Below are 144179 nucleotides of genomic sequence, written 5' to 3' on the forward strand. Positions count from 1 at the left end.
GAGAAGCATGGAGGACGCCGATGCTGGGAGCAAAAGACTTCGCCGAGACACCACACGGAATCCTAGACACTTGGGTATTCAGATGGAGGGGCAGATGGAGCAAAAGATATAGTCTAAGGGTTAGAGATGCCCTTATGAACAGCCCCGATCAGAGCGCCGGTCTGACTACTTGAGCAGATTGAGCCACGTGTCAGCCTAGGGTACGGCATGAGCAATCCAAATGGATCGCTGCATTAATGGTGTCTCGGAGTTGCCCCACAATGATGATGTCTCAGGATGGCCCGAATCCGGCGATGCTTCAAGAAAATCGATCGGCGTGCTTAACGCCCCTGATGAATGTCTCGCCCTCAATCGACGTAACTGCTTAACTTCCATCATCTGAACTAGAACATATTTCGGCCTTAGAAGTGGGGGGCAAGTGATAAACCTTGACCTCATGCCAGATCGACCCGCTAACCTTGGATACAAATTGAGGTGAACGACTTTAGCTCCAACTAAAAAGTCACCAGCCGAGAAGAACCATCAACACACATCGACCAGGGCTGACAGCCCTAACAACTAACAACTCTGAAAGTCCGCAATCGTGGCAGCCCCACATCCTATGTTAGATCTGTGCTGCACTCTACCCATGGGACTAACCCTTGCGCTGCGGCCGTACCATCGACCGCTGCTTGGCATCATTACATGTCACATCGGCCTAGGTAACAACAAGATTAGCTCTCCTATATAAAAGGGCAATCCGGAGGACTAGAGGTGCGTGCATAATAAGCACTCACTATTACTCATAGAGACCAATCTCTGCTGAGATCTCTTCCTTCCATATTGTTTCTTCGTTATTCTGATTTAGGCATTCGAGGGTCCCCCCGAAAACTCTCTGGTAAGTAGAATTCTTGCAAGCCGGCTAGCAGAGGAGACTAATGCCTGACGCCTCAACCAGCCTGCTTATCTCATCTCCAACCGACCTCAAGATCGTCCGAGCTACACTCCCACCTCGATCCAAATTGGGTAGCAACAACTATGTTACAATATTTGTGCTTGTGACTTGTCCTCTGAAAAGATTGGGATTAGATTTTGATTTTTGACCCATTAAATAAATATGTTGGCTTGAAACATACCTTTTGATGCAACATGCATCCAATGTGATCCATCCTATTGCCACACTTAGCATAGAGGAGGGACCTGACCCATTTCAAGACCTATTTGAAAATGGCATCAGTATAGATTGAAGCGACAAGTGATGTTCTAAAAGCCAATGAGGATTGAATCAACCCATGCAATCACTACCCTCGAAACCTATATATGTTAGGTCGATCTCAAACCTAGAAATCTTAAAACAATGAAGTGGGTATTAACTCATTGATCTATTGGGTCAACTCATTGACCCACTTGGCTTGACCCACTTTTGAACCATTTAGTTAAATCATTAAAATATTTTGAAATAAAATAAAAATAAGAATTATTATTTTACTAGTTCACTCTCTAGGATCCGAATCAAAATTAGTCAAACCGTAAAGTTGGCATCCGGAGTCCATATCCCCTTTGTAATTGTAGCAACCCAAATGACCTATGAGATATATATGGTCGGAGATATTAATATTGTTCTTTCTATATTTTTGTAGATAGAAATGACTATATATCATTTTATGGCATAGGTGCTACATATAGTAGAAATACTATTGCAATTAAATATTATTTAAATGTTTATATTTTATACTTTAATTTTTTATTAAAGAGGGCTTTTTTTTTGTTTTTGAGGTCTTTTCTACGGTGGGCTTTCTTTGGACTGAAGCTTAGGCGACCACCTCAGTCGCTTAATGGTTGGATGCCGAGACACCTTTTCTCATGAGGCAAACACAGGGTCCCAAGAAATGAGATGCGGTCCTTTTCCGTGTGGCCCCACAAAAAGGCTAGAGAGTTTCTTTTAAGTTGTCTCAAAACTGATGAAAGCGCATGGATACAAGATATGCAAAATAGAGGCATGGAAGATAGCACAAAGTGAAGCAAGGTTGCCATCCTCACAAAGGGGAGAGCCTTCCATTGACAACTGTCTACTTCAGCTATCATTTTGTCCATTATATAATTAAAATCTGCAGCGGCAAGTGTAGGTACCTGATAATGGCAGCCCCAAAAATTTCCAAACCCCATCTCTACTGGACATCTGAAAATTTTGACATATCTGATTCTAGATGGCTCTTTGTGTAGTCGGGCTGAAAGTAATATGCGATTTAGATATATTCATTGTCTGGCCTAAATAGGAGCAATACATATCAAGAATTAGTTTAAGACAGACTACCCAGCGTAGTTGCTCTGGCTACTAGTAGGCAATCATCTGCAAAGACGATATGAGATATATTGGGCCCCCTCTTGGACGGTCTGTAAGCCCCAAGCATATTGTTTTCTACTACAAGCTGCAAGTGTGTGATAACATTTCAGAAGTCAAAACAAAAAGATATGGGGACAATGGCCATCTTTGCCTCAAGCTAATGAAAGGCAGAAGCCAATCCGATGGCACACCATTCACTAGGATTGCAAACCCCGAATTAGCAACAGATGCCATTATCATTGAACAAATCTACCATAAAAGCCAAAATGGTTAAGGACATTAATTAGATAACTGCCATACAACCCTATCATACGCTTTTTCCAAGTCCATCTTTAGCACCATAAGACTTTTAGTGCAGGGTGACTTCCACAGAGAGTGTATAATTTTCTATGCTAGGAGGATATGTTCAGATATGTTTTGCCAGGTATGAATGCCCCCTGAGCATTTGATATCAATGAGGGCAAGACCGGTTTCAACCTATTCATTAGAATTCTGGCAACTATTTTGTATACAGTATTATAGAGGCTGATTGATCAGAAGTCAATACCTCTGTGGGGCTTTGGTTTTTTGGAATGAGAATAATATATGTATCCTTCCAAGAATGAGCCATATTGGCATGTCTAAGAAGTCCTAGACAGCTATTATCATATCACTCTTAATTATATACCAGAACTTGTCGAAGGATAATGATTGAAACCCATCCGGTCCTGGAGCTTTGCCCATAACTCTTAATTATATACTAGAACTCGTCGCAGGATAATGATTGAAACCCATCCGGTCCTGGAGCTTTGTCCACATTGCATACTTTTGATTGCTGCCTTTATTTCATCTTTGTACCAGCAGCTATCAACATCTCATTTTTGGTCATCTGTGATTGCAATGCCTATCTTTTCTTAAAATATGCAAAAAGTTGCTTTCGGATGCCATCATCATCCTCCACCCTGTCACCCTGTGGGTCATGAATTATGGAAATGTTGTTTCTTCTCTAGCCCTTAACAGTGGATTTATTGAAAAACTTGGTGCTGGCATCACCTTCCTTAAGCAAGGTAATTGGGGATTTTTGCCTCCAGAGCACTTCTTGTACATATAAATTCTTGTTGTAATTTCTCATAAGCATAAGGAGACGAATATGATCCTATGGATTAAGACCCTTTGGTTTGCTTCTACTGTGTGAAGCTTGAACATGTCTTCATATAGCACCTGACCTTTTTGGCAAATACTCCCCACATTCCCCTTATTCCATCTTTGAATGGCCTTTTTAGTATTCTGCAGCATCAGAGATAACTAGGGGTGGCAAAATATGACCCGACCCGCCATAAACAAGTTCGAGTTTAGCCTAAGCAGTTTCGGATCATAAACAGGTTGACCCGTTTAACCTGTTTATTAATTGAGTCGGATACAATTTTTAGTTGTTGGACCCGTTTAACCCATCTAACCTATAAATATTAAATAATTTTCTAATCCGTATCCGGTATTCCTTACAAATCACGGCCACAGGTTTCGGAAAACTGTTTTTTCCTTTCGAGTTTCGGCCTTTCCTCCGTTCATCATCACCTGCAAACCAGTCTCTCCCCACACGGGAATCGTTTTTTTATCATCGAATCTTCGATCAAAAGTCAGAAACCCTCGCGGCGCCTGATCGGCGCTCTTGTCGTCGCTCGAATCTTTCCGGATTTCTTCTCTTTCTCGTCGGCGAGATAGAGTTTGAAGAATCCGGAAAATATAGGATTTTTTCGGCATGAGGTTGGATAGATGAAGGATGCCGGAGCTTCGTAGCGGAGTGTGGAAGGGGCGAGCGCAGGTGAACCCGATAGTCCAGGCCGAGAGGCCGACCGCCGCCAGGAGGAGGAGGGCTCAGCGGTGGCGGCTTGGTGTGGCACTGAATGGCGGCACAGCGGCGATCGCGGCAGATCTCGAGGCGGTGGTTCGACTCGTGAAGCTCCAGCGGCGACGCGGCAAGGCGGAGGCCGTGGGCGGTGCGGGGTGGCAGCTCGAGCGCAGCCGTGGCAAGGGAGGCCGATCGGGGAAGAAGATGAGCAGGATTTTTTTTTTCCTTTACGGCTTTACCCTCCCGCCTCTCTCTCTCTCTCTCTCTCACGTCTTTTCCCCTCCCATCTCTCCGGCCCCCACCTTTTTCTTTCCTTAAACAGGTCGGGTCAAGTGACCTGTTTATTAAACAGGCCGGGTTCAGGTTGTAAAACCTGACCTGTTTAATAAACAGGTCGGGTTCATGTTTATAATTTTATGACCCGACTTGTATCTGACCTGACCTGTTTATGCTTGACCCGGCCTGATTGCCACCCCTAGAGATAACCTTACTCTAAGTGAATGATTACCTATGCACTACCATGTCCTCCACACCACATCATGTACACCTTCACATGATATCCAAAATTTTTCAAATCTGAATGGGCTAAATCTTTTAAAGTTAGCTTGCTTGACATATAATAAGATTGGATAGTGATCTAATGCAAAACAAGCTAAATGTGAAACTCTAGACTCAAGGAGCAAATCAAGCTAGTGGTCAGATAAAAAGGCTTTGTCCAGCCTTTCCCAAACCCTAACTAGACCCAATCTGTTATTATACTAGTTATATTTTGGATCTTTATAACCTAAATCAATCAGCCCAATGTCATTTGCAACAACATAGGACATCACCTGAAAAGACTAGCTAAATGGTATTATTTGGGTTCCTTATCCCTATATAAATATCTAGGATCTACCTATTGTATAGCCATTGTGGGATTAAATGCATACCGTACGAGTTCTCACATACTTCCTCTATTTAACCCTTAGTATCATCGCCAAGCTAATATTCCAAATCCATTTATAAGTATCATGAATCTAATAACAAACACTAGGACCAACCATGGCTAGCCCAATAGGCTCATGCTATAGTATCTTCTAGTCCATATAACTTATGAGCTAGATCGGCTCCGATATTGTCCCTATTTGTGCGCATCATCCTTGCATAGGGCCTGCATCATTCCTATTTTATTAGATGTCCAAGAAAACCCCCTTCTTTTATAAGAGAGGTATAGCCTCTCTCTCCAACCATGCCCAAGGAATAGAGTCCCAACGATACTCACCTGCATTCCTATCTAAATCCTTTGCAATCTTTCGGCCAATTTCTCATATTATTTATTTTTTCCCAAAATTCAGAACTTTAATTTAGTCGGCTTGCTCCAAACACCAAACTTGTGACGAAGTCTTGTGCTAGTCGATTTAATAGCATAAAGTTAACAATATTAACTGATGTCAATCTGATTAAAGTAATCGAACCATTCTAAATCATCTACATGTTACAATGCTGCTTAAATTTTTGTTTGCTATTCCTGCCGTTGATGAGCCGGTTTTGGTAGGCATTCGCAAGAGTTCTCTATAACACTACTAAGTTCCATTTGCTTAAGCGGCACAAGAAACTGCAATGTCATGAATTTTTACAGATCTAACCTGTGAAAATAGATACAATACATCTCAAATAGTTTGGTAGTTGTTAAACTTAGCTTTCGATCCATATGCTAAATAATTTTGCATTGCAACATTAGAAAATTATTAAGAGCCCATAGTTAAAAGGAGACATAGCATTTCTTAAACTTGGAGGGGGTATTTTGAGTCCACTCTCAAATCCTGTTGACAACAAATAAGAATTTGATGAGGTATTTGGCATCAAGTGTTCAACAATTCTTCAACTACAATGACAGACTACTAGAAACTTGTGAATGCAAGTAAATGCATTTTAAAATGGAAGCCTTAACTTTAATTAAAACACCAAATGCTCTATAAACCATCGTAAACACGAGAACCAAAAAAAAAAAAAAAAATCTGGACCAAGACGGTGGTGAACTCTTGCCCATCTTGGATCAAGCAGCATGCATATGTATACCAATCGCAATGACCAGGATGGTTAGCAGACAAAAGAATAGAATGCTATGAACCAGAATTGAGATCCCACTGGTGCTCATATTCCCAAACTCTACCACCCTTGCCCTTGCCGGCAGCTGGAACAGGAGGCCTGGAGAAAGAAGGATGAAGAGGATCACCGCAACGATCACTGGCCCCCAATCCGTAGACATCTCTCTCTCTCTCTCTCTCTCTAAGCTTGAAGGGGAAGAAGATTATTTTTTCATTGGTGAGGTGGGATATATAGGTGGTTGTGACAAGGATTTGGAGAGGGAAGGAATGCCTGCTATGCTTAAGGGATAAGAAAGCCAAGGGGGAAACAATAGAAATAATGTGAAGGGTAGCTTTTGAGGCAATGGTCACACTTCACTTTTATACTTTGATAGTTTGATGAGCTCTAAGGAACTGCTTTTAGCTCCGCATGTGAACATGGAAGAGATGCAGAAGGTCTAGATAATCCTTCCCATGATCTCATAAAGTACAGATACATCTGGGGTTATAGATTCCTTACTTCACTCTCTCTAGGTGATTCTACACACATTAAGCAACATCCATTTAGGGGCGGCAATCATGTTGGTCAGATTGTATATGGATAGGGTAAGATGCGGACCAGATCAAAAAAATTCTAAACCTAAACCTAGCCTATTTATTAAATTGGTCAGAATTTGATAGCTGAGTCTATCATATTTATTAGGCAGGCATCCTGACCTGACCTGCTTAACCTATTTAATAGATAGGTCATATTAGGTCAGATCCAATAGATAATAATGATACCTGGATAACCTCTTTAACATATAGGCTTTTGCATAAAACATGGTTAACCACTAAAACAGTTAACCTATTTAACATAGAAATTGTTTACATATAAACTATATACACAAAACTGTTTACATAAATTGTTTAACACAAACAAGCATATTAAGCATATGTAGCCTAATATATGGTTGAAGAACTATAACACCAGATTATAGAAAAAAGCACAATATAGCAAACAAAAAAAAGTAAAACAAACTAATCCACATAGCACACCTTATGCCAATCTCAGCACAGAGACAATGGTCGCCAGAAATAGAAGCCCAGCATCCAGAAACTTGTTATTTTCCTTCAAATCCATCATTGCAATGTAAATCTACAATATGATCGGCAGAGCTTGGAGGAACAAAAAAGTAAAATTTGTTGAAACAAAAGCAAAGCGAACGATCAGATCAAATAGAGGAGAAATCCCCTCTGATCTTATGAAAATGAGTTCAAATCTACAGAAGTGGGAAAAAGAGATGAATAGAGTAGAAAATGAGTTCAAATCTACAGAAGTGGGAAAAAAAGATCAATAGAGTAGAAATCCCCTCCATCTCAATCTTAAACAGCGCTCTAGTGAAACAGTTGTAAATTGTTAGCATGCATCTGGATCAGGTCTAAACAATTTTTGAGAATCCTAAATATCACAATGCCAAGCTTATTCACCTATTTACTAAAAAACTGTTTTTTTTTTGGAATCCAGCTTTTTTATTACAAGGATTATGGAATCAGTTATACACAACAGTAATTAATATAGCTGCATTACGCAAGTTATGAATTTTGCACTAAATGCTCACAAGCCTCTTTTAAGTACACAACTTTCTGGTACCAAACACTAAATATCAGTCTATTGTTTTCAAGTTTGATATCCATGAGATAAATTATTACTAATAAGAAAAAGGTACATCAGAAACTTAGAAAAAAATTTCATAAATTCTTTATAGGCCAATTAACAGTCCCTTGTAACGATACGTAACCATTCCAGCTGGGTATATTGCACAGGCCGAGCAGCACTTTTTGATGGATTGCCCAAAATCGAGCAATCAACTCAGTCCCGCAATAAAAACATGAACTTTCACGAATTTACTCAACATAGTTGTTCCAGTCTTCCCATTTGGATACTGTGGCCAAATTTATCAGACATTATATTAGCTAAAACATAAGGAGGGCATGAAATTTCACACTCCTAAGCAGCCTTCCTCTAAACATGAGAAGAGGAAAAGGCCGTTGGCTGGGCGATGAAGAAAAATAAGGCACCAGACCATAACAGGTAAAGATCAGGATTTCTAAAATCCCTTGTAGCAAAATATATTGCATCTCTACAAAGCAACTGCTGAACAGAAGGTGATGGTCTTTGAACACATATAAGGACTGATAACAGGTACAAGGTATGACTAAATTTTTTTTAAAAAAAAGCAGCAGATTTAGGGATGGTATAAACCAGGATCAGCTGAGATGGATCAAGTGAAATCCTGGCCTGCAAAAAAGTTTTGATACTATGGACCTCCGTGGTAGGCCTACTTACATCAGTTGCAACTTTCACATCTAAATAATTGGAAGTTTAGAAAAGAGTTGGCCTGCAAAAAATTATACACCAAGTCAGAAAGGTTTTCCGGTTGAAAGTACACCTGCCTAAAAACACACCTGCATAAAATTAAAATATTTACCAGCATGCATGCAACTTGTTCAATAATCTTTTCAGATAAAAAGCAGAGACATGTAAGAATATATGAATAACAACCATTGTAACAGATGTGAAATGCCCATGACGATCGACTAGAATTTACATCTCGAGTCATCCCCCTCACTTCCATATATTGACTACTTACAAAAACACAATCACTCACTGCTAAAACCTCTTCTATCATAATGCGAAGAAATTGCAGCTATCCACTTGACCTCTTTAATCCTACCAAAAAGCTCAGCTATTTTACCAAGAGCAGTCCAACAAAATACAGCTGAATCTAGAGATGTACTCAACTTCAATGTCCAATGTGGTAGGGGAAACAACTAAAATATGATAAAATCAAGGATTTTTTTACGAATTAGTCCTTGAAATCTTTCATATTTGCATATTAATCGCTATCTTTTTTATATTTATATGAATATCCTTATATAGTTCTATGTTTGTACAAATCGGTCCTCTCATTAGTTTTGGTTGATTCAACCTATTAAGGTTAACCATGGTTGTAGAAAGACAAAATGCCCTTGTCTTTACAGCGAATGAAGCTTGGAACTTGGTCTTTTCTCGCTCAGTTCACCCTCTTCTTACTTAAGACTTAGCCGCTAGGAGACCAACAATCGAAGGGCATGGGTTAAGAGGTCAGTGAAGTTTGAAAACTGAGAGCAAAAATGTCCAGAAGATATTAGACCAAAACCATTAAGAGAAAGTAGAACATTACATTCTCATCTTTTTAACCTGACGGATGTATAAGCAATAATTTACAAGATGTTAGGGACTAAACATAAATATGGAAAAGACAGATTAGCATGCCAATATGAAAAATTAGGGACTGATATGCAAAAATTTCTAAAATAAAATAGAATAAAAACTAATTTCATCAATTGGATCTAAATGCTTCATAAAACTATCACTGCTCTCATGTGTGATCCCAACCACCTATATGATCCCAAAAAGTTTACTCTCTCCTTGATGAGAACAGAGCTGTCCACCAAGGCCCTTTTCTCCTCTAGTTTTTTTTCCTAGAAAATTTAAATCAACAAGATAGGGAACCTAAATTGAGCAAACTTATACTAACATGTACTCATAGAAGGAAGAAAAGCTTCAAAACTCACATCAAGGTCAGCTTAAGTGCTCTGATTCCTCCTTTTGGACTCAACATCATTGACTAAATAAGGTCATTAAAATTATGCTCAAAATATGAGCTAATTCCTTCTATCCATATGTGATCCCAAAAAGTTTACTCTCTCCTTGATGAGAACAGAGCTGTCCACCAAGGCCCTTTTCTCCTCTAGTTTTTTTTCCTAGGAAATTTAAATCAACAAGATAGGGAACCTAAATTGAGCAAACTTATACTAACATGTACTCATAGAAGGAAGAAAAGCTTCAAAACTCACATCAAGGTCAGCTTAAGTGCTCTGATTCCTCCTTTTGGACTCAATCATCATTGACTAAATAAGGTCATTAAAACTATGCTCAAAATATGAGCTAATTCCTTCTATCCACCAAGGAGCTTGCTAAACCATGCAGTTTATCAAAATTATTAGTCATCTTGACTCTTCCTCCTACTTGATTGGAGCCACACATAAACTTGATCAAATTAAAGTACGTGCAAAAAACGCCGAGTCCATAAAGTGAAATTATAGTTACATACCAACAATTATGATCATCATATTTGTAGATATGTAAACAATATCTTAGCTCATTGTTGTATTGTGCAGTGGGATTGCACTTTAGACCCAAGGAATAAAAGGTGCTATTCCTCTATTTAAGACATCTAGAATACACTCCCAAGTAAGAAAAACTTTGTAAAATAATTGCCTTTCTTGCAACTAAAATAACCTGTGGCAAGCCAATAACCACTACTAACCAATAATTACTACCAAATGCGTGGAACAAAAGCCCAAGCATTTATTGACTTCAACTAAAATCTCAAATCAAAGTGAAAGACCAAATTATTCCCAACACATGATCTAAAACCTACTCCAAATCTCTTTTATATATTCCAGATCATCAAGGTCATTCATCTCCAGCTCTTCAGAAAGGAACATAGATGATCCCTGTCCGCCTTATGTATTGTATGCTGAACCCCATTTGTATTCATATTTGAATCCGCAAAAGCATTAACCCCAAATTATATAAAACCAAGATGAAACAAAGGAAGAGAGCTACTGAGATTAGCCCAAGTGTTTTGACATCAAATCAGTATTAGTCAATAATAAGCCATTAGAACAAAAGATTAGAGAAAAAAAAGAATGAACAGGTTTTAGTTTAACACGAAAAATGTTACATTACAATGAATAGGCAAAACAACAAAAACAAGAGGAGTTACAAAAAGATTGATAAGAATGCAAAAAATCATAAATTACTAGTACAAGTTGTTGAAAATTCCCAAGATTTTAATCCCCTTATCCAATCAGTGTAAAATCTAGAAAAAAACTTCTGACTAAAAAATCTGGAATTACCAGGAAACTAATGTACAGAATTTGCAAAGAAATCAGAACTATAGAATCAAATAACACATACACAGAAAATACATTTCTGATGATGGCACTCAGGCACTTCAATTTACCTAATTATATGTAATAAAAGGTTAATGTGATCCAAATTGGGAGTGCAATACAACTTCCCTGCACAAAAAGAGATTTTACACAACAATACAACTAAAGAAAAAATCATCAACTGCTACATTTTCAACATTAAAATATCCAAGTCCCCACAAGGAACTCATTTCTAACTTCTAAGTCAAATTTGCCCATTCATAATTTGATACAAGAACATGTGATTCATCATGTGACTTATAAAAAAAAAAGTATAAATGAAGGATTTATGGTGGCCTGGAATTGGAGCTATGCAAACAACCAAAAATCTTAGAGAAAAGATTCAACCACCTCTTAGAGATGACACAAAATACTCCTGTACATTATTTAAACTTAAGTGAAAGCTATAAGATCTTTGAAAATTGATTTTGTTTTTGGCTGTCAATGCAGAGTGAGGGAAATGCCACTCATTATCAAGCAATACCTATGACAATTGAGGACACGTTAGCAGAAACCAAAGGCTGGCTTTGAAGTTGCACATACTTGTCTCACAACAATGCTGAAAAGAAGGTTAAGAAGGTGAAAACATAAAGACCCAGCATCATCTACCAGTAACAAAACACAAAAATCTAAAATTCCGTCTTCCTTTGATCAGATATGCATAATTTCCAGACAATATGCAGTGTGAGATCTAACTCACATTATCAGTCAATTCCTGGGACAATCAAGACATGTTAACAGAAACCGAAGACTGGCCTGTGTTGCACAAACTTAGCTCACGACAATGTTCAAAAGAAGGTATAAAAGATGAGACAATGAAGACCCAACATTGTCCATGAGTGACAAAACACTGATAAGCCCCTTACTCAGATATGCATAATTTCCAAATGTAATCCCTAAATCAGATCATTTTGTGATAAGGCGCAACTTCTCATGCTGAATGGTTGCCAACTTTCAAGTGTCCTTTACTTAACTCCTTATCACAATAAGAAAATACTCCCTTAAGTCATCCAAATGGTCTCTCTCATTATACTGAACCCACCCATCGCGTAGCCTATATCACTGTGAGACAGCTAAACATTGCTTATATACAGCACCCCTCAATCCTTGTTTTGTTTCTTATCATGAGCTTAAAAATGGAAGGCATACATATCAAGCATGAAGTACATTGAATCTTGGATGCAAGGAGCCTTCCGAACAAGGTTGGCGGAACTGTCCTGAACCTCCCAGTTCGGAGTGTCCTGAGCCGTACCGGCCACAGACCGGGATGGTTCTAGCAATGAAAACAAGACCGGCGCCGGAGGGAAAGAAGATGAAGAAAAAAGAGGAAGAGAGAGAGCAGGGGAGGGAGGGAGAGAGAGAGGAAGAAAGAGAGAGGAAGGTCGAGGCTGGACTCCGCGGCCGGCCGGCAGAGGCCGGGGAGCTGCCGCGCGGAGGAGGGAGCTCCGGAAGCCCTTTGTTGGCTCTCCGCTAGCCTCCCTCTTCTCTCTTTCTTTTCCTCTCTCGTTCTCCCTCTCTCCTGCCTCTTCTACTGTGTCGATACGGGCCAAAGCACGGCACAATGCAGGCTTATATCAACTCGTCCTGTCGGACAACCGGTACGGTGCCCGATATTGGTTCCGCCGACCCTGCTTCTAAGTACACCTGCTTTGTCTGCATGTAATAGAACAACAAATTCTATCCAGCACTAGGACCTACTCTTTATTCAACAACAACTAAGAATTGAGATTGTTTTTGTTCCCACTACATTTGAGAACATTTAATCAAACAATGAGACATAAGACTGAGTTGGTACATTTGCACATAAAGGGAATTTATAATTACTCATTGAAATGTTTCCTTTCTTTACAAACAAAATTGAGTTTTCAAAAAGTTTGAGGTCAGTTTTATACACATGCTTACTTGCCTACACATAATCCCTCAATTTATAGCATTATTAAGTTATTAATGCAATACAATAATTTCAAAGAGATATTTATAATGCTACACCCCTTTTGATAATTCACTAGCCAATCTCACCTAGAATAGTAGGTTATAACAAAACTCCAAACGGTGGTCATGCCACCACCACTTGTAATCAGATAATAACATAACAATGGTAACTCATAATTTCTTTCAAGTGGTTTATCAAAAAGTAGGAGAAGCACTATAAACTGCCAGAGTTTATATTATCAGAGATTTGACCAATTGCCACAAATAACATGAACGATATCCTTTTTGAATCCCTCAATTAGGTTACTTCACTAAATTCAAATGTTAAAGTAGAGCATGCGACCAGCATGTTATAGTACTTGTAACCCACACCATGTAAGATCTCTCGTTATCTTACTATCAAGTTTTCTCACCTATATAATGACAAGTGCCTAGCTAGACCATTCTATTGCTTGGACAGAAGAAGAAACCATATAGAACCCTTTTATCAAAAACCCTATATGCCACTGAATGATTGACATTGAAACTTATAGACCTCTGACTATAACTACCACTTACTCATGATGGCCTTGAAAGAATTCTTTTTGTCAATAAAGTAACCATAAATAACATTAGAGCTGGCCTTAAAAAGGAATACCCAATGGATAACGATCTTTAAACCAACCACAAACAGATGGGAGAGGACTGAACAGTGATGGTTATTGTTATGGTAATCAAGTGGCCAGATATACTAATCATCACATTAGAAGTCATAAACCAGCAACTCAACTATTAAGTCTTTCTCAATTCTAAATGGTGAACAACAAATTTCATATGCAACTAACACTAACATTAAGTCTTCATTCATGTCCATAGTTCAATAGCACTAAAAGGCTATCTAGCATGGCACTACCATCTTGCAAATTAAATTTTGTTTACATCATACTTAATCATCTAATATCATTGAAAAATTAAAAGTAACATAACTTCTTTTACTCTGATACACTTGTTTTGTGTGTTTTCCTTACACATCCAGAAAATTTCCAGAAGAGCTTTTTATCCATCATTCGGCACACTAAGTGGCATGGTATTACCCCTAGATAATGGAACGTAAGTTTCCAAGAACAAGGATAGTAGGATCTTATACCATACAACAGGTCCATAAACTTTTGCATATCGAAGTGCAAACTTTTCTTCAATCTGACAATCAGCATGAGCTTCAAGGACAATCTTGGCTATTTGTTGAACACAATCTTTTCAAATTAGTCTATCATGCCCAAGCATGTCAGCTTGCTAAGACATACAGAAAATACCAAAACACAAGCATTGGAACATTTCAAGGAGTCAAAATGAACAGGACAATACAGGAGTTTGTCTACATGTACCATTTCAAATAAAGCCATCATGCGTAGCTCATATAGAAAAGATACAAAAAAATGTTCATTCATTAAGATGATGCCTACAAAGGCTACATATGGATCAGGACCCTACATGACAAGTTTAGCTGGAGCATTGAAAGGTGAATAATTTAAAGATGTGTTGAACAAGGTTTAAAACAATGGTTGTTTAATTAATGCTATACTTGCTATTATTAACGTACTGCAATACCCCCAGGGCAAATCAACTGTTCATCTTATGTTTATAGTTTGAATCTCCATAGCAATTTAAAAATATGTTATTCTATAACATTTTATTTTATAATTTGAATCTCTATGGCAAATCAACAATAAACTATCACTCACCCTATTTTTTCATATTTCTGGTATTATGGATAAAACAGTCATCATAATAGCTATTATTTTGTTCCCAAAAATGTCAAATAAAAGAGTGAGAACAGCTGTGATTTCCACTATAACAGTCAGTAACAGTAATCTAGGACATCCATTGCAACAGGATAACAGTTTCTTAAACCTTGGCGAAACAAGAAAAGGACAACCTATAAATATCAATAATTCAATGAATGAGGACAAAAAAGAAGTGGACTTGGTGAGCATAACTGAATTGAACCAATCTCAATTATTGAGAAACATTATTTAGATGTGATTATACGACTGCGACATCATGCTCTCACCAACTGCAATACTGCACACCCTTTCATGTATTATCAAAAAAACAAAAATCCATCTCCACCAATTTCCAAAAACAGGAGGCAATTCATGATACATGGAAAAACCATGTGTATCGTTCCAAATGAAGATCCCTCAAATGGACTCATTAGATATATCAAACAAAAAAAAAATTCCAACCCATTTATAAGAAATGAGAACTATCAAGGAAACCTGGAAACGCATTCAAAAATATCTGAACTATATCGAGATGCGATTATACATATCTAAAACACTGAAAAGGAACCAAAAACAGAAAAGAAAGATCTTCCAACCCCCTCTCCCGGGGCGCCAATCTAGATATAATTATTACCTCTATCATTTAAAAAAAAAACCCTACAGATCTTCAAATAAAGATTACATTCCAATATAACTTAACGTAAGACCAAGATCATCGATATCAACAGGAAATTAAAACGTGAAGATATCAATCAAATCAATAGCAGCAAAACCAAAATTTTACCAAAATTTCAAGACAACGAAAACGGATGCCATCGAAATCTCACCCGTGATCTCCTTGGGGGACGAAACCGCAGGGGAAGGGGGAGCGGGGCAAAGGATCGCCCTCCCCAACCCCGATAGATTCGACACGATCCAGACGACATAGAACATCACAATCAGCCCGATCACCCAAGGCATTAGAATGAACCCGATCACGAAGGTCACCGAGCCGCATAGCATGAGCGCGAGCGACGCCCCGAGTAGGAGCGAGGCGAAGCCCACCGGGGAGACCTGAGACCGCCTCGCGGCGCCGGATCTCGCCGCCACCTCCGCCTGCGGGGGCCGCGGGGACGGTGGCGCCGCCGCCTGGGGGGCGTCGGAGCGCGGAATGGCGAGGTGGGGGGAGCGAAGTATGGTGAGGAGGAGGGCGCAGAGCTCGTAGAAGAGCCTCGAAGTCTGGTCCTGGCCTCTCATATTGGGAACCCTAACCCTAACCCTGCGAGGGAGAGAAGAAAAGGAGGAAGACGAAGAGGAGAGAGGAAGCGGCGGGAGAGAGACAGGAGAAACAAGGAAAGATGGTCGTTTTGGAAATAATAATAACTGGTTTGGATAAACGGGGATTTTGATCGGATCGAGACGAGAAGTGGATAGGCTCCGAAACTCTACCCTCTCATCTTCGCTTGCTTCTTTTTTTTCCTCCTCTCTCTCTCTCTCTCTCTTCTTCTGCTACCATTTCTGAGAAGAAAGCTTCCGATCGGCGTTGGCGATTTTTTTATATCATCAGATAAAATTAGACTATTCTCATGTGAATAAAAAGTTAAATATTTATATACAATGGTCTAATCTGCGTCAGATGCTATTTATAATTTTATTTAATTTTATATAGCGCTCATCAATTTCAATTAAAACAATAATTTAATTATTTATATTTATATTTATATTTTTAATATTATATGTACCCACGAACTGTTGACACGTGGTACAATTAGTGTCCTTGGCATGGAAACATAGAGTGCGATGCAATGATCAGAAGGAAAGCATGCGCGCGGTTTCTGATGTTACATCAAGGGCTCGTTTGGTTCGCGAAAAAAGAAGGGGGGAAAGTATGGTCAACGGAAAAGTAATGAGATGCCTCTTATTTGGTTGGAGTTTTCAAAGGAGAGAGAAGGGAAAGTAGTATTCCCATGGAAATGTGATTCCCACATTTCATGGGAAAGTCTTTCCCATGAGAAACATGGGAAAGTTACTTTCCCATGAGGCGGAAATCACTCCATTTTTACTTTTTTCCAAAAAGTCCCTTCAGCATTAAAGAAGCATTAAAGAGGCATTAAAAACTTAATTTTTATTAAGGGCATAATAGGAATTATATATAACTTTCCTAGGAAAGTAGATGGCCAACCAAACATAAGCACCTTGGAAATTTGTCACTTTCCCATGGTCAACCAAACATGCCAAAAGTACTTTCCTAGGCATCCTCTTCCTAGGAATTTGTTTCCCAGGAATCATATTCCTAGGAAGGAAAATGCTTCCCGCGAACCAAACGAGCCCCAAGATATTAGATTTCTCGGTTTGTGGATAAATATATATAAATATATTAAAAAAAGATTAGACTATTTAACAGAGGTTCTGTATATTTTTGTGAGATATAAATATAAATATAATCATAGCAGAGCGAATTGTATTGGATGTAGATTGGAGCAAAAATTTATCAATTTAAATCTAATTTACTTATTAAGTACAATAAAAATATATCTAAATTTAATATATTTATTAAATAGATAATTTAATTTAATTTATATAATCTATTTATTAAATAGATGATATCAAATAAAATGAACTAAATGAATTTTAATAAACTAAATAAATTCAGTAGACTTAAAAAAACTATGTAAGCAGGGACCAAAAACAACTAAATGAATTCACATCAAGGCACCAACAATCTTTTCCCCGTATTAGCAGCATGTGGCTTAAATTTACACCTTGCAATATCAAATGATCTTAGACATATTAATATCATTTCCTTATTTTGTCTAAATAACTATTTACATATAAGTTAAAGTATTATCATATTTTTTATTTAATAAAGTTGAATTCCATATAACAATAATCTAATAAATTATGTAGCTAATTCCAATTACTTGGAGACTAAAGAAACTAGGGACTTTGATGGGTTAGAAAACCAATATTTATATATGAAAAGGACACTGGTCACTCTGTGCAACCACATCAAGGAGATGAAGAGAGAGAAAATAATAAATAATTCTTGGCACATTATTCTACACGTCAACTATATGTTTAGAAGTGCCGTAACTATCATCAGTTGTAACCTATTAGTAATTTTGTTTAATAATGCGAACAATGATCATGTTTAGCATTGTGCTGATGTTTACAGGGTATGGATTCATTGGCTAGTGGTGCTACCTCATCTTAGAGTCCATGTTCTTAAATGACCTTAACAAAGACATCAAAAAGGAACTTCTAGAGCCCCCTAGAATCGGGCATAAATTTCATTGCAAAGCTTATTATTAAAGTCCACGCTACTATGGTGCCCAAGTTTGCTCTCTCAGCTTGGGTACCCCCAACCCTTGATCATTTTAAGGTTAATTTTGATAGAGACATGTTGGCGGATGAAGAGTATGGAGGAGTAGGCTTTGTGATCAGAGATCATCATGGCATGTTGATAAGGGCGGGGGTTGATGCACACGAGGTCAGACCACTATTGAGGTGGAGCTTCAGGCTGCTTAGGAGGGCATTTCCTATGTGAGGAGGGTTCTTGGAGCTAACAGGATACACCTTGAGGGAGACTCTTCCATGGTGATTGATTGGATTCGGGGAGTAGATTGTTTTGGGGATGGTCACCCACTGATGTGTGAGATCTACAAATTGATCAGGGAGATGGAGCCATTTTAGATAGTGCACGTGTATCGGGAGGCAAACTGAGCTGCAGACTGGATTGCCTCCTTTGTCGCTCGGCATTCTGGAAATTTTTTTTGGACTAAGGCAGAAGTCCTTTCTTTTGTCTTGTATCATGTTCTATCTCTTGACTTGGTTGGCTGTACTCACGTAAGAGCTATATAATATGCCATTTTTACCCAAAAAAAAAAGAAGTCCACGCAAAGTATGCTTTGCTCCAGCCATTAGACTCGATCCAGCATAATCTAAGCTTATCCAACTCAAATCAACCTAATCCAATCTGATCCTACTTAAACCAACCCAATTCAACTCAAACTAACCTGATCTAAATCCAACTTGACCTAACCCAATTTAGCCAACCTGATCCAACCTAACCCCATCTAAACCAACCTAATATGATCAATTTCTAGCTAACCTAAATCTAGTTGACCCAATCCCAGAGTTGAACTTACTAGGAAACCTATGCTTGCATATAATTAAATTCAACATGCTCTCGATATAGGTTTAGGCTAACCTAACTAATTACCCACATTTGGATCTAATGGTGGACAATGGGGAAAAAGAGAAGCATGGTACACCCAATAAACTTCACTTCTTTAGTCCAAATATATATTAATATATAGACATATGGATATCATATGTTTATATATTATTTTAAGGATTTTTTTTAAGGCTATTCTCTTTAAAAATATGAGGATACCATACCTTTTACTAAAAGTCAAAGAACCAATAACGGAATGACCCTGTGCCTTCCTTACAAGATCTGACAGTACGCACTTATTATATTTAATATGCCTCTTAAAGTATTCCTACTATAAGGTGCTCGGCTCTACGAGACTCTTGCACCAAGTTTCAAGTTTACGCTCATGAAATACAAAATTAAGTTTATCTATACAACAATAAGAGCGAATTTATCAAAGAATCGCCGAATTTGATCGGTCCATGGAACCAAACTCTATGGTGGCTGTTAGCTTTCGGACACCACGATTTTCGGAGCTGAGTTGCGAGCGGCTTAGGTGGGCATTCGCTACACTCGATGGATACTGCATGCCAATTCTATCCTCATGGAGGGTGACTCAGTCACAGTGATAAGTTGGACCCAAAGGATCTGAATGGGGACTACCCTCTACTTCGAAATATTTGGTCGATGAGCAGAGATAAGATGGCTTTTCAGACCAAACACGTCTTTAGAGAGGCCAACAGTAGTGTTGTGGACTGGATGACCGCTTATGAGGCCAATCACTTCGGTGGCACCTTATGGATCCGGAAAGAGGATTTGTCTAGGACATTTCGTAATATTTTATTTTCTAACTATATTGGATGTATTTATATTCGTGTAGTTAGACTCGTCTACCAGAAGCAAACAAATAGCTTGGGCTATGGCTATCCACGGTGAGGCAGAGACGGCCGTGAGGACCATGATTCATCTCTTGACCCTGATAGGGACAGCTGAGCTCCAAAACAGGCAGTCCCATTGGCTATTAACGCCCCTTGATACAAGGAAATGATGTTATGTCCTTACCGTGTATAAGTTTTGCCATATCGCCCGAGGATAGCATCAGGTAATCCGGTTAAGGATATGCTAGAGGTCTACTTCTTCAGCAATCGTCTCCCAATATTGAAATAATTTGTAAATTATGTTGCGGCAAAATCCCGGACCGAGGTCGAAGTGCTGCTCGGCCAACTTTGAAATCGGTGAGAACTGAACTAAACGAGGCAGCCAAGAAGTCCTCTTGCCAAAAAGTGTCTGGCAGAAAACCCTCCGATACCTAAATTAGGATAGAGAGACAACAATGTTGAAGAAAAAATTCTTAGCAGGGTAGGGTTCTCTGAATGAGCTTACATGAGGATCCCTGGACTACCTCTTTATATAGAATAGTTAACTATATAGTTATCTGATTTGACGAGTTGTGTGTTAATGGCTAAGCAATGGCTAGTTGTACGTTTGCGGCGAGGAAAATATTCCGCGTGAGCATCATATGGCATTGATCATGCACTGATAGCAGTACTGCCATAACTACCAGTCCTTATTAGCACACGTAGATCGGCTCCTCAGCTTTCGCCGAATTTATACCGAGGTGAAGGAAGTCGGTTTAATCCGAAGTCAAGATGCCAATATTTTCTCCATTATATTGCAATATTAATTTATGAAAGTGAATAGGTGCGATCAAGATCAAATAATCAATATTTAATTTTTCTTTTCATTTCAGTAAATAGACATAATGGTTCAATAACCAACGTGACTCTTGGGAACCGATGTAGCCCTTAAGAACCAATGTGACTCTTAAGAACCAATGTGACTATTGGCGTATGGTAATTGAATCACTACCCCATTCAATCTGAACAATCACATTGTTTCATGAACAGATGTATCCGATCGAACGGTCATGTTGTTTCATGAATAGGTGTCAGTATTTATAAATAGAAGCTCTCGATCACAAATTTGAGAATACTCTCTTATTCTCCTCTAGATTTTTAGTAGTTTTCTTGTATCCTGGAGGTAGTTTGCCGCAAGTCCAATAGCAAACTCATTCGACTGGGAGCAAACATCATCTTAAAGATAGTGTTTAATCATACCTCAAAGCCATATATTCTTATTTCCTTTGATAATACTCCATTGTCTTTGTCACGCCAAACCTAGAGCGGAACAGACACCACATATCTGTAGGGCGACCACGCAAGCATGCAAGGCTACAGATCATATCAAATCAATAATAATTTCTAAAAATTTAGTTTAATCAAGAACTTATTCAAATAACTTTCATAATAGTTTCAAAGTGGCATAAGTCAACATTTACTAACTATTAATATAAATCAAATTAAATATTCTAACTAGTTTTACTAAAACTTCAATAACTAAAAGTATCTTTAACAGAATTAGCACAATCCCCAAGCCCCGAGCAATCATGCATTGGGATCTGAAAAACAGAAAAAACATAATAATGAGCTATACTAGCCTAGTAAGTAATATAACACTCCAAAGTGGGGTCAAGCATGCCAAACAATTAGTTAAAAGTATAAAATATTGACTGAAAATTAAATTATTTCTCGAATAATGCATATTTCTTTTTGAAATATACTATTGTTTTTATAAAGAAATACCAGAAATCTGACATCGGGCTATAGACACACAACCTAGTGGCATAGGTCAAAATGCACAAAGTGCCAAATGCCACTATTATTAATCATCAGTGGTACGATGTCCAAATACCACTATTCTAATCACCGATAGTGTGATGTCAAAACCAATTTCTCAGATTATAAGTCGATATGGCCAACGAAGAATCTCTATTGGTGGGGCCAGATCCTAGCCGTATTGAGAATACATACATATAAAACAAATTTTTTCATATTTTATATAGTCATATTTTCTAGATTTCATAACACAACATAATTTAAAATGATTACGATCATAACATTAACATGTCTGACCCATTTAACTAAGTATAAAATAAATATAAAAATTTTAATCAACGAATTATTATTTTATTAAAAAAATAGAAAATACATTTTAAAGCATTAGGTTACTTACCTCTTCTCACTTCAAAAAATTTACTTCAGCTAGACAGGTCAGGCGTACCTATTTTAATATCATTAAAATATAATTAATTTTTATCAGTATCTTAAAAGCCAATCAAAGTCAAAATTAAAATATTATTAGGCATAGCAACTCATGCCCAAATCATATCGGTTAGGTAGAGATCGGTTAAGTGGTAGTACATAACTACCTGGGTGGGTCTAACAAGATGAATTCAAATTCAACTAGTCAAATGAAGATCAATAGTGGCTAAATTTAAAAAAATCTAGCTAAGGCTTAAGTAATGGGTCGGTTTACCGCCCAGTTACTGGGACAGTTCAGGGCCTCCACAATAGAGTCAACTGGGACCCAAACAAAGAGAGATATGGCTTCATGCTCGATAAGAATGAAGAAAGATAGGACTGATCGAGCGGTAAGTGCCCGACACTGTCGATCCAATCAAAACAGAATTCATCTGATCACACTCGCATCAGGATACAAGGGTTTAGATAGAGATCACAGTAACCAATTCTAACAATATCCTGGAAGGGCCAAGGTGGGGGCGGGCGCGTAGGCCGCCGGCCATGGATTAGGACCCTTCATAGGATTGATCCAAAATCACAGAGAGAGGTACCATATTTGGATCCAACATCTCTAGAAAGAGAAAGTTCATTAGAGAGGAACAAGAGAGAGAAAGGATGGTGAAGAGAGAGAAAGGAAGCTTCTCTCTCTAACTAAGGAAGAAGAAGGAAGAGGATGGCTATAGGTGGTGCCTGGGGTCAGGGATCCACAACCGTCGACAGCACCAAAAGCAACAAAAAAAAGGTAGGGGTTTCGATCCCATGAACTTTGAAACCAACGCATCTCGGTGGCTAGAGCTCCGACTACAACTTCTAGCCACCATGAGGGATCAAGGTAAGAGCCTCCGATGATAAGCGCCAGCAATGGAGACAGCTAGAATTGGAAGCAAACAGAGTCGGTTGAGCAAAACAGAGAAAACAGGGCATTACTATTTTCCGTCAAGAATTCGACAATTGCTGGTCGAAAATGAGCTTCCAAAGGTTAGGGATGAGGCAGAGAGGAGTTAAACAAAGATTGCCATGTTCTTACCTGACTTCTGGTGGCGTTTGGCCGCGGTAACAGCGTCGATAACCGTCGACGTTTGTAGAGAAAGGCTGAGGAATTACTCTGATAATGAGCTCCGATTGAGGCCGTTTTTTTTGGTGGGGGAAAAGGAAGATGGGGAGGAGCTCTAAATATAGCTCAGCTGCAACCGGAATCGGGCTTAGAGTCAGATTCTGTCCGACCTTCTCGGAGAGGAAGAAGACTCCAATCAGGAGTCTCTTCTCTCTAGGCACCTGCGTGGCACGTGCCAATTTTTTTTCTTTATTCTTTTTGGGCCAAAAAGGGCTGGGCCGGTCAAGTGGACTGAGCCAAGTCCATTGGGTCTTACAGCCTCAACACCCCCTCCTTGCGTCGTTGAAATCAAAATCCCGCAAGGGAGCCGCCATGGAATTGCAAAGCCTTACCTACCTTGATGGAAGGCTCTGCAGCTACCGAAGGGAGTGAAGGGAAGAGTGTAGCCAGATTTGGTCACCCAGACGCCGGTCGGACCAACGTTTTGCCATTGAGCCATCGATGCTGCAGAATAAGCTTTTCTCTATCCGAAGAGCATCCTTCCAGAATGGTGATGCAGCCTGTGCAAGGTGGGGTTACTTCTAGACGTCAGGAGTAGTTTCAAGCACGATTTGCCAAGGAGAAAACTAGTACCATCCGACCATTGATTGATACGAGCTGCGAAGTCTAGTTGTTAAGGTGTCGGTCAATCTTGTTTATATGCCCTACCCAATCCAACTTCCTAAGAGCAGAGGTGTGCAGTGGGAAATAATTGATTCCAAGTCCGGAAACAAGTTCAGGGCCATAAAGAAGCAGCTTGACGACTAGGATTTTATGAGTATCGGCTCTTGAGAAGCTCATCTTTTTGCGATCAGACCCGAGAAATATGATGAAAACTCTTGGGCAATGTCTGCTTTAGTGGTCTGTAAGCTCGCAGTTGCAATGTCTGCTTTAGTGGTCTGTAAGCTCGCAGGTGTCTGTAGGTGGGTAATTGCATCGTAACATCATTGATGACTGATAGGAGGCAAAATGGATCGTCCTACTCTAGCGTGGAACCACCCAATTCCTACCGAACAGATCTTAGAGCTGAGCAGGCCAAGCCTCGGTCCCACTAAGAGCCAGGCCGATCTCGAACCCCGCCGAAGGCTGAGCTGACCTCGGCTAGAGGCCAAGCCGACCTCGACTCTTGAGAAGCTCATCTTTTTGCAATCAGACCCGAGAAATATGATGAAAACTCTTAGGCAATGTCTGCTTGAGTGGTCTATAAGCTCATGGGTGTCTGTAGGTGGGTAATTGCATTGTAACATCATTGATGACTGATGGGAGGCAAAATGGATCGTCCGACTCTAGCATGAAACCATCCAATTCCTGCCGAGCAAACCTCAGAGTCGAGTAGGCCAGGACTCGAACTCGCTAAGAGCCGGGCCGACCTCGGACCCTGCCGAAGGCCGAGCCGACCTCGGCTCTTGAGAAGCTCATTTTTTTGCGATCAGACCCGAGAAATATGATCAAAACTCTTGGGCAATGTCTGCTTGAGTGGTCTGTAAGCTCGTGGGTGTCTATAGGTGGGTAATTGCATCGTAACATCAATGATGACCATGCCTTGAGAAACTAAATTTTCTTTTGTGACTGAAAATATTAAATGGATCTTATATGGATCGGCAGAGGTGGCAATTGCTAATCGGACCTAACTTGGCCCGACTCACCAACAAGTTGCGTTGGAGTTTGTGTCAAGACCGTCGACCAATCTAGACTTGTACTACATTGTATATACACAAACAAAAGCATACATATATATTCAAAAATATTATAACAATATGAGTTATTGGGTCATTGATTCAATGGCTTAAAACTAAAATGAGATATGGATTGCAGCACAAATGGTCCAAAACTATCAAAAATAGGCCATCTATTTCTAGAAGCAAATTAGCTTGGAATTGCTTTTTGTAGGTTGGGTTCCGTTTGTCATTTTTAACCTGCTGGTGGGTCAGGTTGTATTTGGGCGAGGTCCTTATGAGGTCAATCTGACCCAAACCTAAACTGATCTGTTAATTGCCACTCTTAGATCACATCTTTGACTTACTCAGCTTATATAGAGTTTGCCTTTCATCAAAATAGAGCATATCAAGCATGAATGCCAAGCAATGCTTTTCTAGAAATTTTTTTGACTTTCTATTATATGTTAATTCATCAATGAATCAAGGAAAACTAAGCCATCCTACATGGCCATGCTATAAAAGGTCATGACTGAATGTACCATCTTACCTAGCTAACAAAATTCTTAACAGTGGTATATAGCAAATGATATAGGATCAAGTCTTGCTTTCAATTGGATTTGGAGAGTCCAAGAATATTTGGACGAGGGCTATCCTAGTTATGTAACTTATTATCTATAAGCACTTTTCTGAAAAAAAAAAAAAAAACACTCAGCTGAGTTGGTTTGGGTCATGGGAGTGGATCCTCAATGGCTTTCCAGTGGATTTGGAGAGTTCCGGATATGGATTGCCATTGCATGTTATTATTTTAATTTGGCCTTAATCCTACTGTTAGAAAGGGGCATATATCCTATGTTACAAAATACACACATAAGTACACAGTGGGAAAATGATAGAATTTTACCTCTAGCCATTATTATTCAAGTAGAAAAGAAATCAACCACTCACAAGTCACACACTCTTAAGATCAAGACGACTCTTCAAGCCTATGCCTTGCTGAATTTGCCTCTTTTGATGGGAAAAGATGAAAACTTGCCTTATTTTATAAAGGCTAGGCTAGGGATCCTCTTTAACCTTAGTTAACTTTTTCATATTCCTTCCATAAGGAGAGATGAAAATTCATTGCAAACCTCTTGATATTTCTTAGAAACCTTTTGTATTCCACAACTTCAAATAGATTATTAGCTATATTTATCACTTTAATGAATTTACTTAAAAAATGAAGCAAGCACCTAATTGGCACGAAGGCCCCATTAAGTCTCCTAATGGGACGTTTCCAACATCTACAATCTGATTTGTTGTCTTGATCACCTCGCTCTTCCTTCAAGTATCCTACAACTTACTTGGATGCCAGAATCTGATCCAACTTTAAGCTTGTAGAGGGGAATATTACGACAGCAACGTTCAATCCAACCACGAAGCAACACAGATGTAACACGAACAGAAAAGAATTTCATTGAGTTGCTTTTTGATTGGACTGGTCCATCAGCCGAGCTCAGCGGCGCACCTAATCCAACTAAAAAATATTCGTTCCACTGTACTCCTTTAGCGAAAAGAAAAAACAAGAAAAAGAAAATAACAACAAATGAGTACTGTAGTGTATTTCACTCTGCAAGCCGCATGCCAGGCTCTTCGGCCCTGTTTGGAGGAGCTGTTGGCAGTAGAGCTTTTGCAAGTAGAGCTGTTGGAAGTAGAGTTTTCTGAAGTAGAGCTTTTATAAAATGTTGTTTATTGTTTGGTAACTATATTTATAAAGTGTTGTGACACTTTAACATGTGTTTGATAAGCAAACTGAGAAAATACTTTTGTACGACAAAATTACCATAAAGAACATTGCATAGTATTATACAACAGAGCATAATAAAATATAATATATATTAATACACAAATATATGATATAGTATAATATTACTGTAATGTAATATAATATTATTATAATATATCAATATATTATGATATAATGTAATATAATATTATATTTATAGTATAATACAATAATAAAGGTACAAAATATTATAATTATTAATGTACATTAATTTTTCATAATATAATATAATATTAAATTATTTAATACAACATATCAATATATTATGATATAATATAATATAATATTATATTTATAGTATAATACAATAATAGGAGACAAGAATATCTTTTCTTCCACAGAAAGGAGTTTGTTCCTCGGTTAGGGTTTTTTGTTAGGGCTCCAGCAGGTTTTTAGATTTATAAACGAACAAAGTATATAATTGTTATATTTTATTATGGATATTTTGATAAAAAAAGATTTTCAATAAAGCTCAAAATAGTTTTTTCAGAAAGCTCCAATTTTTATTTTTTTTGAAAAAGCTTAAACAGCTTTCCATAATTTTTACTAAATATTTTTTTATCTAAGAATATTTTTGCAGGGTCAAAAAAAACTTCAAAAACTCTTCCAAACGGGGCGACGTTTGCGTGTTCATCGCCAACCAGAACTCTCTTTGGGTCCACGTCAAGCCACGGTGGCATTATTCGGCCCCGCCGTCCTCTCGTCTGACGCATTGAAACGGAACCGTCTCCGCGAAGCCCTATAAAAAAAGGGCAGGGGCACAAGCGGACGGGATGACCCGAGGGCGGCTTCCTCCGCCGTGGCCGTACCACCGGTCACCGACGGTCCTTCTCCGGCGCCGGCTGCCTCCGCCTCCGCCTCCGCGACACCCATCTCCTCCTCTCTTTCTCTTCCTCAGCCAGCCCCTGTTAAACTTCTTCTCACGTGTATCCGTGGCCCAGAACGCCAGCATGGGATGTTAAGGGGGATCGACGGAGAGCCTATAGAGATGCAGAGAGTGAATATAAATGGAGAACAAATGCTCACGAGAAACCGAGAATAGATCGAGTGTAATGCTTCAGTAAGTCTATCTATCTCTCTCTCTCTCTCTTGGGATAGCATAAAACTATTGGAGGTAGGTATATTTATTTTGTTCACTTTGAATCAGGTACTCAAAGCCTGCATTTCTTGCTGCTAAAACACAATTGATGTTCTCCAGCCATCCAGCTGAAAGCTCGTTCGCTATACCGTGCTACTAACTGGTACGCACCTATCATTTTATGGACAAAATGTATAATTTAGCTCCCAAAAAATACTGCAACTTTCCATACATGGCAAAAAAGGGTTCGTGTTTCTATCTTTTTATTTTTGGGTCACGAAAAATGGTTTCTATTTATTTCGTTACGTTTTGGAGCAGGCATAAGGATAATCATTTTTTTTTATTTTGTTGGTTATTTGCATCTGGGAGAAGTGTATACCTTTTTCTTAAATCTTTCCATTTTGGGAACCTTTACACGGCACAGACCCTTTTTCTGGACCATGCTGACCACCACCTGCTCGATGCTTGTGCTGCCCGTGATCCATTGCTCTCGGGACTATAAATATTTCGACTTTGGAGAACTTCCCGTAAGGGTGTAAAAAAAGATAAACACAGCTGGGTTTGGATCGGATCACGATGGCCCCGACCCAACTCAGTGTTTTAGCATGTCATGCAATATCCAATTACATACATCATTACATCATGGGAAATTGAAATCAAGCTTACAATCTGATCGGAACAAATAAAGATTTTCTTCAACGTGCTCAATTTAAATCTCTTTTAAAAAAATAGAAGAAAATAGAGGATGGACAATAATCTCACGGATCTAAGACACCTTCTGCAGGTCAGTGGAATCAAACAATTTATTCAGATTCGGGTTGGGTTGGATCGAGCCGTTGAGTAAATGATCTAAAAAATCCAAAAAAACAACGGATCGGGTTAGGCTAGATTGGAATTCAGTAGAACCCAAACCCAACCCAGAAAATAGAATAGGTCTAATTTTAGAACCCATATTAACTTTACGGATCCTTTAAAACGGATCACATCGAGTCTAACCCATCCTAACTTTACGGATCCTTTAAAACAGATCACATCGAGTCTAAATGGGTTGGGTTAGGCCGGGTCGCAAGTCAACCCGACCTATTTGTAGTCGTAAACATAGGTATGCTGGAGGGAACGAAACTTAGGGCAGGCATGAAAGAATATATAAACAAATCTAAGATCTTTGCACCTAAGAGTTTATAAAATCTAAGAAATGGTATTATATAATTTTTTATGCTATGCAAAGCTAGGAAACTATATACTGGTATTGATGGATACCATATTTTGAAAACAATATATCAATTTACCTAGAGGTGTGTATTGGCTTATTAGATGACTAATTTGTTAGTGTGTATCATCTGGCCATGCAATGTGTATTGATAAAAAGCATATTCTGAAAATTGTATATCGATTTACCTAAAGGTGTGTATTGGATAACTATTGGGTATATATCAAATAAGCTTATAGAATGTATAGTATCTATCACAAGCTATATAGTATATACTAGTAAACATTATGTTCAGAAAATTATGTACCAATTTACTTAGAGATGTGTATTAGATTCTAGATAACTAATTTATTAAGTGTGTGTCATCTGACCGTATATTGTGTATTGTTGAACATTATATTTTAGAAAGTGTATATCGATTTACCTAGATATGTTTATTGACTTGCTAGATGATTAATTTACTTAGTACGTATTACTTAGCCATGTAGTATGTACTGGTACAAAATATATTTTATAAACGAGGAAGAAAGAGAATGCCATACACGATTTTATTTTTTTAATTTTTTTTTTCAAATCATGGGATTGAATACTCTATTGCTAGAAGGAGTCTCTGACTTTTGGATTGCTTATTTAAGACGGGCACCAGAGGAAACATGGCAAAATTGGAAGCTGACTTCATATTTTTTTCTATGGTTTCTGCCCCATATGATTTTTGTTCTGCTGGAGGACTCTTCGAGCTTTAGCTCGAATTTATGCAAGATTTCAACTTGAACTCAGATTATGTTGAGAGGATCTAACCCAAGTTCGGATTATATATAGAAAATTGAGCCAGCTCGAGCTTGGCTCGCTTGTGCTCGGCTTTGTTGCAGCCATCGATCCTGATCTCATCATCAGCTTTGTTATCAAATTAGCTACCATGTCAATCTTGCCCCTCGCCCTCCTGCATCGATCTCAACCTCACCTTCACTGTAGTCGATCTTGACCTCAACCTTGGTGGCAATGGTGGATTGTGGCTGGATGTGCTCAAAGGCACCAGAAAGAGTAGCTGCTATCATTATTGGTGAGAAAAGACAACGATATGGTTTGAATTAACTATCCTGAAAATTTCTCCTGACAGCTTAGCGTACCAACCAGACAATGATATGTGTCTAGTAAAATCAACGGCCAATTAAATCTCCAAACAATCAGCATGATTGGTTACAACTCGGCGTGATCTCGACGAACCAAAAAAAGAGTATCATAACCAACTAGATTGGCAAATAAGGAAAAGGCCTAATCATGATGCACTTGAAAAGAAATATCCTAACCATCTCAATCAGCAGATATGGAAAGAGCTAAGTACTCATTGTGAATGGCGCGATTCGAATTGCTCCGATTCGTGCTCTCTCCTTTATAAACACCAAGCACGAGGATCCCTAGGTATGATGAGAAATCTGCATACCATACTCTTATACTTCTACCTCTCTTTTATTTTTTCTATTTTCTTTTGAAATTCTGTTTGGCTTAAGCATCTGAAGGTCCCCAGCGGGACACATTCTGGCAACCCCTTGATCATTTTATATGGTCGTAGATTAGCTCCAGTGCCATACGACGTTCCTACAGTTCAACTACATAGAGTAGATCGTCCATCAGCTCGTCCATCTGTCAGGTCAGATTTTGAGCGACAACATGTTGGCGCTACATGAGGGTCCTCTTCTTTTGAGGTTTTTTAGAGATCCAAGTGAGATGAAGTCCAAACAAAACAATCACCATTCCATCAACCAACCCCAGCAAGAGTCTGACGACTTTAGGCCTAGCCCTTGACGATCTCCGACTGTGCCATTGGCTCGCAAAGTAGCAATGCCCAAGTAGTTTAATTTGCTCGTCTAATAAATGCAGACTCTGACGGAGGTAGTTCAAGGTATGCAACACTCGAACCAACAAACTATTGCCGTGCCACCAGACCGTTAAGACGACCCAGTCCAACATACTGATCTCTATCGTAAGAATTTCAGCCGACACCGAGAAGATGGTCTTCCTGGCACTCATTCCGAAATAGGCTCCGACTCAAGAGATTCGGAATTCCTCTAGTCAACCTCAATCGAATGATCGTAGAGATGAACAACAAATTCAAAGCTCCGAGAGGAAGGCAACCCGACTACAGAGAAGATCTATAGATTAGAGCCGACCCATCATTCTCCAAGGCAATCATGGAAAAATCATTGTTGACGACATTCAAGATACCCAGTTTGAGAGGAGCCGGAGGCAGAAGGACACTGCTAGTCTATTCATGGTAAAGCAGAGGAAAGATGAGTTCCTCAAGAGCTATATCAATCATTTCAATATGGAGATGCTGGAGATTCAAGACTTAGATGAGAAGACCACATTGTCAGTAGCAAGGAGCAGATTGATATCTTTCGATTTCTACTTATTCTTGGAGAAGAGGATTCCGAAAGACCTAGACGAGTTGTTGTCCTGAGACAAGAAATGCATCAAAGCCGAAGAGGCCATGGTAGTTCGGAGGGAGGAAAATAAAGGCGAAAGGGCAATAGAAGGGGATTTAAAAGAAAGACAAGAACCAAGAAAGAGGCTCAGACATGATGGGGATAGCCATCGGCAATCGAGGATCCCACCACTGAGGTTTCAGAGGTATATTCCTCTCAACACGCTTAAGGCCTAGATCTTGATGGAAATAGAACGAGAGTATTTACAGTGACCAAAAACGATGGAGCTCCCTTCATCTATCAGGAATTCCAAGAAATATTGTTGGTTCCATAAGGATCATCGCTATGATACTAAAGTGCACATTCAACTGAAGGACGAGATCGAGGCTCTCATTTATCGAGGACATCTTGGTCGGTGTATAGACAACCGATGCCAAGAAGAGGGAGCGCAGTGGGACAAGCGCTCAACCAAAAAGCTAGAACACTACTGATCCATGGTGGGGGTCATTAATTCTATCTCAAGTGGACTTATAGCAGAAGGATCGAGTTTAATGGCTCGAAAGGCTAACGCTCGAGCAACTCAAGTAGGAGATTCAACCCCAAAGAGACCAAAATTTCAGAAAGTCATATCTTTCTCGGGCGCCGACCTGGAGGGGGTGCAAACCCCCTATGATCATGCAGTTGTAAACTTTCTCACTGTAGCAAATTTTGATGTAAGAAGAGTTTTAGTGGATTATGGAATCTCTGCAAATATCTTGTTCTGTGATGCATTCCAGAAAATGAACTTACCAATAGATCGTCTAAGAATGATTGACTCTTCTTTGATTAGTTTTTCTAGAGATCTTGCACATGTGGAAGGAGTAATCACCTTCTAGTCATAGCTAGCTCAGAATGCCGATAGGCGATTGTGATACTAGACTTCTTGGTCGTCATGGTCCCTTTAGCATACAACGCCATTCTTGGTTGGCCTAAATTAATTCAATGCGAGGGGTGGTATCCACCTATCATCTAATGATGAGATTTTCCACCAATAATGGGGTTGGAGAAGTTAGACGCAACCACAAGATAGCTCGGCAATGCTATGTGGCTATCCTTAGAAGAAACACCATGCTCCTAAAAATGCTGCTTGTTGAAGGTTTGGATGTCTGACATGAACGAAAGAAATTGTGCGGGGAATTAGCTAAGGAATTCATCTCCATCCCGCTTTTTGATAAGGGAGACAGTCGGGCAGTCCAGATTGACTCATTGCTTGATGATGAAATGAAGAACCGACTCATCTAGTTCCTTCGCTTTAACACCAACAAGCTCGCCTGGTTAACCATTGAAATGTCAGATGTATATCCTTCTGTTGTGATGCACAAGTTGAATGTAGATCCCAAGCATCAGTCGGTATGGCAGAAAAAGAGGAGCTTCGCCCTTGAGCAACAACAAGCTATCGATGAAGAGGTTGATATGTGCGTGGAGGCCTAGATCCATAAAGTCAACTACTCAGATTGGATAGCCAATGTGGTTCTCGTCAAAATGGCTAATAGGCATTGGAGAGCATGTATCGACTTCACCGACCTTAACAAGACCTGCCCGAAAGATATCTCTCCACTCTTGAAGATCGATTAACTTGTTGATGCCACCTCAGGCCACCAGCTTCTCAGGTTCATGGATGCATTCTCAGGACATAATCAAATTAGAATGTACCCCATGAATGAGGAGAAAATGACGTTCATCACTGACAAGGGGTTATATTGCTACTACATGATGCCATCTAGACTGAAGAATATCGGAGCTACATATCGACGACTGCCAATCGTGTCTTCAAGGATTAAATCAACTGGAGTATAGAAATATATGTGGATGACATGCTCATGAAGAGCTAGAAGGCTGAACATGACATCACCGATCTACACGAAACCTTCTTGACCCTAAGAAAATATAATATGAAGCTCAATCCGAGCAAGTGTACATTTGGAGTCAATTCGGAAAAGTTCCTGGGTTTCATGGTGACCCAATGAGAAATTGAAGCCAACATAGAGAAGATCCAAGCAGTATTAGCGATGACTATTCCAAAGATAGTAAAAGAGGTCCAACAGCTTGCTGGTCGGATAACTGCTCTTCGTTGATTTATCTCTAGGTTGGTGAAAAAGTGACTCCCCTTCTTCAAAGTCCTACAGAATATCAGAAACTTTGAATGGATGGAGGAATGCTAATCAGTGTTCAATCAACTAAAGCAGTACTTCAAATCTCTACCACTTCTTACTAAACTTTTTGTATCTTTACATGGTCATCTCTCCCTTAGCAATTTGCTCGGTTCTTGTCAGAGAATAGAATAGAAGTCAAAGATTTATTTACTATATGAGCAAACTCCTTCGTGATTTTGAGGTAAAGTACCTAAGAATGGAGAAAATAGGCTATTCCCTGATTATTTCAGCTTGGAGACTGTGGCTATACCTTCAAGCTTATACCATCAAAGTGATGCCTGGTCAACCGTAGATGCAGGTACTATAGAAGTCAAAAACTTCTGGCTGCTTAGTCAAGTAAGCTGTTGAGCTTGGAGAGTTCGATATAAATTATCGGCCCAGATCTGCCATTAAGGTACATGCACTTGCCAACTTCATTTCCGAGTGTACTGTGTTGGAAGAAGCTAAGCCCAAGAATTGAATAGAAGCTAAAGTTGAGCCTGAGCTACACAAATCCATGACTCTCCATGGTAGATCGGCATTCCATCTTCTACCATAACAGATCGATCAATGCCCTCCTTATCTCTAGATCTTTAGTGAGATCCACAATCATTGGGCAAGATTTTGGCGTCAACACTATCATTAAATTGCTTACACACAAAAGAGTCATGTAATTTGGAGACTACTAGCTTATGCATTACATAGTAAAAAAATATGTATCATCTTGTGTTATTTAAACTATTTAATTTTTTTCCTATTGTCGTATATGCTAAAAATATCTAGATCACATTGTTTTTGATATGTGAATAGTTTATAGGTAGCAGATTATATGCAACGGCTCGAATCAATCTAATTCTGATCGAATCTAAGTGGAGATCTACTCAATCAAATCCTAGTCCATCTCTCTCTCTCTTGTAATTATACACACACATATACATAGATAGATACATACATACTTACATATATGTATGTATGTATGTATAGGTATATATATGTAATTGGCTCATGAGCCAAAACTTGGCAGGCTAAAAAGTCCAGTTTGATCAACTCATTCACTGAATGAACGAGTTGAGCTTAAGCTAAATATTGAGGCATCAATAACTTATTTCTGTAGCAGCTGATACACCTCGGAACCGACCACAACTGATGTGGCAATTGACCAATTAGAGCTCGCTATGAAGACCCCAATCAACCAATCCAAGTCTACCATGTGGCCAATCTAGAGGCATGTGGAGAGTCTTTCAAATTTCAAATTCTCTCCCCAATTGGCAACATCTTGACCATGAGTGAAATGCGCGAGCGAAAATGCCCACGTATGACCTTTGGGACATGTGATGGGCTACCAAAGACAGTCAATCTGCATGCCTGAATTCCTTATCGATGGGCACTAACCTTTGCCTATACAAACCATCCCCAAGGGACCCTTTAGGTAAGTTCTTTCAAGACCTCTTATGCTTTTGTGCGGTTACTCTACCGCTCTCACAACACCTCCACTATTCTTTGTGAGTCATTTGACTTAGGCATTGGAGGGTCGCCAACCGAACATGCTTCGGTAAGAGGATTTCTTCGTCTTTGTTGTTTCAATTCAAATCCAATGTTGGAGTGCAGGTCCGAGCACGGTTTTCTCTTCGCGACACTATCTCGAGCGCGACTAGCGATGGAGCCATCGCCACCCGAGTACAGCAACCACCACCTTGCAACCTTGGAGGCATATAGTGACCTTCGGCTGATCTCTACGATATAAATGACCAATCATCCGAGCCCTCCAACAACTTAGCCAGCTCGGCATCTTGATCGAGCTGATTTCTAGCAGCAACAATAGCTTTAACCCAAGGTGAGGCCAAGTCGAAGCTTTGAACGATAACACAACATCGGCATTCTAGATCCCTGCTCTTTTGCTTGAAAGCGAGAGGATGTATCGCTACCTCGCGTACCTTCTTCTATATATTATTACACTGTATCGTATCTAGCACAATCATCCACCGGTGGATGGGAGACGATATATGTGCTGCACAGATTGATGCAAGGCTGGCAATAGATATAGTTGAAATGGACCTGCAGTTCATACAAAAACCGGAGAGGATGAGGACAACTATTTTTAGTCTAAAACGTGTTAAGGATGGGCAGGTCCAATCCAAAGTGAGTACTTTCAAAAAAAAATGGCAAGCTTTAAGAATGTTCTAATTCCTGCCTCAACCAATTTGGAACTGTATTTACCTCCAAAACTACCTTGAGCTTAAAAATCAAAACTAACCTGCAGCCACTTTCATGTAATTGATTGTTAATATGTAATATATAATTTTAAATTAATAGCATGAAGTGACTAATTTATGATGTCTGTAGGTTATAATTGTTGTTTTCCATACAAAACATGTTTAGGTGTTCATTTGGTTGAAAATAATCTAACATGAAAAAATAAATTTTATATTACATTATCATATTTGGTATGAAAGGAGAATAGGAGAGATGATAAAATAAATAATAAATCTTATACTTATTTTATCAAAAAAAAGGTAAAATAAATGCCACCAGAAGGATGATATTTTTTTCTGCACCACACTATTGAGTAGAAATAATCTGAAATTGTTATTGCTTTATAGAAATGTCCCAATTTTTTTGTGTTGAAACCTACAACTGTTCCTTTTTAATAGTCCATAGCCAACAAATAGAATAAACTTTTTTTTAAAAAATAAAATATATTATTATTTAAATTATTTATTTAAAATTATTATTGAAAATATAGTAATATTTTCATTTAAGATTATCTCCAACCTAAGAAGATAATTTTTCTTTCTGATGTCATTTTCTACAGTAATTTTTCTACCTATCAAATATGATAAAAATTTATTTCCTCCTATAATTATTTTTCTAAATAAATAATTTTCAGAAATTGTCTTATTACCTCGTAATCTGACATACCCCAACCAAATGTATGAGAAGATACAACTAAATTACCCGATCCCTTTAACCAAAAACAACTTACATTTTGGTTACTTTTTAACCTGGTTTAATCCCAAATCGAACTAAATCAGAAAAAACTGATCTGACCTGACAGATTGGAAATGGATAGCTAAAAAATGATCCCCATCCAACGCATCTTAAGGCATAAAAGTCGTCCAAATGGTGGTATAAATGGTTGCGGTCTAACTGGAATCAACAGCTCAGCACATCATATGTTTATTGGTATTATCATACATATGTAAAATAACAGTGAAATACATGAGATTACATGGTCCCTGTCCCACTCTATTTTTCTTGAGACTTTGGACCCACACTATCTTAATTAAGACCCTTCCAACTGCCTGCTTATTCTTCCTAGGAAAATAATAATAAGCAACGTGGCGCATGGCACTTGGCAGGTTGCACCCCTGGCTCTTCGTGTATCCCCTGGGACAAAGCGCCCTCGCTATTGTTGCTAACATCCTTGTTGTGCTCCACTGCAGCTCCATTCTGCTCCATCACGATAACCTGACATTAGAGAGCAACAAGTTGCCGCGCGCGCGCGCGCGAGAGAGCTACGATAAAAATTTTTCTTACGGATTCTATAAACCCTTTCTCCTCAAGCAATGCCTTCCTCTGCTTTAGGTGAAAACAGAAAAAAGAGACAGATGATAAGGAAAGAGAATATATGAAATTAATGGTTCAGTGATTATGGTTTTCTCCTTTTCTTTTTATTTGATGTGGCTTTAGTTGAACTTCACTTGTCTTCTTTTTTGTTGGAAGTAAATATTGCACTTCACTTGTCAGGTGTTATTTTTGCATGGTTTAATCAGGTTTCTGAGCCAGCATATGTGACACCCAGAAAAGCAGAAATGAAGCAACAATCCGATACCATTGATGCTTCAAACGCCCAGCCGGAAGTCACAGTTTGTTAGCTAATTGCTACCTGTATTGCTGGTATGCAACCATCCCTTCATGTGCTGCTAATTGCTACGTTTTTGTTTTATATTATTCCGTTTTACAACCATATGATTATATGAATCCTGTCAATATGGTATTGGATAATTAATAGCACTGAAAGTTTTCTTCCAACTGCGTGAAGGGAAATGTCATAGCAGTTGAACCAGCACAACCTCTGTACATGCACCCAACTCTTTCCCAAGCTTGTAAATCTTGTATTTAGCAATACTATCTTGGGTGAAATATCGGTGCGCATAAAGTTTTGTTTTTAAGAATTTGTCAAATATAAATTATATAGGTGTCAAGGAATGTCCGGATATCCCCATAAAAATTCAGTCAGGGAGATGCACTCCAAGGCTGCAAAGATGCCGACTTGCTTATCCATGCAATATCCTCCCACATGGCAGGGAGGGCCTAGAGGTGACAGGATGAGGGAGGATGAAGCTGGTGGGGTCAGGAAACTCTGTTCCCCTAATCTCAAGATTTTCGGGATACTGGAAATTACCGATCAAAAGATTCAGTATCTTGAAAATCTTGACTTTGCCAGATTGGCATCTCCTCCAGTTTCATCCACTTCTCGCTCCGTACCCTATACTCCTCTGTCATTCCCCACCGTGCAAGATATTAAATGGATCTGGTGTCTGAACATCCAGACATGCCCGTGGAGGGGTATGCTGATTGATGTATAATTTGAAGCACTAAAGAAAGATACTAAGAAGCACCAAACAGAAACACCAATAAGAGATGTCCTTGAGGTTGGGGTGAAGGGGAAGGGGGAGAAGGACATCCTTGTGTCAGTGTATGGGATAGAGTGGGACTTAAAAAACATGTCAGTAGGTGATTGAATTCATACAAATGCTAGCTTTATGCAGATGCCAGCAAATAAAAAAGTACAAAAATGTATGGACAATCTATATCCTTAATGCTTTTTCACATTCATTGTAGGCATTTAAGTCTCCTGCATGCAGTAATAAGAAATACCAGGGGTTTGAAGCAATTAATACCTTACAAAAGCTTCGATATAACCATGGCCACAAGCCATTAGGAAATAAATCATGAATAGAAACGAAAAATATACCTGATCTTGGAGCTTATTGATTGTATCCATCAGCAACTTTGTCTGCATGAATAAAAGCTTGTGTGAGTTTTCTTTTTTTTTGGGGGTGGGGGGGGGGGGGGGTGGGCGGTGGAGGTGGGGTCCCAACACTGAGCTGCATAGTGTTAGGTATAATAAGTTGGTTATATGCAATTTAGTGCAGGTCTCTAACATGACCTAAATAGATGAAGTAGAGCATCTGGCCAGAATCATTTTATATGTCTCGAGATATCTAGGATTGTAATTTGTGTAGTTTGGGGAGTGTCAGACAGATGCTTAATTCATCGAGTATAACATGGTAATGTACTAAATCTTATCGAGTATAAACATCAAAGATCACTTAATTCAGCAAAACCAATAAGACAAATACACAAGACTATAAAATTAATTACATTACTTATTCAATACCCTAAAAATTATAAATTTAAGAACACATCTAAGCAAGAAAAATCAAATCATGTCATTTTTAAAAAAACTAATTGCAATTTCTAAGCATGCCCCCATGTGGGACTTCTTAAGTAAGATGAGCAAGGAAGGGAATTATCTAATCTAAAGCCAAGCCAGAACTAGCCATTGGATTTGAATGCCCATATGAGATGATAAGCCGATCTTATTCGACCCATCTAAGCACATTTTATTTAATTTTAATAACCTAACCAAGCAAGAAAATATCACCTAAATAAAAAATCAATTTATTTCAATATTATATTTTCATATTTCATTTATTTTCGGTAAAGTTCGCTATCTTGATATCGGACCCCATACCGGTACCATCCTGGAATAATGCCAGAACAACCGGTACAAGGTTGGTCTAGCATATCGACGCTCAGTATGTCCCTCTGTACTGCGTATCGAATCGGTACCAGTATAGTATGGTATTGGCCGTTACGCACTAATACAGACTGGTACGACATACCATGATTTCCAATTAAAGAGAAAAATTCTAAGCAAGAAAAGAAGAATCATATCAAATAAAGTATTGAACATAAAAGGGGAGATTTGGCTAATTTTGGTTGAAACCAGCCAAAACAGGTTGAAACTGTTTGGAACCAAAAATTTTGGTCAGTTTCAAATTAGTCTCTGCTGAAACCAATATGTTTTGGCTAAATGGATCAATTCCAGTCAAAACTTGACAACATGCTCCTGACCTGATCCTGGATCAGATCTTCTGTTGTATGTCGTTGGAATTTTAATTCCAAATCAAGACTAAACACATCTTGCAGGTCACTAACTGATGATTAATAAGCAAGAGTTAAATAAATGGTGATCTAGAAGCAATATAAAGATATTAGAAATTGATTCAGAAACTAACCTTATATGACAAAAATTTCCCTTCAAGCAAGTAGTTTTCTATAGATAATGTTTCCTCTAGACTGTTGCCTCATGGATATGCCTAGAATCAGGGTAGGCCGAACCGGACCGACCACCCAGTTCGGCCCGGTACCGAGCCGGCCTGGTGGAAAACCGGGCCGTTTGCCTATTGGAATTGGTTTCGGCCTCGAATCGGCCAGCACGGGTTCTGACCGGAATCGGCCTGGAACCAACAGGAACCGTTCGGAACCGGCCGGTTCCATTCGAACTTAGTGTGACCGAGTCAACCAGGTTTAGAACCAGACCCCCTCCCTCTCTGCTTCTTTTGTTAAAAACAAGTGTTGGGAAGGCTTCGGCCTTCCCAACACTTTATTTTGGAAGTTCCACTGGCTCCCCCTTGCCTCCAATTTGCGAAATCACACCGATTCAACGCGATTGAAAGAAGATCCAAGCCTAAATAAAGTGTGCTTCCTCTTTTCTATTTCATTTTTTTTTTGCTTGAAAAAGTAGCTCGAAATTTGCAAAATAAAAAAAGATCATGTCAAAATATTTGATTTAGCCTTGATTTTATTAGATGTTGTAGATCTATGGATGATCTACACGATGACAAAAATATTTTAATTTGAGTTATATATAATTTTTAAAAAATAAAAAAATATAGGGGCACAAAATACAAAAAAAAACTGTAAAATCAACTATATTTAGGGGCATGCAAGCTACTCTCTAGCAAAATTTAGGGTCCATTTATTTAAATTTTGATGCGATCACGCACACAGAGGCCTAGGCCTAAATTTGAAAAAAATTGAGAAATAAATAGCCTTTAATGCATGCCAACTAACCTAGAAAAATATATGAAGCATCCATTATTGGGTTCAACATGAATCTGAGCTAAAATTAATTTTTCTAAAATATTTATATTTAAAAATTATTTTTAAATAAAAAATAATTAAATATATATCATTAACACTAAAAATTATGAAAAATTGGTAGTACATATTACATAATTTAGAAGTGATTTCTGAAGTAGAAAACATATTTTTTTTGAATTTATGATATTTAAACCTATTTTTAAATTTAAAAATTATTAAAAATATATAAATAAATAAAAATATGAAATATTCGTATTATGTATTAGATAAATTAGATATATGTTGTGAGGTAAAAAAATTATCTTCATCATAACAAAATTTTGCTATTTTTAAATAATTGATAAACATCTGTACTTGATAAACCTACAAGAATGGAACCATTAAGAAAAAAAGAGGAGCCAAAGCGTGACATTAGTTGGGATCATGGATAAATATTTTCGGGTTAGTATCATTGGAAGTGCAACTGGTGCAACACAGTTCAAGAAAGAAGGGGTAACTACGTTGAAGCAATACTTAGCTGGTGGTTACCCCAACGTATCTGTGCCGAAAATGTCTATAGGAGGTTTGTCAGCTGATGAAGAAGCACTTTGCTGATTTTTAAGTAACGAAGGAAGGTATCCAAGAAGGCGATGGAGGTGGATCATCGAGCGGCAGAGCCATCTTCTTATCACTCTAGGAAGTCAGAGAAGGCATCTGCTCTAAATGATGAGGCACGAATCCAAGCTGCCATATAGGTGAGCTTGAATGATCAGTGGCAGCAAGATGAGGTGGCCAGGCATAGAGCTCGATTTGGGCCCTCATACTAAGAGTCGAGCTCTGATTCTGCGAGTAGCAGGGAGATCCAAAGTTCAGAAGGATCTCAGTCAGGGAGGTCATCAGTAGAGGCAGTGGCCGTATTGTATCTATGTTGGAGGCTTTTGGTAGCAAAAAAAATCATCTAGAAAGATTCCACCAGAAGCAACAATCCATGATTTAGATTCATATGCCTACCCCAGCAGAGATTCGAAGTAGCAGAGGGTTGACACAATGCTGAAGAAGAATAAGAAGGATATGTGGCGAGCTATTGGATCATGCTTCCACTTCAGTCATATCCTAGTGAATGTGGCAGACAATACGTACTATAGGTCTGCCATTTTCTTCATATAGATTGTCGGTCCCGATATAAATCCTCCAGGCCCGAAGGACATCTACAGTGAATTTCTTGACAATAATAAGCTAGAGAAATGGATTGCCTCATAAAAAACAAGTGGCCCACATATGGACTACGGTGATGTGATGGTTGGATCGGTCTTATCAGGCAGAGCATTATCAACTTTTTGACATATTATGATATGAAGACTTTCTTCCACAAGTTAGTTGATGCTTCTGATCGGATGTACGACACCACCTATATCCTCAAATTGATGGAGGTGATTGATCAGGTAGGAGAGGAGAATATCGTGCAGGTCATTATTGATAATGGGTCATAATATAAGGCCGTTAGAAAGATCTTGATGGAGCGGCGGCCACATATTTTCTGAACTCTATGTGCTTCATATTGTATCGACCTCATATTGATGGACATTGCGAAGATTCATAGGGTGCAGCAGACAGTGGAGACAACCCAAACCACCACCAAACATTTATAACCATACATGAGTACTTTCACTGATGAGGAGAAATGCAGGGAGAATGATCTTGAGCCAAAGAGTCACACGGTTTGCAGCCAACTACATTGCATTTGATAGCATTCTTGAGAAGCAGCCCAACGTCAGATGCATGTCAGTCCCGAGTGGCAGAAAAGTAGATATGCGAGGGCCGACATTGAAGAGAGCATTATCGAGGACTTGGTGACGAGGCAGACGTGCTGGCAGCGGGCCACTACGATAGTGTAGGCTATCATACCATTATAAAGTGCTTTGAGCCATGGACAACGAGAGATACCCCCAGATGGCTTCTTGTATCACATGATGGAGAGGACAAAGATTCAGATCAAGAAGAAAGATCCGACGTACGCCCAGGAGTACATCGACATTATTGAGTGGCGGTAGAACTACCAGATGAGTAGGAACTTGCATCTAGCAGGTAAGCAGGAATATTGAAAATTAAACTACTACTGTACTTGTACAATTTTACCAAGACGATAACGAACTCTATTTGCAGCATTCTACTTGAACCCTCAGTTACAGTACACTGTAGCTGGAATCGATATGAACTTCTGGCCGTCCTGCGTAATGTGATTTACAAAATAGAGCCTGATCCAGAAGTCGCGGCCTTATATCTAAAAGAGATAAGTTAGCTTAAGTGACATGTATAAGTTAACTGGAATCTTTTATTATTAATATATTACAATATAATTCTTTTTCAAAGACCAAAATATTTAGAAAGGGCATTGACAACTTTGGATCTTTGCAGCTATCATAAATAAAAGAAGTATGAATTCAGATATATTACACATCAGGATGACATTTATCTGGCATTAGATGGTTACTAATATGATACTATTTCATATATAATTTGTTTCAATATTTTTGCAGTTGAATGGTAGATTCATTTTGGTTTGTCCGCAAAAAATCTTAAGCAGCTAGCTATCCAGATCCTCTCAGACGGTCTCCTTGAGTGGCTATGAGCGCAACTGGTCCACCTTCGCTCTCATCCACAGCAAGCAAAAAAACGGTTTGATACAGAAGCGCCTCAACAACCTGTATATGTTCACTATAATCTGAAATTGAGGCTAAAGTGCATTCAGAAGAAAGTGGAGTTAAAGTACACATATCCAATCTATGGTGTTTTTGTTGATGATGAGCAAGGTTCGCTGTACCGGTCGGTACCAGTCGGTACCGAGCGTACCGTACCCGTACCGATGGGTACCGGTATCGGTACACCAATGTCGGTACGGTCGGTATCGAGCGTACGGTACCGTACCGACACTCGGTACGCCTATACTAGTGCGGCACCGGTACGGGGTTCGGTACCGGTACGGCGAACCTTGATGATGAGGATAATTCTATGATCGGATGGCTTGTGGGCCAACAGTAAGAGCTAGAGCTTGATGAGCGAGGATCGTCTCCACGATCGGCTAGTTTTGTAGCCAGTGAGGCTAGGGTTGATGCAAAGCAATGGGTAGAGAGCAATATTCCATGCATCCTTCCAATTGATCAACTACAGCCACAAGAGAACCGATCACCACATGACTCCTTGTCTGAGGCATCCTTTCAGAGATATGATCAGGAGATGCTTAGACAAGGCCATTACGCTGTCTGGCCGACCCGGTCAGGAGGGCGACATACATTCTTCCAACATAGCCAGACAGAAGGGCACGAAGGGTAAGCAGAGAGAAAGTGGCACGAAAGATAAGAAGGTAGCTGCCCAGCACACCAAAAAAGAAAAACAAGAAGCACCTACACCCCTAATGGAGTGTGAAGGAGAAACTAGTTCACTCAGATTCAGATACCAGGAGCAGCAGTTTTGGTGGTCAGGATCTGTTGACCAAAGAGAGTGGAGAACATGAGACCACCATTTGTGATACAGCCGTAGGGTGATCTTTGATTCACCAGTGAGTCCCAGTTTACGCATGCTATACAGGATAGACCACGGTGTATGATATGGCGGAGCCTGCGAGGATCCAATTGCATATAGAAGACGAGCTCCTCAAGGTCATTCATGACATGATGCAGTTGCAGATGATTTCACACGTGGAGTGGGATCTATCGATGTATCAGGTTCCGAATCGTATACTGGATCCTATTATCTGCAGCCATAGACAGCCTAAGACCCATACGGATACGAATATGGTGCGTCTGAAAAATCTTCTAGTAGCTACTACCCTATACAACACAGAACATGTCGGATTTTGCTGCTGCCCTTTCAGATAGGCTCTTTCACAGTCGTTTTATCAGCCAGTTTATCAGCCAAAGGGTACCTCTCAGAGTCAGAGCTTCAATGAGAGATCCGAAAGTGCTTATAATAAGGAGTGTATTCCTTATTAGATGAACATATAAAACTACTATGCCGCTTGGTTAGAGGGGTGGGTTGATGTGCCTCCTGACTGTGTTAATGATCTGGATATTTACGAGAGATATCGCCATTCGACGAGATTTTAGGTATCAATATGTATGTTGTACTTTAAATATATGTAATTGATTGTATTATTTTATAATTTTTATCTCACTACTTAATTTGAGGATATTTTATATTGCTTCTGGTAGGATGCAATATCTCACTAATCATTTTATATTTTGTATCATTTTAAAACAATAAGATGCATCATTTAGGTTAAACCGGAATAATATAAATATCAAAAACATCAAAAATATCAAAAATATCAAAAAATATAAAATTAGACTTAAAATCATTGAAAAAGCTCAAAAAGATTGATTACCAATTAAATCAACTTGAAAAACTCAAAAGAAATGAGCGTGCCGGTATAAAATTAAACTTAAAATCATTGAAAAAGTTCAAAAAGATTGATTACCAATTAAATCAGCTTGAAAAATTCAAAAAAAATGGGCATGCCGGTACGAGACCAGCACGTTCAAGCATACCGTGTGTCGGTACGATACCAAATTAGTACCATACTGATCCGTCCGCCGACCAGTAAAGGTCTCGGTACCAGTTCGGCGGACCTTGCATAGAATAGTTTCAGTTCAAGTTGCAGATTTAATGTGAGAAGTCTGGGTGCTCATAGGGTATTGAGAAGACTAAGTTTCTTTTTAGAGAAATATTTGAGTCATTCATATGAGATAGATGTTATTTTACAATTTCCTCTGCATACAATGGCTTTATGGAGTAATTATAATCTAAAAAATGGATGAATGGAGATTAAGTTGAATCAGTATTGATTATGAAGCAGGCATGCAGGGTTGGCATATCATAGGCAGTAATAGGCCAGATGCTGTATCCTACATAAGATGTGTCATGTAAAGGAAACTATTTTAAGCCATTCACCTCTGTTTCTCTGGAGTTTCATTTCCATCACTCAGTCTAGATCCACACAGATTGGCAATGAGACAGAGTGCTGTTAATAGTCTATGATCTGCATCGGTTATTGAAGGAGCAGTCAAACTCTGAAAGAAAGGGAATTTTCACCTACAGGAATCATGAGTATTTGACTGAGCTGTTTGCCATTTGGATAAATGATACAGGAGAATTAGATGCCAACATACTTCCTACATCCCCCCCTATTGTGCTGTTATCATGATATGCAGTGTCTCCTGACAGTACTTCTGAACGTCCAATATCTAATATGCAATGAAGGTTATTTAAGAATTTTTCCAGTCAATCTTAAAAGAGCTAGGTTTCTAGTTCTATTGAACTACTGCTGTGAAAGAAAACGTGGATGGCTTGATTCCACCTCATGTTGGAAAGTCGAAGGGAAGAACTAGATGATTGTTTATCTCAGTTCCATGTAGCAAGCTAAAAGATTAGATGTTGAACAACAAACACACATCATTCTGTATGTTATATAGATTCATGTACAGGTGTTGGGTGTGTCCTCTAAAGATTCTTTAGAGATCTGTTACATAAGTCTGGTCATGCTTTTACTTTAGTATCATCTAAAGTTAGGAGACATAATGATGATTGCAAAGTGATATTTTCAGATTTCTGATTTCAGTATATTTGACTTCTGCCATCTCAGTGATAAATGTCAATTTTTGTAACACACTTCCACTCTTGTATTATGCGCACAAGAGACGAGTACTCTGACCTTTCTTGATTGTATCTGTTTGAATGTATCACTTAGCTCATTCTCTAGTTGTTCAAGCTCATTCACATCTAACTTGGCCATATCTGTTTTGAGAGACCTGCAAAATAGACAGATTTCTTAGTTAACAGCTAGACTAGTATGTTACATAGTTGCCGATATGGTATGAGTTATTACAGTGACCATGGAGCAATCTCCATTAGCTCAGAGTTGATTGTTGGACAAGCGAAATCCTTGCCATGATTCTGCAGTACCATAAATGAAATACTATGAAAAAGTGTTCTCTGGTTAGGCTATAAAAGACAGCAGATGACTGAGAAGAATCCTTTGCTGAACAAGCAAATTCCGATTCAATTTATAGTCAACAAAATTTCATGTATTATTTTTTTTTCCAGGCTCTTGCATTCCTTTTCTCTTCAATTGCAACGTGCTAAGCTAATGAGAACACTACAAAACTACTAGTAGTCATTCATAGAGAAGAATGCTGGACTAGCATTCCCTAGAGGAATCATAGATTTCTTACTTATTAAGGATGCTTAGAACAATCTTTTAACCTAAATCAGCATGAGAAACAAATTGATACAGGTTAAAAACTTTAGTGCAAAGATGTTTCAAAAAATGACTTGTTTCATCATGCTTTAGATATGCCTGCATATCTTAAAATATGATTGTTTCATGACACACATTTCTGTTCTTAATGTAAACTAACAAAAAATGTAATAAAGGCTATGCTGATCAAAACAAGGAGAGTCCACTGGTGATAAAGAACATCACTGGAAAAAAAAGGGGGAGAGATTGTTTTTACTAATCATAAGATGACATACAAACCAAATGCAAGTAAAACAGTCAACCAAGACAATTCTTGCCTGTATGAATAAAACATCCAAATGAAGTTTGTGCTTTTCTGAGAAAAACCATTATATTGCAGGTATAATGACAATAAAGTAAATATCATCAGCATCATTATTCAAGAATTTTCCCATTAAAATGAGATCATCAATGGAGCAGAATTTTAAATTGAGAAGGTTCTATCTATGGTTTGTGCGTATTTTCATGTCATGAGGTTTCACTTGATGTCAACCTTCAGATAAATGACAAATTCCAAGTCGATTAAGCTTTAGGCATGCGAGCAGCTTGATATAATGCTTTGGAGGCCAGTTCGCAGATATTGCTTGAAACATAGGCTCATGCATCAATGAGGCAACTCTTCAAATATCCCTACACTTGAACAAAATCTATGTCTAGAGGGAAAATGATTAAGTTTAGTATAGACTTGTGACTCGACCAAAGTTTAGAAGAGAAAGATGACAACAGAATGGCATTCATTCTGGCACAAATGCAATATCCTGATATGAATGTTATAGCACACATATATTCATAGATCCTGACAACATCTTCGTATACTTGCCAGATCTGATATTAGAATACCCACCTTTTTTGATTTTTCATTCTATCAGTTTCAAGAAATGAGACATCTCTAACCTCCTTTTTGATTAATTGATCCAAATTGTACCAGAACAACCTGGAAATGAATGAGCCAAGTCCAATTAGTTGGGAAGGTTTGATGGTAATATTATGAATTTCGCTCTTATGCAATTTGAGACTATTGACCTTCCATAAAGGTCCCAACATGCATCTTGAATAGGTCCAATCAACCTTCACCTTTACCGTGGCCGCAACTGCATCAACCTCTCCTCTATTGTGAACTTACATGCATACATCAAAATAAAATGTCTTCACACAGGCTAAGGAGCTTCGCAAAAGGGTAGGAGTACGGGCCGGTTCAGCTCGTACCGAACCAGTACCGGTGCCGATCAGTTCGGTCCAACGTTACAAAATAGTTCTGTCCCTATGGGGCCGGAACTACAGTGGTACTGAGCCGCAACTACAGTGGTACCGGTTGGAATTGACCGGTACTAGAGGCGTATCGGATGGAATCAAATCGGTTCTATCCGGTTCGGCCAGAACTCGGTGCGAACCGACCTTGAGTCCGATTCGAGCTGTGCGCGCCGCGCGCGCGGCTGTGGCATTAAATGCCACGGTGTGGCTGCCGCATTCGCTCCGCGCGCGCTGCTGTGGCATTAAACTGCGCATCACAGCGCACCGTTCGCCTTTTTGGCCGATTCGGTATCGGTCCGAACCGATACCGGTGCCGACCGATACGCCGGCCAGTACCGGCTCGGTGATCCTTAAGGAGTACCTTTTCTTCTATAGTTTCGAGAGAGCACGATCCATGTCCTTAGTCACTTAATATTTGTAAATTACTTTAGCAAGGATTGGAAATTTTAGTTCTAGTTAATTCCCAAACAACCCCCTGTCTTTTCTCGATCTACATTCATATGTAGACACCGAGATATGACTAATAGAAGCATTTGCATGTGATGTTTTAATGCCTATATTTTGTCCATTGATAAACCAGAGTATTCAGGTCATGCAATGACACTTTCACATCATATCTCACAATGAGATCAATATATGTGCTTGGCAATGCGGCATTTTGAGAGCAAAGAAAGAGTCATCAACTTTTGGACATTTTAGAAAACTGTTAATGTTATCCCACAATCTTTTGTTCTCAATGCCAAGCTTCATGGCTCGAAAACATTATAAAATACCATATAATTCTTGCCTCCACAATAGACTTATTTCTTAGATATAACTTAAATTATTTAGATCGGTGGGTAATATCAGTCCTAGGGTTTTTATCCCAACAGGATACCTATCTTGTTAGGAATGCCATTCTTTTATGTTTTAATAGAATTTATTCCATATCTTCTTATTTGTGTTCCAGAGTCCCTTACCTGATCTTTTTTTCTAGGATATGTTTCTGGCTTAATGTTTGCCAATTAGTAGGATTTTTCTTATTGGTTTGATCAGTTGGCTCCTTATATGAATCTCTAGTACTGGTTAAAATTAGGAAAGAGGCAATAGCTGGCACTAGATGTCCTTTAGATATGTTTCACCTTTGCAAAAACCGTGAAAAGACAGAGGAAAAGGAAATAGTTTTGCAAAGAAAAAGAACAAATTTAGGCAAGTTTGGAAAACCCATTTCTGTCTTATCTACTTTCCAACCATCCAAAAAGCCGGAAACTTAAATTTTCCAAAACCTTTCTTAGGCAAAGTAATATAATCTCAGGGACTTCTTTGGCATTTTCTTTTTCAAGTTTGACTAGCTACACTGTCAAAAGGATTTGTTTTTTGGCTCCTAGAGAATTTTGGAATATGGCTAAGAGCAGAATGGATATCTTTCTAAAGAATTTTGGAATATGGCCAAGAGCAATTTGGATATCTTTCTCTACAAGGCTTTCGTGGTGCTCAATATACTAAAGGAGTCCTTTTTGGATTCTAATCACTAGGGCTAGACCACCTTTAGCTAGCAAAGGACTGCTCTGATAGAGATTAGATCAAGGCAAGGAATTTTGAACCATGCCGAATCAACTAGTTTGGGACATATCGAATTGGATCGATCCATATCGGCATGGTTTGCGCAATAAATTCGATATGGTAGCACGATTCACACAATAAATTCATTTCTTCCTTTTTTTTGCTCATGCTCTCGCCGTCCTCACCCATGTCGCTCTTGCCCCTTGCTAGTCTTGCCGACTGACAACCTTCCAAGCGAGGTTGGCCGAATTGGTACTGAGACCCATACCGATCAGCGTCCGGTACGGGTCGGTACCAGTTCGAACCGAGTCGTAGGGTGCTGGAACCATTTTCTACTATCGAACCGACCCAGTCGGAGACCGGATCAGCTTGGCTCGTGCTAAACCGGCCGGTTTGGCTCAGTTCAGCTTTCCTTGCTTCCAAGTACCCCGACTGCCTCCCTCCATGTCTCTCTCCCCTCCCTCCCTCTCTCTCCCCCTCCCACTCTTCCTCTCCTTTTTCCTCTTCCCCCTCTCTCTCTTCCTCTCTCTCCTCCCTCCCCCCTCTATATTTGTTTTGGTGCTACTGTTTGATTCAAACCCTTTTCCTTACCTTTTTTATTTTCGGATTTTCAATTGAAGTCGGCACATCTTTTGTTGACTTCAGTTCAAAATCGGAAAATAAAAAATGGGTCGAAATGCCCTAGCGCAGGTCCCGAATTGGTTCCAAGAACCTTGGATTAAGGTTTTAAATACCACGAGACAAGGCCATGTTGCCTTTTCTGCGGAATAGGATGCCTCGCATCCCGCCCTTCAAGATGGTGGATGTCCCATCTCGGTTGAGTCAATTCCTGGAGTTGTCCCATCTTGACACTTGATATAGTGTCTCAATAGTTAGGATGGTGGAACGCCCTGCCATCCCATTAGTGTTTAAAACCTTAGTTCAGATCTTTCATAAGAGCAATTTACTCATCTATTTTCCTTTGTGTTTTCTTCTTGTTTGATAATTTTCCTACCTATTTTCATCTTGCATTATCAAAACAAACTTCACAAGACAACCTAGTGGCATCAAAAGATTTGACAAAAATGTCTTTGTAACACACCTTTAATTATACATTTCCCAAGCCTTTGAATAGAATAAAGTAAAAAAAGAAGTGTGCAAAGATAAAAATTACATAACAAAGCCATCTATATTTGGCATAACATGGCTTTCTTAATGGGAAGGGTTGATATCAAGGTTCGCCGTATTGGTTATAGGCCGGACCGGTCCAATACGGCCCGAACCGGCCGGTACGGGCTGGTTCGGCAAACGTTGGTTGATATATACCATGCTATCATTCTTTCCTATCGTCTACAAACCTAAAATGAGGGCCTCAATGGTCAAAGTCTACATAAAGAAAATTAAAGGTTTCATGGCATGGCAAGACAGAATGAGAATGAAGGATTGAAAAAAAATTCTCATTCAAGATTTGCTTATATATATATATATAAACGAAGGTATGTGGGATCGAGAAATTTCTAATCGGCCCGTACCAGCCGGTTCCGCCTATAACGAACCAGTCCAGTTCAGCGTTAAAAAACGGTTCCGACTTCCATGAGGCCAGAACCGGTCGGTACTAGATGCATACCAGGCGGAATCGGACCGTCTGGTATGGCTAAGAATCGGTGCCAACCAGTTCGCACTGATTTCAGTGCCATAGCGCGCCGCGCGCTGTGGCATTTATTGCCAAAGCGGTGCACTACGAACCGGTATCGAACCGTTCCGGTGACCGACGGTACGCCTATCGGTACCGGTTCGACGATCCTTGTGTGGGACTATCCTGAACCAATCAGTACAGGGCATATCGTACTGTATTGAGACTGATCGGGATGGATTATTCTACCAAAATGGTACAATAGGAAAATTCGGTTGAAACAGGGTGAACCGACTAGTTTTGCCCTGTTCGGGGTGGTACCAATCGACATTAGCAATTTGCCCAGGTATCTCGACTCTCAAGCCACAATTGTTAGTAATACAGTTTAACAGAAAGGGATTGTTGAAAATACAATTAATTTAACCATATTCGAGACAACCAAATTACCATATAGTGTCCTCGTTTCATTACACATTCAGTTATAAAGTGAAAGCTTGTTGAATCAGTTGTGTCCCCCATTGAAGATTGCTTAAGTTTCCTATATATTTGTTAAAGGAAACACTGTTTTAACTAATTTTGGTATTTGATAATTGTAGATTGGTCTTTCAATTGTCTCTTTTAGGTTTATATCAAGAGTGCGTTGTCATTGTCAATGATTCAGCCGATTCAAGCATTGTTACCAAAAGCACACTCTCGAAGTAGTCATTAGTTATTAATAAATCAAGAGTAAAAAAAAAAAAAACCTTTATGTCCAAAAATACATTCTAGAAGGCAAAGATCTAAAAGTTTCTACCTGTGCTTCGTCAATATGTTTACTGACATCTTGTTTGGCATCTGAGAATTGCAGATAACGATTGATTGTGTTTTCCAGGCTGCATCAGAGGGAAAGTACTCAGCCTACAATTAAATCTCCCAAAGATAATTGAACAAAACAGTTGCATAAAATCTTTTTTTGTCACCAATACACATAAGTGGTTAAAAGCATTACATCTTCTTGATACTCCACATATACACTTTTGAAGGGGATGGTAATTCTCTTTTACTTTCAATGCTCTAAGTAACCTGCATTCATTTCATACTATGGAACTTATGTGATTGCTGGCGGTCACAAAGTCAAATCACATGTAAAATTGTTCAGACCAAAAGATTTCAAAGGTTTTAAAGGTTCTCCAAAAAACATTTTTTGATTTATTCTGGGACCTTACACTATGTTCATATATGAGATACTAAATAATTATGTTGTAAAGGCCTCTCTTCCATGAAAATTGATCAGCCAAGTTAAGATCCCCTCCAATGTCTTAATTTAAGTCTGCACAGAGGAGTATGGTGTTGATATGAAGACTGTAACAGCCATACGTGAAAATTGTTTGCTTTGATCATCATTCTTTGTACTTAAATGATTAAGTTACAAATATGAACATTTCATGTCTCTGAACAGCATAGAATATAGATGATTCTGCAGCATACTGTCAGAGTATTATTTTTATAGCTGGGAACTTAATAAGCAAGCTAGTTTTTGTGGGATAGTACAAATATAACCAGATTTTAATCTTGTTTTTACATTCTCATCTGATTCAGTCGATATTATTTGCGATATTGAATTATAATACCATGTTGCATGGTTCACTTTGATTATGCCAATATTAACAAAATAGGATTGGAGAATAAATAGATATGCTGATTTGAATGTCATGCCGTGCCTGTGGATGATTTTATGAAGTGAAATCTCTTATATTGTTCTCACAACTTAGAATACATATTTAGATGCAAATTTATCTAATAATTTTAAAATGATAAGCAGATAATATTGTTTTAGGTATCGTCTGTTTAACTATGACTGTGTGGTATGTTTATAGAACTTTTCAAGTTTTGAACTGCCCTGCCAATTTCACATTACTTTCTTATAATCAAGTCTATTAAAGTGAAGTTTTGAAACCATGTCACGATTGCTAATTTAATTCGATTAGCATGTGTCATGTACTAGGGTTAGTCTTATAATTTTGCATGTTGGGGTGTGCTGGTCATTTTTGTAGCCTGCACTTGTGAGTCATACATATTTCCTACAGCATTTATCCCTCCCTTGTTCTACCAGCCATGCAAGCAATTTTTCTTTTTGAATTTGCTAATTAATTGCCAACTTAGCTACTTGCTTATCCCAAAACCATTATGTGCGCCATGTACACATCCATGCCTCCACTTTCCTTGAAGCTTTTTGTCATTCTTTGTAAGGAGACAATCTTCTTAATCCACATATCACCAACCTATTCCATTATGCCATTTCAAGGACACCTTAATAAATGCCAATTTGACGTTCTATGCATGCACCTTTTAGTGTTAAAGAGTTCGAGCTAGAGTGCTAGAAGCCAGAGAAGAGGAGGCCTCTTGTGCTAGTTTTGATATCTTATTGTTGAATATCATAATTTGGTTAGCAGTCTTGGGCTAGTGAAACCTATTCCATTACATGAGAAGGGGATATTCAGACTTGCTAATAGGATGTTAATATTATGGACTTGTCTTGTGGCCTGGATGAAGATTATTTGTTCCGATGAAGAGATTATTCTAACCAGAGATATTTCATTGCTGAAACTGCATAGATTATTATACACCATATTGGCATAATATTATTTTTAAAAGAAAGTTTGATGAACAAGTTGATTTCCATGTGATGGCGCACACAGCCAGATAGAAACTTGATTTAATTTTTCGTCATATTTAATCTTGAAAATATCTATGGTATCAAAATCATGAATATCATGTTTTGTAATTCATTTCAAACTTTTTTTAAATGCCAAAGTACTAGAAAAGGAAAAAATCTCTAATGAAATAAAAGAGAAATATTGATTTGAAAGCCAATTTCTTGTTTATGAATGATTTTTTGGAGTTCATAATCTTACATGTTATTTTAATGGCACGAGGTATGCATTATGATTCATAGGCTTTGACAACTTTATTATGATAATATTATTTAGGTGTGCTTTGTGTTTGACCATGTGAGTCATGACCATGAATTTTTTCTTTTCATGTTTGAACATCTATCTTTTTCATCACAAACCAACTTGTAGCATGAATTTTATTATTATTATTACGTCCACTATAAATATTAGATCTTCAAAAGTTTTAAATCATACAACCATTTGACAAGATGAGAAAACCAAGTGCAAGTTTCTACCAATGCATATTAATCTTTACGTGTGCATATCATTTCAATGCAAGAGGGTGGGCTTTTGGTGCAATGGTAAGGTTGCTCCACTGTAACTTGGGCTTGAAATATGGAAATAACCTCTTAACACGTAGGGATAAGGCTAAGTGCATCTGACCTCAGACCTTGTAGTGGGGGGTGCCTCATGCACTTGGACACCCTTTCCTTATATTATTTCAATGTGCATCAATCAAGAGAAACAATATGAAGATAAAGCATTTGTTGTGACAATTTACTTGTGTAATGCACATTATAGTTTTGAAATCATAGGGGCAAACATAAAGAACTGAATGTCAAATAGAATGTTATGTACATATCATTTTTTGACTTATATCATGATTGTAGAACATCATAATATATATTAACCGTAAAACATGCAATCAATTCTTAGCAAGGTCTGTTGAACCGGACTGAACCGCCCAGTTCAAACAATACCGAACAAACCTGGTGCGAAATCATGTATGTTCGTCAATAATATTCGGTTCCGGCCCCTACTAGCTGGAACCACTCCTTTGTAGGGGCCGGAACCCCTCCTTTACCATCCGGAATCGGACAGTTCGGTGCCGACTTGGTGCGAACCAATCCGATTTCGAACCAGATTGGGTATGGGCCACCTGCTAGTGCCACATGATGCCTTTTAAAGGCATCAAGTGGCATTGGAAAGGCCCAAGAAGGCCCTCCCCACATAATTTGAAAGCCTGAAGGCACTTTTCCTTTACAAACAATTCACAAACAATACTGATTCAGACTATTAGAAGAAAGATCCAAGGCTAAATAAGGTGTGCTTTCACTCTCCTATCTTCTTTCCTCTTTTTTTTGGAAGAGATTTGAAAAAATAACTCAAAAATTACAAAATAAGAAAGATTATGTTAAAATTTTTAATTTGGGCTTAATTTTTGTATATATTGTAGATTTATGGATGATGTACACGCTGATATAAATTTTTTTAATTTTTGGATTATATATAATTTTTAAAAATTAAAAATATATATTTGGATTAAAAGAGGATAAATTTTTAAAAAATAAAAAATCAAAAAATATAAAATCAAAAATGTATTTAGGAGCATTCAAGCTAGTGTTGGGCATCGGGCCGTGCCGGGCCGGCCCGGCCCAGGCCCACCGGGCCCAAGGTCTAAACGGGCCGTGCCTGGCCCGGCCCGTCGCGGGCGCAAAAGGAAGCCCGGCCCGGCCCCCGGCCCGTCTATTGGCGGGCCGGGCCGGGCACGGCACGCCACGGGCCGTGCCAGGCACGGCCCGTAACGGGTGCAAACGGGCCGTGCCAGGCACGGCCCGCAACGGTGAGGGGTAAGGAAAATAGCCGTTTCCAACGGCTATTTTGGGAAAAAGTCGGTTTTACCCCTCCCAACAGTCCAATAACGGCTGAATTGAGGGGTATTTTGGGAAAAAAAATTTTTGGGCTTCTATAAATAGCCCTTTCCTCCCTCATTCTCACCACACCAAACCAACTATTCTCTCCTTCTCTAATACTATTATTTCTCTCTTCTAAAGTGCTCTTCTAGCAATTTAATTTTTAGTTTGCATTTAGCAAGTGTTCAAGTGCTACACAAGAGGAGGTTCCTGTTGAGAAGAGAAGGTCACTCCTGTTGAGAGCACAAGAGGAAGCTCAGAATCTCGGCTCTGCAGCTCTGCCTCTGCCCTCCGACCCTCTACTCAATTCCTCCAATCCTCCTTGTGGTTAGTTTTTATTTTTTTAATTCATCAATTTAGATATGTCATCTTTTGAGGAAAGTCAGTTTGGCATTCCTCCTGTTTCTGAGGAAGAAGAAACTAATCCCCAACCCCATGTTCCTAGTTCCTCTAGAACTAGTGAACCGAGTGAAGATCAAACCTCTTCTCGTAAGAGGACTAGTGCTGTATGGACTGAATTTGATAGAGTTATGGTTGATGGAGTCTGGAAAGCTAAATGTAAAAAATGTGCCAAACTTTATAGTTGTAGTAGTAGTGGGGAAACAGGGCATTTAAAAAGACATCAAGAGAGTCATAGGATGCATGATTCTCATGCTCAAACTCAAAGTACCCTTAATATACAAGGGGGATTACTTGTAGGTAATTTTGCATATAATCATGAAAATCAAAGAAAAGCACTTGTAAAATGGATAGTTAAGGATGAATTACCTTTTAGTTTATGTGAATCTTTTAATTTTGAAGAATATGTTCAATTAAACCTACAACCTGCTTACAAAAGAACTAGTAGGCGTACATTTAGAAGAGTAGCTATGACTAACTTTTTAGCAATGAAACAAAGTTTAATTGAATCACTTTCTACTTTAAATGTAAAAATTTCATTAACTTCTGATATTTGGTCAGCATCTGTAGGTAGTAATTGTTTTATTGCCATTACTGCTCATTATATTGATAATGATTGGCAATTAAATAAACGTATTCTTGCTTTTCGTGCTTTTGATTTTCCACATTCTGGGCAACAAATTTCAAATATCATTTATCAAACTGCATGTTCATATAATATTAATGATAAAATTATGTCTATTACTTTTGATAATGCATCTAATAATAATTCTGCTGTTGCATTATTAAAAGACTCATTGCATCCCATGTTAGATGGAAATTTATTGCATATTAGATGTGCATGTCATATCTTAAATCTTTCTGTTCAAGCTGGCATGGGTATGATTCAAGATGTGATTGGTAAAATTAGAAATGCAGTTTCTTTTATTCATGCTTCAAGATCAAGACTTCAAGAATTTAAGGAACTATGTATAAATCATGGTAAACGTTTTAAAAAATTTAAACTTGATGTAATTACTCGTTGGAACTCAACATATAGCATGATACATGATGCATACCCATATAGAAACTTATTAAGTGCATATATTAATGATCGTGGATTAGGCTTTACATTGACTGAAACTGATTGGAATAAAGGAAAAATTTTGGAAGATTTTTTGCTTAGTTTTTATAATGCTACCAATGTTCTTTCTGGTATTTATTATCCAACTTCATGTTCATTTTTACAACAAGCATATATAATTAGTCAAAAATTTGCAGAACATAGATATGATGATGTTTTAATGCCTATTATTGACCTAATGGAATCTAAATGGAATGAGTATTGGGACAAGATATGTCCTATGCATAACTTAGCTGCTGTATTTGATCCTAGAGTTAAATTAAATGGCGTGCTAATTTTACTTGATGCATACTGTGAAAATATGATTAAAGATCCTGAACCTGCTAAAAATGAGGTAAAACAACTTCTTTATGATATTTATGCTATATATGATGAAAAAATTCGTGGATCTAGAACACAAATACAAACCTCTATTCCTTCTTCTAGTAGTTCTCGTTCGTCATCTATTTTTTCATTCATTGCACAGAGAAGACACACACATGCTTCAAGTTTATCTTCATCTTCTTCATCTTTAAGTAGTGAACTAGAATTTTATTTACGAAATGATCTTCAGTCTGCATATGATGAAAATCAAATAGAGAATCTAGATGTATTATCTTGGTGGAAGAGTGTTAGAAATCAATATCCTGTTATGTCTGCAATGGCACGCGATATTTTAGCTGTGCCGATGTCCACGGTAGCATCGGAATCCACTTTTAGTGCAGGTCGGCGTGTTCTTGACGAAAAGAGAAGTAGGATGACGGGCGAAACGGTGGAGATGCTTCTCTGCTTCAAAGATTGGTTGGATGCTGAGGCAAGACTTCAAGATAAAGGTGGACATAATACAACATCCTCTGATGATGATGATACAAACACTACTGAAGACTGAAGAGTGAATACTGATTCACTAAATCACTGATGATTAGTAAAATTTCTTAATTTTTTATAATTGTACATTTTTATTATATTCTGGAGGTCAGACCAAGGTCCAAACCTCGGCCCTTTGGCCCCTTTCTTATTGTATTCTGGAGGTCAGACCAAGGTCCAAACCTCCCTTCATGTACCATTTTGATTTAAATTAATAAACTGGTAGGGGTCTATGCCAAACCCCCCACCATTAAGGTGGCTTTATATTCATAAATCCTTAGTTTTCAATATTTATTAATTTATTAAAAAAATTTATGAAGCATTAATTTTTATCGGGCTGGGCCGGGCCCGGGCCCGCGGGTCTAGAGCGGGCCGTGCCGGCCCAGGCCCGAAGCGGGCCGTGCCTGGGTCGGCCCGCGGGCCAGTAACCTGTGACCCGGCACGGCCCATTTAGCCGTGCCAGGCACGGCCCGGCACTGTAGCTATCGGGTCGTGCCAGGCACGGCCCTCTTCGTGCCGGGCCGTGGGCGGCCCGGCCCAGTGCCCAACTCTGATTCAAGCTACTCTCCATAAAAATTGGTATCTATTTATTTAACTTTGATGCGATCATGTACACATTGGCTTAGGTCTAAATTTAAAAAAAATTAAAAAGTAGCCTTTGATGCATGCTCGAGCCTAGAAAAATATATATAGCACTCATTATTGGGTTCTACATGGATCAGAGCTGAAGTTAATTTTTTAAATATTGATATTTAACAATTATTTTTAAATTCAAAAAATAATTAAAAAATATATAAATAAAACCAAAAATTATGAAAAATTACTAGTACATATTACATAATTCAGAATTAATTTTTGAGGTAGAAATCATATTTTCTGAATTTATGATATTTAAATATATTTTCAAGTGTAAAAAATATTTAAAACATATAAATAAATAAATAAATAAACAAACAAAATTAGGGTTATGTATTAGATAAATCAGATATATTTTTTGAGATAAAAAAAATCTTCATTGTAATAAAATTTTACTATTTTTAAATAATTGATAAACTGATGTATTTGATAAACCTGCAAGAATGGAGCCACTAAGAGAAAAGAACCCAGAGCGTAATATTAACTGAGATCATGGGCAAATGCTCTCGGGCTGGCACCATTAGAAGTGCGACTGGTGCAACACAGTACTTATATACCGAAAATGCCCACAGGAGGTTTGGCAGCTAATAAAAAAGTATTTTGGTGATTTCCAAGCAGCGAATGAGAGGGTTGCCAAGAAGAAGGTGGAGGTGGACCGTTGAATGACAGAGCCATCTTCCTATCACTCTAGGAAGTCAGAGAAGGCATCTGCTCCAAATGATGAGGCATAGATCAAGGTTGCCATGCAGGTGAGGCTGGATGATCAGTGGTTGTAAAATAATGTAGCCAGGCATATGGCTTGATTTGAGCCCTCATACTACAAGTCGGGCTCCAATTTTATAGGTAGCAGGCCAAATCAGAGTTCAGAAAGAACATCTCAGTTAGAGAGGCCGTCAACAACGGCAGTGGCCGGATTGCATCTATGCTGGGGGCTTTTGGTAGCAAAAGAAGTCATCCAAAGATAGCAATCTATAATTTAGATTCACATGCCTTTCCTAGCAAAGATGCGAAGCAGCAGAGGGTTGACTCAATGCAGAAGGAAGATAAGAAGAAGGATGTGTGACAAGCTATTGGATCCTGATTCTACTTCAGCCACATCCCAGCGAATGTGGCAGACAATACGTACTATAGGTCTGTCATTTCTTCCATATAGACTGTCGGTCCTGGTGTAGATCCTCCAAGCCCGAAGAACATCTACGGCGAGCTTTTTGACAATTATCAGCTAAAGAAATGGATTGCTTCATACAAGAATAAGTGACCCATATATGGACTGACAATGATGTGTGATGGTTGGACCGACACTACCAGGCGGAGCATCAACTTTTTGACATGCTGTGATACGTATGCTTTCTTCACAAGTCGGTTGATGCTTCTGATCACGTGCACGACATCGCGTACATCCTCAAGATGGAGAAGGTAAATAATCAGGTAGGAGAGGAGAATATCGTGCAGGTCATCATTGATTATGGTCCATAATATAAAGCCGTCGGGGAGATCTTGGAGGGGCGGCCATATTTTTTGGATCCCATGTGCTATTGTATCGACCTCATATTGATGGATATTGCAAAAATTCGTAGGATACAACAGACAGTGGAGATAACCCAAACCATAACTAGATATATTTATAACCATACATAGATCCTTTCACTGATAAGGAGCTATACAGGAAGAGATCTTAAGATCAAGAGTCACACGGTTTGCTACCAACTACGTTGCACTTGATAGCCTTTTTAAGAAGAAAGCAACCCTACGTCAATTATTTGTCAGTTCCGAGTGATAGAAAAGTAGATATGCGACGGCCGGCACTGAAGGGAGCATTGTCGAGGACTTGGTGACGAGGCAGATGTTCTAGCATCGGGCCACTACAATAATGTAGGCTATTAAACCATTATATAAAGTGCTTCAAGCCATAGACTGCGAGAGATACTCCCAAATAGGCTTCTTGTATCACATTATGAAGAGGACAAATATTCAGATCAAGAAAGCAGATTTGGCGTACGCTCAGGAGTACAGCGACATCATTGAGCGGCGGTGGGCCTACCAGATGAGTAGAGACTTGCATCTAGCAGGTAAGTAGGAATATTGAAAATTAGACTACTATTATACTTGTACAATTTTATAAGACGATAATGAAGTTTATCTGCAGCATACTACTTGAACCCTCGATTTCAGTATACTACAGCTGGATTCGATATAGATGACAAACTTCTGGCCGCTTCCGTAATATGATTTACAAGATGGAGCTAGATTTAGAAGTCGCGACCCTATGCCTAGAAGAGGTAAGGTAATTTAAGTGATATATGTAAGTTAACTGGTATCTTCTATTATTAATATAGTACAACATGGTTCTTCTTTACAGACCAAAATATTTAGAGAAGGCAGTGATAACTTTGAAGTATTGACAGCTGTCGTAAGAAAAGTATGAATCCAGGTATGTTACACATCAGAAGGATATTTATCTGACATTAGATGGTTAATAATATGATATTATTTTATATATAATTTTTTTCAATATTTTTACAGCTAAATAGTGAATTCATTTTGGGCTGTTCGTGAAAAATCTTAAGCGGCTAGCTATCTAGATCCTCTTCCAGACGGTCTCCTTGAGTGGCTGTGAGTCGCAACTAGTCCACCTTCGCCCTCATCCACAGCAAGCAGAGGAATGACACAGAAGCACCTCAATAACCTTGTATATATTCACTATAATCTGAGGTTGAGGCTAAAGTGCACTCGGAAGAAAGTGGAACTCAAGTATACATATCCGATCCATAGTGCTTCCATTGATGATGAGAATGATCCTACGATCGGATAGCTTGTGGGCTAGCAACAAGAGCCGGAGCTTGATGAGCGAAGATCATCTCCACAACCGACCACTTTTGTAGCTAGTAAAGCTAGGGTCGATGTAGGGCAATGGGTTGAGCATAATATTCCACGCATTCTTCCAGCTGATCAGCCATAGCCACAAGGAAGCTAGTCACCATATGACTCTTTGTCCGAGATATCCTCTCAGAGATATGATCGAGAGATGCTTAGATCAAGCCATTACGATATATGGTCGACTCGGTCATGAGGGCGACATACATCCTCCCAACATAGCCAGGCAGAAAGGGGCATGAAGGGTAAGAAGATAGCTACCTAACACGTTAAAGAAAAACAAAAGATACTTACAATCCCAATGGAGAGTGTGGAGGAGTCAGTATATTCAGATGTAGAGATCAGAAGCAGCAATGATGACAGTTCTGGTGGTCATGAATTTGCCGCAAATAGAGAATAGGAGACCACTGTTTATGAAATACAGCCGTAGAGTGGTCTTCGATTCACTGATGAGTCCCACTTTATGCATACTACACAGGATTGGAACCACGGAACAATTTGGTAGAACCTGCGAGCATACAATTGCATATAGGAGATGGACTCCTCGAGGTCATTCAGAAGAACACGATGCAGCTGTAGATGATCTTGCACGTAGAGTAGGATCCATAGACGTATCAGATTCCGAGTCGTATAATGAATTCTATCCACCCCAGCCAAAGACAACCTATGACCTATACGAATACAAATATGGATATGGTGCGGCTGAAGCATCTTTCAGTGGCTCCACCCTACGCAGCTCGGAGCATCTTTCAAATCGAATTTTACTGCCGGCATATTCGGATGGGCCCCTCCACAGCCGTATTATCAACCAAATGACACCTCTCAGAGCCAGAGCTTCAGCAAGAGATCCGAGAGTGCTTATAACTCGCTGCACGTTCCTTGTGGGATGAACGTACAAGACTACAATGCCGCTTGGTTAGTAAGGTGGGTTGATGTGCCTCTTGATTATACTGATTTGGATATCTACAAGAAGCATCGCCGCTCGATCCAATTTTAGATATCGGTATGTATGTTGGACTTTAAAGTATGTAATTGATTGTATTATTTTTTAATTTTTGCGTCACTACTTGATTTGAAGATATTTTATGTTGTTCATTTGATTTGTATTATTTTAAAATAATAAGATGCATCATCTAGATTAAACCGGAATTATAGAAACATCCAAAAATATTAAAAAAAATCAAGAAAACATAAAAAAATATTAAATTAGACTTAAATTCATAGAAAAAATCGAAAAGAGTGATTACCAATTAAATTTTTTTAACTTCAAAAACAATTAGGATGCGTCGATCTGTGAACCGGCAAGCCCTACCGGTTCAGTTCAACACCGAATCGGTACCGAACCATACCAGGTGCCGACTGATACGAGTACTAGTATTGGGCACTGACCGGTACGGGACCAGATACCGGTCTGACGGACTTTGATTCTTAGTATGTCATCTTTTTCTGTTGTTTCCTCTTAGTGTATCTTATAATGTGTATGCAACTTTAGAAAATAAAATTGAGATGAATGAAACAAAATTAACTATTTAGGAAAAGATTCATATAGGGAAATTGAAAAAACATGTGCAAATTATATATAAGAATTTGTTGGTAACTGAAAGTCAATCATGTCATTAGACAAGTAAAATGGTTAGCCTATGAAACCACTATAATTAAGAAAAATAGTAATCATTATTTGCCCAATCTAAATTTGATTCTCTCCTATTCTAAAACAAGTTATTAGTTTAAGTGAAATAAGAATAGATACATAGTGTTATTTAGTTCATAATCATTTGCAAGATAGGATATTATTTTTTGAATCGATATACAGATTTGGTATTTTAAAAAAAAAATTTAAAGATGATGAACAACAAAAGCTCCTTTAACAGCTATCGCAAACTGCCTTTATTTTCCAACATGTAAGAAAGACGAGAAATATACAAAAAAATATTGCTGATAGTATTCTAAATCATTATGTTTTCCAAGTTGTTTTTGACAATGCTTCACAAATGATTCACGATTTTCATAAAATCGAAACTTGTATGCTTTGTGGGTGCCAATGGGTTAGCTGTGTGATAATTATACTCACCACTCAGCAGTCATGGTTGTGTAAAATTCTTTGTGGTTGTGAAAATTATTCAAATGAAGTCTTTTAGATGCCAATCTATAGATTACCTATGCGAAGAAAGCTTATTATGTGTCTACTTTTATATATTGTGACAATCATAAAGATAGCATATATTTGGTTAAACATTAACTAATAAAAATTATGCTGCGGTCATGAGAAAACCAAACTAGGTGAGGAACAATTTTCATCAATGAGGGAATAGGAGTACTTAAGTTCAAAATCTTCTTTTGCAAGAAATGTTGATTTGTTTTAATTGATCTGGGTTAACTTGTAGGTTCCATATTTTTTGGCTTTACTATCTTGTTTGTGGCTTTTAAGTATCTACAAATGTACTATTCTAGCACAAAAATCGGGGTTTCTCCATTCTTGATTTCTCAAATCATGTTGTGAGCCAGTTCACTCTCATATAAACATCTAGCTGGTGAAAAAGGTCTGCATACGCATGAGAAGAAAGGATTACGTAAAGTTTGAAAGAGGGAGAGGGAGGCAGGCAGGCAAGAGGAAGATAGATATAAGAAACCAATCTTGATCTGGCTGGAATGGCTTCATGTACTTTGCTACACCACATGATTTATGCATGTGAAAGCAGAAAGGGAAGAGAGAGGAAGAAACAAGCCATCTTCTTTTTTTGGTACAAGCAACTATCTTCTTTTTGATTTCTAAGATGTCAGAAATTAGTGGGAACCCAACCATCCACAAAATAATCCTCTCCATATCAAACATGTGTTTCACATTTCAAATATGTATTTGAGGTTTTTTTTTCCTATTAGGGAGCCCTTGCTCGAGGATTTATTGTTAAGAATAATGCATATAAGCAATTCAAGGGCATAACCTGATCTCATCATAATACAGTGCATGTTTTCTTATAAATCATCTGACAGTAATATTCAGCTTGTTTTTACTAAAAAGATTCTTAACACAGTAAATTACCAAAGTAGATGTAACATCAAGTATTGAATTTTAATAAATGGATTAATTGAGAACCATTAAAGGTGTGAATTTGGAAAGAGGAATGGATGACACGAACATATGAAACATAGCATTATTATTATGCATTATACAGCAATTAGTCTTAGAGTTTGGCATCCTTGGTAATAATATGGAGACAAGGTGGCAATGAATTAGGTACCTAAAACTTTTATTGATGTAGTAAGCTTAGTTCCTCAGACAACAAAGCAATGGTTGGTCGGAGAAAGAGAGGCCTTATAAAGCTCATCTTGGAACTAATATACCTAGTTGAAGACTGCTAAGTGCTAGTAAGTTTTATGCAACATTGTTAGCAAGCTTCCATGAAATGTCTATGTTATCATCACACGAGTGTGGGTGCACAATCAACACAAGATACAACTATAAAAAAGTCATCTCTTTAAGGACTTTGATTTGCGACAATAAACACAGGACTAAATTATGTACCAGTGAAACACTTTCAACTTTGAAAGGTTGAAGCTTGTCGTTGTCATGCACCATGAAATGATACAAGCAAACTTTTAAAAGTGTGTTATGTCATAGGTGACTAGGGTTATCTTATATTCGTAGGCCCAAAAGTGAGAATATAGGTCAAAAGTTTACTCCTTTGACTGAATTACTAGTACATGTAGCTAGGTCTTAGAAAATCCCACCTTTGTTGTAGAACAAGCTTGAAAAGGGTTAAGCTAGATCCTAAGAGCAATTCAGGGGGTAGAATTTTCACACAGATAGGAATCTTGACAAATGTTATAATTCAGAATTTTAAGGCATTAAGAAGTAGTAACAAAAGTTGGCTATACGCTATATTGATAACAAGCAAATTCTTCAAGCCCAATGAATGGCTCTAAACATGGAATGTGGGTGTCTTGAATATGAAAAACCCAAGTTCTAACTTGACTATGATGAGAAATGGGTAAGGTTTGTTAGATTGTTGCTTATAACTTAGATACCTTAGTTCGTGGTAAGAAATGGGCAGGAACTGGCCAAGTTACCATCCATAAATATGGGTGCCACAACATAACTTGATAGCCGCAACATATTGATAAAAAACTGATTACGATGGTTGGTTAACTAAAGTAGAAGTGGGTATAAAAGTATCTTTTGGTTGCTAGTGTAGGTGCAGGAAAGTGGGTTTCTCAAAAAATCTGCACACCAGAAGAGGGAAAAGGAGCAAAGTATCTACAGAGATTCTAATGCAAGAAGGATTCATATTGGGCTGGGCCAGTCAAGGCACCACTGATTCAGCTGTATTTTAAGTGGATTGGGCCAATGTTTTCTACAAGCTAGCTGGTTGATCCATGGTTCACCATACGGACTGCACCAGTTGGTACCAGCCTACCAGGTAATAATGTATCATACCAACAACAAACTGATACTCTTTATTGGGGCATATTGAGTATTGATAACGAGCCAACTACACTGACACTGTATTGGGTATAATAACCGTACATGTATCAAAACGGGTTCTACGAACTATGGTTGGGTCATAATTCTTTGGCTCAAGCAAAGTTGAGGTTTATAAGCCCAATATCCCTGCCTATTATTTGCAATAGTATGTACATATACATTAGTTGTATATACTACAAATATATATTGTATAGATACGATACTAAATGTTATCTATAATATAAGATAACTAGTTGTTTAGACTTTGAGGAATTATTCTTCCAATAAAAAAAGTTACATAAATTGTCGAATCAAGGTAGTTATAAACATGATTTTAAACAATTATCGAAGGGGGTTGGAAGATTTTTTTTACTTTGATCTATTATAAAACAAAATTTTAGATATTTTAATTTGTGATCTTTAGTTGATATATGATAATTTATTTTGTTTATTATAATAATTGAATTATTTAAATCACATGATGAAATTAATTCAAATACAAAATGGGTGACTTAAGCTCAAAAGTAACTGCTCTCATTCTTTATAAAATTTTAAAACTGAGATTCCCTTCTTAACAACAAAAAGAAAGCAAATAGATTTGGCCCTAACCAAGGTCTGCTGAACCGGCCCGAACCAGCCGGTTCACCGCGTACCATGCCGGTACCGGCCCCACGGGTACGATTCAGTTATGAAAAACAATTCCGGCCATATAGGGGCCAGAATCGGCCATTTTTCACTGTGTACCACAAGCGTGGCTGGGAACCGCGTGCGATGAGCTGGGAACTGCGCTCGCGTGCGGTTCCTCGAGAGCAGTTCTCCGACCTGGGAACCACGCCCATGCGGGGAAGCGCACCCACACAGGCGAAAGCAGGGAATCGCGCTCGCAGCTCGCGTCCGCACGCGATTCCCGCATAGGGAACCGCGCCCGTGGCCGATTCCCCAGCAGAAAATTGCGCCCGCGAGCGATTCCCCACGCCTATGTGCCGTTCCCCGTGCGGGGCCATTTAATGCCACTCAGTGGCATTTAATGCTTCTACGCGCGTGGATGCGAACATGCGTTTTTTTTTTGCGTCCGCTTTGTTGGCCGGTTTGGTACGGTTGGAACCAGTACTGGTTTCCACCAATACATCGGTATAGTCGGTCCGACGGACCTTGGTCATAACAAAAGTCTAAACACAAATGCCTAAACTCAAAAACCACAGATAGCCACACCAATGCATTCACTTAATTTATTAGGAATATAGCAATTAGAAGCAATCTTAGTCTCACTCGAAGGAGCAACAAGCAGAATAACAAATTCCACCAAGATTCCATCTTTAGGCAAAAATGCCAACTTTAGCCAAAAGATGACAACTTGAAGTGCCGAAGTGCTATATTTAACTCATTTTTGTGCAGGAAAACCTATCAAACTCGATTCCAATTCCAATAGTACTCCGAGAAATATTTCCATCTTAAGGTGTGGTAAAAGAATTGGAAGGAGAAGCCCAAAACACAAGAATCCCCCATTCAAGGATGTATCATGGATCCCACCCTAGAAAAATAGTATAGATAGACAATAAATCAAACAGATGCCCAATGCTGAATGTCAAGAAATTGATAACAGAGGATGCCTGCCAAAAGCACAATATTCCTAGCTGGGGGAAGCAATTTACCCTACCTTCAACTCATAATTTTGAAGACACCCCTAAGCTTTCTCAGGCTGAGCTTGGGCCCACATATGCTAGGCTAAGTAGGAACCATCCAAAGCAACCTGGTCCAAGCTTGAGACTACTTTGGGCCAGCCCAACCTGCTTGATGTGCATCCCCAAATATAAGTTTGGAATCCTATGTAAACATTCTTTGCTTCTATGGCAACTACAATAATAATAATGAAGAGGCTCTACTGAGGAGAAGTGCTTAAAATATGAGTTTAGAAACTTAGAAAAGTGATGAGAAAGGGGACTAAGGTTGTCATTACTTAACATGTGGTGATTAAAGTCTTATAAAGCATACGATCATGGAAGATGGTACCATCCTGAATTGCCTGGTTTGCGACTTATCGAACCATACTGAGGGCGGACCGGCATAGTTCCACCCTTAGTTCGAGAAATCCAGCGAGGGAGGGGGAGAGAGAGAAGGAAAGAGAGGAAAAAAGAGAGATGGGGGCTTGAAAGCCCTCTCTCTCCCTCTCCCTCCCTCCCTCCCTCTCCCTCTCCCTCCCCCTCTTTTCCTCTCTTTCCTTCACTCTCTCACCCTCCCTCGCCGGCTCACTGTGTCCGTACGAGCCCAGAATAGAATGGCATGGTATCGTACCATATCATCCCACCAGACAACCGATACAGATCTCAATGCTGGCATAGCATACCTTGCTTACGATAATACTAAAAATACACTTTCTAAAGTATAATTAACAAACATGAATTCATAAGGTCAGATTGAGATTGTTAGGAGATGCCTGATGGTTATGGTCAAAGTTTTAAGTATCAGTGGGATAGGAAGGCATTCCATCATCCTAATCGGGATGGGGCACCAGCAAAATGTCGAGATTGGATGAGTCAATGAATAGGCCATGATGGGACAGGACATCCACCGTCTCAAGTATTAGTATTTAGGGCATTCTATTTCACTAAAAAGGTCGTATCTCTTCGTATTTAAAATCATAACCATATGCTATTGTAATGGATTCTATTATTCATATGGATGTAGAGTGAGCAATGTTAGTGTAGTTTTTTTTTTATCAATAATAGATTGAGGTACAAATTAGGTTTCAATAAATGATGCAAAAGTATATATCAAATATCAAGCTCAGTATACTTCATGACCTTGATGTGGTAGTGTTAGTGAGCCAATACCGGCTTTTGGGGGGGGGGGGGGGGGGGGGGGGTAGTGTTAGCAACGCCAATGCTACCAGCTTCCTATTGCCTCTGCCACCACTATCACCGCTATTACCACTGCCTCTCCAAAATGCAACCATAGTGACTCCAAATAGGTTTAAGGTTTTTAGTTTTCAGAAAAAGAAATTGGGTTTCAGTTTTTAAAAAAATGAACACTAGACTACATGATGCTTTCTAAACCTTACATAATTTGAACTCTTAACATTCCACGTTTCCAAAACAACCCTAGGCCAAAAATATTTTGCAGGGCCTGTCTCGATGCGCTAAACCAAGTCACACCTCATTCGTGGCTCTAAGTTAGCCTCCAACCTACCATTGTCCACCTATGAGGGAGCGGAGGAAGGAAAGATCATATATAGGCAAAAAAAATGGCACCAAGAGAAAGGAGAAACAATGTAGAATTATTGAAGATCAAATGATCAAGATTAGGAAGGTTGCAATAGCTACAAAAATCAGTCATCGAAGCATTCAGATTGCTGATCAATTCGATAGAGAGATGAGATATTGGGGCAGCAATTAAGGTATTTTAGGGCCCCATCTAGCTATGAGGACCATTTGTGAAGCAAGGAGTAACCGGAACATCATCCAACAGCCCCATATTTATCATTCATTGATTATCTTTTGATTTTTTTTTTCAATATACAAATATCATCTTAGTTTTGAAGTTAATAGGAGGCGGTACTGTTCATAAAACACTATAGCATGAACAACATTTGCAACATTGCTGAGCATAATTAGGAGTCCTCTTAAGTTTAATTGATTATGTAGTTAAGGAAAATTTTATTAGATTTTGTTTACTGATGTAATTGAGTCATAATTTGGCCCAAATCAGAAGATAGGTGATTGATTGGCCTCATATGTGACCTGGATTTTGGCATCAGAAGTGATATATGGCAGAAGGAAAGAAGATCTTTGAAGCCTGGTTCAGCTGCCTTTCTCTTCACTTCGTTTCTATATCTTCTCTCTCTATTACTTCTATTCTCTCTCTTTCTCCACTAATTTTGTTCACCATCTCTGTTGCTTTTATTCTATATACAGTTTACTGTCGACAGCATTAGAACATATTTCACTTTTGTTCGATCGCTGCGATTTGATTTTCTTGGCTGCCTCTGTAGATCTATGAACAATATTTGTTGAAATTTAATTTTAAGGTTACAACAAATTGTCCAATTGAGTCTTGATAACCCTAGATCTTGAGTTATCGCATCTTCCTTCACTCATAAAACCTCACAATAGGATTATTTGACCCTTTGTATTCCCAACACCCCCCCCCCCCCCCCCCCCCCCACCACCACCAAATAAATATAAAAAAAAAGTCAGCTTCTTGCTGTTTTGTTTGTAGGTCTTGGACAGCAAACAACTATTTTTAACATAAAACTCATTAAACCTTTTTATTATGTCCTCTCAGGCATTGCAGGCCATCCCAATTTCATCTTGCACTAGGACAAGAAGAAGAAAGATCTAGGAGAAGAGGGGGGTTCAAGCATGTCGAGAAAGGTGGGTGAAAGAGAGAGATTAAAAGAGAGAGGGGAGAGAGGTGCTAAGAGGGAGGAGGGGAAGAGAGGGCAGGTGCTAACAATGGAATAGAAGGGGGTGTGCTAGGTAGGAAGTGGTGAGAGGGGAGGAGCAGAAGAGAGGGAAATAGATTAGAGAGAGACATTGTCCACACAAGATTTGGCATCTCGATACCAGACCCTGTACTGGTATTATATTGATATGGTATCGGAATGTCGGTACAGGAGTCAGTTACCAAGACTCGTTACATCCCCTGTAGAGAGTCTCGATTTGATACTGGTATGGTATGATGCGCCTAATACGGGATGATACGCATCGGTATGGCAAACCATAGTCCCTATCTATAAGAAAAAAGGAGGGAGTAGAAAGTGGACATTAAGATGGGGCAAAGAAAAGGGCAATTGGAAGGAAGATATATTAAGGGACCAATCAGGCTTTGGGCCAATAGTCGGGCTAGGCTTGGGCTAGATCTGAACATGGCTTGAAACTTAATGCTCGCCTAGCCTAAACCTTTTCAGGCTAAACCCAAAGATTGATCAAAAGCCAACTTGGCCTAGGCCTATTTCTAGCCCTACTAATGAGTGACATTGTACATATAAACGAAGATGTATGTTTGTTATATATTGTAAATGTATAGATTTGTACAAACAGCAAACATTTATACATGCATACATATATATCAACCACGAATAACATGTTATTGATGTGATTAAACCTTGGCAAACATGGTAAAATCCATTTTCTATGTAAATTCTTTGTTTTTGAGTTTTGCAACAAAAAGAAAGAGAGCATGGAGCATAGCAATGTTTTACGGACAAATGTTTTACCAAGGCAAGCTTATGAAAATCAACCAAATCTAAAGGGAAAAACAATATGAGGATTGAAGGAAGAAAGACCAAGTTTCCTTTAATTTTTCAAAATCTGATATTAAACCTTCTTTCCCCACTTTTTATGTCCTTAACCAGTTCCAAAGCAAATCATATGGACTCTAATTACTCAATTCAACATTATCAATGGCTTCCTCTATGTATCTATTATGATAATAGAAACCCTCATGATTGGACTCCACCTGAATTTTAGACTCTCCTTTTTTTAAGTAACTTTTCCCTAATGCGAAGACCCAACATGCGCTCTCTTTAGTATCAACACTCCTTCCCAGCAGAACAAATATTTTATTTTATCTACTATTATAATAGAAATTCTCTTGTTTAAAACTCTCTATTTATCTGTTATCATCAGGCTTAAGACCCAAATCCAATCACAAATATCATGATCAGCTCATGGTTAACCCAAATAGACCCATGCTGCATTATCCTTTGGTCTACATGGACTATAGACTGGATCTACTCAGATACCATTTGTCACAACCCAAAACTTTATCTCAAAGGGCTAGCTAGAAGGTATAATTCGAGTTCATTGGCTCTGTATATGTATCCAAGATCCATCCATGCATAGCTGATGTGGGACAAATACATACCTGTATGGTGTGAACATATCTATGTAAGTATGTACATACACACACATACATATAAATTCACAATCTATCATGTCATTGAATCATAATATCTATTTAGATTAACATGTAAATATATATAAATTGTTACATCGGAATTTCTTATGATTATGGTAAGGGGGGAGGTCCAATGAAAAGGATAAATGGATGAATAATCATTCACAACAAGAGAGGGAGATGGATAAAGCGTGCTACAAGCTCAAGCTATCTCATATATCAAATAGTTTAGTAATCATAATCTGCTCTTTATTATCTAACCACAGTCTATTTATACTAGTGTAAGCATTAATCATGCTCGAACTCTCAACCACCCAATTAAATGCCATTACAATTTCCAAACCCAAAATAAATGTAAACATAACTTACTAAACACAACTTACTAGAAACACAACTTACTAAGCACAACTTACTAAAACACAACTTTCTAAAAATTAAAGAGATAAGACTTTGACTTCTTGACCAGAGGTAGCTTCTTCTATGCTACATCATCCTCCCCTGGCGAGAAAGAACTCGACCCCGAGTTGTCACTCGACTCTCTATAGTAAAGTGTCAAATCTCGAACATTGAAAGTAGAATGAGTGTTGATGTTGGGAGGCAGCTCAACCTTGGAAGCATTATCATTGATCTTCTTGAGAATTCAACAAAGGCCAATCTTCCTTTCTTTGAGCTTGTTGTAGGAACCCGAGGAAAACTGCTCTTTCTTCAAGAAAACCCACACAAGATCTCCTTCATTAAAAACTTTGGCTCGTCGATGAAGATTAGCAACTCTTTCATACTTCTCATTGTTTTCTTCAAGCTTCTTTCTTACTTCATGAACTCTTGCCATTGAAGTAGCAAAATCTTCAACCTTCTTATTAGACAAGGATGGATTTGGTGCAGGTGCAAGATCAAGATAATGTTGGGAAAGTCTTCCATACAATACTTCAAAAGGACTCATTTTGGTAGAGCGGTTCACCACATAATTATAAGAAAATTCAACTTGTGGAAGAGCCAAGTCCCATTGTTTAGGCTTTTTAGCCGACAAAGCTCTAAGCAAATTTCCCAAAGTCCTATTCACCACTTCGGTTTGTCCATCCGTTTGAGGATGATAAGCACTAGTATAAAGCAAATTAGTACCAATTCTTTTCCACAAATACTTCCAAAAATGACTAAGAAATTTGGTATTCCTATCCGAAACAATGGACTTAGGAACACCATAATGCTTCACAACTTCATTAAAATAGAGATTGGCAATGTATGAAGCATCCATAGTCTTCTTGCATGCGATAAAATGAGCCATCTTAGAGAAGCGATCGACAACAACAAAGATAAAATCATTACCTCTTTGAGTCCTTGGCAAGCCAACCACAAAATCCATGCTCACATCTTCCTATGGAGCTTTAGGAATAGGAAGTGGAGTGTAACAACCGGTATTTTGAGCTTGGCCCTTGCAAGTTTGGCATGCCCGACACCTCTTCACAAAGTGCACCACATCCCGATAGATTGTAGGCCAAAAATATTTTTTCTTTACTAGAGAGACAGTTTTATCTCTTCCAAAGTGTCCACCCAAACCTCCCGAATGCAATTCCTTAATGAGGTATTCTCTTAGAGAACACTTGGGAATGCATAAACAATTCCCTTTAAAGAGAAAATCACTTTGGATGAAATAATCCTCACCCTCTTCTTTGCAAAGCTTCCAAATGCCACCAAAATCTTCATCTTCACCGTACATATTTTTGATTGAATCAAATCCCTCAAGTTGCACACTCATAGAGTTAAGAAGAGCCATCCATCTACTAAGAGCATCCACCACCTTATTACAACTCCCACTTTTGTGTTTCAAAACAAAAATATACTCTTGTAGGAAAGAAACCCATTTTACATGTCTTCGATTCAAGCTTCCTTGGCTATTGATATGTTTGAGTGCTTCATGATCAGAATTCAAAATGAACTCCCTTTAAATCAAATAAGAACGCCATATTCGAAGAGCTTAAACAATTGCATAGAATTCCACATCATAGGTTGAATACCTTTTCTTGGCTTCATTAAGCTTCTCACTAAAGAAAGCAATGGAATGACCTTCTTGGCTAAGTACCCCGCCAATGCCTACATGAGAGGCATCACAATCCACTTCAAAAATCTTCTCAAAGTCCGATAAAGTAAGAACAAGAGTGTTGGACAGCTTCTCTTTTATTTGTTGAAAGCTCTTTTCGGCTTCCCTTGTCCACTTGAAATCACCTTTCTTCATGCAATCTATCATAAGGGCCGATATAGTGCTGAAATTCCTAATGAATCAGCGATAGAATGAAGCTAATCCATAGAAACTTCTTAGCTCTTGCAAGCTTCTTAGTGTAGACCATTCTTGGACAGGCTTAGGCCCTGTTTGGGGGAGCTTTTGGAGGGCCAAAAAGCACTTTCTGGCCCTCCAAAAGTACTTTTAGATAAAAAATTGTGTTTGGTAAAATTTTCGAAAAGCTGTTTCAGCTTTTGCGGAAAGCTGAAAACAGCTTTTGGGAAGAAGCTCCAATTGGAGCTTTCCAAAAACGTTGTTTTCAGCTTTGTCGGGAAGCTATTTTTTGAACCAAAATACCCCCATTTAAATCACACTTTTTCCCCCAAAATCCTCATCCTGCCTCTTCCTCTCTCACCCATCCTTTCCCTCTCCCTCTCTATTTTCTTCTTCCTCTCAACGCCGCCGCCTCTGTTCCTTTTTCCTCTTCTTTTTTTTTTGTTTTGGGAGCTCATGGCTGCCCACGGTGGCAGCCACCATGCCGGCCACCACCCATGGCCGGCGACCCCTCTATATTTCAATAAAATAAAATAATAAATAAATAAATAAAAATAATGAGTGAGTGGCAAATAATCTGATCTAAATAAATAAATAAATAAATAAAAATAAATATTAGTAATTATTTAACCAATTTTATCACCTAGCTAGAAAATTTGTTAGAGAGATAAATGGTCATTAGAAGGATGAAAAATTAATTTACACTAATAATTATAATATTTTATATATTTATTATTGTATTATACTATAAATATAATATTATATTACATTATATCATAATACATTGATATGTTATATTAAATACTTTAATATTATATTAAATTATTATTCTATAATACATAATGTTATAGTATTATATTATAATAATATTATATTACATTACATTAATATAATACTATATCATATATTTATGTATTAATATATATTATATTTTATTATGCTCTATTATATAATACTGGTAATGTCCTTTATGGTCAATTTGTCACACAAAAGTACTTTCTCAGTTTGTTTACCAAACACATGTTAAAGTGTCACAGCACTTTAGAAATGTAGTTACCAAACAGCAAACAGCTTTTTATAAACACTCTGCTTCAGACAGCTTTACTTCCAACAGCTCTACTTCTAAAAGCTCTACTACTAACAGCTCCCCCAAACAGGGCCTTAATCTTCTCCCCATCTACTTGAATACCTGTAGAAGTCAACACAAAGTCTAGAAAAGCTAGGCTATCGGTCATAAAAGAGCACTTTTTGAGGTTTATATAAAGTTTTTCACCTCTCAAAGTGGTTAGAACAGCCTTCAAATGCTCTATGTGCTCATCTTTGTTGGGACTACACACAAGAATATCATCAAAGTAAACAACAATAGTTTTACTAATGAAAGGCCGAAGGACTTGATTCATTACCCTCATAAAAGTGCTTGGAGCATTTGTGAGACCAAATGGCATAACTAGCCATTCATACAAGCCCTCTCTTGTCTTGAAAACGGTCTTCCATTCATCACCCGACTTGATTCGAATTTGATGATAGCCATTCCTAAGATCAATCTTTGAAAACACTTAGCACCCGCAAGCATACGAAACATATCATCAATTCGAAAAATAAGAAATCGATATTTGATAGTAATGCGATTAATGGCACAACTATCAATACACATCCTCCAGGACCCGTCCTTCTTTGGAGTTAGCAAGGCCGGAACCGCACAAGGACTCATACTTTCTCTAATGTGCCTTTTTTCAACAAATCTATAACTTGACAATTCAACTCCGCATGTTCTTTAGGACTCATTCAGTAATGGGCTTTGTTAGGAAGAGTTGACCCGATAACCAAGTCAATTTGATGTTGAATGTCCCGTAGAAGAGGAAGCCCATTAGGTAACTCATCGGGCATAACATCACCAAATTCTTCCAAGAGTGGTTCTAGCTCACTAGGAACACCTATGGTCTTCTCCTTTTTCTTTTGCAACCAACAAATAGACAAGCCCACTTTCTTTTACAAATTTTAACATAGTGAGAAAATTACTACCCTCCTCTTGTAAAGATTTGGGAGCTTTTTCCTTTTTACATGGTAAAAGAACAATCTCAATCCTTCCCATCTTAAAGGTGTAAGTATTCTTATGCCCATCATGAATGGCATGCCTATCATATTGTCACGGTCTTTCTAGGAGTATGTGACATCGATAGGAACTACATCATACCATACTTGGTCTTGATAATTTTTACCAATAGAAAATAAGATTAGGCAGCGTTTAGTAATCTTTACCTCATTGCCTTTCTTGAACCAAGCAATCCGATAAGGCTTTGGATGAGGCTCGGTTTGAAGCTTGAGCTTGTTCACCATTTCTTGAAAAGCAAATTTTTCACAACTTCCTCCAATCACAATAGTACGTACCTTGCCATGAGTTTACACCGAGTTTTGAAAATATTGGAGCGGAGCCAATCTTCATCCAAACTAACCTTTGGAGTAGAAAGAACCCTTTGGATTACAAGACTTTCACCTTCTTCCAATTCAACCTCCACTTGCTCAATATCACCTTTTTTTAGCATACACGGGCTTTGAATCATCGAAGTTTTCATATTCTTCTCCCACAAGATTCGCACGAGCATCAACTTGTCTCTTTGGGCAAGTGTTGAAATAATGACCAATTTGTCCACACTTGAAACAAGAATTGGGGTTGTTGGAGCAGCCAAAATAATTCCCACCATGAGTATTCGAAGTTGGTTTTGTAGTGTCTTTAGGAACACCACGAACATTAGAACTTGTACCTCCACCATGTGAAGACTCTCCTTTGGAGGGTGGGTAAAGACATTGTACCTCCACAAATTTCTTCCTTTCATTATGAGCAAGCTTAGCCTCTACTTTCAAGGCAAGTTGATACGCATCATTGAGTTTCCATAATTGATGCATTTCTACTTCATGCAGAATTGAAATTCTTAGACCGCCAACATACCTCGTCACAAATTGTTCTTCGGATTCTTGAAGATCATTGTAAGTCATTAGCTTGTAGAATTCTTCGATGTAATCAATCACACCTCTAGACGCTTGATGAAAATTGTTGAATTGAGAAAAGGCCATTTGAGCAAAATCCACCGGAAGGAATTTCACCTTGAGCCTAGATTTTATTTTCTCCCCAGAAGAAATCTTAGGCTTTTCCTTGCGAAGCCCATCTCTTAAGCTTTATCCCACCATGCCGAAGCATAACCACGAAGCATAACCACGAAGCCTTGTATCAACAAGCTTCACTCTTTGAATCTCCGATGTTTCCTTATATTCAAAGAATTTTTCAATGGTGCTAAGCCATTCAAGAAACTCTTCAAGTTGAAGGTGACCATGGAATTTCGATAAATCAATCTTCAAAGTGACGGAATCACGATAGAACATCCTTTCCAATCGTCCTCTAGGATTGGCAAATGGATTCTTATCGGATTCGTCACTAGAAGACCCACGGCTTGAACCACATCGCTCACTACGAGCTTCTCGATGCTCAAGACGGAAAGTAAGTTCCTCGACTTGTCTTCGAAGTGCTTGAAGTTCATCATCCCTTTTGTCCCTCATTCGGTTGCCACATCGTCCTCTACCTCCTCATGCCGCTATGAGAAAAAAGAGAATAACCCAAGAGCGTAATCATAAGCTCTGATACCAAATAATAAGAGGGGAAGGTCAAATGAAAAGGAAAAATGGATGAACAATCATTCACAACAAGAAAAGGGGATGGATAAGGCGTGCTACAAGCTCAAGTTATCTCATATATCAAATAGTTTAGTAATCACAATCTGCTCTTAATCTACCCATAGTCTATTTATACTAGTCTAAGCATTAATCATGCTCCAACTCTCAACCACCCAATTAAATGTCATTACAATTTCCAAACCCAAAATAAATGCAAACACAACTTACTAAACGCAACTTACTAAAAACACAACTTACTAAGCACAACTTACTAAAACACAACTTACTAAAAATTAAAGAGATAAGACTTTGACTTCTTGACCAAAAGTAGCTTCTTCTACACTACATCAGATTACAACAATAATATTTTCATGTGTATATGTGGGTTCCAAGACTCACAATCTATTCTGTCATTTGAATCATATTGTCTATTTAGATTTAACATGTAAATATATAAATTGTTATATCCGAATTCCTCAGCAACATTATTTTTTTTGTGCATGTAGTTTTTGTTCATACAAATCCAATCTACGAATCTCGTAGCCTATCGTCCAATCAACGAAGTAAGTCGCATACAAATAAAAAGAACAAGTACGGGTGCATCTGCTGGCATGGGAGACGGTTTGTTCGCCGACCGCGAGGGAGGGCTGGGTGTCCAATCGCTTCTTATGAGGGAGGCGTTGGTTGCTCAGCATGCAGCAAGACTTATACTTGAGCTGCAGTGCTTCTGAACTCAAGTGATGATTGCCCACTATGGACCGGTTACTGCGAGTGGGGCAGCTCGGAGTGGTTGGAGGTGCTCCCTCTGGTGAGAGATCTGCAGGTATGTGCCCACTGTCTTGGCTAACACCAGGTGGCAGATCGACATTGGATGCTGTGTGGATGTGGTGGACCCTTGGGTGGCACTCTCCTGGTGAGGCTCTAGCCAACCATGGTCAACGTTGAGGCCAAAGTCTACTGAACCGGTCGGTTCAGTCTGTACCGTACCGATGCCAGCCAGCACCGATACGGTACAACCAAAGGGGACGGAACCGAACGGCCCGGTATCGGTGGGAACCAGTGCGGTTCGCACCGGTCGGTTTGCAATGGTACAAGCCCGGTACTGGCATCGGGGAAGAAGAGGAAGAAGAGGAAAGAAGAGGAAGAAAGAAGAGGAAGAAGAAGAGAGAGGAGAAGAAGAAGAAGCTTAGCTCCTCCCTCGGGCTGACAAGGATCGTCCATTCTCCGGTGCAGTTCCGGCCCTTTCTTTGCTCGCGGGAGAAGGGGGGAAAGAGAGGAGAAGAGAAGATGAGAGGGGGGGAAGAAAGAAGAGGAGGAGAAGGGTCGAGAAGAAGAACAGGAGAAGGGAAAAAAAAGAGAGAGGCCCATGCGCGGGGGTGTAGGCGCGAGTGGGAAACGCGTCCCCGACTCGCACCTGCGCGCATTCCACACAATGCGAACCGCGGACCACGCACAAGGAATCGCGCGCGCGCGGTTCCCCACGCGGGCTCTCCGCGCGGGGCAGCAAGCCCTGCTTTTAATGCCATAGAGCCGAACACGGACACGCGCGCGTCCGTGCATTTTTTTTTTAAAGTGGAACCAGTTCGGTACCAATAAAGACCGATACCAGTCTTTATTAGTACGTCGATTCGGTCGATTCCGTGTACCTTAGTTGATGCCATGAGCAGACTACGAGTTTGCGATCTTTTACGCCCTGAGGGGGCTGGGTGGGACACCAACAGGATCGGTTATCCGTTTGGCAAGCACCTTGCAGAGAGAGTTTAGTCGTTGCCTGTTCCAAAAAGTACTAGCTCGGATGTGAGGGTTTTGCATACGTCTGCAGCCCCAAAGTCAGAGAGAGACATTTATAGACTCCTTCGGAGTGAGCAGCACCCGAGGTAGGACTGCGCCTGAATCTGGATGTTCGGTCTTCAATGGTTTCTCTGAAAGGTGGCTTGGGGCCGGTTGCCAACGACATTGATGTTGAGCGGGCAGGGACTAGGCATCCAACCTCAGTGTCCTAGTTGCCAGGTGGATGAGACTGTGGACCACGCTCTATTTTAGTGCAAGCGAGTTACGAAGGTTTGGAGGCTTGTCGTTATCCCGTCGAATGCTCGGTGTCATTTGGGCTCCTTCACTCAGGTGCTCAGATGGTGGGCCATTGCCCCTCAGACCCGGTATGTAGCCACTGTGGTAACTTATACGTCTTACCATATCTAGTTGGTACCATATCTAGTTGGCCAGAAATGCTTTAATTTTCAGAGAGAGCAGCCCTACACCCAGATCCATCATGGAGCGGGCCCGGGCACAGGCAGCGAAGATCACCCATGCAGGTCCACCGGACAAGCCTCTGATAGCTCGGGGCATTTGAGGCTTTACATCTGCTCTTGTAGCGCCATGAACGATGTTCTTCATCTGGAAGCCCCCACTCCCGAGCTTTCTTAAGGTCAATTTTGACGGATGCATGCTAGGCGGTAGCAGAAGAGGTTGTGCAGGTTTGTCATCAGAGGCCTGTACTCCAGAATGATTGTTGCTGATGGGTGTCAGATCTTCGACATCTCCATGCCAGGGGCGGAGCTGAGGACAACTTGGGCTAGTTTGTGTCAAGCCCGGTATGTTCTGCGGGCCAGCATAGTCTTGCTCGAGGGTAACTCGGCGACAGTGATAGGCTGGATCAGGGGGCACCGGCAGCGTGGTTAGGTGCCACCCCTTACTCCAAAATATTCGGACCGTGATTGGTGGAGATGCCGTTTTTCAAGCTAAGTAGTTTATAAAGAGGCCAATGCAGCTGCAGATTGGGTAGCCTCTGTTAGATGTATGCCCTAGAAGCCAATCTGGCTGACACAATTTATTCTGGAACATAATTTTGTACTTGACTTTATTATTGAATAATAAATGGGCATATGTTTCATTCATATTGTGTGTCTATGAATCGTCCAAGAAATTAATAAGATGATGCATATTCTCAAGAGTTGAGAATTTGAGCCATATGTCATTGGTGATTAATTTCTAAATGCTCTTGATTGATGGATCATCACGGGGATGGTGATTGATCCGATGAGATTAGTGCACAGATCGTTTTTTCTTTTGTATAAACGAGTCTCAAGTCCACAGTGTAGGAACACTAAAATGATAGTGAAGGTGCTTGTTAGAGAATAAGGGTACTGAACGTGACCAAAACAAGAAGTCACTTGGATGTCTATCCACTAGTCAGTGACTTACTTGATGTTGTAGTAGTATGACTAGTTCTTTGACCTGCGATGCTTCGACTATTCATAGTGAGATTGTTGTAGTTTGACTGTACATATATATAGTCTCCATCCATATGGATCCTTGTGGTGCAGATTGGCTGCAGTAGGTTCACTGTAGGAGTAGGGTATGTACCTACATGGAATCCATCGACCTTGGTAGATAAGAAGTGATCTTATGTGATTTATAAGACTGAGTTCGTAAGACCTTGGCCAGGGCAGTATGTGAAGTGAAAAAGGAGTTTTCCACTCTCGAACTAAAGTCGAATAAATCTTGACATATGACAGACGAAGGAGTTTGCGAGTTATCCATAACCTCCATCTTGTAAGGATCCACGATAGAAGGACTGTATCATACGATAACTGCACTTAGAGGTTCATTCATTCCATTCTACTGGATAGCCACTACATGCTGCTAGGTATCACTAGTGGATGGTGAGACTCACAGAAATTATCTTGATGGTCGATGATTGCTGGTGAGATGAGTTAGAATTGTTCCAACCCATTGAAAAGAGTTTTCAATGATATTGTGATAGAGATGACAATATATCTCACAACCAAACAGAATAGAACCTATGGGGTCACACACATTAGAGGTATTGACCGATCTGATGGTTGAATTATGATTTGGAATCACAATAGTTCATGAATATCAATTTGATCGATAATTGGTTTAACCCACTAAGAGTTAGTGAATTGAAGAAGGAATAATTGCAATTTGATTGCAATTTGATTGAATCAATTGAACTTAATTAATTGGGCTTGATCTTATTAGATAAGGTTCAAAAGTCCTACTTGGAGTAGGACTTCTAGAGTCCTAATTAGATTAGGATTGCAAATTATTAGGTCCTACTTAGAGTAGGATTCCTAAAGTCCTAATTGGATTAGGACAAAAATTATATGAGTCCTAGTTTGATTAGAACTCCTAGAGTCCTAATTAATTTTGATCTAATAAATAAAGATGACTTCTAATTAGATTAGGATTGAAGAGTTCAATTGAGTCATGATTTAATTGGGTACTAATTAGATTAGGACTCTTATGGATAAGTCTTGGAGGCCACCTAATCCTCTTTAGAAGAGGATTAGACACCCAAAGAAATCAGCCCACACCCCAACTCAATTGAATGACTTGGGACGTGCGTGAGCAAAAGAAAAGGAGGGGCATAGGCCCCTCCTAATCAAGATAAGGGCTGATGGCGTGGCTCCTCCTAATTTCTAGGAGGAGTCCACGCCTAGGGCTTGGATTTAAAAGGAAAAGAAAAAAGGGGCCGGCCCCCCTTGGTTCTTTTCTTTGGTTATTGGCGGCATCCTCTCCTCTCCATCCTTCTTCCACTGCTTGAAAGAAAAAGGCAGCAAAAGGGGTGGTCCTTCTTCCTCCCTTTCTAGTCCTTCTTCCTCTTGAGATCAATCAAAGAGTTGATTGTTCAAGAAAGGATTTCAGCCATCAAAGCTCTCTACAAGGAAGCTAGCATCCCGAGGAGATTCAAAAGCTTTGATTAGTCCTCTACCTCGTATGGATACCCGTAGAGGTCCGACGTATGTGCAGCTTCAAGCGAGCCTTTCAACATTACTACGATCATCAGATGGTGGTGAACATCTACCCGCACAAGGTGAATATATGATCTTTCTTATCTAAAGTAATTAATCCTAATCTATCTACGAACGGTTTTAAAATATATTCATGCGATGAACGAATCCGTGCATGCTTCTTCCGCTGCGGATTTAATTTTCTGCAGCATGCATGGTTTTCCAACAGCCTTGTATGTGGCTGACCACTCCGGAGGGCCTATGGGTTGGTGAGGGAGAGTTGCCTGAGTACTGGAATCGTATTAAAAGTATATGAGTCATCCATTCTAACAAAAAAAAAAAACAAAATAACAAGTACAATATAATAATTTGGAGTTCTGCAGCAGATACACCTCATTCAGATGAAGGCAGGCGAGCACCTAGTTGGAGTTTTGCAGCAGCTATTAAATAGCGCATGTCATCGGGAATGCATGAAATAACGTAATCCACACGCAAGCCTAGATATTCTATGACGCCTTTTCGATCACTTCCAAGATCCATCGAACAGAACCGGATCCATCGAACAGAACCGCCTCAGAAAATCGAGGGAAAAATCGGTGCAGCGGAGCCAGTGAAAAAAAAAAAAACGAACCCGGGTGTAGATAAACCGATGAAGATCGCCGGCCACTGTTCCGTCTTTCGTTCGCCTTTCTTCTCTCCTGTCCCATCCAAAGCCCGAACACATCACCACCATCTCAAGAACGAAGACGAGCGAAGTGTTTGACGAGCTGGGCGGCCGAGAACCTAAGGGCTGGGCTCTGAGGGGTTCGATGGATCCGACGACCTAAGCCGAAGGAGGAGAATGGAAACCTAATGGAGGTGGAGAAAGCGTACCTGGAGGAGCTGCAGAACTCGTAGGGCCTGCCGCTGGCGGAGAAGACGGAAATGCCGACCTCGGCGTCGCAGAGAACGGCGAGCTCGTGAGCTTTCTTGAAGAGGCCGCTCCGCCGCTTGGAAAAGCTCACCTGGCGGCTGGCCTTGTCCTCGATTCGCCGAAGCTGGACCTTTCCCCTTCTCATCGCCGCCGCCGGAGACGCCGGAACCCTAACCTTAAGCCGCTAGGGTGGGCTCGGGGTCTTGAGGGCCGAAGAAGGAGAACGGAGAGAGGGAGGCCCCGTGGAGGATTCCAGTCTTCATTCGCCAGTGGCACCTCGCTCCCCGCTCGGGACGCGACACGTAGGCGTGGTGGGGATGGGGCGGTTCGGTATTCCGCGGCAAAGGGATGGCGTCGCCCTCTCGTTACCGATCGATGTACTGTGCCTCCAGAGCGGCCCACTAAGTTGCGCCGCGGGATGTGGGAGCGACTCGTGTCCTGGCTTGGTGGGGTGAGGTGGGGCCCGCAAAATCGTAGGTTGACGCGTGGCAAGTGAATATTTCTTGTTAAGATATCTGCATTGCGATTAGATATTTTGCTCCTTTTTCGTCTCTTCTAACAAAGGTTCCATATTTATAGCATATAAGTTCAGGGCTCATTTGGCATTTATCTTTTATTTTTTAAAATAAAATTGAGATATTTTTTTAAAAATTAGAAACTGATGTCTTTTATTATCATGACCAGCACCACTTCTATTGCCACCATCGCCAGCTTCACCACACAACTATTATTATTGGCACTCTCACACCTCTATCATACCATCACCACCACAACCTCTACCACTATTTCTGCCGTATTATCATCACCATCATTGCTCTCATCACAAACAATATTGCTTCTATCATCACTATCGTCATCGTCACCATTCTTGTATTGCTACTATATTGCTAGTGTCTTTGTTGCCACTATTTCCGCTGCTACTATTATTGCCTTCATTATCTCTACCCTTACTACTACCACCTTGGTCATCGTCATCATATTTATACTTTTAAAATTACAATAAACATATTTATATTTTAAAATTTAAAGGTAAAATAAATTTTTGTTTTTATTTTTGAAAATAAAAGATGAGAAGTTATGATAAAGAGCATCACATTTTATTATTAGATTTTGTATATAGTTATATTATATTACATATTATTGGCCTTCTTTTCCGTCGGAACAAGATGAGAAGGAGGGTGTACGTGCCTCTGGTTGAGTCATGCAGGTAGGGTTGGAAGTAGGCCCGATCGGGCCAACTTTATGTCGGGCTATGGACTAGGCCCGAGAAAGTTTGGATTAGGTTTTGGCTTAACTATAGACCCATAGATATTTCAGGCTGAGCTCGAGTAGATCCTTGGCCTAATTTGGGTGCAGTCGAAGCCTAGGCTTAGACCAAGCCCGAAAGCTAAGCTTGAAGTCAGGCCTAGAGCTAGCTTAAAATCTAGTCTAAATAAGGTCCAATTTCTGTCCCTTATTTGTCCCTTATCTGGGCTTCACTGAACCACGACTAGGTCTGATTCAGCAAACGCTATTAATCCCATATCTTGCGGTTTATGGGATGAGCTTATGCAAAAAAGCTCCTATTTTCCCTTTAAGACTTGATTCTATCTTCTCCTTTTCTTGAAGAAGAAACATAAGGCCCTGTTTGGCAAAGCTTTTGGTGGCCCAGAAAATATTTTCCAACCCTCTAAAAGCACTTTTAACTGGTATAGTAGTATTTGGTAAAAGAATCTGAAAGTTGATTTGGCTTTTTTAAAAGGCTGAAAAGTTATATTTGGAAAAGCTTCGTTTTAGAGCTTTTTTCCAAAAAGCTTTCTAATAGATGTTAGAAAGTTGTTTTGGCTTTAAGTAATTTTCATTGTGACCAAAATATCCATAAACACATACCATAAAAATATTATACTATCTAATAATATATTAATATGTAAAATTAGTAATCATAACTCTTTATATTAGAATATTATTATAATTATTAACTAATATTATTTATGTTATCATATCATATCTTATTATATTACATTATATTACACTATAATACATTATTCTATTATATTATATCATATCTTATCTTATTATATTTTAATACTATATAATACTATATTATTGTTGGGATCTAATATATGTCGCAGAAAATTTCAAAAAAATTTCAGATCGCAGCGAAAAGGCATGCAAAATTCCATTCATCGCATGAACGTATTTTTAAAAACTTCGTTTGTAGATAGATTGGAATTAATTCTTTTAAACCATTTATAAATCATTAAGAAGATCAGATCTTTATCTTATGCGGGTAGATGGTCTCCACAAATCTGATATTCGTGGATTTGTTGAAGGTTTGATTGAAGCTGCACACGCGTCCGGCCTCTACGGGTATCCACACGAAGTAGTGAACCGATCGAAGCTTTCGTATCTCCCTGGGGTGCTAGCTCCCTTGCAGAGATGGCTATTGATGACTGAAATCCTTTCCTTTGAATCAACTCTTGATTGCCTTGAGAGGAGGAAGAAGAAGGAAGGTTCAATGGAAGAAGAACAAAAGCCCTTCACAGCCTTTTTATTTTCTTCGCGTTGGAACCAAGGAAGGGGATCAAGGAGGCCACGCCAAGGCTTCTTTTCTTCCCTTCTATCTTGCGGCCGAAAGGAGGAATGGGAGGAGGAGAGGTGCTGCCGAATTCTCTAGAGAAAACATGAAGAGGAGGGGCCGAAATTCCTCCTCTTTTTTAATCTCCTAAGGGATAAGGATGAGCTCCTAATTTTTAGGAGCTCATCTTTATCCCCTTACTTGGCTAGCTAGGAGGGGCGTACGCCCCTCCTCTTTTCTCCACGCACGGCACCAAGGGAGGGGCGTACGCCCCTCCTTCTTATCCCATTTCAATCAACCACTTAATCATATTAAGTGGTGATTGGGTTGGGTCCAATGCTAGGGGTTCGATTCTATTCCAAATAGAATTAGGTGCACCCATTTCCTTTCATTTCAAATTCTAATCTAATTAGGATTTAATTGAACTATGACTCTATTGAACTCTTCAATCCTAATCCAATTAGGAGTCATTGGATTAATTAGATTAAAATTAATTAGGACTTAAGAACTCCTAATCTAATTAGGACTTCTCAAATTTCAGCCCTAAACCAATTAGGACTTTAGAAATCCTACTCCAAGTAGGACTCTAATTTAATTTGAAATCCTAATTGTTGCCCAGATAGACAACCCAAGAGGGGGGGTGAATTGGGTTTTAAAATAATTTTGCAATTAAAACATTGTGGATGACTAATTAATGCTTTACCAAGATGGTTAATTAATTGCTATGTGCTGTGAATGAAATGAGAGTAAAAGAAAGAGACAAACAATCACAAACACAAGGCTTTTATAGTGGTTCGGAGCTAACCCTTGCTCCTACGTCCACTCCTCAAGTCTCACTTGGGAATTCACTATAACCCCTTGGATTACAGCCGGTTGTTTTACAAGCTCACAACCAAACTTGTTGTTTTACGAGCTCACAACGAACTCGGTCGGTTTTTCCTGGCTCACCGACTAGAACCACCCCGATTGTTTTTCCGGGATCACAATCGAACCCTTACACGTTGGTTTTACACTCGGCTCACCAACCAACCTCTACACCCTTGATTCAATCCCCCGATTGAACCAAGCAAAGACAATATGAAAAGAATAAGAAACAAACAGAAAAACTGAGCTTCTTAAAAAGCAGATTTGCTACAATATAAACTAGAGAGAAGTTAAGAGCCCTCAAACACTTTTGAGTTGGAGTAGAGTAGGGCTTCTTGAACTTTGAGTCTCCTCTGGAATGTCTGGTCGACTTGAATGCAGGAGGAGGCTTCTTTAAAATGCTGGGAAGAGGAAGTTGGATGGAGTTAATGGCGCTCTTCCTTCTTTTCGTTGAAGACAAGTATGCAGAGAATGAATGCTTGATTTCTTTGAATGGAATGGTGCTTCTGTGCCTTGCTACAGTCCTCTGTGGATATTTAAGCCATCCTCCATGTAAACTAGCCGTTAGACACCTTTTTCTGCCCATTCTGCACACTCTGCACAACCTGACAATATGTCCGTTGGGGGTCGGAGTCGACTCGCGCGATCAGGAGTCGACTCGGCTGTAGCGGGAGTCGACTCATGCTTTTCTGGAGTCGACTCGGCAACTGTTCCGGATTTGAATTAAAGTGGTCTCTTCGACTGGGAGTCGACTCGACTTGACCCGGAGTCGACTCGCCAACTTCTGGAGCTGACTTGGCATTTTCGGAGTCGGCTCATCCCATGAAGTCCACGGAGCCAATTTTCAACCTGGCCCACTCGAGTCGACTCGACAATCCTGGGAGTCGACCGGCGCTCAGAGCCCGAACTCCCGATCTTCTGTCTTTTGGCTCGTCCAGTCTTGGAGTCGACTCGGACTGTTCTAGAGTCGACTCGGCTCTCAGTTTCCGAAACATGGCCTTCTGCCTTTTTGGTGTAGCGCTGCCTTGGGGTCGACTCGAGCTGTCTGGGAGTCGACTCGGCTCTCAGAGACAATAATTCGGTCTTCTGTCTTTTTGGGGTCGCGCTGTCTCGGAGTCGACTCGCGCATTGCGGGAGTCGACTCGCGCATTGCGGGAGTCGACTCGCGCATTGCGGGAGTCGACTCGAATCTCAGAGTCCGAAAACTGCTCTCTGACTTTTGCCTTGTGAACCACTGAGAGTCGACTCTCGCTTTCTTTGGAGTCGACCTACCAACCATCGGAGTCGACTCGCGTTCCACAGGAGTCGACTCGAATCTCAGGGTCGAAATTCGCTCTCTGACTTTTCTGTCTGTAACTCCTTGGAGTCGACTCATACTACTCCGGAGTCGACTCGGTAAACATTGGAGTCGACTCGCGCACTTCAGGAGTCGACTCGCTGACAGGTTTTGAGTTGATGCTTTCTGCTCGTCTGTCTATTCTCAGTCGGAGTCGACTCGTAATGATCCGGAGTCGACTCGAGCCCGTGCCAGTGATTCTGATACGCTTGGAGTCGACTCGTAATACTCTGGAGTCGACTCGAGTCTCAGACTTTGGTTCAAACTGACTTCTTAATTTATCCAAAATATTATGAACCAAGTCTAGAAACACTTTAGACAAGATTTTCACTGAAACACTCAATTGAATTCATTAGTAAACAAGAGATATACTCAGATGCTTTGAGCTCATCAAAATCAAATAGGGTTATGATCAATCACTCCACAATCTCCCCCTTTTTGATGATGACAAAACATTGAGTATATGTAAAGTGAATTGCTCAATAAACAAGGAAATAAAATCCATAAATGAATTCAAGTGTCTGGTTATTTAATTTATCCAAGCTTGAAAGGTGTGAAACAATAAATTTTGGAATTAAAGCTCCCCCTTTCATTTGGAATTATATAAGCCTTCATATCATGCAATCAATTGTTTGGCTTATATATATTTAATGATTTAGCTTTCTTAAAAATTCAGATTCTCCCCCTCAACATATGCATTCAACTTTGTTTTGATTCTCTGAATTTCCTTTTAATGCATTGCAGTTTTTGAACTGAAATTTTTGGTTTTTAGAAGGAAAATCTGTCAATTTGTTCTTGAGTAGGATTCAGCTAATCTCCGAATATTCCTTGAATAGATTCTGGAGATTACTCCATTAGGAGCCCCAACAGAGAGATAATGAGCCTCGAGGTACCAAATCCACTAAGAACAAATTATGTTTTAATTTTTGATTCTCATTTTGAGTTCTTTTATGTTGATTCCATTTACATATCTACTAAATATTTCTCCCCCTTTTTGTCATCATATCAAAAAGGAGGTAAGCAGAACAAACAATCACTTAGAGATCAAATTGCACACAATTGAAGAGAATATGTCTACTCATTGTATTGATGTGTATGTAAATACATTTTAGAATACAATAAGTAAAGCAAAAAAGTACATGTCAAAATAACACAAAATGATCTAAGGCTTCCTCGAGGAGGATGCGGGTCCCCGGGGCATGCGCTCTGCAAGTAGTGTGACTGCATTGGTGACGTGCTCGAGCTGTCGGATAATGGCCGAGGTGGCCCTGCTATGTGTCGTATCGAGCTCGGTCACCGACTTCTGAAGTGTGTCCAGCTTATCGATGAGCACATTCGCCAAGCGCTCGGCCCCTTGGGTAGTGGTGCCCATATCCTGTCGGACGTTATCGCGCATCTTCCGAGTGGTGCTCGAGACTTCGCTCATGCTATGGAACTGGGCTTGGACCAGGAACCGTACATTGTCGATCTCTTCCCGCACATGGGCCGTCATCTCAGTCACGGCTGTCAAGGAAGGGACCAACGCTGAAGATGGTGCAGGAGAGGGAGCAGGCACTGAACCCCGGAGCTCCCGAAGTAGATCATCCCGCAGGTCTCTAACTATCTCCTGGCGCAACTCCCGGAGCTACTCAGGAGCGATTCGGACCTCCATGGGCTGAGGAGCTGAGGAGGAGGGTCCGGCTGAGGTGGTAGGAGCAGAAGTGGAGGGAAAGTCAGGATAATCTGAGTCTGGCTCAGGACTAGGAGAATGTCTGGTGGTATGTGTGGAGGTGGAAGACTTCCTAACCTTGGTCCCCTCTACCTTCCGAAACCCCATCCTGTGTAGGGTCCCCGGACGCATGCGATCTGTCCATCGCAATGCGCGAGAGGGTTCCCCCTCAGGAATAGGGATCTCGGCCTTCCTAAAGATAAGGGTGAACATCATGCCATAGGGAAGGGTGAGCCTAGGTCTATCTAGTGGCTCACATAGGTATCTATATATCATCTTGGAAAAGTTTATGGGGGTATCCTGAAGAATGTAGTACATGAGGGCTAGGTCCCTCTCAGACACAAAATCGAACCGTCCGGTCTTTGGGAACAAAGACCGAGAAATGATGCTCAAGAGGAGCCGCATCTCAACTGAAAGTGAGCTGGCGGACACCTCATCTAAAGGGGACTGGGGTGGATGCCCTAGAATGGCCGTAAGGGCCTCAGTCCTATCTTTGGGGTGTGTGGGAGCCACCCCTAACTGTGGAAGGTGGAGGATTTGGGCTACGAAATCCTCGGAAATAAATAATGGGACACCGGCTACGGTTCTCTCTATTCCCCCATTCCCCCTATGGACAGTACCATAGAACTCTCTAATTAGGCCAGGGTATGTGGGGAGGTCTAGGGAACAAAAGTACTCTAAACCCTGGGCCCTAAGTCTATCTCCTATAGTGAAGCCCTTCCGGGAGAGATAGTCGAAATCGACGTATCTCCCAGTGGAGACCGCCTTCCCGGCACACGGCCTCGAGGGAACGGCCCTCGGCGGGGAACGAGCCAGAGGTTGTGGCCTCACGGGGTCGTTCCGAGCCTTGGAACGCCGCTCGGCACCGGTCGCGGAATGGGGCCTCTTCCGGCTTGGGACAGTGGCTTTGCGAGGCATGGTTGACCTAGAATGGTATGAAATCCTAATGGACGATGAAGGATCAACGGGAAAAGGACCTAGGGGCGGCCGGAGACGTTCTAGGAGTCGGCTCTAGGGTTTTGAACAGTGGCGGCGGTGAAAATAAGTGTTTTCTAAACGATGGAGTTAGGGTTAAAAAGTCGGATCCCGACTGCGAGTCGACTCCACTGAGTCGCGAGTCGACTCGACCTCGAGTCGACTCCAAAATATGCGCGAGTCGACTCTCCTTAGGCGCCTGTTGACCTCGAGTCGACTCCTTACTGTATGCGAGTCGACTCCCCCTCTGCTGCCATTGTTTTCGAGTCGACTCCCGTAAATGTGCGAGTCGACTCCCCCTTACGAGCCGACTCTGAAACTTACTCGAGTCGTCTCGAACTCTGGCACGCACCTAAAAATCATGCTATGTTCGTGCCGAATGAGGGAAAATCACTAAGTTATGATCTGATTTGATGATCATTGTAAAGAAACTCTAAATTAACCACAATCTAATCATCAAAATCAATGAACTAGTGGAAAACACCACTAGCATGGATCAATCACTCCTAATCCCCTCCTAAGCACACTAAATCTCTCTTCACTTAGGGGTTTTGTAAAAATGTCAGCTAATTGATCATCAGTACAAACAAATTGTAGTGTCACATCATCATTCAGTACATGATCTCTTATGAAGTGATGTCTTATCTCAATATGTTTAGTTCTTGAATGCTGAATTAGATTTTTAGTTAGATTAATGGCACTTGTATTATCACAATTAATGGGTATTTTATCTTGTTTAATGCCATAATCTTCTAATTGTTGTTTGATCCATAAGATTTGAGCACAACAACTCCCGGCTGCAACATATTCAGCTTCAGCAGTAGATAATGCAACCGAGTTTTGTTTCTTGCTAAACCATGAGATTAAGTTTTCTCCTAGAAATTGACAAGACCCGCTGGTACTTTTTCTATCAAGTTTACATCCAGCAAAGTCTGAATCTGTGTATCTTATTAATTTTAGGCTAGATTCTTTAGAATACCATAAACCTATATTCTTAGTTCCTATTAGGTATTTAAAGATTCTCTTAACTGCAATTAGATGTGATTCCTTAGGATTAGACTGATATCTAGCACACATACAAACACTAAACATGATATCAGATCTACTTGCAGTAAGATACAATAAAGATCCTATCATACCTCTATATAGTTTCTGATCTACAGATTTACCTGATTCATCTTGGTCTAATTTGCATGATGAGCTCATGGGGGTGCTGATTGACTTGTTCCCCTCCATATCAAACTTTTTAAGCATCTCCTTGATATATTTGGCTTGATTGATGAAGATGCCTCCTTCAGACTGTTTGATTTGAAGTCCGAGGAAGTAGTTCAGCTCTCCCATCATGCTCATCTCAAATTCACTCTGCATCAAATCAGCAAATTCTTCGCAGAGGCGATTGTTAGTAGCACCGAAAATAATATCATCAACGTAAATCTGCACTAATAACATATCTTTGTTTTGCTTTTTCAGAAATAGTGTTGTATCTACATTACCCCTAGAGAACTCATGTTCTAATAGGAATTTGCTAAGCCTCTCATACCATGCTCTAGGTGCTTGTTTCAAACCATAAAGTGCTTTGTTCAATTTATATACATGATTAGGGTATTGATGATTTTCAAAATCAGGAGGTTGTTCTACATATACCTCCTCATTAATATACCCATTTAAAAATGTACTTTTTACATCCATTTGAAATAGTTTGAAGTCCTTAGAGCATGCATATGCTAATAATAATCTAATAGCCTCAAGTCTAGCTACAGGAGCAAAGGTTTCATCAAAATCTATACCTTCTTCTTGATTATAGCCCTTTGCTACTAGTCTAGCCTTATTCCTTATGACAATTCCATTTTCATCAAGTTTATTTTTATAAATCCATTTGGTACCTATAATTGGATATTCAGAAGGTCTTTCAACTAGATTCCATACTTTGTTTCTAGTAAATTGGTTTAATTCTTCTTGCATTGCATTTATCCAATTTACATCTTTTTCAGCTTCTTCTATGCGTTTAGGCTCAAAATGTGAAACGAAAGCTAGATGATTGTTTAAGTTCCTAAGGGATGCTCTAGTCCTAATAGGTTGAGACGGATCATCTAGAATTAATTCCTTAGGATGCCCGTGAGCATACCTCCAAGCTTTAGTTAGCCCATGATCTACTATAGTCTCTTGGCTTGATGATGCATCTTCAATTAATTTTTGACTGTTATCTTGTAATGTCATCTCGTCAATCTTTTCTTCAAGAATTTCCGTATCATCATCAAAATTAACTCTCTTACTAGAAGAGATATCACTAGAATCATCGAAGACAACATGTATGGATTCTTCTATAACTAGGGTTCTTTTATTAAAGACTCTATATGCTTTACTAGTTGTAGAGTACTCTAAGAATATGCCCTCATCAGATTTAGAATCAAATTTTTCTAGATTATCTTTCCCATTATTATGAACAAAACACCTACATCCAAAGATACGAAAATAGTTTACCTTTGGTTTTCTATTTTTCCAAAGTTCATAAGGTGTTTTCTTTATAATAGGTCTCAATAAAACTCTATTTAATATATGACAAGAAGTATTAATGGCTTCTCCCCAAAAGTACTTAGGGAGGTTACTTTCACATAACATAGTTCTAGCCATTTTCTCTAGAGTTCTGTTTTTCCTCTCCACAACTCCATTTTGTTGTGGTGTCCTAGGTGCAGAAAAATTGTGTGTTATCCCCTTTTTACTACAAAACTCATCAAATAAATGATTTTCGAATTCGGTACCATGGTCACTTCTAATAGCTATTAGTATCTCTAGCATTGGTTACTTCTTTATGAAATTTCTTGAAAACTGAAAAAGCTTGATCCTTATGAGCTAAGAACATGACCCAAGTGTATCTAGAATAATCATCTACAATAACTAGACCATATTTATTTCCACCTAGGCTTGTGGTTCTAGTTGGTCCGAATAGGTCCATGTGTAGTAGTTCTAGAGGTCTAGAGGTTGAGACACAATTTATAGATTTAAAGGAGTTCTTTGATTGTTTGCCAAATTGACATGCTTCACATATTTTATTCTTTTCAAACTTTAATTTTGGCAAACCTATCACCGAATCTCTTTTAACTAGTTTAGATATTGTGTCCATGCTTGCATGACCTAACTTACGGTGCCATAACCAACTAGCATCATTGTCCTTAGTTTCATTAACTAAGCATGGGTTGTGTTTGGCAAGATCCTCAAGGTCTACAACATACACATTTTCACGTCTTATTCCTTTAAAAACTAAACTATTGTCATTTGGGTTTGTTACGATGCATAGTGATGGTTTAAACATAACATCATAACCTTTATCACATAATTGACTAATGCTTAATAAATTATGCTTAAGACCGTCAACATATCTAACATTATCAATAAAAGTAGAAGGGATAATTTGTACTTTACCTATACCAATGATGTGACCTTGGTTGTTGTCTCCAAAAGTCACAGCACCTCCCTTCTTAGCTTCAAGGGTGAAGAATTGATCCTTGTCACCCGTCATGTGTCTTGAACAGCCACTATCCAAGTACCAGCAATTTTTGTTGACCTTGGCTGCAAGACACTCCTACACAAGCAGATCATATAATTTTAGGTACCCAAGTTTTCTTGGGTCCTTCATGGTTAGTCATGTTGATTTCTTGGAACCCATACCCTTTTGATTTTTCTTTTAGTTTTTCCTTTCCTATAGTCACATACATTTGCTTTATGTCCTACAGTTCCACAACAAAAACAGGTTATTTTCTTAATTTTACTTTCTCCTGCTTTAACAAAGAAGTTACTAAGAAGTTTTTGCTTATTTTTAGGTTTGTATCCTAGACCTGCTCTATTGAATACAGCTCGTTGACTATTAAGTATCATATTTAATTTTTCAGAACTATATGTAAATTTTTCAACCAAGGGTTTGTATTTCTCAAGTTCTTTAGTTAGTGTCTGTTTTTCTGCTTTTAGATCATTTAGTTCTTTTGTGATACTCTCATTTATATGTTTATAGTTTTTGGGTTCTAATGTTTCTTTGTTCAGCCTTTCATTTTCTTTAGTTAAGGTATTATTCTTTTGTATCAAGATTTGGTTGCTTGTTTTAAGTTCTGCATTTTCTTTGATAAGAACATCTTTATCCTTAACTAATGAATCATACTTACGGAGATGAGTTTGGTTAGTTACTTTTAGTTCTTTGTTTTTAACGTTTATTATTTTGTATTCATCCATTAATTCATTGAAAGCATCATACAGTTCATCGAAAGTAAAATCTAAATGTGGTGCGGATGTTACCTCATTTTCATTGGCCATGAAGCAGAAATTGGCCTTTTCTACTTGTTCCTCATCCGATGAGGATGATGATGTGTCGGAGTCCGATAGGGTGGTGACAAGGGCTTTCTTCTTCTTGTACTTGCTCCCCTTCTTTAGTAGAGGACACTCAGCTCTGATGTGTCCCGGCTTCTTGCACTCATAGCATCCAATCCCCTCATTTTTCCTTTCCTTACCTTTATCCTTCCGATAGGAATTTGAGGGGCCTCTCCTCTGATGAAAGGTCTTCTTTTGATTGATGAATCTTCTGAATTTGCGCACGAGAAGAGCCTCATCATCGTCTCCCTCATGATTCTCTTCTTCACTGCTGCTACTGCAAGACAAGTCCTTGTTAGATGATGTAGATTTAAGAGCTATTACCTTTTTCTTATGGGAGGACTCTTCTTCGCTGTGCTGCTTCATTGTCAGCTCGTGCGTCATTAGGGATCCAAGAAGCTCTTCAAGTGGAAGTTTGTTCAAGTCCTTAGCTTCTTGGATTGCCGTCACCTTGGCTTCCCATGACCTTGGTAAGCAGCGAAGAATTTTCCTGACAAGATCACTGTTAGTATAGTTTTTGCCAAGGCTTTTTAGGCCATTGACAATGTCAGTGAATCTAGTGAACATGCAAGTGATTGTTTCATTAGGATCCATTTTAAATAGTTCATACTTATGAACCAATATATTTATTTTGGATTCTTTGACTTGATTCGTGCCCTCATGGGTCACTTCAAGTCTATCCCAAATCTCTTTTGCAGAATTGCAAGTAGAGACCCTATTGAATTCATTCCTATCTAATGCACAGTAAAGCACATTCATTGCTTTGGCATTGAGTTGTGCTTTCCTAAAGTCATGGTCATCCCAATCCTTTTCTAGTTTGGGTACATTGACACCCTCTACATAGATGGATGGGATGTATGGTCCATTCACTATGATGGTCCACATCTCATAATCTTAGGCTTGGATAAATATCCTCATCCTAGCCTTCCAATATGAGTAATCGGATCCATTAAAGAATGGGGGTCTTTGGGTGGACTGACCCTCGATGTGGGAAGATCCAAATGGGGTTGTCATTTTGATCTTTGACTCTTAGGGTAGAAGAGTTTAGGCTCTGATACCACTTGTTGCCCAGATAGACAACCCAAGAGGGGGGGTGAATTGGGTTTTAAAATAATTTTGCAATTAAAACGTTGTGGATGACTAATTAATGCTTTACCAAGATGGTTAATTAATTGCTATGTGCTGTGAATGAAATGAGAGTAAAAGAAAGAGACAAACAATCACAAACACAAGGCTTTTATAGTGGTTCGAAGCTAACCCTTGCTCCTACGTCCACTCCTCAAGTCTCACTTGGGAATTCACTATAACCCCTTGGATTACAGCCGGTTGTTTTACAAGCTCACAACCAAACTTGTTGTTTTACGAGCTCACAACGAACTCGGTCGGTTTTTCCTGGCTCACCGACTAGAACCACCCCGATTGTTTTTCCGGGATCACAATCGAACCCTTACACGTTGGTTTTACACTCGGCTCACCAACCAACCTCTACACCCTTGATTCAATCCCCCGATTGAACCAAGCAAAGACAATATGGAAAGAATAAGAAACAAACAGAAAAACTGAGCTTCTTAAAAAGCAGATTTGCTACAATATAAACTAGAGAGAAGTTAAGAGCCCTCAAACACTTTTGAGTTGGAGTAGAGTAGGGCTTCTTGAACTTTGAGTCTCCTCTGGAATGTCTGGTCGACTTGAATGCAGGAGGAGGCTTCTTTAAAATGCTGGGAAGAGGAAGTTGGATGGAGTTAATGGCGCTCTTCCTTCTTTTCGTTGAAGACAAGTATGCAGAGAATGAATGCTTGATTTCTTTGAATGGAATGGTGCTTCTGTGCCTTGCTACAGTCCTCTGTGGCTATTTAAGCCATCCCCCACGGAAACTAGCCGTTAGACACCTTTTTCTGCCCGTTCTGCATACTCTGCACAACCTGACAATATGTCCGTTGGGGGTCGGAGTCGACTCGCGCGATCAGGAGTCGACTCGGCTGTAGCGGGAGTCGACTCATGCTTTTCTGGAGTCGACTCGGCAACTGTTCTGGATTTGAATTAAAGTGGCCTCTTCGACTGGGAGTCGACTCGACTTGACCCGGAGTCGACTCGCCAACTTCTGGAGCTGACTTGGCATTTTCGGAGTCGGCTCATCCCATGAAGTCCACGGAGCCAATTTTCAACCTGGCCCACTCGAGTCGACTCGACAATCCTGGGAGTCGACTCGGCGCTCAGAGCCCGAACTCCCGATCTTCTGTCTTTTGGCTCGTCCAGTCTTGGAGTCGACTCGGACTGTTCTGGAGTCGACTCGGCTCTCAGTTTCCGAAACATGGCCTTCTGCCTTTTTGGTGTAGCGCTGCCTTGGGGTCGACTCGAGCTGTCTGGGAGTCGACTCGGCTCTCAGAGACAATAATTCGGTCTTCTGTCTTTTTGGGGTCGCGCTGTCTCGGAGTCGACTCGCGCATTGCGGGAGTCGACTCGAATCTCAGAGTCCGAAAATTGCTCTCTGACTTTTGCCTTGTGAACCACTGAGAGTCGACTCTCGCTTTCTTTGGAGTCGACCTACCAACTATCGGAGTCGACTCGCGTTCCACAGGAGTCGACTCAAATCTCAGGGTCGAAATTCGCTCTCTGACTTTTCTGTCTGTAACTCCTTGGAGTCGACTCATACTACTCCGGAGTCGACTCGGTAAACATCGGAGTCGACTCGCGCACTTCAGGAGTTGACTCGCTGACAGGTTTTGAGTTGATGCTTTCTGCTCGTCTGTCTGTTCTCAGTCGGAGTCGACTCGTAATGATCCGGAGTCGACTCGAGCCCGTGCCAGTGATTCTGATACGCTTGGAGTCGACTCGTAATACTCTGGAGTCGACTCGAGTCTCAGACTTTGGTTCAAACTGACTTTTTAACTTATCCAAAATATTATGAACCAAGTCTAGAAACACTTTAGACAAGATTTTCACTGAAACACTCAATTGAATTCATTAGTAAACAAGAGATATACTCAGATGCTTTGAGCTCATCAAAATCAAATAGGGTTATGATCAATCACTCCACACTAATCTAATTAGGACTCCAAGAATCCTACTCCAAGTAGGACTCGTGATTAAGTCCAATTAATTAAATTAAATTACAATCCGATTGCAATTATTCCTTCTTCAACTCACTAACCTTTAGCGAGTTATCTAATTATCAATTAAATTGATTATTTGTGATTCCTAATCACATTCAACTATCGGATCGGTCAATACCTCTAATGTGTGTGATCCGATAGGTTCTATTCTGTCTGGTAGTGAGATATATTGCGATTTCTATCATAATATCATTGAAAACTTCTTTCAATAGGTTGAAACAATTCCAACTCAACTCACTAGGGTTCATCGACCATCAAGATGGTCCCTGTGAGTCTCACCATCCACCAGTGACACCTAACAGCATGTAGTGGCCACCCAGCAAAATGGAATGATGAACCTCTAGGTACAGTTATCGTATGATATAGTCCTTCTATCGTGGATCCAAACAAACTGGTGGTTATGGATAACTCGTCAAACTCCGTCGTCTGTCATATGTCTAGATTTATTCAACTTGAGTTCGAGAATGGAAAACTCTTTCTTCACTATATATACTGCCTTGGCCAAGATCTTAGAACTCAGTCTTATAAATCACATAGGATCACTCCTCATCTATCAAGGTCGATAGATTCCATATAGGTGCATACTCTACTCCTACAGTGAATCTACTACAGCCAATTTACACTACAAGAACCCATATAACTAGAGATCATGTATATGTGCAGTCAAACTACAATAACCTTACTGTGAGTAGCCGAAGCACCGCAGGTCAAAAGGACCAGTCATTCTACTGCAACATCAAGCAAGTCACTGACAAGTGGATAGACATCCAAGTAACTTCTTGTCTTGATCACGCTCAGTACTCTTATTCTCTAACAAGCACCTGCACTTATCACTTCAGTGTTCCTACACTGTGGACTCGAGTTTCGTCCATCCATAAGGAAAGCGATGTGTGCACTGATCTCATCGGATCGATCACCGTCCTCGTGATGATCCATTGATCAGAAGCATTTAGAAATTTATCACCAATGATACATGGTTCAAATTCTCAACCCTTGAAAATATGTATCATCATCTTATTAATTTCTTGGACGATTCATAGACACATAAACAATATGAATAAAAAACATACCCATTTATTATTCAATAATAATAAAGTCAAGTATAAAATTATGTTCCAGAATTAATAATATGTCAGCCAGATTAGCTTCTAGGGCATACATCTAACAATTATATTATATTACAATAGTATATTACATTATGTTGCATTATTATAACATTATACTATGTAATAATATATTACTATATTATATTATATTATAATATTATACTATGTAATTATATATTTACACTATATTTACTATACAATAGTATGTAATGTCCTTTATTATCATTTTATCATACCAAAAGCATATTTTTAATTTGGTTACCAAACACAAATTAAAGTATGTTTGTCGGATTCTAGGTTTCATTTTTTATAGTTTTGTTTGTCAATCAAACCCTAATCTCAATCCTTGATTGTATCCTTGTGCATTTGTTGGATTCTAGGTTTTGTTTTCTCACCACCTTAGATTTCTGCTTCTTAGAAGGAGTTGTTAAGGCTTTCCAATCAAGCTCGCATGGAAAACCCTAACATTCGAGGTGAGCTCCCAATATTCCTAGCGTTTTCTCATCAAGAACCCTAATTACAGCACAATTGGACCTTCTTTCTTGGATTCCAAGCATTTTCTCCAAGCTGCTTCGATCTTATAGGAAGTATTTTACATAGTTATTTGCATCCAACTTGCCAAATCTGCACTTGAAACCTTTATGTAGCGGTCTTTCTAGGTATATAATCAAGGCCTTGTTTTTGTAGAGCGATCTTTGGGTGATGGAGTTGCTACTTGCATGCCACTGGCGAAGTGGAGACACGATTTCCTGAGGCCTTTCAATATTACCTGCATAGGACTTTCCCAATGACAGTGGCAAAGTGGAGCCAAATTCGGTCAGCCTAGTTTTTGGCCTAAATAGCTTATTTAGGCCAGCTTAATCGGGTTTCAAAGTAAGGCTTGGGTGTAGGCTTGGGTCGGACTTAGGCTTAGATTTTCCAAAATTTTTAGGCCTAAGTTTGGTAATAAAATTTCAGGTCGGGCTCGAGTAGTGGTATGGCCTAGTTTGGCCTACCCATTTCCATCCCTATGTTCAAACATGTCACCAGTGTCTGAAACCAGAAAAAGGTAATGGTATTAAGGAGCCTTGAGCTTCGAGGATTTTCACTACCGAGGTGCTACCTTCTTGGAGAATTTGATAGCCTGAGTTAAAGCTAGCTTGAGATAAGGGTCTAAACTATGAAATTAGAGATTAAGGATAACCTAACATAATGTAAGTTGAATAAAGGTAGAAATAAAGATAAAGAAATATAATCGATTATTGTTTGATTGGCCAAAGATCATTCCATAGAATTACGTATTCTAATATTTGTACGATCTGCTCTAAATGGGCAGGCAATTGCCTACATTTACTGTTGATATCTGTCCAGACTTGACCTCCACTTTCTTCTAATGGTTCCAATAGTTACAGCCAACATCTTTCTCCTCATATTTCGATAACCACCCATAAATCATCCAGTAGTTACTACTGATTCTGTACCACATCATAATCCCTTTACTAGTCCGATAGTTTAATCTCCACAATTTATCACCCAATCAGCCTCAAGCTTGACATGATATGTCTTCTTCGCTCGGTCTATTCTCTTCACTTCTAACAATTATTTGGTATTCCTTGGTCGGCCTCTCTTCCATTCAGCTTGTTAGACATCTTGTAGCAATCCAATCATCTTTTTAATTAATTCAACCTGGTCTTGTGGGGCAATGCGAGTAAATCCATAGTCGAAGTTTCAACATTTCAGTTTGCAGTCTTTTGGATAGTTCCATTTATATGCTTTGGGTGCTTGGGTCCGAAAGCCCTTAATCATTGCTTTGTCTCAATGTTACCACGTAGCTATGTGTATGTTAGTCCTTGACTATTATTATAAGTCAGGATGTGATGTAATCATGTATATAATTACGATAGTGATGATAAATATTTAATTTAGTAAATTAATATTTATATTATATTTAATATAGTGTTATAAAAAAATATTATTATATAAACATTATTATATATAAATACCATCTATTTGCACATAAAAGAAAATGAGTGCACCATTTGGATTAGGGTAATTCAAACATAACCAACCAAATTTTGCTTGTTGAATATGATTTGGTCAATATTTTTTGAAATTGGATCAGCTCGAGTTTAAATATCTCAATTTAATTCTAAGTTGGACCTGGTTAAAAGCTTAAAACTCAAGCAAGTTGCAATCCTAACCGAATTTGAATCTTACCCAATTAAATAGATCCATGTTTATGTTTTATATAACATATTTGTATTATTCATTTAACCATATAATGTATATCATTGTCTAGTGTTCTTTTTGGGGTATCTGGTCTTCTTACGTTACAAAATGCATAAATGCTTGTTTAAGTTATATAATGTATAAGTGCATCCAAACAAGATTCTATGGCAATACTGACCTATCAAACATATTCAAAATCTTGCCGTCTAATTTTAAATTATCTATACAAACCCAATCTAACTTGATTAATGCAACACAACATAGCACAGTTGGATACTGACCCAAACTTTGTTTAAGAAAAGATTGGGTTGAGGCTGTGTCGGGTTATGATTGGATACGAAGGTTTGACTTGGTCAGCATTAGCCCTCAATCCCACCTGATTAAGATAAGCTGCAATCTTGAGGAGAAACGAGAGAAGCGTGTTGTTAGTGAAAGGGTGGACAAATTATTGCCTACACTACAAGCACCATATGGCCGTGCACCCAGCCAATAAGGGCCGTTGGTTTCTGCAGGCCTCATTCATCAAGCATATATCTTGGTGCATTATTATAGAAACTATCGGCTGTGATCGGCTACATGTATGCCTCACGGCTGCGCTAGTGCACGCAGTGTAGGTAATAATTTCTCACATTTCTCAATAAGGTAAGGTAAGGCCAGCATCAAATTTGGTTTGAACCTTTACATGTTACTGATTATTTCGAAATTATATTATATGTTATGATATCTGAAAAATATGACTAGACAAATTATAAAAAGTTTATTTTGTATACATGTATGTATTCTCAGCATGACTATAATCTGGCCCTACTAATAAGAATTATTTGTTGGCCCTGTCAACTTATAATCTGTGAGAAAGCGGTTTCAATACCACACCATTGGTGATTAGAATAGCGGTATTTGGACACCGTTGTCACCGATGATTAATAATAGTATTTTTAGCAATTTGTGCGACCCATGCCACTGGGTTACAGGGCCATAGCCTATTGATGTTGGGATTCTGTATCAAAATTTTTATGAACTAATAATTACTAAGAACAAAATATATATCAAAAATTTAATCCACTAATAATTACTTCACCAAATACTTTGGAAAATATACTTTGAAGTATTAAATTATTTACCTCTTTTCGCTTTAAATCCCACTTCAGGCAAACATGTTAGATACACCTGTTTAATATCATTAAGATATTATTAAATTTAACATAATTTTAGAAGTCAAAATTAAATACTATGGTCTCATGCCCTTAGATCAATTTGGTCGGGTGACAGTGCCCGACTGCTCAGACCAGTAGGATTCAATGGGTCAGATAAAGAACAAAAGTGGTGAAATCTAAGTAGAGCTAAAGTATACAGATAAGGGTGCAAATGGGTCGGGTCGGACCGAGTCATGAGTGACCCCGACCCTGCCCGGCTCCTTGTTCGAATCCTAATGTTGGACTCAAACCCAATTCAATAGAAGATCAGATTAAGTCGATTGCTAAAATTTCTAACCCAACGGGTCATTCGAGTTAGGTCGGATTCATGTATAGTCCGATCCCAACCCAAAAATTTTGGATCTAGTTCGGATCTGTAATGTACTTTTTGTTTGTTGGTGACATTTTAAAAGGCTTAAACCGTTAATCTGTAATGTATTAATGGGTTCTATTCTTGATAAATTCAGGCACGGATAAAAGCAAAATGATATAGTTGTGCACATCTATTTATTGCTCATACCTCAAGACTCTTTGGTGTAAGTGGCGGCAGGGTAATATCACATTGAGATTGTTAACAAGCAGAAAATTCAAATGGGTCGTATCAGATCGGATCGGGTCTGAATTCAGTAAATCCAGATCCAACCTAAAAAATAGAACGGGTCCAATTTTAGAACCCAACCCAGCCCCATGGATCCTCCAAAATGGGTCGGTCTAAGCGGGTCGAATCGAGTCACGGGGCAATCCGGCCCACTTGCAGCCTAATGTACAGATTGTGCACACGATATAACATATAGATATTATTTGACCTGCAAGTGGCCTATGCTTATTGAGCCTGCCCTAGCCTGAAGAATATATAAATGGCTTCAGATCCATATAATTTAATAGAAAAGCTCCAATTTGTGCTAGCATCGCTAAATCAGACATATTTTACTCTCAGAACAGCATCAACATATAACACCAATTAGCTATTGAAGATGTCTTTTTCTTATTCTTCTGCTTCTTTTCGTTTTTGTCGCGAGTGTTTCATAGGAAACGCTGAAGATACTCTTCTCCTTTCACGATCGTTCTTTCTTTGCCCGAGGATAAAGGTTCGAAGATGGCCTTCTCCTTTCGCGATCGTTCATTCTTTGAAGAGAATAAAGGCTCAAAAAACACTGAATATATGCCGTACGCTATCAAATGTGTGATGGTGGAAGAAGAGAATCCAGTGGAAAATGTTATATAACCAACAACCACATGATCACCACCACATAAAGCTCAAGACTGGGATGCCCTTGTACGCCCAACGCATGCACTGCAGAGGTCTATGTTGCAATTATCGGATTACACAGAGTTACGTTTATAACTATGAGCAAGAAGATTGCTTGGTGTCATGCTGTCCATCCCGGCACAGAATTGCTCACACTCGTTCTAGGCATTGGATCCGAATGATACCTGGGGATGACCTCCAAAAAAAAGATTCAGTTTAAACATTGGATATGACATTGATTGTAGAGAATATTTTTTAAGGAGAAAACTTTGACACCTATCGACAAAAAAAAAAAAGAAGGAAAAAAGAGAAAGTTGATCCTATCGACACCTATCGACACGAGAAAATTATATACCAGTTGGCGATTGCATGGCTTAGCAAATTTGTTGCAATTCATCACCTCCCTGTTCCATCAGAATATATTAAATCAGTACTAAGTACAAGAGAAGTTGGTCTATAATCTAGTTTTGAAACACCTGAGAGTCTCGCCTTAATCATGTATACGAGAGATTGTTGGTACTTCTACAACACTAATAACTAAATAACTAAGATAAAAATGACACCGTATCTAGCCTCCATCTAGCTTCTGAATTTTCCACATATTTTCATGCCCATTTTGATTGCAATGAAATACTCCATCCCTTTCCTGAAGAATGATCTCCTTCGATCAATTCTTTCACACCTATTTAGGTAGTGGGAAAATCGGTGTATAAAACAAAGAGTAATTCTGCCACTTCCCTCCCTAAGATGCCATTCTTTGATTGACATTTTCGAGCAGAGCAAACTAGGTGTGTTAAGGAAAGTTTATGGTCTTTTTTTCTTTCGTACATCCCGAGCTAGGGATATTGGGCTGATATGGACCATGCCCAATATAGGCCGCTCAATCTACGAATCCAACAAAAAATCTAACTGAATCTTGTTGGATTACCCAAACAGGTCTTAAGCGATAAACTAAGATATATAGTAGAGAATTCGGCAACCCCATCTGACATATTGATACATCACAGCACTGTTTTGGGAGATAGATTTTAAGCCTAGACAGACTTTTCGAAGCACAGTAGTATTGTTTTTAGAACAAGTATCTCGGTCATTTAACTTTCATAGAAAAGCCATGCATCATCGACAAATTGCAGAGTCCGAAGGTCACCCAAACCTTTAACGAGAACAGAACCATCAGTGTGTCCCAAAATCCTTGCTAGCCCACCTATTGTGATAAACAAGGCAGGTGAGAGTAGGCCGCATTGGTTGGACTCCAACCAATGCTGACGAGAGTACCAATCTGGCCCATTAAATCCACAAAGTTGAGAAATCTAAGCCTCCAATACCGAGAAGGAAAAATGCCTCTAAAGCCTATCAAAGTCTTTTTGAAATCCAACTTTATACCGGAGGCTTTGCACTGAGTGATAATTTCATGAGCTAATAGGAGGTTCTTCAGTATGAATCTCCCCTTCATAGAAGCTTACTGCATGTTATCAATGAGATGTGGCAGAAACCATGTTGATCTCATGCCCAAGACCTTGGAAATTATTTTACATGCACTATTTAGTAAGCAAATGGGTCTAAATCTCCTGGTGTTAGCAATGAGATATGCAAAATTCAACCCAGAGAGATCTAGCTTCCCATCGAACAAACCTTCAAAGAGCACCAAGTGGATCATTCTTGATTAGTTTCCGATATCTTTGGAAGATAAGTAAAGCAAAACTATCAGGACCTAATGCTTTTTGTAACAACCAAGGACCTCACCCAAAATGGCTAGCCACAAGATATTACTTGAGATTCTTGATTCTGTATAAGTACCCAAGATCTATCCAGCAAATAACTGATGTGGGACTAAACATACATCCATACGAGTCTTCACATACTTCCCCCGTTTAAGCTTTTACATCTTTATCCGGCTAAAGGTCCAAATCCATTCAAATTTAATCATAAGCACCACGATCGGCCCATGGTCAACCTTTATGAACCCGTGCTTCAATATCTCCTAGTCCATATGGGCCATGGGCTGGGTCTGTTTTGATACTATTAAGACAATCCATGACTTCACCCAAAATGACTAGTCTGAAGGTATATATTGGATTCCTTAATTCTGTATAAGTACCCAAGATCTACCTAGTGAATAACTAATGTAAGACTAAACACACGTTCGCACGGGTCCTCATATTCTTGCTTCCCAAGGAGACATCCTTGATCTCCTCCAAGTTGAAAAGAAGATATCAGAGTAAAGAAGTCTATGCTTAGTGCTCCATAAAGCTAACTCCAATTGACATGAAGAGGCATCTTATGGTGACCCTCAGAGGAGAATAGCTTCTTGCAGAAAGGATGAAATCTATGAATGATATCATCTTGACTGTTAGACTCAATCCCTTCATCTAGCAAAAAGGTGATGGTGTTTCTTCTTGTTAGGAACCAAGATAGGGCACCCATGAGGGCATGCTCAAGCCAGGTTCAAGTCTTGGTTCATATAGGAGTTAGTATATGATGATAATTATTTTGTCTAGTTATTATAGCTCTAACAAACTTCAAAAATTTCTCCAACCGTTCTATAATAAAAGAAAAGGGATTAGAAACGGGAGAGATCATTGAAGTAAACTCCTCTCCTCTTTCCCATCTCCCTCTATTATTCATTAACCCACTAGACTCTTGGATTGTGAAAAGGAGTTATCATGTCAATTATAAAGAGATTTCTGACCACAAATTCATGCTACAACAAGGAGGAAAACATTCAAGAACACAGCTCAATGCATGTAATCCTAGCCAAAAAAGTTCATGGAAATATTGCACACTTCCGAAAGGTATGTTATTGGTCTTCTTCTAGTTAAAGATTTGGTTTCTATCACCTTCTTTCTTTCCTGAAGACACCCTACAAAAGAAGGAAGAATTTTTGTTGCATCCTCAACCTTTGCTTCCGCTATAATTCTTCTTTAGAATAGATATCCTTTAGAGATTATTTGAGGATCCTGTTGCTATTCAATTCATTGAGTGAAAGGTCTGTAGATGATCTTTGCTTTGCTCTGTGACTTTTCCTTTTTCCTTTTGACCATTGTTTAACATGTCTACATCGACTCAGATTAGCAATCCAGGCACCTTCAGAGCAGTCATTCCTCTAAAAAAATGCTAGTCCTATTGTATAATCACATCTAGCTCATCTCCTTAAGCCACCAATCTTCAAAGCTGAAAACAAATGGCTTCCCAAACTTTAGAGCAAATTTAAGACAAATTAGAACATGTTTAGAGTAAGTGTTAGGTAAATGCAATAATTTAGGACCGCCGAAAGATATTTTTTGAATTTCTTAGTCCAGTATAAGTACCCAAGATCTCCTCGGCGAATAACCGATGTAGGACTAAACAGTCCGCACAAATCCTCACTACTCTCCTCTTTGTTATTGTGCCAGAATCGACTCGTATTTTTCTAGGGTTAACTCTTGAAACTGCCCAAAATTAAAGTCTTCTGTTTTTGCCTGTGGATATTCGAGGTCGGCTCGTAGTGTTCTTCGGGTCGACTCCTCTTAGTTCAAAGCTTCATAAATTTGAGTTTCATTCTTCCACTTTAAAAATTTTGGATTGATATATTCTTAGCATCCTATGAGCATCCTAGTATACTCCAAATAGGTAATTAGTAAACTTAAACTTCTTATTCAAATGTTTTGTATCATCAAAATCAAACCTTTTAAGATTAATATAATACATTATGAATGGCTAGGGTGGTAAAGATGCTTACCAATATTGATTGATTTGTCTAAAAATTTCATCCAATAAAAAGATTATGCAGGATCTAAAACAATTAAAGCAAATTAGTAGGCTTTTCTAAGATACCATTTTTTTTTCTTGTTTTATTTGATATGTGAAACGCTACGGATCTTTTCTAAGCTCCACAACAAAGGTGGTGATTCTACATATGTAAATTGGTGGCTCCACCCTAGATGGTAGTCTGGGTCTAGGTACATTCCATCAATCTAGCCTAGCATCTAATGATTCTATCTCTTTCATGATCAGAAAAATTTTCAAAGAGATCTAATACTAGAAGATATGGATTGCATGGTAATAAAAAACATATATCTTGGATATGGGATATTGGGATTTGACTCCAGTGCCATGTGCGCCTCAGACATCAAGAGGCCTGGCTTCTACCTTCCAATTTGAGAATGTTAAACGGTAGAAAAAGGGGATCAGGCTCGGCCTAGCGTCAACTGATAGGAGACGGAGAGAGGCTTGGGGTCGACCGTGGGGAGGGGGAGAGGGAGAGGGTTTCGTTTTGAAGGAGAAAGAGGTTTGGCCATCAGGAAAACAGGAGAGGGCGGTGGTCTGGCTACAGGGGAAGAAAACAGAGGATTTCTTACCATAAAGACGTCGGTCACGGCAGAGGGGCACGATTGCGGCGCTCAGGGAGAGGGAAGGAGAAGATCTCGCCTAGGGAGGAGGAGGAAGCCGGTGATGGTGGCGAGGCAAGAGAAGAATAAGAAGGGATTCTGCGAATAATTATCACCATAATATATACTGGCATTTTGATTTTTTTTTTGTTTTTTTTTTTTTGTGCACCAGCATCTTACTATATTCAGCCATGAGTATGTTCAGAATAATCACAGTACAAAACATACTCTAGTGCCACCGGCACTGATGAGGCCGAGGGTATCCTCCGAACCCCAGAGTTCAGTCCCCACTGGGCTTAGACAGCAAAAGCGACTGCTTCTCCTCAAATGTATTATCCATTTTGGGGGGGTTTCAGTCTCTTCCCCACGCACGATTTGCCCCACAAAAAGCACGTCTGAAGAGAAAGGGGTAGCCCCCTCATTTTAAGCAACAGACATCTCCGCTATCTAGTCGATGCGGGACTAAGTTCGGACTCTTTATTTTTCACAATAAGCACGTACTCCAAAAACCCTCCATGAGACGACGCAGAGTGGCATTTTGGTTGTTTATCACCATATTGAATTAACGGATTATCAAACTGTCTAGCTTCATGTTATTGCCCTTTTCTATGTAATTGAAGTTACAAGTAATAAAATTATAATACATATAGTTACATGCAACTTAGGCTCTTGTTACACAATTATTGTCATTTCCTATGATTTGTACTGTCTGGTTTTCTAACTATTTGCTCCATGTGAGAGGTTTGATATGTTTATTTTTCTAAAACCTATAAGCTTGATGACTAATTGTTCTTAGCTTAGTTAGTTGGCTCCAATTTCCACTTAAGGGAGTCGAAGAGGTCTAGGGTTCAAATGGTAGTGGAGTTGCCATAGTTGAAAAAGGCCTAGTACCTTTCTCTCCATTAGTTGGCATTCCTCTTCTGTGCGAGAGTTTCGAAGCTTACTTAAATTGCAATGGCATCAACCTCATTACTCTCAACTATGTCTTAATCCTAAGTTAGTGAGGGTCAACTATATGAATTCTTTTACTCTTTGCTAGTGGGGCATATCCCCATTGTTTTCTTATATGGATTCATGTTTATAGACTGTGACTATAGTTCTACTACTGGCCGTTAACCTACCTCAATCCTCCTCTTTTATCTAGACTTGGGATAGGTTATGCACAAAACATAGACGGAGTTAGATGGCAAATTCAATGTATTTCTAAAAAATGTTCATCAAACTTATCAAAATACATTGAATTAGGGGTATCATTAGGTCCTGCAAAACCCTAATATAAACCCTATGTGGATCTAAACTTGGACTAGTTTCCAACTTATAAATGGTGCTGTCATATTTATTTATGTAGTTGTTTGTTGTTTTCCATTAACAAAAATCATTTTATTGAGATAAATTTGCCGGAGGATGATTGGGTTGGTAACAGAAATTATTCTGCCCAGCAAGGACAGACATTTTGGAGGGGGGATCCGAGCATTTTTTTTGTTGGAGTTTGATCGAATTAAATTGAACTAAGGAGCTACTAGAGTCCCATCAATCTTTCAAAAGGAAGGAATATCTAATCAATGGTGGTAATTCTCTTGGAATGTGTAATGCCTGCCTTTTACTTGAGAGGATTATTCTTATGCATTAGAACTCTAATCTCTATTCCACATCCTTTCTTTTTTTTTTTACCTTTGAAAATATTATGTGTGGTTTAGAAAGCCTCTCATGAGGTACTTGGAAGCTACTCCCTTACTTGAAAATATTATGTGCGGTTTAGTCAAAGGAACCTTGTCACAAAGAGAAGTGGAACATGCAAGGCAAAATTTTTAGTTGAACCAAATCCACGGGTGGACTAATCCAACTACAAACCAACCAGCACAAAATATGCTAGAATTGTTTCATTTTCCCTCCCGTCTCTTTTTGGTCCATACCTGTGCTTGTTGATTTATAGTTGGATTGATCCACCGTTGAGCTAACGGACCTAGTCCAATCAGTAATCTCTCACTTGTCAAGGTTCCTATTATAAACTAGTTTATATTAATATAGACATTACACAAACATGTACATATAAGTTTTCAATCAGAAACTTGACCTTAGGGTTAAATTTTTAAATAATATGAACCTGCATTCTTTTCTTTTCATCTCTATACAAAAATTGCAGCGCTCAAGAGTAGAATTAGCACTCTTTCTCAGCCTACAAAACTAGGAGCTATGTTATTATGATCAAAATCCATATAACTGTGGCTATAGAAAATGGGAAAAAAATGATCGACATCGGGATCTGTCCAAAGATGGAAAATGTCTAAATATGTGGAGATTTATTTAAATTGGAGACTAGAGCTTAGTTCAGTGGTAATAACTTGTTATGCAGAAATATAATTTTCTGATGGAACCAGAGAAGCTAGTTGAGGATGCTTCACTGGGGGGAGGGGGGGGAAACTAGGATACCACATCCTCAATTTCTAGTATACCCCTCCAGAAGAAATTTTTCTGATGGAACCAGAGACTAGCTTATCACGCTCCACTAAATAAACCTAAGACCCCACATCCTCAATCTCTAGAAGACCCCACAAAAAATTCACAATCAAGTCCCCAACTTCAATTGCACCATATCCATGTTATTGGAGATGGGGGAGTTGTTAGCTTTATTATAGCCTATCAGAACTTATTAGAAGTATATGGAGAGACTAGAATAAAAAACCTCGACATAAGCATCGGACATCATAAGTATATCAATTCTTCTGACACTATTTTCCTAATGCAGGACCAAAACATACATATAACCTTCAAACATCTCCATGCGATGTATATTTTTCACAAAGATTAGAAGTATATTAAAACAAATAACCATAATGGGCACATGGATGCAGACTGAGTCTCTCTTGAGGATCTTAGTCAAGTAGTCCAACGATTACATAAATACTAGCTCTGGTTAGTTATTTAGCAACATAGTAGTAATTTTCCATCTAGATCATGATAAAAAAAAATGAAAAATAAAAAAGAAAAAAGAAAAAGTGGAGAAAGAGCACCTTTTCTTCAACAACCAAAGGAATGTGGAAACTCCAAGGATTGGCTCTTTAGAAGAGACTCTGACTACTGCCAAGAAAATGGGAGAGTTTGAGAGGCCCCAACTGAGGGACCTTCTCCTCCTACATGAAATATACTCTGGCAGTGAAGCTCGGCATCATTAGCATCAGGAACGGAAACAGTACCCACATGCTCATCCTCCACCCCTGAACAAGTGAATCCAGTCGGCGAGACGCTGTTGGAAGCCTGCGAGCGAGTATACCGGGCAAGACCACCATACTGCAGGCTTGAAACAAGAGGCTGACCCATGGGAATCCGATCAGCTGACGGCACAACTGAGCATAGATTGATGCCTGAATTCTGAGCTGGAGATGACAGAAGAGAGAGAGCACAATCAGAGTCGAGGACTTGCGTTAAACCATCTGGAAACATCTTGCTGCTGCTGCTCTCTGATGGGGGGATGGCCTTAAGAAGCGGCTGGCGGACCGAAGCTGTCTCAAGTGCTGTTCTGCTGCTGAGGGTGGTCTCACCATCCTGCAAGAAAGGGAATTGCCTTCTTTCTTTATTGTAGCCATGGGAGGAGTCAGAGAAACGATGCTGCCTGTCAATGAGATGTAGGGGAGGGCGATGCGCATAAAGGGAACTCTCCTCAGTTTTGATGATCCCAGTCCAGTTAGGCTCTGGTGTGGCAGTTGGAAAGCTATGGGGATATGAAAACCTGGTCCCTGCACATCAGAAGATTTTATTAGAAAACAATAAATTTGTAGGATGAGGGACTATGCTTTTAATAGCACCAAGTCAATAACAGTTACATTCTATATCTCAGAAAGATAATAACAGAAGTAAGATATATAGAAGAGCTAACAAGTACTAAAGTTGTAATATGATTTCTATACATGTATGGCAAGAAAACAGCAAGCATGGAGAAGAAACAGCAATGAATAATGACAATGTCGCAAGATTTCTTGTATTTGGAAAACATACTCGGTTCTAGCAGCAGTGAGGCTGAGAGAGGCAGTGGTGGTGGCATTATTGATGAGTATGGCGGTAGCAATGCAAACAGGAATAAGGAAACAAATGTGATGGGAGCAAAAAATTTCGATAACCGATATTTTGAAATGTCAAAAGAAAACAGAAATATCTTTAGCAGCGGTATGTCAGGCCATTGGCACTGCTTTTCCTTTTTCAGAAACGGGAAAGTGAAAAGGGCAACATAATGTGTCCTTAACATACTAAACAATTTGATCACATTTCATGCATAAGATTTAAGATAAATGGTAAAATTTGCAATTTGCTGAAAATTAGGTAATTCAGTCATTTAGGGATAAATCAGATAAATCATTCAGCAAGCTGGAAGAAACATTAAAAATCAGAAATTGCAGTCTGAGAGAGACACTTAGCAGACATGAAGCATATAATCAGATGAATTCTTCTGGTTTTTAGTTGGGAATGATCATGCATTGTATTTTAGTCTGCAATGACAAATCTAATTCTCCAGGTCTCATTCGACAATCCTGTGGCCATAAGCCAATGGAATAATCTTAATGCCTTGTAATGAATTTCAGTCACAAGGGCATAAAAACCTTGGTAATTTGTGAACATGCTGGCAGAAGTTGCAGGATCTGGCTGAGGTTTCCTTCGACGTCTATTGTGCCCATCAAGGCGTTTTCTACAGCTTCGTTTTACCTCATCAAATTCCACCAGAAAATGAAACCTGTGGGAAGAATAAAGGATACTGAACTTTTTATGAAGAAAAACATTAGAATAATAACACCCATAAATGCGAGCATACTTAGTGTTCTAGTGAAGGAGAAATCAGATAAAATGATCTGCTAATTTTTTGGAAATAAAAAGAAGCATGACAACAAACATCAATACTGTTTCCACAAATCCCAGGTTCCTTTTGCCAGGTAGTAATGGTGAAGACAGTAAACATAAAGTATGGAGCACAAATAAAAAGGTTTTGTGCAAGCATAAGAATGCAAATTCAACTCAACGATAAGAGTTCAGTGCGAGAGCATTATATTCACATGACAAATAAGGGTAGCAAAACATTGAGAAAATCTAGAATGGCACCTAAAATGATCTATAGAGGGAAAATTGGGTTCTAATCAAGAATTAGAAAGAGCAAAACAAACAGGTTTAGCAGACTGATGATATCGAATGATAACGGGAATCCTCAACCACATGTAGAAATAACAGTAAAAGTTCCATGTTTCAAGGGTCCTCTTTGTCACTGTTTTATCAGCTTGAACCTGCAGTCCAGCAAATACATCTGTGGTTGCTATTGTCCTGAAAAAAATTTCAATTATTGATAACTGGGCAAATCAAAATTTCAATGAAAGGATGTAGTTTATGTCATTATACAGCATACATGGAAAATTATAGATTCAGATAAGATGAATAGAGGTAAGAATGCCAATACAACCATCTTGTCTAGGGAAAAGAGTGGCTTAAAGACTTGTACAGCATTGAAAAGAAACAACAGAAGGCATTATGGATTCCAATAGGCACAATAGGCACAAATTAATACAGCACGCCATATCCTTTTTTTTTTTTTGTATCACAAGGAATCACTGTGATGCACATACAACACAATATGAACATTCACACACACACACACACACACACACACACACACACAGAGAGAGAGAGAGAGAGAGAGATTCAAATATTGAATAGAAAGTCTGAACATTTGTGTGCATGGGGAGGCAACATGATAAGATGATAGGACTTTGTCAGCTAAAATCAATCTGTTGGATTTAAGAACAGGGATAATAGGGAAAATGCATTGTTCAACCTCAACTGTCTCTAAGAAACTATAGCAATTTGAGTCCTTGGAGGCAATTTGAATAATGATACAGGCTACACCTTGCTTCTTCACAAACTGATACATAGCTACAATGCTCCATAGATGCGTCAGCCAATATGAAGATCAACCATGAAAATAACTTGCATACCTTTTGGTCCCAGGGACGAAGGGGGAGGGAATATAGAAGCATATAAATATAAGTGCACCTATATTTATATATGCATATGTATCATTATCTGATGACTAAATCTTCCATAGATGTGTCAGCTATTAAGAAGATCAACCATAAAAATTAACTTGCGTAGTTTTTGTTGGGGAGGGAAGGGAGGTGGGGTTGGAATGTATATGCATTATAAATATAAATGCAAGCATGTTTCAATATATACAAAAATATGTATTATATATACATATAGATGTATGTACCATTATCTTTTTATATACAGCTTGAATCAATTCCTTGACAGTTTACACTACAATCAAGACCAACAGGGAAGCAGGGATAGGACAAGAAAGAAGTAAAGAAGTTTCCATGAGTCTGGATACCTCAACATTTTACAATACTCCTCGACATAGATCAACAAAAGTATGATGCCATCACTGCTATATATCAACTTTTGGCATTTATACCTGGAAATTCTCGAGTCCGAACATTTAACAAAAATTTTAACAATTCTATCAGGCAAAAAGCAATTGGCCCAACAAATAATTTGCTACAGAAACATCCATGAAATATGGATGTATGCCTCTCCTTACTTGTAACAACTCAGGACCTCACTCAAAAAAGGCTAGCTGGAAGGTATTATTTGGGTTTCTTGATCCTGTATAAGTACACAAGATCTACCTAGCGAATAACTGATGTGGGACTAAACACACGCCCGCACGGATCCTCACTTTACTTCTTGAAGGTTCTAAGTCCAACTCTTCTGGACCCTTGGACACTTGACAGCTGTGTCAGATGTTCAGCTAACATCCTGTCCAACCACTAACAAGGTCACAAGCACTGGGGAGCATGAAGGTGTTTCAGCAAAAGTTAATGAAGGTTAGGGGAAAAGTAGGTTTGCAGTTAAGCTGAGAAATTACAAAATGGGATGCATGTAGCACAGTAGCAAATTGCATTGGTGATCAAGACAACCAGAGAATCACTAGTGAACTAGTGGCAGCTTCTGAGAAAGAAACCTCAAGAAGCAGTCTAGAGTGGAAGTGATAGAAGGGGACTCTAAACAATGTCAGTACAATACAATTATATAAGTTGGAGAAAAAAAAATAGCAGCAATAGAAATTACATGGTGATGTTTACTTGTGGTAAAAAAGGCCGCCTCAGAAATCAAATAGCAGCAAAGCAGGGTGACATGAAAACAATGCATGTGAAGCAAAAGTAGTTGGTCTAAACATTGCATGGATCCTAAAGCAAGAGAGATAAAGGCTGGCAGTGGAAGAGGTCCAATGTTTAATATATGTACCAATAGTTAATAATAGCAATGCTTGAAAATTTCAATCTTATTAAATCTTGAAGAGAGCCAAGTATTAGACACTAAAACAAAAAGAAAGAAATATGATCACCAAGGAAGGCCAAACCAACCCAAACTAGATGGTTCGGGCTGTACTGAACAGAACCAATCCAGAACTAGAATGGTTCAGCGATTGAATCGGTTTGGTCTCTTTAATGCCTCTTGAGCCCCCATCCCGACCCCCTCTGAGCCCTTCAAGGTCCTCTCTATCCCCCCACCCCCATCCCTCGAATGCCCTCCAAGGTCCTCTCTCCCCCTCTGCCTCTCACTTTCTCAAGCAAATCTTCACATGCATCGTCGCCACCGGCCTTCTCTATGACACCATCTCCCCCCATACCATCGCCACCGTCGCCCCCTCCAACCTCTTCCTCACCCACCCCGCCTTCCGCATCGCCTCCTCCCACGCTCCACCTTCACCTTCCTTGCTAAGGTGGGGACTAGCCTCGACGCACAGGTAAGCCCCTCCACCTCTCTCCCTCTCCCCCTTCCTCCGGCCCTCCCTCTCTCCCCTTCCCTCCGTCCTCCTCTCTCCCTGCCCCTCCCTCTCTCTTTCTCTCTTCCTCCCTCTGCTTCTCCTTCTCCCCCTCCTTGTTTCTATATACACTAGCATGACATGACATGGACCCATACCATACTGAATGGGTCACCAAGCAGTACTACCTTCGGTACCAAGTCGGCAAACTTTAGTTATCACAGAGTTTCAATATATGTCTGAACACAAAATTATCAACAAGCTTCATCAAGATGAAAATGTGCTTAAAAAGGGCAGAACAAATGATGATCTGGCTTAAGGGGATCAAGGGCTAAAAAGACCAAAGATGGATCCTAGAAGATTATGAACCATTGAGAATTTAAAGGAAACTTAAGAATTGAATGCTGAAGGTGTTAAAAGACCAAATAATAATGCACTTTATCATTTTAACAATGAATCAAAGCTTAAATGCTTAATCAACATTATATGTAGCCGAAAAGGGTATGATTAGTAGGTCTCACAATGCTTGAATAAGAAATAGATTATGAAAAGAAACAAGAATCCAAGAAACTAAAATAGTCTTATATTAACACCGGTGGAGATTTCGTGATGGAAGGTGGGCAAAATATGCTCCCAAGCACTATTCGCAGGCTATGGAAAAAAAGAAAAAAGAAGAAGTCCAACTTTAGAGAGTTCTCTTCATTCATGAAAAGCTAAAACAGAATGTCCTAAATAGAATGAACATATACTATATGGTTATATATTTAATATTGAACTATTAGTAGTAGGCTGATGGCATGTTCTTAGTTTGTAAATTTGCTCTAGTGATGAGGACCATTGGAATAACGTGAGCAGAAATTGAAGCCATGTCCAATTACCATCTCTAGATAGAGATCAGCAATTACTATTCATCTCTAGATAGAGATCACCAAGAACTTGGCAGCTTTTAGACACAAGGTCAGCAATGTCCAATTACCATGAGAACATGAAAGTCTTGGAATGAATTGAAAATCTTGAAAATGGAATAACCTAAAAATATGTAGTTAAAAGAAGTCGGCTATACCAGGACGCCCAACAATGGGGCGAATGTACTTCACCTAGATACAAACTCTCAATTGATATAACCATGGTCTGCCATACCGGTCTGTACCGGCCGGTACAGGCCAGTACGTACCGGTCCGGCCTGGGACTAGTACCGGATCAGCGTGGAATCCGGTACCGGTAGCTTATCGTTGGAGAATCGGTATGGAACCGGTACGGACCAGTACAGAACTGGTATATGACCGGTACGTACCGGTCCGGGCCGCTACCGGTACGCCGACCGTACCGGTACGGCGGACCTTGGATACAACCCTTGCATAAGATTATATATACGAATGCACACGCATGTCAGAATTATTTAGAACTATGTAAATAGCCGAACATGATTGACAAGTTGATCTCCTTACTCCCACTTATTCTAGTTATCTTATAAACTGTGTATTTGTTCAGCTCATGCATTTTCTGTGGTCAGTCCATCAAGGCAAGACAAAGAAATATGGACCTATCTCCAATCCTCACTAGACCTTGTATTGTCAATTGCCAATTATAAGAACCTAAAAGTAGAAGCATGTGCAGTAGGAAACTTTCACTGTTTAATCTCTGAGAAATCAGCATTACCCTATACCTCACTCATGGGCCATTTTGATGACTTGGAGAAGTAAGGAGAAATCTACATGATGACCAAATCAGCTATTGTATTGGAATAGGAATCATGATACATGGAAATAACCTATGAGTTATTTTTGAGGTCCAAGGTCCAATGAACCTTTACTTTGATAGGAGAACTACAAATTAATCACTACTTTAATTTAGAGAAGGCTAGCTGAAAAAGAATTGTCTTCCATTTGCAACCACTATGGGTATCTAAATGATGATCTTACTAAGGCAGTTGGAGAAGCTCAACCACATATACCTTGTAGGCCTGTACAAATAATGCACTATGAGAACTTGCACCAACTTGAGAGATGCACTGCTCATCATCAGTTCTTGATTGATGCTCTAATATAAATTGAAATTGGTGGTGTTTCACTCTTTCTGCATCCAATAGCAAGCTGTAGTTTCGAGTGGAAGGGAGTGACAAATCTTTATGTTCTGGTGCAAAAAATCTTCTCTTTCTCCTCTTTCATTTTCCTTCCTTTATATTCCCCTCTTTCTTTGTTTCTTTTCACTAATCCCTGAAGCTCCTTTTTTCCTTTTAATTAAGTGATATACCCCCAAAATGATAATTATTATATTTGATACCCTAAGAAATAAGATACTAGCTGTGGCTCTGTGTGTGTGTGTGTGAGGGAGAATCTTTCTAGGAAATACTATTTTACTATCTCAAGATCAAAGGTTACAATTTAACCTCTAAAAATAGAAGAATGTAATACCAGAAATAATTTATCAGTTAATAATTCTCTATCAAAGCAAGATTTCCGAGTTTGATGTCACAACTTCCATATAGGTTACCTTATGTCTTCACTTCCACTTGAACCCTTGGCCTTCACAGTCTTTCAAGTACATAAGTACCTTTTTAATTAGTTCTACTGCACTTATCTCTAATTGGCACAAATCATTAACTTTCAATGGTGTACTCCTACTAAATACCACATACTAGGAAGTAATATTGGTTTCAGGAAATCAGTTATTATTGTTTGTATACAAGCAAACAATTTGTAAGAATTAAATGAATATAAATCTATAATATCAAAGAACGCGAGAAAGCTTTGCTGGAGAACACAGCAGCAGTAGTGAAGTATCAACTTATTATTTTCCTTTACATTTTACAATTGCAATAGCAATTCCCTTATAAGCTTTAAGCATGAAATGCAAGTATCATCTCCTCAAGGTAATACTGGTGATGTTACTGCACAATGAAAAAGGATCTGAAGCGTCAAGAATGACAACACGATCTTTAAGCTGCTAATCTTAAGGGGGTTCATAATACTTCTCATCATTGTCCAAGATCAGAATATCAAAAGCATCAGGTGTCACAGGAGTTTCCATTATTAGTCTCTCATTTAATCTAAGATTGACTAGTGGAGTTGCCATTAAACTGTTCTCAAGCACCATGACAAATTTTGTAGCAGTCATAGATTCATGCAAAAACGAAGAACTGTTTCAATTTGATGACCCATGTATTTGGTAAGAGGAAGTATGGAATGGGATAAAGAGCAAGCTTACCAGCAAGAAGTTGTCAGACTTAGTGATGAAGTACCGTAGCATGATTGTGAGACATATTCCAAGGCATTTGGTTGGATAAAAGCTATTGATGGTCAAAGGTGACAACTGGTTGAGTCGGTAAAGTCATTGGATGTTGGAAACTAATGACTTGGGTTCAGTTCCACCCTCACCACAATTTCAATTGGGCTTGCTCCTATCCTAGTTCTAGTTAAAGAAGAAAAAAAACAAAGAAAGATAGAGAAAAACTGATGATAGCCAAGGATTAGCTTGAAAGACTACAGCATTGTAAAAGAGGAGCATAAAGCCAAAGAAACAAGATGATGACACCTATGGTAACAGGATCTATGGCTCTGGATAGCAGGAAGACAACTAACACCTAATAGTAGATGACAGATTAGCAACAAAATGCAAGGGCAATTCTACAAGCCAGAAACCAATTAATTAATTAAAAGTCTATCTGAACCAAATATTTCCCATTAGGACATCAAATGATTATGAAAAAGAAATCTCTGTGAGTTCACAACAAGATAAGTGTTTCTTTCTGATTATTAGATATGGAAATTCTCATTATGGAAAAGCATACTAAATCATTCAGAACTTTCTTTGCAGAAGTTAGCCACAATAAGTGAGCAATTTAAAGAGACTGAGAGCTCGCCAGCTTATTCTATGATTTGAATAACTCAACTTAGTTCACTAAAAACACTGAGATTGGACTAGAGGGACAGGGATTCGGGATAAGAAGATTTTCAAGAAATGATATGCCAGCTCAATCTGTCATTTGCTTTCAGACATAAAAGAGAGGCAAATGGAAGCACGAATTTATGGCAGTTGTAATAGTGAATTACATCTAGCAGAGTTCCAAAAGGAGATTAGACAATAAGGATCCAAAGAATTCAATGTGCACTAACAAGAACTGGAAGATAGAAGCTGTCGGTGATGGGAAAGGAGAATAAGTTGGACAAGACTCATGAAAAGAAGGGCAGAAAATGAGCAGAAAACCAGAGAGTGGAAGTAGAATTTCTCATCCTAGGAATAAGACATATTGATGCTCACGAGGAAAAAGGAAAAGCTTAATGCTTTCTGTGAATCGGAAAATGCAGAATATAGAGAAAAGATTTTAGTCTTCCAAGGCAGTAAATGAAATGAGCAGAAGCAAAAAAGGTGACAGAAGAAAGATTTGAAAGATACTCTCGAATTAAAGAGCAAGATTTAGATCCGCAGAAGAACAAACAAGCGGCAGGAAATAAAACGAAAAGATGGGGCAGAACCAAAGAAAAGGACAATCTTACAATAACTTTTTGAAGATAATATATGTGTAGTCCTTGAAAAATACGATTGGACAAAATGACTTACTCCCTTCAAGTCAAAGTTTCAAGAGTCAAGACGGGCCACAAAAATTACCAGCAAGGTATTAAACAGATGGAAACAACAACATGAGAAAACAAAATAAGAGAAAATTCAAGGTCAATAAGAGAGAAAATAATGTGATGCATTGATTTTTGTCCCTTAAAAAAGACTCTAGAAAAGGTTATGAAAAAATCTTAGGTTGAAGTCTGGAAAAACCTGGCACTGGTTGGAAGATGGTTACTATTTCACCTTGCAGCACCATGCCAGAAGCCTCAACTAAGTGTCTTAAGAAGGTCATCACTAATTAAACCGAGGAAGAAAAACTATGAAATTAAGGGTCAAATAGACTAAGTTTTATACCCAAAAAGAACCTGAAAAATTAAAATCGAATACAAAAGCTAGCACATAAAATTGCTAAATCACATTAAATGCTTTAATCAAGTGCAAGGGAAAAATAAATCCGAAAAAACTTTCAAAATATCAAAAAGAAACGATCCATCCTCTCTTTAAATCATCAACTGCGGTTGCGGCTGAGATTTCTTAAGCAATTGTTTCAGCGCATAGCCACAAAAATTAAGAAGCATGAACCTTTTTTCTATATTTCCAGACAAAAGTAACAAAAGAATTACAGTCAAAGAGCATAAAGATAATTATATTGAAGAGTAAAAAAATTAGATTCTAAAAATTAGATAGCAGTCAGACTTGAATTAAATGAAGGCATAATAAGTTATCTTCCATGGCTTCTTAAAGCAAACTGTGATAGATGTAGCTTTGGTGTAAAACAGTCATAAAATTAATAGCAACCATTCAGCACATCAAAATCTTATACCAATAAACATTCAGAAAAATTAACTATAACACAACAATTTCAAGTATATATAGGAATGCCTTGCAAACAGAACACAAAAGAATTTGCACTATATAAGTAGGAACCATTGCGCAACTACAAAATTGACAAGATTTACCAATCTCTCCCATGAAATCCGGTTTCATTACCTGCTGCACTGCTGGCAGAAACGTTGCTCTTGCCCACCTACCATCACTACTGGGGTCTTGGAGTGGACCTCGCAAACCTTGTGCCGCCGGTGATACTCTCTGCACTTACTCAGGTCTGCTTTGCAACCATCAACCGAGCATGCAGCATTGTGGCTGCCATTGCCTGGGGCTCGAGGCCTCTTCGATGGACCGGATGAGGACACCATCATCGTCGACACTCTGGGCTGGTCTGTCCACTTGTTCGATGATCCGAAATCTCCCAAACCCCCTAGCTTCAAATCAATAGAGCAATCCAGACTGCTAGCCCGCTGTCCAGGGCCGCTGCTAGAGCCAACCACCGAACCCATACTGGGCTCAGTGCCACGCTCCAATTCTGCCAAATCCCAAGGAGGCATCTTCAAATCCCACTCCATGAAAGCAACCCTCTCCAGCTCTTCTACAGCTTTGTTACGCTCTCTTTCTCCTCTCTTCCTTTCAGCCTTCTTTTAGTATCTTTCCTTCTACTTTGTTGTTTCCCTTTCTCTCCTGTCACTCTTCTCTCGCTCCCACTCACACCTCTCTCTGTCAATCCTACTTATTGCCTCTATAACCAGTCCATCAGACACAGCAGCTGCCACTATACCTCCCCCTCCACAAATTCCAACCAGGACTTAACCAAACGAGAAGACCAATACCGATGAAGTATGCTTGAGCCAAGAAACATTGATATGCAAAGCTGGAGAAAAGAAAGGACTCAAAAACAAACAAAAGGACGGGAATCCAGTATAAAAGCCAGAGGAAAGAGACAGAAAACATAAGGATTTAAAAGAAACAAGGTGGAAGCAGCAAATCTAACAACCCAGTTCAAGAAACCTCATCTTGAAAAGCCTAAGGACAGCCTAAAAGTGCAAGCGGAGGATCAAAAGGCAGGCATGGACATCCAAGAACACATAAAAGAACTACAGCCCGGATCAGAAAAATCTCATCTTGATAAGCCCGAATGCTCTAGTGTTACAGTAACCTTGGAAGAGCCTCTTAAGAAGGTATTAAGACAGGAGAGAACAGGGATGAAGAAAAAAAGGCAAAAGCACCGAGCCAAAAGACCAGGAACTGAAGACTGGTCAGTACTTACGTCCTGCAGCAGGGGCAATAGAAGACTGATTTGGTTCTGGGCTTTCCTACCATTCAATCCCTGACAGGGATTCCACAGGGAACCATAAATGTGAAGAGGGAAAAGGGAACTGTGGTGGTGTAGGTTGAGGACCTCACAACCCTGCCCACCTTATCAAAGCTTACACATTTGGATGCAGACACTGGCATGCAGGAGGCTTGTGCTACAATTATTGGAAGGAGTCACAGTGAAGTTGGATATTATGTTTATTATCAAGAGAGAGGGAATAGAGGGAGATGGGGTGGGTGGGGGGCTAACACGCTGCTAAGCAGCAAATCCTTTGAGTGACATATGGGTTTTGTTTTGTTGCTCCTTCTCTATATATGAAAAAAATAAAGAAAGTGAGATTAAAATAAGCAGAGAGAGAACAGGGCTTGGTTGCTTTCAACTTTTCAAGGGTGAGAAAGTACAGAGTGGAGTGGGGAGAGGGAGGAAGGAGGGGGTAGAAGGGTTAAACACACAAGTGTATATGCTTCAAATTTGCTGACATTTTTTCCTTTTCCCCTTCTTTTACTTTGTTTATCTTTGGTCTATTAATCAGTTTCCAGTTCCCAGCTCAAAGGATATATGCTCTTCTGAAACTCCAAGCTTTTCTTTTCTGGCATTCATGCCTGGTCAACATCTTTTTTTGGTGTTTATACAAGCTTGACTCCTCTGAGGCCAAGATTCCAAATACCAACGCCAACAACTCTTCAAAGAGTTTAGGTGTAACCACCAGCCGGTGAGCTTACAGGGCCTTTCTCTCCACCACCTTGTTCAAATAGTGATGTGCCTTGTGGAATAAGGCCATTTGCCCATTCCCCACTTACCTGCCCCGTATAAGGAATAGCGTCCTTTTTTTTTTGGTGGATTGGTCATGGAAGAAGATCCAATGCAATTTTTAATTTTTTTCGTATGGCTTTGGAAAATTATTATTTATTACAACCTTCTAGGATACGGGTTTAACTTATGAGAGTGGGATTAATTAGAAAGATGCCATATAAGGATTCAGTAGCAAGATGAGTTCCCCAGGTGGTGTCCATTAAAGCAAAAGCTCTTCCAAGAGAAGCCAATGGAGGATAGCCTTGCGGCTTTGAAGGGGCAAGGCAGGCTTCTCGGTCCGAGCTTCTTGGGCACTGAGTTCTTCTAGGTTGACCAAAAAGCAAGATGCACACGGAAGACTAATAAATTAAGAATGTGATTGCATAAAACACATGCATGTGGCCTCTTAGGAATCGTCAATGCACACTTGATGGAAAGATGGATAGTACTCGATTCAAGCAGATCTTTCCCATTCCTCCCCTACCAGCTAAACCCTAGGCTCATCAATTGAATGAACATTCTCGAAATTCTTGAGTTGCTAAACCATTAGGCATCCGATATTTTAAAAGATCCATCGAGAGGGCAATGTCGTGTGAGGCCGGATCTGGGGTGCATCTTCCGCGCAAAAGAAGAATTCATCTTTCTTCACACGAATCTACCATCAAATCATCTATGGATCGCTTTGAGATCCGTGCGGCGGTGTTGTATGCAACGCGTCATTGCTTGCATATGCAACTAAAGGGGACAAGGCTGGGAATATAACATGAGAGAATGAAGACAAAATTAATGAACTTGGTAATGTTGTAATGCATGATTGAAAGATGGGGCGGATGGTGCGGCTAATGAAAGTGGGAGTAGTGGGGCAGTTTCTATTTTTACGAGGCTCCTTTTCCAAAGAGAAGAGCACATGGACTGCAAAGAGATTATTAATTTGCACAAAATACTTTTCACAAGTGAGATCTTTTAATAATCTACACTTGTTGAAGTCCACTGGTCGGTGAATCTTTTACAGGTTAATGAAATCAGCTTGGGTCCCTGGGCTGCTCCTTCAAACTTGAGGCCTTGAGAACCAACCAATCCATTGCTTGGTTACCCCCTCAGTAAGTGGATTATAAATTTGCTTTGATGGCTCGGTTCCTCAGGGTGATGAAGTTTCAGAAGCTGGAGTTGTTAATTAACTAGCAGCATCCATTCCTCTCAATGGAGTGGCTCTCAGCTTGGCCATAGGTATTCTTGTTTTTGGTTAGTTGTTTTGGAGATATATCTAGAAGGGATACTTCTACGGTGACTAATTAGATACAATACTCGGCAAAAGATATTTTAGTTTTCGCATCAATGAAAAATATAGCGAAATACGATAGTTGGTGTGAACAGCAGAACCTTACAAATTATCAAGTCTTTCAATGTAAGTTGTGCCCGAGGCCACACGGTAGCAAATAAAATCAAAAAATGGATCAAATCTCCTGCCCGGGAAGTGAAGTCAACTTTTGTCTTTGCAAGAAATGGAAAGAGAACGATTGGGAAGACTCCATTCAAAATTGGGCAGGCCGTCAGAAGGACAGTTCTATTCCACCAAAATGATGGAATAGGCTACAATAGTAAAAGAGGGGAAAGTTATTCCCCTCAGTTACTTTTTTACCTCTATCCACTTTCTAGAACATGAGAAACTGAGAGAGCAATTTGGAACCTGTCATAAAATGCAAATCAACATCAAATCTACTGGACATTAAATCTACTTTATTCTCTGTACTTATCCCTCCAATCAAATACCAAAAAAATCCCCTATCATGCAAAATAAGTATCCTTTAATGAATACCTATCCTTTCATTATGTTTCATAATTTATTCCATAATTGATGCAACCAAAATGACCATAAATGCAAGAGCTCAAGCCCAACTAAATGATATCTTTGTTCAAGCTTGTCATTAGAAGCTTAGGTAATTAAGCTTAGCTTATGCCTGAATGCACCTTCAACATATCAAACCAAGCCAGAGCAACTGAAAGCTTCCTTAGACTCAGCTCATTTGCAGCCTACCCATATTTCTGTAAAGAATTAATATGACCATTTTCAAAAGTGTAGTTAGCACCATAGCCTGCAAGCCCAGGATCTTAGTAAAGGACCAACAAAGTGTTCTAAGAAATACAAGTTTTGAGAAGCACACAAACACTTCATATTTCACTAAACAAATAAGATTATAGTAGGACTAGTTTTGGGGACATCTAACACGTCCTTTGCTCATTTAATTACAAGAGATGAACCCTTCATAAGTACAAAAATAGACCTTTGGGATCTTTCTACAGTGACCGTTGAGTATTTGGACTTCATTTAATGGGACTTTTCTAGCGTCTTCATGGCACAATAATTTCAATACAATGGAAAACCAAACTGAAGCTTCTCCTGAATTTTTAAATCCTTGCCTTGGACCAAAAAACCCAAGAACGACGGCAAATTGTGTCACCGCCCCAACGTCATCCCTCTTCGCCTCCACCCCCAACCACAGGCAAATGCCGCAAATCCTTGCCTTGCAAATTGCGTCACCGCCCAAACCACAGGCTCCGTCTCCTTCAGGAATGGTGACAGTACCAGCACCTTTCACCACATCTTGCTCTACTCTACTACAAAAAAAAGAAGAAGAAGAGATTTTTAGTGACAAAAATTTGTTGGCAAAAGATATTTTATCAACAAAAGTATAATTTTGTCATGCTACTAGAGCTAGTAATTTTTTACATAATAAAAATTATTTTTATTGAAAAGATATATCACTAAATATTTGGCACCAATTTCTGCAATATGGAAGAAAGGTGACGACTTGATAAAATTTATCATCATTAAAAATTAATAAATTTATAACAAAATATCTTGAGTCACTAAATATTTTTGCTCTTAGTGACTTAAATTTCTCGTCACCTATTCTTGTTTTATTTTTAAAAAGTAAAAAAAAATTAAGCTTTTTTCAAGACAAAAATAATAGTGACACCAAACATCCCATGCCAATTCCCTCCATAGAGGGAATTTTTTTGTAACAATTCTTCCTATATAGTGATAAGTTTATCATCACTAAAAATTTGTAAATTTTGTGATGAAATAGCTTCAAACACTAAATATTTTTTATACTTTTGGTGACCTAAATTTCTCATCATCTATTTTTATTTTATTTTAAAAATTTAGAAATTGGCCACGACTACCATTTGTGATAAAAATAATAGCATCACCAATGATTGTAAATTTTGTGAGATAGTAAAGTATTGTCACAAAATTATTGTTAGTAATTTTTACTAATAAAAATTATTTTCACAGAAAAATTTCAGCATCACAAGTATGATGTGAATATTTCATAATTTTGAGAAAATTTTTGTATGAAAATTTTTACTAAGCCGTAACAAAAAATTATTCTCACTAACAACTTGCACAATTCCCGATAAAAGCCATTATATCACTAAATATTACTATAATTATCATTCAAAATATATAGAAATTAAATATTAACTATTGTTAGTGACAATAAAATTAAATCACTAAGAATTACAATTTTGTTGACAAAATCCAAAGTTTGTAAACTAATTAATGTTACTAATTTTTTAGTAACAAAAATTATATTTATAAAAAAAATTGCTACCATAAATATGGTACCAAAGTTGTAATAATTAGATAATAGTCTACGAATTAAATATTAAATCTTATATTTAGTCTGATTCAACTAAGGTTCGGATTACTAATCTATCCTAATTTGAATTACAAATATAATAAAAATTAAACTATTAAAATATTAAAGTTTTCTATGTTAAATATCATTATTACTTTTTAATTGCAGCATGAATAAAAAGTATATGTAAATATTGGAATATGTAAAGTATTTATTTTTCAAACTATTTTAAATAAAAAATTTTCAAAATATTTTAAGAATAAAATAAGATTAATCATGTTTTTGTCAGAACTCTATATGAAACAAACAAATTATTAAAAATATGAATTATCATAAGACATTTGAATGAACATATTTTGATAATATGAATAAGTTTGAATAAGTATAATAAATCATAATTATTTATTAGAATTTAGTATTATCGTAGTGGTTGAGCAGCATGTAATAATTTAAGAGATTTTGGCTTCAATTTCTTGGACAGCTTTAAGATTTATTGATTTTTTTATTGACGAAATTTTCTTACTTTTTGTGACAAACAATATTATCATAAAAATATAACCTTGCTGATGAATGAGTTTATTTACATCACTATTGACTATATTTAGTGACGAAGAATATCCTTTAGGGATGATTTTTTTTAATCTTTTATGATGAATAATTTTATCACAATAATATAATCTCTTTAATGACGAGTTTGTTTACATCACTATAGATTAAAGTTTAGTGATAAAAAATATATCATATCGTGATAAAATTATCAATTTCTTGCAACTAAAACTATCATCACCAAATATTTTACCAATTGGTGACAAATATATTTTTGTAATAATTAATATATATTTATTGATAAAATATTTCTATTGTCTCTATATATCTTTAGTGATCCACTTTTTCTGGCGAGCATTATAACAAATTATTTTCTTCATCAAAAACTTTTAATAAAAAAATGATTTTTTTTTGTGACGATTTTTTTCAGCAAGTATATTATTTTTTATTGTAGTGTGCTCAGCCCTCCATCACCTTATACTCGCCTTTACCATCTTTGCCGACCTCTTCACCCTCTATGCCTTTACCTCCACCCTAACCCTTGCCACTATGAGCAGCCACAAGAGGCTCTCCATCATCTTTGTGCATGTTTTCCTAATCTTCCACGAGATCGAGGCCTCGAAGTGATGACTCTGCTAGATCAAGCATAAGCTAGGCGGCTACATACCTTCAACCTCACCAAGCCTGACCTTCTACTAGCGCTTAAGCTCTTCCTTGCTTGCTAACCTCTCCCTCTCAGTCGTGACTCCAACTCTAGCATCGTTGCTATCGTCTCATCTATCTCCCACTCTTGTACCCACCCTGCTTGATTGCACCCCCTCCGCCCCCTCCTATTTATGTCAGTGGCATGGCCATCTCCTCATGGATGCCAATAAGCCTCTCCTTGATCTTGGCGTACTTCTCTAGATCCACATTGAGGTTGTTCTTAATGAGCCCAAGCACGATCTGGAACTTAGAATCATTAGGAGGTGCCACGGTCCAGCATCTTGCCAGTCTTCTTGAGCTCCTTGGTGTTGACCTTCTCATGGATGATGGGCATGGTGTCACTGTCTCACCATTCCAAGCGAAGATGACCGCAGAGTCGCAAGCAATGGGTGGGGAAGATTTTTGTAGGAGCACCAATGGAGTTTGACATCGAGGGAGGTTAGTGTCTCGATAAAGGCGGTGCCCTAGATGGTCATATGAAGGGACCGGGAGATACAAGTGCCCTTGAAGAGCTAGGAGGGGTTGAATACGAAATGGTGGGCCATGAGCCTAGGCATCTCAACCTCAGCGTGCTATATCTTGAGGCAGCCAAAATCAGCCTAAAAAAGCTCCTTCACCTTGTACTTGCGCCTAATGGCAGTCTCCTCCATGAGAAGAGTCATGGCAATAGTAGTGGTAAGGATTTTGAGCTTGAGATGGAGGAAAAAAGGTGGGAATTGTATGTAGAGGAAAAGGGAGTGGAAGTAGGAGAGTGTATATAGAGGATTTTGGAGGGGATAGAAGAAAATTAGGTCAGGGATGATGTGCTAAAGTGTAGAGGATAGGAGCCAGGAGAGGAGGTGGAGGAAAAAAACAGGGTAAGAGAAAAGAAGAAAAGTAGGAGAAGAGATAATAAGAAAAAAGAGGCAGCAGAGAGAGATAAAGGGACGAGGTCTCAGAGGTAGTTCTTGTCGCTAGCAGTGATGGAGGTGACCCAGACTATTTTGGTGAAGCAAACTTCCTACGATAGCAACAATGACAGTGGAGGCTCCCGTTGTGATTATCACTGGGGGAGAGGGGGGATGATAGCAATGAGAGACATGGGTAGCAGAAGAGGAGGTGATATGAGGCAGCCAGTAGATCAACATATGTGAAAGGAGTTATCAAAGGGGGCAAAAAGGTTTAAGAGTTTTTTTCCCTTTAATTAGATAGGGAGAATGGTGCATTGGAGATTTAAGCAAATTTTAATACTCACACGAGCATTATATGAGATTTTTGTTGAAATTCAGTCAACGGAGATTGACATTGATATCCCATTGGATCGATTTGCTAACCGAAAAAGAATGAACTAAAAATTTTTAAATATGAAAGGATGATAGTGCAACTCGGACAAAAGTTGAGGAAGTCAAAATACTATTTTCCCTATAATTAATTTTTTTTTGAGCATGAGCAAGACATGCTTACATATTCTATCATCAAATGAGAGAGACAAATGACTTCACAATAAGCAGGACCTATGCAAGACAATTCACTTCAGACTTCATGGCATTTGTCTAAATCAAAGAGGGAAAAAACATTATAGACCTCATCGCATTAAGTGGTCCCTCGAATAGCACGGGCTGTCTTGCAGTTGCATTCTTGAAGCTAGCAAGAGACTATGGTAAATAAACCATGGGATATTTGGCTTGATTTCATGCCATTCTTTTTAACCTCTCAACCCCATAGGGTTGGACCACCGACAAGGTCAGCTGAACTTAGCACTGAGCCTAAGATCCCAGGACCACATACAGATAAGACCCATTCAACGGACACTTGGGAGCACCTAACTAATATCAAACTCCCCCACAGTGGTCCAAACCCTCAACATGCACTCCATCGATTTGATCGAATGGCGGTATATGGCGATATCCGGTGCACCAACAATGCACTAAATAAATGCACCATCGGTTAGGATTAGTTAGAACATTAGCACTAATATAAGATTGGAAGGTTCGGCGTCACGAAATGCATCATCTAAGACTACTATAATAGTACTTGGTTGATCATTCGATGCGATTTGAAGCATAGTTATAATGCCATCATCAAAACAAAGCAATGGTTATAGGCTCAGTACATAATGTTAAATATAGGAAGGGAAGGTTCCAAAGATCTGAAAGGCATTTCCTTAAGATTTTATTAACGTTCTTTTAATCATTGTATATGGTTTAGATGGAGCTATCATGACCCAAGTACACTATTCTAAAGGATAATGGGAATAAGAGTATGAGACATGAAGCTGTGGTCTCCTCTTGTTAGATTTAGGTTAATGATTTATAAGTATATATACCATGGGACTATTGAGGACCACGACATGTGCCGTGTTACAAGTGAACAAGTAGATGGACGAAAGGGTTTCCTTGTGGGTCCCTGGCTTGCTCCGCAGACGCATAGCAAGATGCCGTATGCACTTTGAAACTTCGCCACCAGCGTCCTTGGCTCTTTGCTCCATTTATTTAAACACCTGAGGGGCCACCCGAGGTTCGCATTTAAGCTTGTGGGACTGTGCACCGTGATGCCATCTTTTAAGAGACTAACAGGTCTTCCTCCTCCCTGACGTTTCAATAATTCAGTAGCGTGACATGAATAAGAGGTTGATGCTCCTTTTTCCCCACCTGTAGGGCTCGTTTGGTTCGCGGGAAGCATTTTCCTTCCTAGGAATATGATTCCTGGGAAACAAATTCCTAGGAAGAGGATGCCTAGGAAAGTAATTTTGGCATGTTTGGTTGACCATGGGAAAGTGACAAATTTCCAAGGTACTTATGTTTGGTTGGCCATCCACTTTCCTAGGAAAGTTATATATAATTCCTATTATGCCCTTAATAAAAATTAGGTTTTTAATGCCTCTTTAATGCTTCTTTAATGCTGAAAGGACTTTTTGGGAAAAAATAAAAATGGAGTGATTCCCACCTCATGGGAAAGTAACTTTCCCATGTTTCTCATGGGAAAGACTTTCCCATGAAATGTGGGAATCACATTCCCATGGGAATATAATTTTCCCTTCTCTCTCCTTTGAAAACTCCAACCAAACAAGAGGCATCTCATTACTTTTCCGTTGACCACACTTTCCCCCCTTCTTTTCCCGCGAACCAAACGAGCCCGTAAGGTTCTTCACTGATGAGCTTCTTGGCCCATTTAGAACCGAGGTAGGTTTGTGGGGGACGAGGAAAAGTAATACCAGGTGATTGTCATGGTTAATTATATAATATGATGTGATGTGATATGATGTGATGTGATATATAAATATAATCTGTCGCCTGTGGGTTATTAGTTGTATTACAACTAATGTTTTTATTGTAGGATATTACGAAAAAACCAAGTACCTATGCTGAAGTTTTGCATTGTTGACTTGACAAACAAATTATCAAATTTAAATAACTCATTCTGATATGGTTATATGCATACATTCTTTTAGTATATTAAGGCTGCAAATGGGTTGGGTTGACCCATAATCCAATCCGACCAGTTTTGGAGGATTGTGGGGGTGGGCCGGGTCCAAAAATTGGACTCGTTCTATTTTCTAGGTCGGGCCTAGGTTTACTGAATTCAAATCCAGCCCGACCCAATCCATTTGAAATTTAAGTAATTTTAGGCTTTTAATCCTCCGATCCGATCCAAATCTATAAAACTATTTGGGCCCACAAAACGCAGCCCGCGGAGGTAAAAACAAATTCTGAAGTCCTGAATGGGTTAACTCGACCCGGACTCGAATCGAACCCAAATTTTTTGAGTTGGGTCTGGGTTATACATAAACACAACCCGACCAGAATAACCCATTGGGGCAAAAATTGTAGAGGTGGACCCAACTTGATCCGATCCGATCTTCTATTGGGTTGGGTCTGGATCCAAAATTAGAATCCGAATAAGAAATCGAGTTGGAACGGGGCCACTCATGACCCGACCTGATCTGTCCCATTTGCACCCCTAATGATAATTATGCCTCATGTCATCCAGATTTCTAGCCTAGAATTGGAATAATATTCACAAACTTTCTAGAACTAAATTAGGTTATTTCATGAATGATCATGACTTGTCCAGAAGAAAGGGGACTTAGACATGAAAAGCCAATCAAAACTGCGACAAGAGAAAGACTAATGACAATGATTCACCGTGTTTTGAGCACTGTAAACATCAAGACATCTTATGACCATGACTTACGACTCCTCTCTTGTCCAACACTTATGGAAACTTTACATATGGCCTAATAAGGCTGTGAGAAGAATGACGCATCCACTGTAAATTCAAGAACATCTTCTTATCAACATATCCTACTAGGATGAAATTACGATTTTGTTGTATTGAAATTTATCCTTATCAAGAATCAATTATCAATCAACAATGCACATTAGCTTCAGTGGTTAGATGTGAACTTGCATGTGGGTCATTGCTACTTGTCAACTTAAATTAGCATGAACATAATACCCTTACTCATGATGAGCACAGACCTCATAAATACACCCTGTTAAGCTTTGGCAAATAGAAAATTAGAAAACCCCTTGATGATTCGTTTCCTATCAAATGTTGATAGGAATAAAGGGCCCTACACCTGCCTAGCAATCTTTCTGTAAGCAAAAGATTTGTGACACTAATTTCAACTCTTTACACTTGCTTTCCTATTTTCATTTTGGTTTAGCATTTTTTGTCCAAGGATTTGAAAGGGCTGCTATTTGTAGAATATCATGTTATGTAGAGTAGATCAATCGTGCCGGCCTAGGATTCATCATGAACACCAATAAATAGCAAATAATATGGCCCTCTCACAAACAAATAAAACTCCCACTCTCTTTTTCTCTCTCACGACTATGCCCAAAGATGCTTCACCTTACTATAAATATTCTTTTAACTCTTCATATAACTCTTTCCCTCTATTTATAAGACCACTCCGACAAAAAATTCAAATATATTAAACCCAATGCTTAACCTTACTAAAGTCGACTAGCACTAAAAACAAACTATTCCAATTGGTATTGGAATAAGAAACAAAATAAACTAGAAATGAAATTCTAATATAAAAAGAACAAGCAGTGGACTCTCAGCACTATTTTGGGGACATTCTTATCAATAAACCTTGCCGATAATTTTACTTATGGCATTCTATTAAAAGAAAGAAAGAGAAAAAAAACTTTCTCCTATGACATTAGTGACAGTAGATTTATGTATATAGTAATAAGATGCTATGTTTCTTTTTTGGTAAAAATATAAGACCCTATTTGCCATCCATATTTTATACACTCTTTCCAATTGTTGGACTCCGTGCCCTATGTTCTAATTTTCCAAACCTTTCATGGAGGCCACTGAATTGTTGATTGGTTGCAAGGGATGGATGCTAACTGTTTGAGAGCTTTATTTGGACTGCAATTTTCCATCAGATCTCTTAATCCGGACTCAGCCTGTTACTATTGAGTTAACAAGATTATTGTTGTTGTTATTTTTCCTTTTGATTGGGCATTCATGCAATCCTTTATTCCTACATAGGAAAAAAAAAAAAAGGAGAGAAAAAGGGCAGAACACTCATTTGTCCTTACATATGGGATAATTTAGTCCTGCGACGTGGGAGAGGTAACTCCTTGGAATAACTTCTCTTGTACCACTCTATTAGAAAAGGGAAGGATTGGAGGGAGGGGGGCGGTGGACGCATGCAAGCGTGCCAGGTGTCTGAAAACTTTGATTTGGATTGTCAATTTTTCCTGGCAACTTTCCATCTAAACTTTCACTTGTCAGCATAAGTTTAATAAGCAAATTATTATTGTTGGAGAAAAACGGATTGCCCCGAAACACGTGAACGCATCGTCAGTATGTGATGGCAGGCGCCCCGGCAACAATCCTCGGATGCGCCTGACCTCCAGGCGCCCGACCTCGAGGCGCCCGACCCCGGCATCCCCGACCTCAGAGCTCGAAGCCCTGCGGCCTTGCGGTCCTGGTCTCGGCCAAGCCAAACCTGACCGACCTCAACTCCGAAGAAAGCCCAGTCAAAGAATGAAGCAGGGCTCTCCACTCCACCGGAAGTCAAGCCTCTCTCCTCCTCATCTAGGATCCAATACCGGAATCTCCGCCTGAACGACTGTCAACAATTAACGTGCATGGTCTCCACGGATCTCCGGCTTACTCGACAATTAATGCACATGGCCTCCACGGATCTCTCGCTTACTCAAAATTCCAAACCATCCACGGCAACCAGTTGACTCACTCAACTCCGTCCAGTCACCCACGGCAATTCATTAATTCACACGATTACGCCCAATCATGACAATATCTCATTTGATTTGCCCAGTCACATCACAGGTAACCCTGTATCCCCTCTATAAAAGGAAAACTTCCTCCCCTTCAAGGGGGATTTTGATTTTTAGACTCCTGTATACAGTCCACCTCCTTCTCCAAATTAAGCCCCCTCTGGCTTAAGCATCGGAGGGCCGGTGTCGGAAGCCCCGGCCACCGACTTTTTGCAGGTCTCCCGGAGGGCGCAGCCCGCCGACGTACCATTCGCACCGGAGTTCCTTCTTCTCAGTCAGGTGGTCACCCCTAGGTCCAATTTCCAGCAACAGTTGGCGCTAGAGGAAGGGCACCGAGTCGTGATCATGAGCTAAGAAGCAAAGAAGCCTCCAACGCCTCCTGCCACCGTGCACCAAGTTCCGGACACTCAGTCCAGAACTCACCACCGAGGCCTCCGGCGGATCCAGTTCCTCAAGTCCAACCGGAGCAGTTCGATATCCTGGTGCAGCAAGTACAAGCCTTGGCCGCTGCTGTCCAAGGCCTGTAACGTGTGGAGGCCCCTCCTATGCCGCCTCCACAAATTCAGGCCCAACCGGGCCCCCCTTTGGAGGAACCGGCTCTCCAGGGGCAAAATCCCCATGACTCCTCGAGGGTCAACAACGCGGAACGGCATGGCTATCATGATTCAACCTGGGCGTCTCCCCGAAGAGAACCACTAGGAAGGCACCCGGACATATGGCCACAGCCCTCAGAGGTAGAGTCGGCTCCAGGCGAACCAGCACCGGAGCAGACCACCGTGGCAATTCCCCAGGGTGGGGAACTCAACAGGAAGGTCGAGCGGCTCGAGCGGCAGATCGAGGCGCTCCACAACCAGAAGGCAAGGCGCGAGGGTGACTTTGAGTTATCCACCAAGTCACCTTTCTTCCGCCAGATTGAGGAGGAACCGGTCCCATCATGGTTCAAAATGCCCCAAGTAGAGCCCTACAATGGGACTACCGACCCCCTCGACCACATGAAGAGCTATCGGGCCCTCATGGCACTGCAAGGGTCCTCAGAGGCCGTGCTATGCAAGGCCTTTCCTGCGACACTCCGAGCAACGGCTCGGCTTTGGTTCTCCGGACTAAAGCCAAGCACCATGTCCTCCTTTGAACAGCTCGGCAGGCAGTTCGGCACCAACTTTGCTGCCAGCCGATGCCAACGGCGAACGTCGGACTCCCTTTTTGACATCAAGCAGAGGGAGGGAGAGTCTCTTAAAGACTACCTCGACCGTTTCACCGCTGCAACCTGGGAGGTCCGCGAGCTCGATCAGTCGATAGCCATATCAACGCTGAAGACAGGAGCTCAATCCTACAGGTTCCTCTTCTCCATTGGGAAGAATTTACCTACCGACTTCACCAAGATGCTGGCCCGAGCTCGGAAGTATGCGAAGGCTGAGGAGGCTATTACCTTCAGGCGAGGCGCGACCGAGCAGGCCTCAAAAAAGTAGAAAAGACGCCGCGAGGGGCGCGGCCACCCGAGAAGTAGGTCTCCCCGTCCGAAAAAGAACCTACCTCGATTGAGGAGTCCGCCTCGGCAGCGGGCGCAGCCCCGACCGAGATCCCCACCTCGGCCAAGATCTCCGCCTCGGCCACGAGTGCCCCAAGAAAAGTACGGGAACTACACCCCTCTTAATGCACCTCGGGCAGAGATCCTCATTGAAATAGAAGGTTGAGACTATCTCCGCCCTCCACCCCCGATGTGGAGGCTACGGCCATCGAGGCTACGGCCATGACACAGAGGAGTGCTTCCAACTCCGAGATGAGATTGAAGCCTCATTCGCCGAGGAGTGCTCTTTCGTGCAGAACCGACATGATGAGAGAAGGCCGGTGGAGAATGCAGCACCATCCGAAGGTCCAAATGACAACAGGCTCATCGCCGGCACCATCAACATTATAGGAAGAGGCCCGACCGAAGGGAGCTCGGCTGGAGAATCGACCGGGAGAAGTTTCCCTCTGAAGCGTCAACGCATTTCTGAAGCCATCTCATTCTCGGATGAGCACTTGAAAGGAGTTGAGACTCCTCATGATGACTCTGTGGTCGTCTCCATTGTCATAAATAAGTTTGATGTAAAGCGTGTTTTGGTTGATAATGGAAGCTCAGCAAACATTCTGTATTATGATGCCTTCCAAAAAATGGGAATGACTGAAAGCCAGCTCCGAAGAATGAATGCTCCACTGGTTGGATTCACCAAAAATTCAGTCCCAGTTGAAGGGGAGATTAGCCTACTTGTTATGATTAGGCTCGCCCCTCGAGAGAGCACCATGAGGATGGACTTCCTAGTAGTCCGCCTACCCTCAGTCTACAACGCCATCCTTGGACGACCAGGGCTCAACGCTCTCCGAGTCGTAGTCTCGACATATCACTTGCTCGTACGGTTCCCTACCAAAGAAGGAGTAGGCGAAGCTCGCGGGGATCAGATGATAGCCAAGCAATGCTACATAGCGACCCTCAAAGCTAAACAACCAGCCAAAGAACCGAGCCGACAGAACAACCAATTGAGGCGCCAGCCCAAGTGTCGGACCGGGTCCTGCCCATTGAAACCCTGGAGGTGCGAGACGAGCCTCAAAGAGAACGAGTAGAACCTGGTGAGCTCCTCATCCAAATCCCCTTAAGAAAAGACTGCCCAGAGCTAACTGTGTAGATTAGCTCCGGCCTGAGCTCGCATGAGAGAAATCATCTGATCGCGTTCCTCCAGTCCAATATGAATGTCTTCGCCTGGTCGCCCACGGATATGCCGGGAATAGACCCCGATGTCATGGTTCACCGACTCCAGCCTATAAGATAGAAGAAACGGGGCTCTGCGTCGGAGCGATAGCGAGCGGCGGCCGAGGAGGTGGACAAACTCCTCAAGGTCGGCTTCATCCGAGAAGTCTCCTACCCCAACTGGCTCGCCAATGTAGTCCTCGTGAAGAAGGATCACGAAAAATGGCGCATGTGCGTGGATTACACCGACTTGAACAAAGCCTATCCAAAGGACAACTTTCCTCTTCCCAATATCAACCAGTTCGTCGACTCTACCTCGGGACACCAACTGCTGACCTTCATGGATGCCTTCTCAGGGTACAATCAAATCCGAATGGCGCCCGAGGACGAGAAAAAAATGGCCTTCATTCCTGACAAGGGCCTCTACTGCTACAAAGTGATGTCGTTCGAGCTGAAGAATGCCGGAGCGACATATCAGAGGCTGGTCAGTCAGGTCTTTAAAGATCAAATAGGCCGAAACATGGAGGTTTATATACACGACATGTTGGTGAAGAGCCGGACAGCGGAGCACCACATAGCTGATCTCAATGAAGCTTTCTCCACCCTTAGGAAGTATCGAATGAAGCTCAACCCCGCCAAGTGCGCCTTCGGAGTTACCTCGGGCAAGTTCCTCGGTTTCGTGATAACCTAATGCGGAATCAAAGCGAACCCTGAGAAGATCCGAGAACTGCAAGAAATGGTGCCGCCAAAGACGGTCAAGGAGGTACAACAGCTTACCGAGCGAGTTGCAGCCCTGGGAAGGTTCGTCTCCAAATTGGCCGAACGATGCCTCCCATTCTTCAAGATCCTCAAGCAGCCGAAGGACTTCCTGTGGTCCGAAGAATGCCAGCAAGCCTTCGAAGAGCTCAGACACTATCTTGCCTCCCCTCCGCTCCTCACTAAGCCTCAGCAAGGCGAGCTTTTCTTTCTGTACCTGGCCATCCCCCCGGTAGCGGTGAGCTCGGTACTGATCCGAGAAGAAGACAAGTCTCAAAGGCCGGTGTACTATACCAGCCGGGTCCTGAGGGATGCCGAGATCCGATACTCCAAGCTGGAGAAAATGACTTATGCTCTGTTCATCTCGGCTCGATGGCTCCGACCCTACTTTCAGGCCCATACCGTGGCCATACTGACCGACCAGCCCATAAAGCCAGTTCTGCAGCGGTCGGATCGCGCGGGGAGGATCGCAAAGTGGGCGGTGAATCTCGAAGAATTTGACTTCGAATACCGCCCGAGGCCCGCAGTTAAGGCCCAAGTGCTCGCCGATTTCATTGTTGAATGTACTCTGCCTGATGATCTCGAGCCCGAGCTCACACTAACAGAAGAGACCCCAGGGCAGCCATGGGTTCTACATGTCAACGGCTCCTCAACCTCGGGGGGTAGCGGAGCGGGCCTCATCCTCACCAGTCCAGACAGGGTAGTTGCAGAGCAGACCCTACGCTTCGAATTCTCCACCTCAAACAATGAGACGGAGTATGAGGCGCTTATTGCCGGGCTGAAGCTGGCAAAAGAGCTGAAGGTCGGAAGCTTGAAGGCCTTCAACGACTCTCAACTGGTCGTGAGCCAGATCTTGGGGAACTTCGAAGCAAGGGAGCCTTCAATGCAGAAGTATTTCCAAAAGGTCCGAGACCTCACCCCCATGCTGGGCTCCTTCGACATCCAGCACATCCCCAGGGCGGAGAATGCAAGAGCATACCAACTGTCAAAATTAGCGACATCCCGCATGAGCGAGCTCTCGAAGACAACAGTGCTCGAGTATCTCCAGGCACCTAGCATCGAAGAGCCTGAACCAGCTCTCTGCATCGAGATCGAGCCGAGCTGGATAGACGCATTCGTCGCCTGCCTGCAGAGCAAAATCCTCCCCAATGACGAGCTCGAAGACCGCCGGATTAGGCGTCAGGCTTCTCGATACCTTCTATACAAAGGCGAGCTCGGTATCGACCACCGCTTCACCTCGGTCGCTCATCCACAGACGAATGGAGAAACCGAGGTGACAAACCGCACCATCCTCCAAGGACTTAAAGCCAGACTTGAACGAGCCAAAGCGCAATGGGTCGAAGATCTCTATAATGTTCTCTGAGCATACATAACCACATTCCGACTCCCTACCGGCGAGACCCCCTTTAATCTAGCCTACGGAACGGAAGCTGTCATCTCCTTGGAGATCGGGCTTCCATCGCTAAGGGTGGAGAATTATGATGAAGCCTCCAACTCATCCCGACTCAGAAGCAATTTGGATCTTATCGAAGAGATAAGGGAGGCTGCCCAAGTCCACATGATAAGATAACAATGAAAAGCGGCACAATACTACAACTCCAAGGTGAAAGTCAAGCTCTTCAAGGTGGGGGACCTCGTCCTGAGGAGAGCTGAAGCTTCGCAACCTACTAAACAAGGAAAGCTTTTCCCAAATTGGGAAGGGTCGTACCGAATCACTCGAGTCCAACGGTCCAGAGCTTACAAATTGGAGTCTCTTGAAGGGACCTCCATTCTCCGAAGCTGGAACTCCTAAAATCTCTGGATGTATTACCAGTAGAGCCCCCAAGGGCCTCTGATGTTTGAGAGCATAATTAACACTCTTCCTCATGTTATTCTACTTACAGCTCTCCTTCAATTACTCGATACTTTTTCTGATGTTAATCTACTTGTGAACTTCAAGATGCCCAGCCAAGTCCGGATACCCGACCAAGTTCGTATACCCGGCCAAGTTCGAATGCCCCAGCCAAGCTCGGCATACTCCACCGTGATAACTCCAAGATTCGGTCTCCAACTCCATCAAAGATCCCGACTAAGGTTGGGATGCCCCGTTGAGTCGACAGCGAGCCCCCAGCTCCCTCGGCCTCGGAAAGCATCGCAGAGTCGACAGCGAGCTCCTGGCTCCTTCGACCTCGCACATGATCCCTCAACTAAGGCTGGATGCCCCGTTGAGTCGACAGCGAGCCTTCGGCTCCCTCGGCTTCGAAAAGCATCGCAGAGTCGACAGCGAGCTCCCGGCTCCCTTGACCTCGCACATCATCCCTCAACTAAGGTTGGGATGCCCCGCCTAAGTCGACAGCAGGCCTCCGGCTCCCTCGGCCTCGGAAAGCATCGCAGAGTCGACAGCGAGCTCCTGTCTCCCTCGATCTTGTGCATGATCCCTCAACTAAAGTTGGGATGCCCCGCTGAGTCGACAGCGAGCCCCCGGCTCCCTCGGTCTCGGAAAGCATCGCAGAGTCGACAGCGAGCTCCCGGCTCCCTCGACCTCGCGCATGATCCCTCAACTAAGATTGGGGTGCCCTGCTGAGTCAACAGCGAGCCTCTGGCTCCCTCGACCTCGAAAAGTATCGCAGAGGCGACAGCGAACCCCCGGCTCTCTCGACCTCGCGCATGATCCCTCGACTGAGGTCGGGATGCCCACTGCATCGATCGCAGGCCCAAGCCCCCTCGACCTCGGGAAGCACTGCTGGGCGCTGCTGAGTCGACCGTGAACCAAGTCTCCCTTGATCTCGTGGCGACATCTCTGCGACTTTTCGGCAACATTCCGCGTCCCCCGACAACGCTCCTTGAGCTAAGTGGAGGCACCTTGCTGAGTCGACCACAGGTCGCTGAAGTTGATCTCGAAGCAGAGTCGTTGAGCTCGACTCGGACAACTCAACCCGAGACACCTGGCTCCAATCGCACGAGAGGTACACCCTACTCGGCACGAATGTCTCTTTATACTTACTTGGTTATATTATAGAACGATCAGCGGACGGAGCTCGCCTCCTACATGTATCTCCGATAAAGCTCTGACCAGGCTCGGAACCCTCCGACCAAGGTCGGGATGCTTTGCCAAATCAATCGTGAGCCGAGTCTCCGTCGACCTCGGGAGGCATCATAGAGTCGACTGCGAGCCGAGTCTCCGTCGACCTCAGGAGGCATCACAGAGTCGACCGCGAGCCCATGCCCCCTCGACCTCGTGCGCGATAGCCCAACCAAGTTAGAGATGTCTCAACCAAGCTCGGAATGCCCTGCACCGCCAATCTCCAGCTTGATCTCCACCCACTCCAAACTTCTCCAAACGAAGGCCCGGTCAAGTCTGAACGCCGACCTAGGTCGAGATGGCCTGCAACGACGACCTCGAGCTCTGCCCGATGATATCCCGGCCGAGCTCGGGGATGCCAAGTCATTGGCCACAAACTCAAGTTCCACCTGATGGCGCCTCGACCGAGTTCGGGATCAAAGTGCATGAAAGCTCCGACGGCAGCTCAGCCTCGGCTCACACTCTCATTAGGCCCGAGCTCAAAGTTTTAGCAAAATTCTCTCGGATGCCGAGCCCAAGGACTTGGCAAAATTCTTCCGAGAGCTGAGCCTAAAGACTTAGCGAATCCTACCGGAACCTAGGTCTAAAGACTTAGCCGAGCTTGAAGACTTGATGAAATTCACCCAACAGGAGTTCAACTTAAGCAGCCAAGATAAAAGTTCACCAATTACGCAAATGGAAACAAGCACAAATGCATAGCAGAATTTGAAAAAAAGATATTTCATTGATAAAAGCCCGAGGGCTGAGCACAAAACTTGACATCAAGGCCAACTCATCTGGCCGAACAGTGGCTGCGGAGGCCGACCTCATTTACAAAAGAAAAAAAGAAAGGAAAAAGGTGGCTAAGTCCTAAGGGACAGCAACCGCTTCGGTATCGACCTCAGGGTCATCCACAACGATCACGTGGGGGTCCTCGGCGGAAACTGCCTCAGGACCATCCGCAGTGGCCTCGGACGGGGCTTCACCTATAGCCTCGGGAGCACCCCCAGTGGCTTCCCCAGAGAGAGACTCCCGCACCGTCTGCTCGGCCGCATCAGTCTTGGCCTTAGCGGTCTCCTGCTTGGCCTCGAGACTTACGGGAGCGTTGCCGATCCCATCGCCAGAGCTTCCGGGCTCACTCTCATCTTCGCCGCCCCCCATCCTTGGCCGAATGCTAGAGTTGGGCACTGGGCCGGGCCGTGGGGGCCGTGCCTGGCACGGCCCATTTAAGGGGGCCGTGCTGGGTCACGGGTTTCTGGCCCGCGGGCCGAGCCCGGCACGGCCCGCTTCGGGCCTGGGCCGGCACGACCCTCTCTTGGCCCGCGGGCCAAGCACGGCACGGCCCGCGGGCCAGCCCGGCCCAGGCCCAGGCCCCCTTAAATAGGCCCGCGTGCCTGGGCCGGGCCAGGCACGGCCCGTCTCCATAAAAATTAATGCTTCATAAATTTTTTAATAAATTAATAAATATTGAAAACTAAGGATTTATTAATATAAAGCCACCTTAATGGTGGGGGGTTTGGCATAGACCCCTACCAGTTTATTAATTTAAATCAAAATGGTACATGAAGGGAGGTTTGGACCTTGGTCTGACCTCCAGAATACAATAAGAAAAGGCCGAGGTTTGGACCTTGGTCTGACCTCCAGAATACAATAAAAATGTACAATTATAAAAAATTAAGAAATCTTACTAATCATCAGTGATTCAGCGAATCAGTATTCACTCTTCAGTAGTGTTTGTATCATCATCATCAGAGGATGTTGTATTATGTCCACCTTTATCTTGAAGTCTTGCCTCAGCATCCAACCAATCTTTGAAGCAGAGAAGCATCTCCACCATTTCGCCCGTCATCCTACTTCTCTTTTCGTCAAGAACACGCCGACCTGCACTAAAAGCAGATTCCGATGCTACCGTGGACATCGGCACAGCTAAAATATCGCGTGCAATTGCAGACATAACAGGATATTGATTTTTAACACTCTTCCACCAAGTTAATACATCTAGATTCTCTATTTGATTTTCATCATATGCAGACTGAAGATCATTTCGTAAATAAAATTCTAGTTCACTACTTAAAGATGAAGAAGATGAAGATAAACTTGAAGCATGTGTGTGTTTTCTCTGTGCAATGAATGAAAAAATAGATGACGAACGAGAACTACTAGAAGAAGAAATAGAGGTTTGTACGGAAAATCTAGATCCACGAATTTTTTCATCATATATAGCATAAATATCATAAAAAAGTTGTTTTACCTCATTTTTA

The 144179-nt window shown here is 40.0% G+C and overlaps 4 protein-coding genes and 2 long non-coding RNA genes across 15 annotated transcripts; 1 reads left to right on the top strand and 5 right to left on the bottom strand.

Annotated features, from left to right (window-relative positions):
• Positions 1–6041: 6041 nt before the first annotated feature.
• LOC103719121 (uncharacterized) lies at positions 6042–6548 on the bottom strand. Its single transcript, XM_088708621.2, has one exon. It carries the CDS (start codon positions 6397–6399, stop codon positions 6187–6189), a length of 213 nt encoding a protein of 70 aa, XP_088564747.2. The 5' UTR covers positions 6400–6548; the 3' UTR covers positions 6042–6186.
• Positions 6549–8431: 1883 nt separating this feature from the next.
• Positions 8432–16312, bottom strand: LOC103719123 (uncharacterized). Its single transcript, XM_008808203.6, has 2 exons — positions 15765–16312; positions 8432–8598 (listed from the first exon to the last, which is right to left on the bottom strand). Exons 1-2 carry the CDS (start codon positions 16171–16173, stop codon positions 8567–8569), a joined length of 441 nt encoding a protein of 146 aa, XP_008806425.3. The 5' UTR covers positions 16174–16312; the 3' UTR covers positions 8432–8566.
• An 11048-nt stretch (positions 16313–27360) lies between these two features.
• Positions 27361–67364, top strand: LOC113463534 (uncharacterized). Of its 2 annotated transcripts, none has more exons than XR_015971982.2 (4): positions 27361–27845; positions 27933–28026; positions 37441–37564; positions 64493–67364. It is a non-coding gene; the product is annotated as an uncharacterized LOC113463534 (long non-coding RNA). The 2 variants fall into 2 exon arrangements; XR_003387893.4 differs by having other exon boundaries at positions 27365–27845; positions 64470–67364.
• On the bottom strand, positions 36766–84240 carry LOC103719124 (MADS-box protein EJ2-like). Of its 6 annotated transcripts, XM_008808208.6 has the most exons (8): positions 83887–84022; positions 52508–52581; positions 52313–52391; positions 46704–46771; positions 46530–46626; positions 38646–38687; positions 37205–37243; positions 36766–37117 (listed from the first exon to the last, which is right to left on the bottom strand). In XM_008808208.6, the coding sequence occupies exons 2-8, from the start codon at positions 52525–52527 to the stop codon at positions 36983–36985; spliced, it is 480 nt and encodes a 159-aa protein (XP_008806430.1). In that variant the 5' UTR covers positions 52528–52581; positions 83887–84022; the 3' UTR covers positions 36766–36982. The 6 variants fall into 6 exon arrangements, with proteins under 6 accessions (XP_008806430.1, XP_088564749.1, XP_008806426.1 ...); XM_088708623.2 differs by lacking the exons at positions 52313–52391; positions 52508–52581 and adding an exon at positions 83645–83711 and having other exon boundaries at positions 83887–84240; XM_008808204.5 differs by lacking the exon at positions 52508–52581 and having other exon boundaries at positions 83887–84231.
• Positions 84241–104192: 19952 nt separating this feature from the next.
• On the bottom strand, positions 104193–109035 carry LOC113463533 (uncharacterized). The gene is made up of 3 exons (XR_003387892.4): positions 108929–109035; positions 104947–104995; positions 104193–104776 (listed from the first exon to the last, which is right to left on the bottom strand). It is a non-coding gene; the product is annotated as an uncharacterized LOC113463533 (long non-coding RNA).
• Positions 109036–111750: 2715 nt separating this feature from the next.
• LOC103719125 (squamosa promoter-binding-like protein 16) lies at positions 111751–123989 on the bottom strand. Of its 4 annotated transcripts, none has more exons than XM_088708625.2 (4): positions 123570–123913; positions 122310–123024; positions 113551–113681; positions 111751–112692 (listed from the first exon to the last, which is right to left on the bottom strand). In XM_088708625.2, the coding sequence occupies exons 2-4, from the start codon at positions 122720–122722 to the stop codon at positions 112034–112036; spliced, it is 1203 nt and encodes a 400-aa protein (XP_088564751.2). In that variant the 5' UTR covers positions 122723–123024; positions 123570–123913; the 3' UTR covers positions 111751–112033. The 4 variants fall into 4 exon arrangements, with proteins under 4 accessions (XP_088564751.2, XP_038973760.2, XP_088564750.2 ...); XM_039117832.3 differs by having other exon boundaries at positions 123421–123913; XM_088708624.2 differs by having other exon boundaries at positions 123162–123913.
• Between the last annotated feature and the right edge of the window lie 20190 nt (positions 123990–144179).

The sequence above is a fragment of the Phoenix dactylifera genome, chromosome 12, assembly GCF_051530095.1.
Source record: "Phoenix dactylifera cultivar Ajwa chromosome 12, Ajwa_hap1_PhDact_Kaust_v1.1, whole genome shotgun sequence".
Classification (NCBI taxonomy): Eukaryota; Viridiplantae; Streptophyta; class Magnoliopsida; order Arecales; family Arecaceae; genus Phoenix; species Phoenix dactylifera.

What these genes read in the sequence shown, in the direction of transcription:
- LOC103719124 (XM_008808204.5), bottom strand. Translation starts at nt 84,071, where the DNA reads ATGAGAAGGGGAAAGGTCCAGCTTCGGCGAATCGAGGACAAGGCCAGC. An exon ending in GAGATTGCTCCATGGTCACT is followed by an intron (nt 46,627 to 46,703) that starts GTAATAACTCAT and finishes TCTATTTTGCAG; the next exon opens with GTCTCTCAAAACAGATATGG. An exon ending in TCAATAAGCTCCAAGATCAG is followed by an intron (nt 37,244 to 38,645) that starts GTATATTTTTCG and finishes CACCTAAAGCAG; the next exon opens with AGGAAGGCATTGCTTGAGGA.
- LOC103719123 (XM_008808203.6), bottom strand. Translation starts at nt 16,173, where the DNA reads ATGAGAGGCCAGGACCAGACTTCGAGGCTCTTCTACGAGCTCTGCGCC. An exon ending in GTCCCCCAAGGAGATCACGG is followed by an intron (nt 8,599 to 15,764) that starts GTGAGATTTCGA and finishes AATTTTTTGCAG; the next exon opens with GCCAACTCTTTTCTAAACTT.
- LOC103719121 (XM_088708621.2), bottom strand. Translation starts at nt 6,399, where the DNA reads ATGTCTACGGATTGGGGGCCAGTGATCGTTGCGGTGATCCTCTTCATC.
- LOC103719125 (XM_008808209.6), bottom strand. Translation starts at nt 122,722, where the DNA reads ATGGAGTGGGATTTGAAGATGCCTCCTTGGGATTTGGCAGAATTGGAG. An exon ending in TTCTGCCAGCAGTGCAGCAG is followed by an intron (nt 113,682 to 122,309) that starts GTAATGAAACCG and finishes TTCTTCCCACAG; the next exon opens with GTTTCATTTTCTGGTGGAAT. An exon ending in CATGTTCACAAATTACCAAG is followed by an intron (nt 112,693 to 113,550) that starts GTTTTTATGCCC and finishes TCTGATGTGCAG; the next exon opens with GGACCAGGTTTTCATATCCC.